At 36.1% G+C, this 144,179-nt stretch overlaps 3 protein-coding genes and 1 non-coding gene across 7 annotated transcripts; 1 reads left to right on the plus strand and 3 right to left on the minus strand.

Moving 5' to 3' along the window:
• Positions 1–18,143: 18,143 nt before the first annotated feature.
• On the minus strand, positions 18,144–78,405 carry LOC111004684 (uncharacterized). Its single transcript, XM_022275810.2, has 10 exons — positions 78,284–78,405; positions 72,574–72,701; positions 70,479–70,523; positions 67,901–67,966; positions 66,652–66,678; positions 65,639–65,743; positions 64,996–65,103; positions 31,357–31,470; positions 31,130–31,270; positions 18,144–18,487 (listed from the first exon to the last, which is right to left on the minus strand). The coding sequence occupies exons 2-10, from the start codon at positions 72,638–72,640 to the stop codon at positions 18,330–18,332; spliced, it is 831 nt and encodes a 276-aa protein (XP_022131502.1). The 5' UTR covers positions 72,641–72,701; positions 78,284–78,405; the 3' UTR covers positions 18,144–18,329.
• A 31,602-nt stretch (positions 78,406–110,007) lies between these two features.
• LOC148208936 (uncharacterized) lies at positions 110,008–113,532 on the minus strand. The gene is made up of 2 exons (XM_088117990.1): positions 110,887–113,532; positions 110,008–110,807 (listed from the first exon to the last, which is right to left on the minus strand). The coding sequence occupies exons 1-2, from the start codon at positions 111,409–111,411 to the stop codon at positions 110,121–110,123; spliced, it is 1,212 nt and encodes a 403-aa protein (XP_087974116.1). The 5' UTR covers positions 111,412–113,532; the 3' UTR covers positions 110,008–110,120.
• Positions 113,533–113,931: 399 nt separating this feature from the next.
• TRNAN-GUU (transfer RNA asparagine (anticodon GUU)) lies at positions 113,932–114,005 on the plus strand. The gene has a single exon. It is a non-coding gene; the product is annotated as a tRNA-Asn (tRNA).
• A 2,522-nt stretch (positions 114,006–116,527) lies between these two features.
• On the minus strand, positions 116,528–121,468 carry LOC111025523 (uncharacterized). 4 transcript variants are annotated; one of them, XM_088118010.1, is made up of 3 exons: positions 120,525–121,468; positions 117,072–120,443; positions 116,528–116,980 (listed from the first exon to the last, which is right to left on the minus strand). In XM_088118010.1, the coding sequence occupies exons 2-3, from the start codon at positions 117,565–117,567 to the stop codon at positions 116,853–116,855; spliced, it is 624 nt and encodes a 207-aa protein (XP_087974136.1). In that variant the 5' UTR covers positions 117,568–120,443; positions 120,525–121,468; the 3' UTR covers positions 116,528–116,852. The 4 variants fall into 4 exon arrangements, with proteins under 4 accessions (XP_087974136.1, XP_087974138.1, XP_087974137.1 ...); XM_088118012.1 differs by having other exon boundaries at positions 117,072–119,592; positions 120,274–121,468; XM_088118011.1 differs by having other exon boundaries at positions 117,072–120,100; positions 120,274–121,468.
• Between the last annotated feature and the right edge of the window lie 22,711 nt (positions 121,469–144,179).

A 144,179-nucleotide genomic window follows, 5' to 3' on the forward strand; every position in this document is an offset into this window, starting at 1 on the left:
CCTCGCGTGCTTCGAAGCGAAAAGGATAGCTAAGAAGCCCGGTCGGTACTATATGTGCGCAAGGAAAGGCGCATGCCGTATAGTTAAGGGGCTGACCTCCATCAAGGGATGGGTGAGGAAGTGGTTCTACGCTTCTGGGGAATGGCTTGCAAAAGACGAGTCAGGTCGTTCCTTCTTTGACGTTCCCACTAGGTTTGGGAACCTAGGTACGGAGTAGTTTTTACTTCTTGTGATAACTTTCTTTCTCGTTATTTAGGTCTGACTCAAATTTTGTCTTTGTGCAGTTTCAATCCGACCAGTCCCCGAGCTTACGCAAGCCTCCTACGACATGCTGAAATATTACAAGGAGCACTTTCCGAGGGGTAGGAAGGTCGGAACCTTGGTGACCGACAAGCTGCTGTTTGAGTCCGGGCTGCTAGATTACAACCCTGCAGTTCGTCCAATTGAATCCTCAAGGCCGAACTCCGAACTTGGTATGCCGAGCTTGCTTCCCCCCTTTTTCCTCTAACCTTGTGTTGACCCCTGTTTTTATTTTGCAGCCATGGTTTGCGGATTTGCAAGCAACGTGAAGCGCAAGTCCAAGGGCCGAGCTCATGCTCTTGAGGCCGCCCAGAGTTCAAAACCTGCCACCCCTGCTGTGGTAGGGCCAGCCTCGGAAGATCCAGCCCCAGTGATCGAGCTGGAGTCTTCTGGGGGTCCTTCGAGGGAGAAGCGCCCCAGGGATCAGACCGAGGCGGTGGACGTCTCGCCCTTGGGCGAGGAGGTGAGGGAGGAAGTCCCTCTGAAGCGAAGGAGGAAGAAGAAGAAGACCACCTCCCCGTTGGAGGTCGGAGCTCGTGGGGTCTTGCCTGCGAGCTTCGCAGATCGGGTGGACGATCCTGAGGCCAGGTTGGGCGGGACGTCCGATGTGACGGCACGATTCAGAGTTGAGCCGTCAAGTTCTGGGGTGAGGGACCAGGTGTCCCGCATCTTGGCTGCAAGTTTGGACCGCTGCCTAAGGAGGGCGTCCAAATTTGTAAGTGACCCAGGGTCTGTTCTGCAGAGGACCATCGATTACGCCGCTGAGGTAAGATTGGTGTTTTTGCTCAATTTACCTAACAGGTAGCTCGGTCTAACTTCTTATTTGTACCTTTCCTCAGGCGTTCGTTGCTTCCATTCAATCGGCTCTGGCCGTGAAGGCCGAGCTGGATGGGAGGGAAGTTCTGGCAGCGAGGGAGAAAGAGGAGTTCTCTGCTGCCTTGGAGGCTGCTTCCTCCACCATGAAGGATGAGCTGCTGAAGGCTCACTCTGAGGTGGAAATTTTGAAGGCCGAGGTGGAGACCAAGGCCGAGCTGCTGAAGAAGGAAGAAGACAGACGCAAGGCCCAGCTCCGAGCTGCCTATGCTATCACCAAGGGCTTGGAGAAGGAGAAGTTCCAACTCCTCAAGGAGAAGGACGACATGCTCCAGGCGTTTGAAGTGAAGGAGGAGGAGCTGAAGCATGCGACTGCCGAGCTGGAGACGGTGAAGGAGCGTCTCAGCAATGGAGCTCTATTGGAGGAATCGTTTAGGCAACATCCTGACTTCGATGGATTTGCCAAAGACTTCTCTGGCGCGGGCTTCAAGTTTCTCATGAAGGGCATTGCTTCCGACATGCCTGACCTTCAGATCGATCTCTGTGGTCTGAAGAAGAGGTATGCTGAGCAGTGGGCGTCTAGGCCTAGCGGCACCCCTGGCCCCCAAGCGTTGGTGGATAAGTACGTCAGAGATCTGGACTCTGACTACTCCGACCTCGAAGAGGATCAGGTCGGCACCACTCAAGAGGGCGCTCCTCAAGCAGGTTCTTAGGCGACCACCCTTCAAGAGACTTTTTGCTGTCTTTCTTCTCTTCTCTTTTGTTTTTTGTGTTTAAGTGTCAGGGTAGAGCTGCAAGGTCTATAAGCCTTGGCTCTGCTCTCCGTTCAATAAAGAAGCTCCCATTTGTTTTTACTTTGTTGTTGGCAACATCTCTCCTTTCTTTGCTTTTTCTTTGAACTGCAGCCAATGTCACCTCGCACCTCTTACTTTTGAGGTCGCGCCTTCAATTAAAATAATTTGAAAGTTTGAATTTGAATCTCTGTCTAGCATTCAATGCATTGCACCAACTCTGGATTTTTTAACATCGCACCCTTAACTTAAAAACGTTAAAAGGCTAAAATCCTAAGTTCGTAGCTGTTCTTCATATCGTACATCGCACCCTCAGGTTCAGAGGCTTGATCATTTTGAACTTTTCACATCATCCCTTTACCTTGAAGGTTTGAATTTTAAGTTCATCAGTGGTTTTAGCATCGCACCTCGTACCCTTAGGTTTTGGAGGATTGAATTTTAACCGACTGCTGAAATGTGATCGCGTGGGAGTCCGTGGCCCCTATTTAATTTCTGGTCGAACTCGGAATCATGAAATTAAATCATCACATTTGTTCCGATCATAATTCTTTTGAAACAGTTTTTATAGATCCATTGAAAACCCTTTTGGCATTTCAAGGATAATAACGCTTCAGGTGTTCCGCGTTCCACGGGTGCGCGAGGACGTCTCTATTCAGATCGGCCAATACGTACGTCCCAGGTCGGACTATGCCCTTGACCTAAAACGGGCCCTCCCAGGTCGAATCAAGGGCACCCACATGGGTTTGGACCCTCCTTAAGACCAGATGTCCGACCTGAAAGGTCCGAGGTCGAACGCGGACGTTGTAGTGTCTGGCCATTCTGCCCTGATATTCCGCCAGGCGTAGCTGGGCCATTGCTGTTCTTTCTTCCAACAAGTCGAGGTTGAGGAGCAGCTCTTCCTCATTTGCCGTAGGCTCGTAATGCTCTACTCTGTCAGATGGCATGCCGATCTCAACCGGGACTACAGCTTCGGAACCGAAGGCTAGGGAGAACGGGGTCTCACCCGTCGATTCTCTTTGGGTGGTCCGGTACGACCATAGAACCTCTGGTAGCTCCTCGGCCCACCTGCCTTTCTTGGAGTCCAGTCTAAGTTTGATGCCTCGCTTGATGATCTTGTTGACTGCCTCCCCCTGCCCATTTGCTTGCGGATGGGCGGGGGACGAGCTAAGGTGGCTTATGCCAAGCTTGCTGCAAAAGTCTTTGAACTTGGCGTTGTCAAACTGCTTCCCATTGTCTGTCACAATGGCCTACGGTATACCAAAGCGGCATATAATATTTGTCCATACGAAGGACGTGACTCTAGATTCCGTTATGTGGGAGAGCGTCTCGGCCTCGGCCCACTTTGTGAAGTAATCCACAGCAACCACAGCGAACTTGGTCTGGCCCTTGCCCAAAGGGAAAGGACCAATGATATCTACCCCCCACTGCGCGAATGGCCACGGGGCCGAGATGGGGGTGAGCAGCTCGGGAGGTTGGTGGATTATGGTTCCGTAGCGTTGGCAATTTTCGCAAGTTCTAACGAACTTCTTGGCGTCCTGGTTGAGGGTCGGCCAATAGTATCCTTGTCGGATCACTTTGGCTGACAGCGACCTGGCGCTTGAGTGATTGCCACACAATCCTTCGTGGATTTCTCTGAAGACGTACAAGCCCTCTTCAGGGGTTAGGCATCTCAATAGAGGCAGGGAAAAGCCGCGTCGGTACAATACTCCACCTCGGACCACGAACCGAGCTGCTCGTCTTGCCAACTTTCTGCGCTCCTTGGGGTCTTGTGGTGGGTTGCCCCTAATGAAGTCCGCAATCGGGTCCATCCATGAGGACTCTGGAGCGCCGATCTCCATCAGATCTGGCTCTGAGATTGATGGATTATCTAAGATCTCGACGGGGACCGACCTGGCCAGGTCGGTCTCGTATGCCGATGCTAACTTGGCCAAGGCGTCAGCATTAGAATTTTCTGCTCAGGGAACTCGACTTACTTCGTAAGTTCGAAACTGGGCGAGGTACGATCTGACCTTGCCCAAATACTTCTCCATTCGGGAGTCTTTGGCTTGGTACTCTTCCTTGATTTGGCTCACAACCAGCTGGGAGTCGCTGAAGACCTTAACACAAGAGGCCCCAATGCTCTAGCGATTCGCAGGCCGGCAATAAATGCTTCATACTCAGCCTCGTTGTTAGAAGTCCAGAAGCCGAACCGCAAGGCATACTCAAATCGCTCGCCTCCTGGTCCGAGCAAGAGGACCCCGACCCCGCACCCCTTCTCATTGGAGGATCTGTCGACATGGATTGTCCACGGTAGGTCAGACTCGCTCAGCTCGGAAGGTGGTGTGAGCTCGGCTATGAAATCTGCCGCTGCTTGTCCTTTCAATGCAGTTCTGGGTTCGAACTGGATGTCGTACTCACTTAGCTCCATTCCCACTTCATCAGGCGTCCAGAAGCTTCTGGCTTATGGAAGATGTTTTTTAGGGGCAAGTTAGTGAGCACCACCACAGTATGGGCTTGGAAGTATGGTCTAAGCCGTCGGGCCGAGGTGACTAGAGCAAGAGCCAACTTTTCCATTTGAGGGTATCTGGTCTCGGCTTCGGTCATAGCCTTGCTTGTGTAGTAGACCGGGTTTTGCCGCGCTTCCTCTTGCCTGATTAGGGCCGAGCTGACGGCGCTGTCAGACACTGCTAAGTACAATTGGAGCTTGTTCCCCGGCACGGGCTTGGCGAGCAAAGGTGCCGAACAGAGGTAGCTTTTCAACTGCTGAAATGCTTGCTCGCACTCCGCTGTCCATTCAAACAGCCCTTTCCTCCGTAGGACTTTGAAGAAAGGAAGGCACTTATCTGTCGATCTTGAAACAAACCGGTTCAGGGCCGCAATCCTACCAATGAGGCACTGAAGCTGCTTCAGCATCTTAGGTGCCTCCATCTTGAGCACGGCTTTAATCTTTTCGGGGTTGGCCTCGATTCTCCGGTTGTTCACCATGAAGCCAAGGAATTTTCCCGAAGAGACTCCAAAGGCACATTTAGCTGGGTTGAGCTTCATTTGATATGTCCTCAGAACCTCGAAGGCTTCGGTCAGATTAGAGAGATGCGACTTAGACTGCTTGCTCTTGACAAGCATGTCGTCCACATACACTTCCATATTCCGGCCGATCTGCTTGGCGAACATTTTGTTCACCATTCTCTGGTAGGTCACTCCTGCGTTCTTTAACTCGAAGGGCATGACCTTGTAACAGTACAGACCTTGGTCTGTTATGAATGCGGTATGACCTTGATCTGTGATATGCATCTTGATTTGGTTGTACCCAGAGTAGGCGTCCATGAAGGTGAGCAGTTCGTGCCCGGCTGTGGCGTCCACGAGCTGATCAATCCTCGGCAGTGGGAAGCAATCTTTCGGGCATGCCTTATTTAAGTTCGTAAAATCTACGCACATTCTCCACTTTCCGTTAGATTTTTTAACTAATACAACATTGGAGAGCCACTCGGGATACGAAATTTCTCTTATGTATTCAGCTTTCAAAAGTTTGCTAACTTCCTCAACAATTACATCACTCCGCTCCTTGTTTATCGGTCTTTTTTTTTGCTTTACAGGTTGGAATGACAGATCTATGCTGAGGCGATGCGTCATAATTTTCGGGTCAATGCCAGGCATGTCCTCATGAGACCACGCAAAGACATCCGAGTTGGATCTGAGGAAGTGGATCAGCTCCTCTCTGTCGGTGGCCCCCAGCTTGGTTCCTATGCTTACTTGCTTCTCGGGACTAAGCAGAGGAACAAGCTCGAGCTCCTTAGTGGGTGCGGCAAACTCCCTCCTCGGCAGGTCGGCCTCGAACTCGAGCGTCCCATCCCTACCGGCGAGAGTTTCGAGGGCGCAGACCGATGAGCCTTTGAGTGCGGAGGCATAACACTCCCTCGAAGCGGTCCGTTCTCCTCGGACCGTGCCCACGTCATTGGGGGTGGAATACTTCAAAATTTGATGAAATGTCGAGGGAATGGCCCGAAATGAGTGGATGATGGGTCTCCCAAAGATGGCGTTATAGGCCGATCTACCGTCAATTACCACGAACTCGGCCATTTGGGTGACCTGAGTTTGGTCCTGCCCAAGTGTGACCGGCAAGTTGATGCAACCCTCTGGGATGACCGATTCTCCAGAGAACCCAACCAGCGGTGTCGGGCTTTTCGTTAATTGCGACCTCGTCCAACCCAGGGCGAGGTAGGTCGGTAAGGACAGGATGTTAGCAGATGCGCCTCCGTCTATCAGCACCCTCCTGAGCACCACATGATCAATCAAGGGAGCGATCACAAGTGCATCATTGTGGGGCAGGTGCACCTCCTCTAAGTCTGTACTGTCGAAGGTGATTGGGCAGGCTGGCCTTTGTTCCCTGGTGATGCACACCTCGCGCCTGGCTGCACGAGCTAACTCCTTTATTTTGTGTCCGGACTGACCCCCGCTTGGCCCCCCGAAAATGGTATTGATGACCGCAGGCCGGTCAGTGCGCCGGGGCGGCGTCCTAGAACGCTTTCGCTCTTCCTTTTTCTCTATCGAGCTGGTCCTGGGCTTTCCCACAAATTTTTTGAAGTAGCCATCTTGAATTAGATCCTCAATTTGGCGCTTCAACTCCCAGCAGTCCGACGTGTTATGGCCGTGCTCCCGATGGAAGCGGCAATACTTGTCCTTGCTGCGCCTCTCCGGGGCTCCCCGAAGCTTCTCAAGACGCTTGAGTAGTTTTTCCATTCCAGATTCCTCGATGTTCGTTAGGATCTCGAAAATTGGAATCGTGGTCGGAGTGAAGCGTTCGTAAGGTCGGCTCCTGGTAGGTCCGTTCTCCGCCCTTCGATACTCAGCTCGGCCGCTGGAAAAGGATCCTTTGTCCTTGGACTTGGGATCTGCCTTTTCTATATCTTTTCCACTTCTGCCCCGGCTGATCTTTCGTTCTGGTCGGCCGGTTTTGGTTCGGAGGAGCTCCTGTCCATCGATGACTTTCTTCGCCTTCTGAAGCACCTCGATGAAGGTGGCCGGGGCCTCCTCTCCAAGTTTCACCGTGAGGGCTTCGTCGGCTAGACCAGTGAGAAAATAGCACATGGCCGAGTCATCGGAGCAGTGTGCGACCTTCAATTGCTCCTCTTGGAATCTGGTGACATACTTTCGCAGCGTCTCACCCTCCTTCTGTCTGATGGTGGCGAGATGAGTCGCTGTCTTTTTGTGATAATGCCGAGAAGAGAACTGGGCGAGGAACTCCCTTCTCAGCTGAGAGTAGGTCGAGATCGACCTGGCTGGCAGTCTCCGATACCACAATCGCGCGCTGCCAGTAAGCGCGATCTGAAAGGCGCGACATTTGATTGCGTCTGATGCTGCTTGAAAATCCATGAGGCCTTCAAAGACCTCAACATAAGGCTCACGGTAGGAGCTTTGAACTTCGGAGGGATCGGTGCTTCCAAAACGTCCGAGGTGAAGGGCGATTCTCCCAAGTCGCCATCGTTTAGTGAACCTTCTTTCTGCTCACATTTCGCCTTTAAGGCCTCCACCTGAGCGTCGAGCTGGCCCCTCAGCTGGTCGAACTCCTCCCTTGTAATCACTCCTGCAGGAGTTGCTGGGTTGTGAGAGGATTCTGCCTGCTGGTTGGAGCTCCGGTGTGAGCGAGATGGTGACTGTCCTTTTCGGAGAGATGAGCCTCTCTTTCTGTTGAGGTGTTCACGAAGGTCTCCTCTCTGGCGAGTGTGTCCCTCGCTCTCGTTGTCTTCGGGATGGTCCTCCTCGACTGGGCCGAGGTGGGAACCCCTTTGCTCGCGAATGTCAATGCGCGTCATTCGATTTTCCGATCGGGACCCTGCGCCTGCAGCTAGTATCATCTCGTTATACATTTCCTCCATGGACCGCATTTGTGTGCGCATTGCCTCCATTTCTCTCTGGAGTGCGTCAAAGTTCTCACTTGGTGGAGCCGGGGCTGGACCCCAGGCGCCCTTCTTAGAGGTCCCACCTCGGCCACGGGTGGCCTTGGATGTCCTTGGGTGCGCAGGTGGTAGGACAGGCGCGGTGATTCTTGCCGACCTGCGGAGGGGTTCTGTTGCTAGGCCGTCGTGACCTTGCCCCTCTACCACTGCTGCTCCGACCTCCCTCTGGTGGGCATCGCTGGCAGCTAGAGTCCTTCGATCTGCCGTATTGGTCGAGTTTGCTGGTTGAACCATTTTCGCTCGCGTATTGGTTTAAAAGGATTGGGGTGACTTAGATTGTCGTCCCCACAGACGGCGCCAAATGTTTATACAAGGATATGCACAACAGTGTACTTCTGATTGCAGCTCGAACTCGGCCTCCGGACCGATCTGAATACTTGGGCGGACCTGCACAAAAAGGTGAGCACTCCGACGATCAAGTCAGTATAGGTCGGATTCCCAGTTTAGTTCGAGGTCAGAAATCATCGTACCTGATCGTGGAGTGAAGTCCTCTACTTATGGCTGGTAGTCCCGCTAATCTCGCGACGGTTACACCCGGTAATCTCGGGACCGTCGGTTACACCCGGTAATCTCGGGACCGACGGTTATACCCGATAATCACGTCGCTGACAGTAGCTCACATCGACCCCCACCGAGCTTCCTGGTAGGTCGGACCTTGGCCAGGTTCACCTCGACCCTCATACTTAGCATCTGTCAACGCTAGTGGTGGTGATCTCGGCCGTCCGAGCTGGGCATGACTCATGAGTCATCTTGGAGCACCAATAGGGGTCCTCCACGTGTCCAGGGTATTCTCTTCCCCAAACAACATCTATGCATTCAGTCCAACTAAAAGAGATAAAAAATGAAATGAGAAAATAATTAATCACACATTAACTCATACCAATAATTATTCAATTGAGAAGAATGAAAACAATTACATGTCTTGTTGTCAAAGTTTCAATATTAGGTAGACCTTTACTTCTAAATCCTTGCCATTGGCTGCACCAAGCCTATATGATGAAATAATAACATGATGAGAAATTAATTAAAAAACCTTTTTGTTGAAACCATGAACTCAACTAGCCCGAAGCACATCATCAATCTCAGAACGGCCAATATTCAGCTCATAACAGTCCAACATATTTCCATAACCAGAACATGTAAATTTTTCAAAACGAAACACAACCTCTCCTACGACGAACATATATCCAACAAGCATCTCACAAAAGTTCAGCATGCTTTTCAAACACAACCAATCAAACGACAACATAACAACAATCTTTAAAAGCCACAACCACCAACATAAACTCAGCATGCTTCAGCCCTACAACCTCATCACAAATATTCAATTTCTTAGGAACACAACCAAGCAAGCAACTTAGTAAACACCATTGAGGAACACGTCCATCAATTTCAGAAAACAATATTCAATCCCACGTGTTCAGAACTAAACAGGAACCAACATGTGTATCCAATAGTTCATTAACAATATAGCAAGTGTAGTATAAAGTTTAAAGGCAACCAAACAACCAAGCAACTTATACGTTCAAAATCAAATATGGACAAGTAAGAACTACTAACCAAAGGGTCCTAACGCGTCACTAACACCTTAATATTCAATACCTACTAAAAATCGCTGAACCAATTTGGGTCTTTCGTGGGTCGATGTCGAATGGGTTCGCTACTGCAAAACTCAGTTCAAAAAGAGCTCGAACTTGCTGGTCCTACACAGTAAAAGGTGTGGGTAGCTCAAATCGACATTTGTTTGGGAGTGGGTAAGCGTCAAACCAACGCCGAAGGGGGTGGGTATCACAAATCGACGTCGTTTTGGTATGAGTCAAAGCCGAAGGAAGAAAATGCACCTAAAGTCGAGCTGTTCGGAAGTTGCCGCGGGTCGAGTCAGTCACCAAAGGAACATTAAGGATGGCGCGCGTGTTCGAGGTTCGTGGGTTGCCGTTGGATAGCTGAGCCTCGAGAAAATCGATGAAAAGCGTTGGAGTTGCCGTGAAATCACGCAGAAACCACGGCAGAGGTGAACCAACTGTCGTCGAACACTCAAGCTACCGTGGGTTGTCGACTTTTTGAAGCGAGGAGGACGCAGCTGCGTGATTTCACGAGAGAAGAAAACAGGGGGGCGCGGCTGGTGACAAAGAGAGGGGAAGAGAGATGGTCTAGGTTTCCTTTTTTTTGTTTTGTTTTCTTTCCTTTGTTTTTTTCTAAGACCCAAATTAAAAAGAGGCCCATGGGTAAAACTAAAACTCTAATTTTCTTTAAAACTAACGATTTTCTGAAGAAAAGCCCAAGCGAAAATACCAATGCAATTAGAATTAAAATTCATAACAAACTCACGTCAATCCAGAATAAAATAAAAAAAACAAAATGAAATGAAAGGAAATAATTTAGAATAAATTTGAAATAAATTATAATTCTTTATGTTACACGAAATCCCACTATAAAAAGGATTTGAGAAAAATAATTAACTTTCAAAACCCAACCATAAAATGCAAAAGGGAAAAATTAAATTCCCTAAACGTTGGATTAAAATTTAATAAAAAAAAATCTCTTTAAAAAAAATTTAAAACTTAATTCATCTCAATCTAACGAGAGATTGGACTTTAAGTTCTAATTTACCAAAAAAATAGATCTCTGAAATTAGAAGATCCAGTAATTTAATTATCCTTAAGAGAAAATCCAAATGCACAATTTAAATCTTAAAATAAAAATAACTCGAAAACTTGGGACGTTACAAAAATCATCTTTCTCAATATCTTCTTCCCCAAATTAGAAGCCTCATCTTTCTCAAAAGAGTCGGGAATTGTAATATTTAAAAAAAATATTACCGACGCTATTTTAAAATGGTCGGGAATATTAATATGTCCCGACTATTTTCGAAATAGTCGGAAATTGTAATATTTAAAAAAATAAAAAACAATAGCGCCCAACAATTTATTAAAATATTGGTGTAAAGTCCACTATTCAACTTTTTCTCTAAAAATAGTGATGAGTGGTAATTTTAAAAAATTAAGAAAAATTTTGACCGACTATATAATAAAATTGTCGGGAATAGAAATCTCTCCCTTCTATTTCAAAAATCGTCGGGAGTGGTAATAGATAAAAATAAAATTTTACCCAACTATTAGGCAAAAGCGTCGGTAAGAGTAACTTCACCTAGTGTCGATAATAAAAGCGTCGAAAATATATTCCTTTCTAGATTATTTTAGTCAATAGTCGGTAGAGTCTCGACTATTATTCTTTAATCGGGAAAAAGATGTTTGTCCAGCGTCGAGAATAAAAGCGTTGGAAAAAACTCATAATTCTTGTAGTGTCGACGATCGATTATGTGAATTTGCATCATCTAGGTAACGGATCTTGAACGACGACGCGAGGAAGATAATGAACTTTTGGTTTTTTGAAAAGAACATCGAAAACAGATGAGGAGGAAAGAAGTTCGCAAAATGGCGTGGTTTGATTTAATTTATTTTAATTGTAATTACCTACAATGAAAAAATGATTACTATTATAATATTATACTTGAACATTTCATAAAATCAACTTATTTTGTTGGTGTTTGGTGTACACATGTGTCCATAAGTCTGAGTGGTCTTCAGCGTTCAATTCACACAAGTAACTAAATATGTTATCTTTATATATATATATATATATATATATATATATATATATTATATTGTATTTTACAAAAAGAAATATCTACTAAGTTTTTATTTTTTATTTTATTGACTTGTTTCTATTTCCTTTAAAAAAAATACTATTAATATTCTTAAAAATTTGGACAAGAATCTATACTCGATGCGATCGGACAATCCCGAAATAATTAATATCGTTAACGAAGCTGCAGTTTTTCTGACAAAAATGAAACGCGCTCAAAATCATTTGTTTTTGTATGTCAGACATTATCAAGATGATCTAGATAATTGTCATAGAATACTTGAAATTTTTTCATTTTCATTGACAATTATAAAATGTCATAAAAGCTTGAAAATTTTCGTAAATTGCTGTTTTTTCCCGCCAAAATCGTGCCTCCACCATTCGTGACAGTTTTCCACTGTCATTGAAATTTCGATTTTGGCGACAGTTTTGAACTGTCATAAAACTGACAAAATCCGAAAATAACGTTTTTTCCCACAAAAAACGTGCCCCCATCATTTATGCCAGTTTTTTTTTTCATCCAAACTTTTTTACTGTTTACAACTGTCATGGAAGACCAACTTTCTACTAGTGAGACGCGTCGAAGTCGAAGCAGGGATGACAAACAGGGAAGCGGGTCACTGTAGGCCACTTAGGCCGAGAAGACATTGCTGCGACGCTGTTGCAGGGCGCCACGACGTTGCACTGCTGCGACGCTAGAGGACAGCGCTGCAGCGTTGTCCTGGTGGGCGCGTGGGCACGACTTTGCATTCGTAGCACCATGGCGCCGGGGACAGCGCCATGGTGCTGTGTCGACAATTATAAATACAGCAGCCTTCGTTTTAGGGTTTTTTAGAGCCGTCACAATGTAGAAGTTGAGGGGTTTTGCAGCAGCCGACTTTAAGGGTGTTTTGGCAGCTAATTTTTGGTGGCGGGCTCGAGTATTGGCATCATAGATTGGGCAAATCAAGATCATGATGTTATGGGTATTGTATCTTGATTATTCTGTGAGTGTTTTTCCATTCCTATACCTAAATATAATGTTTATAATACTTAGAAGCTAGGGGACTTTGAGTGCTTTGTATCCAATCTCTATTATAGTGGAACCCGTATCTGAGCAGAAGACTGGATGTAGCTCATAAATTGTTGGGGTGAACCATTATAAATGTTATGTCGTTTATTGCTTTCCCTATTTTTTCTCTTGCCTTGTGTGATTGACTTAGGTAACTGGATATAACTATGGAAGGGGAAAATATTCAGAGCCATTAATTTCCCAACATCATGGGGGTCAGATTTTTCTGAGGTTTGGTGATCGGATTATCTATGATGCTGGAAGCTCGTCCGGGATGAATGTTGCTTACTTTCTATTTCCTGATGGTTTGTGGCGCTGGCCTCGAGGGTCGACTGATTTTCGGCAGTTGGTCTCTGAGGTTTCATCTGTGTCGGTTTTAGTTGAGAGGGTTGACATGCCCATTTGGATTCTGTCGTTGTCGGGTCTCTTCTCGGTGTTGAGTGCATGGGGTGTGTTGCGACCAGTCCGGCCTCCTGTTCCTTGGTTTAGTTCGGTGGGAACATTCCGAAGCATTCTTTCATTGCTTGGTTAGCGGTGTGTGATCGGCTTGCTATGAGGGATCGTTTATGTCGTTGGGATTCTTCCATTCCTACTTCCTATGTGTTTTGTGCTGGCATGGAGTCCCGGGATCATCTATTCTTTGGATGTCCCTTTAGTTGGGAGATCTAGTCTGACATGATTGCTTAGGCTGGTTATTCTCCCCGAGTCTATTATTGTTATACTACCTGGCCTAGGAGTTGCTGTTTGAGTTATGATCCTATGTTTATCTCAGCTTGGGATTTGTTTTCTTGATTTACTTTTCTGTCTTCTTGTCTTATGTTTGCCATTTGGATGTTGTGCCTTGATCTCGGGCTGTGAGATCTTTCATCTTTTTGTTTAATGTATTTACATTTGCAAAAAAAATTGATAATTCCATTATTTTCCGAAGCTACCTCACCTTTTTATTTTATTTTTTATTTTAATTAATTATTTTTTATTTTTTTTGAGTAAAGATAGCTGGCCTCACTTGCTCTGGAGGAGTTGCTACTGACATGAGGAAGTTTAGGAATTGAAATTTGCTATTGACCTGGAAACTTGTGGAGCATAAATGATCGGGATTAGTTGGCTTATTTTCATTCTTTGTTCAAATGGGAGGTAGGAATGGACCGAACACCAAGTTTGCTCTTTAGTGTGTGGAATGTGATTTTGGCTTGTTAGGATTTATGCCTTAAAAGTCTCGTCGTTTGTAAACTTTTAATTATTTACAAATAAACTAGTTATTTGATTTTACTTGGTTATGTTCAAATATTATCCAATTTTGTGAAAATTCAAGGTTATAAATGTAATCTTTAACAGTATGTAGTTGACATACATAACAGGATCATATTCAAGCTTTAACTTTAATAGTCTATAATATATGGATAAGATTGGGTGCTATATCCTAGAAATACTATTAATACGACCGAATAAATATTACAGATGATTTGATCCAAATCGTTCATGAGCTTATATATATAAGAATAGACCATGAAATATTTAACCTTTCTTTGTAAATTCGTTCAAACATAAGATAAGTATTTCATAGGTTGATCATATGTGTCTTGATCTTAACCTTGAGTGATTTATGAACTCCTACCTGTGAAGGTATATCATTTGATTTACATGGGTGAGAGTGGCTTTTGTGGCCGATTTAGTAAGCCTACTATTTTGGGAACGTTACCAAAAAGGGAGTTGAAAACATAAATCTCACACAATGACATGTGAGGCGATTCTCCATGAGAAGCTGAGGCGAATAGGGATGAGCATCGGTTAGTCAGGGTCGGTTTTTTGCCAACCCCGACACCGAAAACTGACCTAGTCGATTTCCAAATCTAGAAACCAATGATTTTTTAAACTATCATTGTACTGGCCAACCGATCATCTGTTCGGTTAGTTGGTTTTGTCGGAAAATTGACACTTAAATATTAAAAAAAAATCAGAAGAAGGCGGGGTCGTGGAGCTGCGATGGTGCAAAACGGAGAAGAAGATGAAGGATGTAGGATGCGTCGGTGGCAAGTGAAAATAAAGACGAATAAGATGAAGAAGAAGATGTTGGCTGTAGAGTGGGTTGCGTGGTTGGAAAGTAGGAAAAAGAAAAGAATGGGAGGAAGAGATGAGAAGAAAAGAAGGAATGAAGGGAAGAAGAGAGAAAGTAAATGAGGGAGAGAAAGAAGATAAATAAAAGAAAATAAAAATAATAAGTAAAAATTAAAAATAAAAAAAAATTATTGAGACTCAAAACCAGCGGCCATTGTTGCTAGTTTCCAATGCTGCCTTCGTTTTGTTGGTCAGTCGGATCTGTTTTTCAGTCTTCTATGCTCACCCCTAAAGGCGAAGAGGAAGATTGGGTTCGTTGAAAGGCGACCATTGACGTCCTTGATTCCGACGACTTCTTTGTGTTTTGTAGCTTCTTTTAATGAGTTTATTTATTATTTTTTTTTCCAACTTGAAACAGTGGTTATTAGCTAGAGTATGAACCATTCCCTTTGGCTGTGAACTCTATGTTTGGTTATTTTCTTATTAATTGAATTTCATTTTTGAGTAGTCTAAGTCTATTGATATATTTGTTTATATTCAACACGAACACTCAAGTGAACAACTGGTTGTTCTAAAGCCTAACAAGGATAGGGGCAACATGTCAACGCCAAGTAATATAGTTCAATTATTCTAGACATGATGTAATATCAATTGTAAGGTCTTAATGGGTAGAAAATTGAGCATGTAAGTTGGTAAATGAAGTATAGACAGAAATATAAATGAGTTTACTGACTACTTTTATCTTAAGCTTGACGGAGAAAAGAGTGAAGTTTAAAATCAAGATTTGCATGATTCCATTAATTAGTAAATGCTGCATGCAGCATTGTTCATAGTGTTTGGGGGACGTGGAATCAAATAGCTGTGTTACTTATTCTTTATGTTCTGTCTATCTTTTTAAGATTTGTTATTTTATTATTTATTTAATCTTTTTTTAGTAGATATTAAATTAGTTATAAAATACCATCAAAATATTTCTTCCAACCTCTTTTCTTTTTGCGACGTAATAGAAAGTAAAGTTTGCTTGAGTGATTAAAGAATCCTTGTGGGGAGGATATCTTATAATACTTAGATTTATTACTTGATTACGATTGCATGCACTTGCACATTACTAGCAATATCGCTCATGTCTCTTTACCTATGTCTTTTTAGGATGATGTTTTCTCTACGTCTGTCTACCTTATTAATAGATTTCCTACCATTGTTCTTCATTGAATGTCCTATGGAGCTTATTTTTCAAATCAAGCCTCACTTTCTTTTACTTAAGGTTTTTGGCTGTCTTCGTTTTTCCTATTTTTCATCCTTATAAAAATCATAAATGGAGTTGACGATCGCCTCCTTATATTTTTTCTTGGCTACGGCAATCTTCACAAAGGCTATGAATGCATTGATTCTTTGATTGTTTATTATATCCAGACATGTTCTCTATGATGAACTTGTCCTTCCTTATTCGTCGTTTTCAGAATGGACATCTTCACCTTCCACTTCTCATGTTTTGACTCCCTTCCCCATTATTTCTTCTTGTCCAAGACTATTGGCATTCTTGCCTTCTTTTCAGTCACCTATTACTACTCTTCATGTGTCATTCTCTTCTCCCACTTCATCTCCTCCACCTTTATTTTAGTTGCTCCTTCTTCCATTCCATCTGTACATTGTCTTTATCTTGTTTGTCCACCTATATTGCACCACCACCTTCTAATTAATACTAATCCTCAGGTTCGAGCAAAAATGGTATATGGAAGGCTAATTTTTTTTTTCTGTCTGAGTTTACTCTTTCTGAACCTCTTCAAATATGAAAGATGCCTTGAGTTGTCCTCGTTAGAGACCAACTATGCAATATGAATATGATGCTATATTGGCTAATCAAACTGGAGTTAATTCATCTACCTATGGATAAGAAAGTCATTGGACTTAAATGAGTTTTTAAGACCAAGAGAAATTTAGATGGATCTATTTTGAGATACAAAGCTCGTCGAGTTTCATCAAATTGATGATATAGATTATTCGGTTGAATTTCAAAATATTTCCTAAAACAAAAAATTTAGATGGATCTATTTAGTTGAATTTCAAAATATTTCCTAAAACAAAAAATTTATATTTTTTAAATAATTAAAATATTAATAAATATTTCTTTAAAAAATAAAAAAAAATATATGTTTAGGAATCCATACTCCGTCCCCGTCCCTAAATTTTAGGGGCGGGGGTGGGAATGGGGATGGTCCCTAGCCCCAGGAGCGGGGGCGGGAGTGGGGATGGCCCCTAGCCCCGCCTGGTTGCCATCCCTGCACATAATGGCACCAAAAAGAAACCACATTATTCAAAATTTTGTAGGATAGAACTGTGATTATGAAGCTATTACATAACAATATATTGAACAACAATTTAGTATCACATTAAACACTTAAGGACACCATGATAAGCAAAAACCTGAATTTTAAACATATTGCAACAAAATTCTCTAAAATCAACATTGAGTAAGCTGATATACCAGTGGTTGGAAATATTAAAATCCAGAAACTTTAAAGCCGTAGATAGATTTCTCGTGTTGAATTAAAGAGAACTAAATACAAAGAAGTAGAAACATACGTGTATCTATAATTTAAAGTCAATTGAGAGGTTGATCTTCCAAGTTTAGATAGATCACAATTTTCCTTATAGATTTCCTCAATTATCTTTGTACTGTAAGTCAGAAGAAGACATTTCTCTCTCAAGAGAGGGAGAGAAAGCAATGGTGAAGGAGTATCTGACTTGAGATCATAACTATGTAACTGACCAAGAAGAAGACATTTCTCTCTCAAGAGAGGGAGAGAAAGCAATGGTGAAGGAGTATCTGACTTGAGATCATAACTATGTAACTGACCAAAAACCACTGGTCAGTTATACTATTTTCTTATTTCTAATTGGACCCATCATCAAATTAGAAATTAATTTATAGTACATACACATTTTACTCAGAATCAGATCCACCAAAACTTACACATAATTAAATCATTTCATTTGCTATAATTAAATAGCAAAAAACATATTAAATAATTCATGTGTGATCCATATTATTAAAAATTCCAACACAATTTATAAAAATAGAAAAAAAACGGTTTTCGAACTGACACCTCAAGTTTTAAAATGAGGTGATGGATAGCTTGGAAGATATATATTATCAAAAGTAAATGTGTAGTGATAGATTTGTAAAAGAAAAATGTGTAGAGAAAGGGATGTTGAGAGAAAGTATAAAAGTGAGAAAAGGTAATTATAATGAAGAAACATTTGTGGTTTGTGGAAGAAAAGAGCATTTAATAGAGTAATTAGTTGGATAAAGTATGGTCAATTGTGATACAGTATCATAAAACAATTAAGCCAAAAACACTTTGTTATATAGCACCTAATAATTGCTTCTTTCAAAAGCAGTCAAGTGTTCTGATAAATTTTTTTCCCTTAATTATAGCCAAATGCTAACATTTTATCTTCGAATGTCTTAGAACCATTAAAAAGGTACAAAAAGTTAATGCAAAGTAGTTAGTAAGCGAGAGAAGACGCTAATGATGAGAGACTCACGTAAAATATTGAAGTAAAAACACCCGTATATAATATAGAACATTTACTTTTTCAAAAGCACTTTAAATATTTTTTTCATCTAGAAATGCTTCTAAACAACAGTCAAACCATAAACAATTATAAGATAACTGTCTTGAATAATTTTAAGCACAAGTTCATGATCATATTCAAATTGAACTAAAATAGTTGAGGTTAATGAAGTGGTTTGGGAACGACGTGATCTTCTGAGACAGGTAACACTTTGCGAACATGATCTTCTGGAAACGAATTCCAACGCTGAAAAGTCCTACTGACATAATTGTTTTCAACTTTTGTCCCAGTACCTGTTATCTTTTGATTAAATATTTGTTCTGCATAGAAAGAAAAAAAAGGGAAATATTGTTGAATGTTCAATTTAATTATTCAATATATATTAGAAAAATTAAGTTAAAAGAGAGAGAGAATTTATAAATTTCTTACATATTATAATTTAGTTCCTAATATTTAGTTCATGCTTTAATTAAGTTCTAAAATCTTTAATTTAAGGGGGAAAATTCAATTAAACTTTGCAAAGGAGTATCAATTTTCATCCTAGTCTTTCAAGTTCATCATATATTAGACTTTAGAATTAGATAAGTGTTAGGATTTTAACCTTTTGTCCAATTTTTGGTAACTGATCACCTACTATAAAACCTAAAAAAACTCACTAATTCTCATGAAAATCAAATTTTTCATGACTAAAACTCACAAATTTCATAAAGAGACAAAAAAGATAACATATTGTTTTGTGCCTAGTTTATCATTTGTGATAGTTTATCGTTTGTGATAACAGCTATTCATATATTTTGTATAGGACGTAGTAGTAATGCATTCTATTATCCAATTGACAATTGGACATAGAAACCCTTTTTTTGCACCATATTTTCAAGAAATGTTCACTAAATTATGTCAAATGCTTTGGCCATATCAAACTTTAGAGCTTTGTTATATTGTCTTCAGGTCTTTCCCTCTTTGTCAAATGCATAATTTTCACGAAGAATTAAGATGCTGTTTGAGCCTTGTAATGTTGTTGTCTTCTATCATTTGTGCTGACAAGAACATTTTTGTTTTAGCCTATTGATGTGGTCTCATTGACATCTCCCTTAAAATGAGAGGGTGAGAATAACAACTCGATTTTGGATCTCGAATACTCAAATTGAGAGTGTGTGAGAGACTTTGTGAGACAATCAGCCACTTGGTCTGTAGAAAAAGGAATATATTTGACCTCATGGTTATGATTAGGAATATATTTGACCTCATGGTTATGATTAAGGCCATGATCACGAAATGCAAAGAATGCCAATTTCAATGTGTTTATTGCATGCTAGAGATATCAGGTCGAAGGCCGAAGCAGCTACCCCAAGTTATCACATTAGAGAACATGAGTGGTGGCAAGGCTAAACCAAACTTTTTTTTTAAGGAGATTGGTGAATCAATTTGATTTCTGTAGTGGCTTGTGGGAGAGAGCACGATACTCAGACTCGATGCTGGATCAAGCAATAGCATTCTAAATTTTAGAGGACCAAGACATGAGAGAGTCACCATGGAATACACAATAAGCAATATTGGATTTACCATCGTCAATATTAACTGTCCAATTAGCATTAGAGTAAGCTATAAGAGGGAGACAATCACTAGGTTGAATGAGTAAACCAAGTGTATGAGTACCTTTAAGATATCAAACGATATGTTTGACAGCTTGCCAATGAGCATCGGTTGGTGCCTTAAAAAATTGACTTTGTTCATTATGTAAGTAATATCTAGTCGGTTGTTTCTTAAGTATTTCAATGCACCAACAATGCTTCAGTAGAGAAAACGATTTGAGGCTAACTACCTGCCAAATAAAGTTGCCTACCGTGATCGTGGGAGATAGCAAGGATTTAGGTGCTGTATGTTTAACTTCGACAGTGGATCAATAATGTTTAGGCTGATCGAGGACTAGGCCAAATGATAAATAGTCAATATGAATTACAAGAAAATAGCTCAGTCTCCCAAGGTCCGTGGGAGCAAAAATGAGTATCCAACATATTACCATTGTTAATAGAACTTACTCCCACAGGCCTTTGCCATGGTTCGTTTAACTACAACCACTCCTTGATTTCCACGATCTCTAGACCATTGTGATTACTATTGGAGTGTGATTTCCTTGGAATTTTCTTTCATCCATAAAATTTGCAGGAGGAGTCTAAACCTAATTGATTAGAACACGTTTTCAGGGTGTTTTGATACTCCAATTGGTTCTCCTATGTAAAAAATCCAACTTCAATATTTTATTAAGACATTTTTATTTTGCCTTGAATGACAACGATGATAAGATTATACTCCTCATCCAGACATGTCAATACCTGAGAAACCAAATTTCGATAGAAAACTAAACTGCCCGCTAGCCCTATGTTGTCACCATGAGTTTTCATATGTTTCAAATATTCAGTCATTTTTAAATAGCCCTTTAGAGTTTGATGAAATACCTGTCTTAGGTAATCTTCCTATGCTCTTGGTTAAATGAGAAATAAGTCCTGAAGCCTCACACAAACCACACATAGTCTGAAAACCCATAACCTGATTGACTTTGTCATTTGTCATGGGGTTGCACAACCACACCAAGAGCAATTGATCCATTGTAGGAGTGACTTGGAGGCGTATCTTCCCTTTAATGAGGTCGTAGATGAGAGGAGGGTCACCAGTTTAGTTGACTCCTTCTATGGGGGCATCCTCTTGCCTCCAGATGCTCTTGCACCTCTTCTTAGAGGGTAGTGACCTCATTTTCGACTTCATGGCGGGTAGAGGTCCTCCGATGGGGTCGTGTGTGCTGGGTCCCCCATGATAGGTTCTCACATGCTGAGTTGTGGTGGCGGTCTTGGCTAGTTGTCACTGTGTGCTACGTTTTTCTAGAGGGAGTTGGATTACTAGGCCCACAAGGTCTACTTCGCACGTTCACCCTGCAGCGGTCCTGGGAGTTTTATCCATCGGAGGCGTCAGCCGACTATTCTTTTGTCATTTGAAATTGTTAGTTTCTAAAGGATGGAGTCCATTGTTTATCAGCCTCATCATCGGACCTGAAGTCCAAAGGCTGACTCAAGCTCAACCTAGGTTCGATCCAAGTTTGACCTAAGGTCGTCAACGTTTGATCGGCTCGACACGGCCCAACTCATCCATAAATCAGATTGGATATATATGAAACTTTGTTTTTACAATTGGGCTTACCCATGGGCCGACCCATTTGGGTTGAATTTGGATCGACCCGTTGGGCTGTCCCAAAAGGCTCGATCCAATATAATCAAATATTATTATTATTATTATTATTATTATTATTATTATTATTATTATTATTATATATTGTGTATGTATATACATGTATCAATTATTAATATATAATTAATTAGTATTTATGTGTATTGTTTATATTCATTCTCATTCCTCTAACTTTTTTTATACTAATATATTAATATAATTTTTTATTTAAAAATAAAATAAATGAAGTTAAAATATGATGAAACAAAATTTATTGATAACTTTTTGAAAAATAAAAAAAATGTACAAAAGAATAAAATAAAAACACAAAAGAACTTAGTTTGAAAAAATATTTTTAAAATATTTTATTATATGGGCTAATTTAAGCTCGATCTAAAGGGTCGATCCATCTTTTGTCCATTGAGTAAGACCTATGGAATGGGTCATGAGCCTAGGTCTTAGTGGTTAAGTCGACCCAAGATAAACCCAAGTAATGCTAGAGGCTCGTAGAGCTTGGGCCTGGGTCTAGCTCGGACCTTTTTTTCTTTAGGCCGGGCTGACCCAATTATGAAGGTGAATTGGTTATCAACTCATTCCCATAGACGAGCCAATTAATGATGCTGATTTATGGCTAAATTAGTAGAGGGCAAAGTTTCATGTAGGTGCCACGAACGTCTTCGCCTCCAAACTTTTGGTTACCTGCACACATAAATCTAGCACTGATATGGTGCTTTGTGAAATGCACTCTGCAAATTGGGAGTAGATGAGTATGAAGCCAAATATATTAGAATGGTAGCAATCTCTAGGGTGAGAGTCTGCTTCAGAGCGTGTGCCGAATTCTCACAAGGAGTTGTCTAGGAAAAATCAACTTACCTCAATTAGGGTTGCTCTTTTTCTTATATATAGAGAGAAGGTGAGTGAAATGGAGTAGGATAGATAGGCAATTGAGAGTGTGGGAAGCCCTCCCAACATTCTGTGTTCTTTTCCTACTATCGCAGAGTGGTGCAATGACATCTGAGGTATGCTACTAACACTTGACGCCCGCAGGGTGTGTTTGTTGGCACCTCTAATTGCGTTAGAGATGTATTTACAGTGCGGTCAGTCTTCCCCTTCTGATGCACAGGGCGTCCTCTTTTCAACACGCTCTGCACACCTACTTTGCGAGTGGTGGAGGTCCAACATGTCTTCATGAAGCAGTTCCATGTGGCATCTCATGGCTTCCTCCCAACATACACAATTGATGGAATTATAATGCTATGTACGAGGAGAAACTATGATAATTGGTTTGAAATGATATCCAAGCTATTGATGAAGAGCACTCATTAAGCATTGTATTAATAGTATGGAAGACTAATGTGAACCCAAGTGCTAACGATAACAATAAAATAACAAGAAACCAAACGAACTAACTTGGGGTCAACACGCCTAACAACACATAGGCATTCGAGGAGACTATGCTAGGGTTACGTGCATGACAACATAATATCTAATTTAGTATACTTGTACCATTTTTGTTTCATCTCATTTCATTTTATCATTGGAAAGTTATATCGAAAACGCCTTATGTTCTAGAGCCACCTATGAAGAACGAAAGTGTAGTAAGCTGAACTTTGAGAGCAAATAACACCTTCACCTTAAGTCTACTTGCTGTCCTTGTGGGTAAGCTTTTGGCGAGGAGCATTTGATTTGATATTATTTTGAGGTAGTTACACTCGTTTTTACTGAATGACGTGTTTCTATTTCTTACCCACACTTTATTTTCAATTTGGGTTGTCATCTTATCCCATTTTTTGTGTGTTTCTTTCTTGTGCCACCATTTTTATGCCATATATTGTTGTGTCTACTTCATTTATTATTTTGTTCAAATTTCATCATTGTTTTGCTCCAAAGCTTCATTTATTTTTATTTTGCTTGCTATCTGAAAGCATCATCTTGCGTGTTGTGAGTTTTAGTTTGATTTTTGCTTGCTAAGTTTTACTCATCCTTTGCCCTCAACTTGTTTAGTTGCTTATGTGTTATATCATTGTATTGCCTTAGATTTTTATTTGACTAATATTTTGCTTAGGACATCATTCGCCACAAGCAAGCTTACGTTGCATTAATCTTATTTGTGAACAATAATTTGTCCTTTTCCTTGCCTACCTTATGAGCACCATTTTTCCTAAATTTGAGTGAGGAAGTCGAGTGCTCCAATTAAGGGAGTGAGAGTGATTTTTCACATATACCTTTGCTTGTGGCTTGAATCTTGTCTATTTTTTTTTTTTAAGGGCTATCTCAATGAATGATCAAGAAATTTGATTTGGATGGAGTGCAAGGGTAGTTGGAGAATTACATGACCTTTAACAACCTCATGGAAGAAGTGAATGATGCTGGGAGAACTTCACTAATGTCATCCAAGTAATGGAGGTAAGGACATGGGTAAAAACTCACGGAATTTAAAAACTCAGATTCCTTAAGGGCGCCGGTTGGTTAGAGGTTTGTTTGGATGCATATGGGTAATAAATGTTTGGAAATAAAAATGTCTATGAGTAATATTTTTGGGAGTTGAAGATTATTATGTTTGGTTTTGCATGGGAATAATATTAAATTTTGATGGGAACATATCTTTTTATTTTGCATGATTACTCTAGAAATAGGAATTCTATTATTATAAAACACTAAACCAATTAAAGGTAATTCAAACAAACAATAAAAATTAATTTAATCCAAGGTAATGTTTATATTTTATATTAATGTTCTCTAAAAAAAAGTCTTCATATCAACGAAGTCTAATTATTAAAATATTTTAAAGTAATTTGATTTAATGTAATTAATACTTGGTAATTGTTACAGGGAAATAAACGAGATTCAGCCAGGCAACAGGAGACTAGAAGAAAGCAAAGAAGTGGGCACGAACCAAGAAAGGGGATCGCCACCTGGCGTCCCGAGCCGACCCCTGGCCGACCAGTGGTGGGTGCTGAGCCTCCGGCCGAGAACCCTAATGATTCATCTCGAACCATCCCGCCTCAATTCTCGATTCGACCTTAAGTGCACAATGAAACGAACGGGTCTAGCATGAGGCACACTCCATCTAGATCTCTTGAGTGCATTAGGATTCAACTTATGTAAATCCTAAAGGAAAATCCTAAAGGAAATAGGATTCAACTCATGTAAATCTTAAACGAATTAGGATTCAACCTCTATAAACAGGGGAGCAAGCTAAACCCTAAAGGTATGCTTACGACACCCCACACTTTATACTCAACTACTCCGATTCTGACTTAAGAATTGGATCCTATGTGGCAGGAGCCACACCGGTCTTTAATGCTATTCTATTTTGCAGATCTCGTCAATCCCTTTTATTTTTGAAGATTGCTGAGAAATTTGGCGGAATTCCAGGAGGCCAAATTTCTGCATCAACAGTAATCCTTATTTTTTATTTAATTTTTTAATAAGTGAAAATTATTTACATTATTTACATTATCTACATTAATGAAGTTTAATTAGTAAATTCTTTCTAAGTAGTGCGATGAAGTAATTTTAGTTAATTTTTAGTATCCTATATAAAATTTTTAATCTATTGTAACACATGGTTAATTAATTAATTATAATTCATACAAAGTTTAAATTCGAATTATCTAGCATAATGATTAACGGGATAATTAATAATAATTGTTATTTTTAAAAATCAAACATATACCAGCTGATTGTATAATTAATTAGGACATATTTTATAAAAACATTTACCACAAATTCTTATTGGAAAGCAAAACAAGGAAATATTTGAGTTTAAAAAATATTAAAATAATTGTCATTTCCAAAATTTTTAGACTAGTACAAGGAGAAAAATAGAGTCAATGAGAGTATCGCGTATGTTGTTGGAAAAAATGACCCCATGGATAGAGATTTGATAAAGCCATGAAAATACAAAGATAAAGAAAAAGATACCCCACTCTTCCTATCAGTTTACCTGATTGTGATAGACTTCCTATCAATCTACCTCGACTTGATAGCGCACATGGCTTGCTTGTCACCCGAGCATAGAGCATCTTTGCTCGCCACCTCGAGCACTTTTTGTTAGATTTAGAGATTCATCCACAAGTTCTGTAATGACTATTAGACTTACCCCTATCACTCTTGTTTAGCACCTCGAGGATTCCTCCCACATATCTAGGTTTCCATGGCTCTGATACCACTTGTTAAGGACAACGGTACCCCAAGTACCCCAAGTCTCCATAATGGTATGATATTGTCTGCTTTGGGCATAGGTCTCACGACTTTGCTTTTGGCTTCACCCAAAAGGCCTCATACCAATGAAGATAATTGTCCTTCCTTGTATACCATGGATCAACCTGTTCCCTAGCCAATGTGAGACTTTGTTTGTACTCCTTAAAAACCTAACACGAACTTGATGGGATCAACTTGTGCCTAAAAGAATAATGTATCAAATTCTACAAGTAGAAAATGGAGAGAGCTTATGGGCACCACGAGGACAAAATTTCATCCCTTAAATACTTTGAAAGGAATGGGTCAACAAGCTCGAAAGGCTCATTCAAAGATCAAAGAGTGTGGAAGAATACTACTCTAATAGACTGTGTGGGAATTGAAGAAGTATAAGAGGAATCCAGCATGGCAAGGTTGTTCAATGGCTTGAACTTGAAAGAAGCCAAAACTTGACTCAAATACTTTTAGATCCCTGAGGATATGATCCACCTAGCAATCATGATTTAAAAGCAAGTAAAAATGAGGTCTTCATACTTCTAAACTTAAGCCTTTAATTCTATCCCATCTTTGAATTATGATAGTAAACCTTGGGACTTCAATCTTAAGGATAAAACAAACACGTAGGACAACAAATATGAGTTGGTAAGAATCTCGATCCCCAACCTAGATAATTAAGGATGTTCGATGCTTTAAGTTTCATGGGATACATTATTATAGTAGTGATTTTCCTAATAAGAGGACCAACATTCATTTTGGAAGGAGAAATAAAGTTTGAAAAACAAAAGGTGGAGAATGATCATTTTTAATAAAGTTAGCAATTGTCCCAAATAGATGAAGAACGTGCTAGCATAAATTTTGTTATCATTTTTACTATTAGTCTATTATCTTTATTATTAATAGTACTTGAGGGTAGATTAGCCTTTTGTTATTATTTGGGGTTCAACCTATAGAAACCTTATATGGTGTATTTCATAATTACTTTTCTTATTACTGAGGCTAGATTAGTTCTTGAAGGTAGATTGTCATTCGTCCTCATGTTGATTATTAGAGATTATTTGATGGGATCCTCGTCTTTTGATCCATACTGTTTGAGCAATTTTAGAAGTTCCTAGATTCGTAGTCTCATAGTATGATGACCTCCTCTTCTAAAAGTTTTTCATAGTTTGATATCTCAAGTATATCATCTACCTTATGGGTCTTGGATTCAGGTGCCTCTTATCATATGTCTCATAATTAGTCCTCTTTTATTTTCTTATCTTTTCATTCTTCTAGATCGGTTATGACTGTTGATGGCACTCTTATGCCATTAGCAAGTGTTGGCTCAAGGGGTTATATGTTTTGGATCAATTCAAAGTATAAGATGTTGCAACTTCTACCGTAGACTTATCTTTATTTAACTTGAGTCATTCATCTTTAGTTTTTTAACTATGGTATTCTCATTTAGGTCATGTTTATACATCTAGATTACGTGTTTTAGTGTCTACAGGAGTTTTAGGTCATTTAGATAGTCATGATATTTCTGATTGTAGTGATTGTAAACTAGCAAAGTTCCCTGCCTTACCTTTTTCCAAAAGTACTTAAGTTTCTCTTGCTCCTTTTGATCTTGTGCATTGCCGATGTGTGGGGACCTTCTCTTGTACCCATTAAAGGGAGTTCTAGATATTATGTTTCTTTTATTGATGATTACACTCGTTATTCTTGGATTTATATTATGAAACATAGGTTTGACTATTTTAATATTTTAAACGACTTATAAGCGCTTGTGAAAACTTAACATTCCGCGTAATAAAATGTTTTTGTTGTGATTTGGGGGTGAATAAACTTCTAACAACTTTTCCAAAATACTTGTTTCGGATGAGACTTTACATCAGCCGACACTCATGGTGTCGGCTGATGTAGCGTGTTTTGGGGGGAAGGGATTCTTACTACTACAACACATATGGTGAACAAAATTCTAACTTCGCATAATTCAGGGTTGTCTCTGTTTGAAAAGTTGTAGTTGGACAGTACCTAATTATTCCTCATTACGTGTTTTTGGTAGTACCTGTTTTGTTCTCGACCGACGTCGAACACAATAAATTGTCTTCTCGGTCAATGTTATTTGTATTTTTGGGTTATGATGCTGGTCAAAAGGGATATCGTTGTTTTGATTTAATTAGTAAAAAATTGTACATCTCTCATCATTTTATGCTTTTAAAGCATATTCCTCTTTTCTGTTCCTGCTAGTTCCCATCATTTGACCCGTTCAAATCTCATTCACATTGATCCTTTCAATACTGACATCGAAGAAGCTTCACCCACTGCTCCTACTAATAGCACAGCAGAATCTAATACTTTGGTTACCGAGACATCCACATCTAATTCCCCAATTCCTATGGCGACTTAATCATCTCCATAGGTTACGAATGCTGCTCCACTTTACTAGTCCACTCATGTTCGTAAGTCTTTTAAACAACCAATTTTTACTTACTCCTATTCTTATAGTTCTTCTGCTTCATTTGTTACTTCTATTAATAATCTCTCTGAACCTTTTTTCCTATATAGAAAGGTTGTTTGTAATCTACGTTGGCAAGATGATATGACTGAGGAACTTACTGCTCTACCTCAAACTCACACATGAGATTTGGTTCCATTACCATCCTATTGGCTCTCATTGGGTCTATAAGATTATAACTAAACCAGATGGATCCATCAAACAATACAAAACTCGACTTGTTGCTAAAGGCTACTTCCAAGAATATGGAATGGATTATGAAGAAAAATGTGCTCATTTTGTAAAATAATGTTTGTTCACACTATGATTGTAGTGGCTTTTATTCACTGATGGAGAATATATCAGTTGGATATTAAGAATACTTTTATGAATGGTGAGCTTCATGAAGAAGTTCATATGATTCCTCATCCTAGTGTCGCTCACCAACCCAGTGAAGTTTCTAGGCTTCTCAAGCACTTTATGAGCTTAAATAATTACCTCGTGCTTGGTTTGAGAAGTTCTCCACAATTGTTACTTTGCTTGACTTTAGTCCTAGTCATCATGATTCTGTATTATTTATCAAATGTACAAGTGCAAATTGTATCATACTATCTTTGTATGTTGATGACATGCATGTTCATTACTGGTGATGACTGTGACGAAATAGAATCTTTAAAATTTGAGCTTTCTCATTGTTTTGCTGTGAAAGACTTGAGCATGTTGCACTACTTTCTCGGCATTGAGGTTGCCTATTCTCTTAAAGGTTATCTCTTATCTCAGTCATAGTATATATATGATTTGTTTGATATTCCTCTTGAATCCTATGCTTGGTATTCTCTATCTGATGGTATTTCTTTGTCGAATTCTAATTTATATCGTATTATTCTTGGGAGTTTGGTCTATCTTACTATGTCTTGTCCAGATATTACGCATGCTATTCATGTGGTTAGTTAGTTAGTCACTGTTAGTTTGTCACTGCTCCCACTATAATTCATTTGACTACCACGTATTCTTAGGTATCTTCGAGGCACTAAGTTGTAAAGTTTTTTGTTTCCTTCCACACCCTCCTTAGAATTGCGTGATTACTCTGATTCTGATGCGGCTGGTGATCCTACTTATTGCAACTCAACCTGTATTTTCCTTGGTGATTCACATATTTTGTGGAAGAGTAAGAAACAAAATGTCATTTCTCGATCTCCTTCAGAAGCTGAGTATCGTGCAATGACATCAACCACTTGCAAAATTATTTGGTTACGTTGGCTACTTGCAAATATGGACGTTTATCTTCATCATCTTGCTCCATTATTATTGCGACAATCAGATTGTGATTTAGATTACGCGCAATTCATTTTTTTTCATGAGCGAACCAAACATATTGAAATTTCTTATCTTATCACTCGTCATCATCTTTAGCATGGCTCTATTACATTGCCTTTTGTTCATTCTTCTCTACATATTGCTGATATGTGTTTACCATGACACACTCCAGTTCACGCTTTCAATGTTTTATCTGATAAACTCTTAATGCTTATACCTGTAGCATCGTGAGTTTGCGCGGATGTTAGCATAAATTTTATTATCATTATTATTATTATTATTATTATTAGTCTATTATCTTTATTATTATTAGTTCTTGATGGTAGATTAGTATTTTCTTACTATTTATGATTTAACTTATATAAACATTACCTTGTATGGTGTATTTCATAATTACTTTTGTTAATAAACCAATCCCTAATTTTCTTTTTATGTTTTCATAAGGACCTAGCAATGCTCTAAAGAGTGATGAAGAAATGGATTGACCAAAATTATCTCAACTTAGACCGTTATTAGGAGGGCACTTAAGTCATTACCTAAGGAAGAAAGAAAAAGGAGGAACGAGATAGTATTTTCCATACTAGGTGCGCCATTAAGTCATCCCCTAATTGTATATTTATAAATAAGGGGGAGTTGTAAAAATTTGGTGAGCAAATAATACAAACGGATAGGATCAACTTAGAGAGTAAACCTCACCCCAGCCTTGTAGAAACTCAAATGGCTAGGTGTCTATGGAGAGATTAAAGGAAATAAGCCCGCGTTAATTCCTTTTCCATAACGAAGTATGAAGATGAAATCCTTTGTGATATACTGCCTGTGGAGATCGAGGATGTTGCTTGGGAGACCTTGACAATTTGATAGAAAAGTTAAATATGTAATTGTTCACTTAATCCATTTGGTGTCCACTATTGATGGAAATAATTATACTCTATTGTCTCTCTCTTCCAAAGAAGTCAATGTGGACTATAGAAATCTTGAGAAGAGGAAGAATGAGGCCAAGAACTCCAAAGGTTAATGGTAAAATGCTTACAAAATGAGCCAAAAGAGGTCAAGAAAGCTTCCATTTTCTATAACACTTGTTCTTCCTCAATTTCAAAGCCTCGTTTTTTAAAAAAAAGGCTTGATGTCTCTCTCTTTCTAGTATTTTTAACTCTTTCTTTATAGTTCATGGAGATGATGAATATGAACCTTTAATATATCAACAACAACAAACCTTTTATGGTAAGCATGATCCTACTTTGGCACTTAGGGAGACTAACTTGCCTTCTCTGTTTGTATGTCAAAACGTGTTTGTATGTCAAAACGTGAATTCGAGGGTGAATCATTTTCAAAGCGGGGATGATTTGACCTCAAGTGCATAAGATAACAAGAGAGTAACAAGGAGCCAAATTGAACCGACTTGAGGACAGTGCCTAGGGATCGTCCATGCCTAAGCGTCGCAGGAGACTATGACAAGCTGCATGCATGGCAGCATGTTCATACATGCAAAGTAGGATCGTAGAGATTTTCAAAATAACCTCAAGTATTTTCAATTAAGTTCTCAATATCAACAAATATTTAAATTAATTTGTTAATAAATAGTTGATACGATATGGAATGACTTTTCTTATCTCAATTTAAAATATTAGATGCTTTAAATCATTGAGTTGGTTGTGCCAACCAATAATACGAAGAACTTGCTCAACTCAAGAGTAATAGTTTGATGTAGAAACTATATTATAAATTTTAATAAGAAATAAACTATGCATACCAGGTTCATCGTCGGACTTCATCCCAAGCGAAGGGAAATCTGGTTCCGATCTAGTATGCTGAATGTAATATCTATTATTATATATATTGTTTTGAACAGCAATGCCATTTCCAAATATTTCTTGATTAATAATAGTAGTCCCTGCATTAAAATATGAGGTAGTAGATAGCTTTAAGCTGAATTCCATATGTTTTTTCTTTTTAAGACTATAATAAAGAAACACTTACTTTTACTGTCATTTTTCAGTTGCTCATCCAAACTATCACTTAGAGTGGGATATTGATTATATATGTTAGTATTTGCCACATTATTTAATATTTTTTGAGTACCATAATTATCACCTGCATAAAAATACGTGAATGTCAAAGTATAATTAATAATATATTTTATGCTGGATATTGAATCTTGTCGAATAAAGAACTATATGCTAAAATATTTTAAGAATCATCACAGCACAAATATATTGGTAGAATAACTAGTTCAAGTGAACAAAATGAATTTAGTAGATTGGAAAAATAAAATGTGCTACATCATATTTTGCCTCTAAAATTTCTTTTGTGTAAATAAATTGAAATGATAAGTTATGGACTTAAAGGAAGAAAAAAATTGTTAAAACAAAGTTACACATTAAAGCAAATTTAGATTAAACACTAGATAAAATATTTTAAGATTAATTCTTTCGACTAAAACCTTGTTATCATAAATAGTGGACCATATTGTCGACTTCGTGGACCTAAGTTCACGTGACTATACTTTTGATTTTAAGTAAAATGCATGCCACATACCAATGAGGAGGATGTTGTCCTTTACATGTATACCATCTTATCTTTTCCTAGGTGATATGGAACAAGCATGATCACAGTCTTCCTCGGGAATATAAAGGACAAATGAGCTTCCCAAGAAATATTTTTCATAGCTCTTTTGCAATTCGAAAGCAAAACAAAACTTTTGTAGTGGTTGAATCATAGTAGCCCATGGAGGAACTACAATCATGTCCCTTCCAAGAAGAAGAAATGCAAGAGCATTTTGTAAAAAATGGAAGGCAGTGGGTCATTCTTCTCAAGACGGAAGAGTAGTTCCATGCTAGTTGTTGAGGGAGAATTTACCGAGCAAGAACGAATTAAGCTAGGAAAGACTCGTTTCGTGCTTGGGTTCGAGAAAAACCTACAAAAAACTACCCAGTAATAGTGCAACCGGGCGATTGGTGGCCTTTGTGCAGTAAGGGCACGCAACCATTGTGCGGCTTTGTACGGCCACTGTGTAGTGTAACCCTACGTGACAGCGGCCTTGCGCGACCTTGGTCTTGTGCAGCCTCGGTCTTGTGTGCTTATGCGTGCGGCTATGTCAAACGAATCTGTCATCAACCACCCTTTTTTTGGCAGCCCATAGGTCAGCTCTGCCCAAGGTCAACTCGTTCACATTACTACCTCTCCTATAAATAGAAAGGGCCCATAACCCTCCAAGATACGCTAATTCCTCTCAAACCATTTTTTACTTCTCTCCTCTTAAGCTCATATACCGACTTAAGCATCAATATGTCAGTAGGTTGGCAACATGCAGACATCCACTCACCTCCTCTTTTTGCAGGTTGTCTTCGCCTCAACTTCCAAAGCCAAGATATTGTGTATATTATCAACTTTCTTTCAAACAACAAGATCTCGTCCTTCCCTTGTTCACAACTCATCGGGTCATAGTTTCTTTTATCTAGGCCCAACGTGTCCTAGATCACTCAACGGTCAATCCCATCGAATTATACAGTTTAGTTAACCCCGACTTCTAGTCCAACCAACTTTCCAAAAATTGCATCAACATTACTTATCCTTTTTAAGAAAGGTTTTTCCCATCCATTAGTGCTTATATTTGAGAGAATAAGAGGAAGTAACAAGGTTCAGTGATCATATTCCCATGTTGAGGGAATAGTAAAAAAAATTGTAAGGGAGAAGGCTAAACAAAAGCATGAAGACTTGAAACTATGCTGCCTAAGATAAGTTTTGTATCACTCAATGACAAGCATCCAAACCTTGTTTCTAGCTCTTACACTACAAGCCATGGTTAGAAGCTGTTCTATTAGAAGCTGATCCAGCTACCATTCGTATGTACGCGAGTTCTATGCAAATATTAATATGCATGACCCATCTGCAGTAGTGGTTCGAGGAAAGCCTTTTAATGAGTTATTCCATCTCCAAAGCTCTCATCATACATCTTTTAACGACGTGATCCTTGCACCATCCACATTGCATCTCAATAATGCTCTTAGGGTAGTTCGAGTAGAAGGATCTCAGTGGGTGCTCTCTATAAAATATTTCTCCTTACCTTCCTAAAACTAGAAGCTAGTGTATGGTTATACTTTCTAAAACACTACCCATGGTAAATTATTTCCAAGGAAAATATCATTTTAATTTTTTTTAAAGATCGTTTTCACTTTTTTAATATTTTTAATTATTGTGTTATCTTCGATCTTATGAGTTTGGGTCTATGGACCCTTATATGAAACAAGCCTTCTACGAAACTAGCCGAGTCATATCCCATTAAATTAATAATAAATTCAATCTATTATTAAAAGTTAAATTAAACATTTTATTTCTACATTAAACAATAACATTATTTAATTTCTCCCAACATGTTCGCTGCAGAGGTCAACAAGCTAGCAGAGGGACCTTGTGGACTTATGGTTGGGAACTCCAATGATCAATAATTTATTAATTAAACTATTTAATTAATAAAATTAACCATTAACTGAAGGTGACTCCACTACAGACAATGGATTGCACTCTCATACATTGTAAATGAGTTATGTCGAGAGATATAATTATAATCACTCATCTAATCCTTCACAAAATGATTCATGGTCCTAGTTGGACGACATTACTGTCTTGCCCCTAGTCCCACCTCTTACTCCTCAAGTCCACCAGTTCTCTAATTGATAACCTTATCATGGGTTAATCTTTCTTGGATTACCAAGAAGTGTACATTTTGCACTTTTCATTATTGAGAGGCTATGAATTCCATCTGCGTAGGAATGATCCTAGCTCTCCACTTGAATGTGTTCCAAAAAAAAAATGCTTCATCCTCATCTGTGTGAATAAAAAAATACAAATGCAAAGGCAGAAGTGCATAAATCCGTCAGGATTAGGATCAAATAAACCTATGATCATCCTAGTGGTGTGTCATCATTTTCTTTAACGGATCATTTTCTTTAACGGTCTTATTAGAAAATGCAAGACACATCGTGGTCTAGAGTGTGGAATGCTTTCTAGTACTTGTGTATATATTCAAAGTTAAGGCAGAAAAGCCAATACTATTTACCTAGTTTTCGACGCCCCACTCAAAATATTTGCCACTAACTACAACACTCAATCAAATTCACAAAATCAAGTTTAACTTAGTTCCTACGGAGATGAGTTTGGAATACTTCCTTGTATTACTAGTGATAGTGTGTGCTGGTACTAACATCAAACAAAAATGCATAGTGATACCTTACATTCTATACTGATCAACTACTCCAATTCTAACTTAAGCATCGGAGTCTTTGTGGCAATGGCCACACCGATTTTTAGTGCTATTTTGTTTTGCAAGTCTCGTCGATCCCTTTTATTCTTGAAGATTGGTGCGAATTTGGTGGAATCCCAGAAGGCAAAATTTCTGCATCAACAATTGGCGCCGTCTATGGGAACGACTAAGATCTAAAAGCTAACAATATGAACTCTGGAGAGATCAACAACGTTCAGACGATGCTTGTCATCCGAGGAGGATGGTAAACAGAGAGTTATTCTTGCTCAAGATGGTTGAAGGTGATGAATTGTTAAATAAAAAATTAAGCATATTGTTTATTCTACTATGATGCCCAAATTTGAGGAAAATTAATTATTTCCTATGTTTTATACTTGAGAAAATTATTTGTTTGACGCCCAAACAAAACCTCCTTAAGTGGAGGCATGAGTAAGTTAATCAACAGCTGATCAAGGAACTCGAACTAAGACAGACTCAGAAAGCAGGCATGCCAAACCAGTCAATGAAACCCAGAGTATAAAACTATTTGGCAAAAGCCAAAATAGGTTAGAAACCCAAGGGTATTGATTAAACTCAGGTAAAAAACCCGCATAAGCCAAATAGGTTAGAAACCTAAGGATGCCAACTAAACTCAGGGTATAAAACCATTGGCGAAAGCCAAATAGGTTAGAAACCCTAGGGTATAAAACCATAGGCAAAAGCCAAATAGGTTAGAAACATAAAGGAAGTACCACTGGCCCTGCTGAAAGTTAGATCCCAAGGCCAAAATCTAATGGTTAAAACCAACCATATAGCTGAGCCCAAGAGACTTGATTGTAGCCAACCATACAACAAAATACTCTCAAAGCAGAAGTCTGATAATCTTCAAATTTGAGAGTGGGGGCTATCGTTATGGATGATAAAATCTCAAATCCTTTTAGTAAAGGGACTCAAAAGGGAAGATATCTTGATGACCTTTAGATTCAGGAGAAGATATTCTATATTCATATCCTATATTCAAAAGGAGAAGATCTCCCTAGATTCAGATAACCAGATATCCTAGATGTATCAGGATTCAAATTCCACAATCCCTAGAGGATCATGATTCAACTTCTATAAATAGGAAAGTAAGTCAAACCCTAAAGGTATGCTACAAATCTCTACTCTTTGCTATACTCACAACACCCTACATTTTATACCCAACTACTCCAATTCTTACTTAAGCATCGGAGCCTGTGTGGCAAGAGACACACCGGTCTTTAATGCTATTCTGTTTTGCAGGTCTCTTCGATCCCTTTTATTCTTGAAGATTGGTGCGAATTTGGCAGAATCCCATGAGGCAAAATTTCTGCATCAATAGTTCACGACTCCAATTTTCTTTCTTTTACACCCAAATGAGAGTCGTCAGCCCCAAATCATTTACGATTTCTTTTTAGTGCCTTCAGCTTTCCTCTTCTACAACGTGAGTCGTCTTCATTGCTGTGTGTTCTCTATAGTATTTCGAATCACAATAGCAACTTTGTCGTATTCCATTGAAATCGTGACTCAAATAGTCGAAATCACGACTCTAATAGTCCAACGTCATCTTGCCCAAATTGTCTTTCGAAGTTTAACTTTAAGTCTCTTTCATTGTTTGTGCAATGAAATCGGTCAAGGTCGAACTAGTTAACGAAGGTGATTGGAACGAGCTTCAGTTTCACTTAGCTAGGAAGGACCTGCATAAGAGAGGTAAACATTCTGACGCTCAAGTAAGTTTAAGTTTGAACTAGATATTAAGACTAAGGTAGAATACGATACCTGATGTAGAAATGCAGCCTTATACTGATAGGTTGAGTATCCGATAGGGTTTCCGACAGGCGGTTACTCACGTCGTTCTAAAGGTTGAGTTGTTGGGTGCGTATGATTAGGGATGGGTAATACCTTCAGCCGTATGAAGATATTCCAGTAGGTTTTATGGCTAAGTGTGAAGGTCGACCCTCCGCTCAGTGGTATTTAGGGGAGACTGTATCTTCAGACCTTCTTCCGTCCCCATATAGTAAGACTATTTTTTTACCCCAACATTGGTCTCCTCTCTAGCAGGTCATGATTCCAACTTGGAAGAGAAGTTTTTTGAGGATGCGAGCTTGTCTATGTGGAAACTTCATGGCTTCTAAGCTAGGATGGTTTCGAGCTTACTCTTATGACTTTCAGACTTTTGCCATATCTTAAACGTCGACTTTTAAACACGTGGACGTCTGAGATTGATTTTTGCCTTTCACGCCTAAGATCAAACTTCACATTTCACACCTTTTCTATTTTGAAATCTTGAGTCCTACCTTGTAAGCTCGGAGCCCATATCTAGGTCAGTTTTTTATTTTTCTTCTTTTACTTTAAATATGTCTAGTTATAGCGATCCCTCTTACAGCGCAAATAGTAGCTCGTCCTATAGCTTTGATAGGAATTAGCTCTAGCAGTGGTTCTACTAGATTGTCTTCTAATACATTGACACAGAGCTTAGGTGACCCATCTTCAAGGGAAAGTCTTATCAATAGGTTGAACCAGAAGTTGAAAGGAGGTTGAGTTCCCTCAAGAGAGCATTACGTCAGTTGAGGTAGGGTTTGATAGGTCGAATGACATCGAGGCTTCGACTTCTGGGCAAAAGTTGGGTGTGCTTCTAAGATACCCCAAGATTACGTTGATCCCCTTAGAAAAAAGTATAATATCCCTGCCTTCATAGGTCTGGGTCTTCCTGTATAGGGGGAGACTCCTCCAAATCCCCTAGAAGAGTGTGTAGCTTTGTACATGAAAATGTTCGAGTTTGGATTCAAATTGCCCCTTCACCCCTTAACATAGAAATTAAAGTATGGTTATCTTTGCCCTTTGACAACTTGCTTCTAATGGGTAGGGCGTGCTATTAGGCTTGAGAGTCCTCTGGTAGTCAGAGTGCCAGGATGAAGAGGATACTGTGTGCCTAATGCTAAGCAGCTTCTGGCATGTCATGAGGTTAAGAAGGCACATAAGAAGATTGACCGTTTTAACCTATGCGCCAGAAAGGGGGTTGACATCATAGTTAAAGGATCGTCCTTCGTTAAGAAGTGGAAAGTCAAGTGGTCCTACGCCTTTGGGTACTAACTTGCTTTGGACGAGTCAGATGAGCCTTTCTTTGAAGTGCTTTGTAGGTTTGGGAATTTAGGTAAGGTCGGCTTTAGCCAGCTATTTCTTCGTTACTTTTTTTTTTGCCTTATCTAACTTTACATTATTTCCAACTAGTATAGACCTGACAGAGCCTACCTTTCTGTTTCTAAAGCGTTTCACAGGTCGTTCAAGAGGTTGGCCGTGAGCATGCTTGTGACGAATAGACTTTTACTGGAGTTCAGCTTTTTTGGCTTCAATGACCAAGCGCCAAGATTATTGGAAGCAACTCCTCATTCTTCTTAGTTCGGAAAGCTCGATCTCTCTTTCTCTTTTTAGTTTCTATGTTGTTATGGGCTGACTTGTGTTATTTTTTTTATTTTTTTGTAGCCATGATTTTTGCCTTTATTGACCAAGTCAAGAGGAAGCATCCTAAAGGCAACAAGTCTTAATAGGCCGGAGCTGGATCAAGCTCGACTAACCCCACAGAATGTGCCGATGCCATTGCGGTAGTGGGCCTTCAATGTCATGGGGCGATCCCCATTCAATAAAGAGGACGACCTTTTAAGGCAGTCTTGAACTTCTCCCTTCTTCACACTGTTTGAAAAGAGACTTCCTCGAAGATGTTAGAAAATAAGAAAAGGAAAAGGTAGGTTGCAAGCTCAAACACGCCAAAAGGAGAGAACCTTTGCATTGGGGTGATTGATCTAACTGAGGACTCTATGGTACACGTTTGGCATTGAGATGAGGTTATGAATGGAACCAAACAGTGTTGGAGAGAAAGTCACCCGCAAGGGAAGCGTGAGCTTCGAAAGGTGTCTGCGACACTCCTGAAATACCATGTGTTGTTGCCTTGGAAAGTAGGAAATGACTAAGTCTCTGTTATTGCCTTGGACACTGCTGCTGCAATTGAGGCTCAGCTGAAATAAGAAAAAGCTGAACTTGAGGCGTCCAAGGCTGACCTTGCAAAATTTACCAAGGAAAGTAGGAAATGACTAAGTCATGCTGAGGAGCGAGAACGTCAAACTTGCCAAGAAGCTTAATGCTTGTAAAGGACTTTACTATTCTCAAGGTAGAGCTTGAAGGATTGTGGGCCAAGCTCAAGAACAACAAGTTCTTAGAGGAGACGTTTAATGCCCACAAAGACTTTCATGGCTTTGTTATAGACTATGCGAATGATGGCTTCAGATTTACTCTGCAGGAGATTAAGGAGGTCGCGCCAGATCTCGACCTTTCGTCCATCCGATTGAAGTATGCAAAAAAGTGAGCTACTTCAATTAATGGAACCAGAAGGCCCAACAGAGCTTATCTAGAATTACTTGGTTGATCTTGATTCTGACCAGAAGACTGAGGTGTTAGCTTTGGGACTTCAATCAAACCAAATATTTTGATGATTACAAAGCAAGTATAAATTGATAATTTCAGTGTTTCAATGTGTCATATCGTAGATCTCGAAAAGACGGATCTCATGCCTTTTGAATCACTTTAATCAGAGTTCAAACGAAGAAGTTATAGTCAAAAGAAGTCAGGAGAAACATCTTATCTGGCGGGTGACGTGAACAAGTGGACCAATCAGAAGTTGACACATTGCATAACAATAAAACAAATGAGAAGTTGCATGTGGTGCTTTGAAATGTAAAGAAATCACATTTCCACAGATCTCTCAATCACTCCAATGCCTATAATTTTATCATCATTCTCCATATATTCTTCCAATCTCCATAAATTTTCTTTATTTCTTTACATCTTATTATTCATCTTAATCTACACCGTTCATTTCTCTTTACCATAAATCCATTGGCAAAGTTTCATTCTCGAAAAATCTATTTAAAGCCACCAAATTAATCATTTTCCTCCCCATTTATCAAAGCAAAATCTCTCTCTTCAAATTCTCATCTTAATTTTTGTAAAACTTTCATTCTTTCTACTCATAAGCTTGTATATTTTCTTGTCAGATATACATTAGAGTGTGGCTTTTTAGTCACTACTTTGGTGCAAAATCTTGTTTAATTTTGCATTCCTTTTTAATTTGGGTTTTGTTTTAAGGTGTCGGTACACCTTGGGTTGTGAGAAAATGTTGGGATTGGTGGAGCCAAAATGATGTCGAAAACGAGGTAGGGATGGGTCGGGATAAGCCGGGATGCGTTAGGATCGAAGCAGTGATGAAAACAGGGGAAAGAGAGCATTGCTGGCCGAGGGAACCGAGAGGGCAGCACCGTTGCAGGGCGCCATGGTGCTGTCCTGATGGGAGCGTTGCGGAAACTAGCGTCCTGGTGCTGTTTCGAGTTTATACATAGCGGTTTTTCGGGTTTTAGGATTTTACAGCCGAAATAGGGGTTTTTAGCAGCCGATTTTGAGTGGGTTTTGGCAGCTAATCAGTGGCAACGGCTCGGGTATTGGTAGAGGCATTAGGGTTGATTAAGATCGACATTATGGGGGTAACTGTATCTTGATTCTTATGAGTTTTCATTCATGTTCCTAAGTATTGTGTTAAAACACTTAGAAGCTAGGGGCTTTTGTTGGGCCCTCCCGGGGATATTTTGGGGAGAGTATTGTTGTATTCCAATCCTAACATTATTAGTAAATTACCCACATCTAAGTGGAAGACTAGACGTAGTCCTTAGTAGTGAACCAATATAATATGTTGTGTTATTTATCATGTTCTTTACAGTTTTTTTTTTTCCTATTTTCATATTGTGGTTGTGTTTGGATATTTTTTGTGGAAGGGGAAATTATACATGGACTGCTAATTTCCCAACAAGTGGTATCAGAGTTATAGAGTTGCAGATCATGGGAGATAGATATCAAGCACACCATTACTATGAAGGAGTATTGAAGTTCAATGTAGACAATTTCAGTTTTTGAAAGATGTAGGTAAAGGATATTCTTATGTGCAAGAAGATACACAAGACTTTTAGGGGAGAGACTAGCAGAGATGACTGATAAGGCCTGGAGTGAGATGGATGAGCAGGCCGTTGCAAACATCAGAATGTCATTATCGATGGGGGTATGCAGTCTGGTGGTGAAAGATACTACAATGAAGGAACTATTGAAGGCATGTAGTCTAGTGGGGGAAAAAGACTACAGTGAAGGAACTATTGAAGGTCTTGCAAAACATGTATGAAAACTTTCTGCCAATACAAAAATAATTATGTGGACGAATATTTTGATATCCACATGGATGAGGGAACGTGGTGAATTCCCACATTAATGAGCTCAGGGATATCTTTAACAAATTAGAAGGGATGGGTGTCAAGATTGATAAGAAGGTGAAGGTTGTGAGGCTGTTGACATCTTTACCTGACAGTTGGGAGACGATGAATACCGTGGTGTTGAATTCGTTGGGGGATAATAGCTTGAAATTTTCAGCTATTTATGATGCCACCTTATCTGAGGAAGCTCGAAGAAAATTAGGGAAAATGTCTACATCTACTTCAGGGGCAGAAAACAGGGTTTAAAAAGCTTTAGTAGCTCAGAACAAGGGGAACGGCAAGATGAACTACACGAGGAAGCAGCATCATAGATATAACAGGGGTAGTGAGAGTTCCAGCGGAGAAGTGGAGTTTAATTACTGCCACAAGAAGGGACACGTTAAATGCTTTTGCAGGAAGTTCAAAGAAGATTTTGAGAAAGGGAATAATACTGCAAATGTTGTAACAATAGAAGAAGATCGGGTTGAAGAGTTTCTAGCTTGTGTTGAGAGGAATATATCTTTAGACTAGTGGGTAGTGGACACTGCAGCATCAACGCATGTTGCTTCAAACAGACGCGGGTTCTCATCTTTTACTATAGGTGATTATGGTTTAATGAGGATGAGGAATGAGGGTATCTCCAAGGTGAGAGAAATTGGAGATGTTTGTTTGAAGATAGGTAAAGGGGCCGAGTTAGTGCTATGAGGCATCAGGTATATTCCTAGCTTCAAATTTAATTTGTTATCCGTAGGGAAGCTAAATGACGATGGCTACAACAGTGAGTTTGTTAGGGTTGCTGGAAGCTCAAGAGGGAATACAGGGCGGTAGCAACATGCCACAAGAGATTTTCTTTTTATGTGCCTGAGTTTGAGGTTGCCAAGGGATCTGAGAGATAGAGGATGCGCAGAGTAGCTGCAGATGGTTCAAGTCGAGAATTGAAAGAATCAGCAACATTTAAAACTTGGACAAATCAGAAGAGTCTGCCATCAGTTCATGTACAACATTTGAGAAGTAGAGGAAAGGGTAAGGGGAATAACTCAGTGAGGTGTTCAACAGGTTGTCAAAATAATACCCCAATTGTCAGATAGATGAGTGAGCTGATGAAGTTACATAGACGAGAGAGTGCATTGAGGGAGAAGACTACAGTTGGTACTGAAGTCAAGGGTGATGTCTCTAGAAACGCAACGAACTTGGGTGGGACTGCCAAGTCATCAGGAGAATCTTCCTTCAGAGGTCGTCCGGTTCGATCGAGAAAGGAAGCAATGGGGACCACTTAGATTGAGTGGGACCACGTGGTTGTGTCTCTAACGTTTAGGAGAGTAGAGACAAGACCATGTAGAATTGTTTGTCTCGGGGCAATCAAATACCGAGCTCGGGTATGGCCGAGCAGTTGTGATTGGTTCGTTGATAGAGCAGTCAGAACTTTGCCTTGATAGAGGGTGTAAAGATGATGGGACACTGTTGATGCAGTGGGAGGTAGGGAATTGTAGCTTTGTCTCCAAGTGGAACATTGTTGGGATTGGTGGAGCCAAAACGACGTCGAAACGAGCTAGGGATGAGTCGGGATCAAGTCAGGATCGAAGCAGGGATGAATAAGGAAAAGCGAGCGCTGCAAGCCGAAGGAACCGACAAGGTAGCACCACGACGCTAAGGGACAACGCATGGGGGCGTTGCGAAAACTTGCGTCCGTACCGCCGTGGCGCTATTTCGAGTTTGTAAATAGCAGTTTTTCGGGTTTTAGGATTTTACAGTTGAAAAAGAGGTTTTTAGCAGCCGATTTTGAGTGGGTTTTGGCAGCTAATTAGTGGCAGGGACTCGGGTATTAGTAGAGGCATTGGGGTTGATCAAGATCAACATTATCGGGGTAACTGTATCTTGATTCTTGTGAGTTTTCATTCCTGTTCCTAAGTATTAATTGTGTTAAAATGTTAGAAGCTAGGGGGCTTTTGTTGGGACCTATAGGGGATATTTTGGGGAGAGTATTGTTGTATTCTAATCCTAATATTATTTGTGAATTACCCACATCTGAGTGGAAGACTGGACGTAGCCTTTAGTGGTGAACCAGTATAATCTGCTGTGTCATTTATATTATGCTTTACAGTTTTTCTTCCTATTTGCATATTGTGGTTGTGTTTGCATATTTCCTATGGAATGAGAAATTATACAAGAACCGTTAATTTCCCAACAGAAAACTCAATTGGTTGGATCCTAAACGAGTAAAAAGGCCCGTGAGGTTTCTCTTTAGCCTAGGACAAAAATTGGGTTGATATTTTTGGTTCTCACCCGTAAGAGGGTTTTTGTAGTAAAATACCCAAGAATGAGTCTTCGGAAGTAGAGTAGAATTTTCAAACCAGTATAAAAATTCCCGACGTCAGCCCTTTTCTTCTCTTCTTTTCTCTTCTCTTCTTTTCTCTTCTTAAATTAAGTATTTAACTACTTTAAATTATTTGGTTAAGTTGCATGATAGGATTATTTAATTATTTTGTACAATAGTTCTTCTCATTGTTAATTTTTGTTTGTTTTTTTTTTTGGATTGCATAATTTTTTTGTTGCCGAAGAGAGTGGCGCTATTTGAACCAATCAAGAGGGGAGTGAGGTCGAGTTCTCTCAGGAGACAATCCCACTGGCATCTCAAGAGGGAGACCTGCCAGCATCTTAGGGTGACCTTAGCAAGCCTACTTAGATCTTTAGCTTTTCATTCTTCTTTAGCCTTTTGTAATTGTTGTCCATTTTTTTTCCTAAATTTAAACTTCTTGTAATTCTGTAGGTCGAGGCATATATCCCTCCGCCCCCATTAATGAAAAACTTCTTGTATTTCTTCACTTTTGAATTAGTTGAACGCATTAACTTTTTTTTGAATATTTTCTAAGTCTTGGAGTCTCGAGCTTTGGAAGGTATAGCTTCAATTTAAAAGAAAATTCTTCGAAAATTCTAAGTATAAATACTATGCAAAACGAACAGGTCGCACCTTGAACCTGAGTTTTCTTAATAGCAAAACTTCATTCGTACATTGAATATAATTTGAAACCTTTATGATGGCCTGATACATTAAGAGGTTGCCAATAACAGGCATAAAGTAAACAGGTTGCACTTTGAATTTTTTAAGACAAAATACCATGTGGCTCCCATTTGAATGTAGGTCTGTCTCTGAAGGTCAGGAAGATTACGTTAAAATAAGCATGCTAATTTCTATTATCTTTTTTGCATTTCTGTACATTTGCTTTAGGTACGAGTTATTTTTACAATTCAAGGATAATAAAGTTTCAGATACTCAACATTAAAAGGTGCGAAGCAGTTTGCCTGCAATGTGGGGTAGCATGCAAGTGTCTGGGCGCACTGTGTCCTCAACTTTAAAAGGACTTTCTCAGGTCGGTTCCAAAGGCTCCCACATGTTGTGAAACTTTACGTATTTCCAATTGTCCGACTTTGAAGGCGCATGGCTACACGCATGTGTTGTAATGTCTTACCGTTCAATTCTAGTATTCTGCAAGCATGATTTATGAAACTTCTCTTTAATCATCAATAAGTCAAGGTGGAGTAGAAGAGCTTCATCATTAAGGGGTTGATCATAATGCTTTGTCCTCTTGGTTGACATCCCAACCTCCACAGAACTACTATCTCTGAGCCAAAAGTAGAAGCAAACAGAGTTTCTCCAGTAGATCTTCGTGGGGTTGTACAGTAAGACCGTGAAATCGCTTGTAATTATTATGCTTACCTACCCTTCTGAGCTTAGGTGTTTGATACCGAGCTTGGAACACAATTCCTTGAACTTGGCATTGTCAAACTACCTGCCATTGTTAGTCACTATGCCTCTTGGTATGCCAAATCGACATACGATATTTATCCAAATAATCTTCATGATTCGAGCTTTGGTTATAGTGGCTAAATGTTATTCTCTATCTCACTTCATGTGAAATACTCTACTGCAATGACGACGAACTTTGTTTGTCCTTTGCCAATTGGAACTAGCATAATAAGGTCGACTCCCCATTGTGCGAATGGCCAAGGACTTGTGATGTAGTGAGTAGCTTGGGAAGTTGATGGATTGTGTTTGAAAATCACCAGCAATTATTGTAGATCTTAACGAACTGTTTCGCATCTTCGTTAAAGGTCCATCATAGTACCCTTGCCACACAATCTTGGTTGGCAAAGATCTTGCCCTTGAGTGATTTCCACAAACAGCTTCATGAATTTCTCTCATGACGTAGTTTCCTTCTTCTAAATCCAAGCACCTTAGCAAGTGTAAAGAGAAGCCTCGTTTGTAAAGCTTCCTATCTAGAAGCAGATTATGCTGCATTTCGACTGAGCTTCTTTGCCTCCGTCTAATCTACTTGTACATTTCCTTGGATGAATCGTTTAATAGGTCCATCCAAGATGCTTGTTGAGCTTCAATGTCTATAAGATGTGGTTCCACAATGGATGATGCATCAAGAATCTCAATAGGGACCTTGCGGTATTATAAGCTAATGCACATTTGGCTAGGGATCCACATTGGAATTCTTTAATCTGAGTATCTACTTCACAAGGTTATCGTTGAATTGAACAAGAAGAGCTTTCGTCTTACTCAGATACTTTCTCTTACGAACATCCTCTTAGCTTGATACTTCTCAATGATCTGGTTCACAATGAATTGTGAATCACTGAAGATAATAATATGGGATGATTCCAGCCCTCTGGCTATGTGTAACCCTGCCAAAAGTGCTTCAAACTCAGCTTCATTATGCGAAGTTAAAAAATTGAAGCGTATAGCGTATTTGAAGTGCATTCCATCTAACGCGAGTAACAAAACATCTGATATGCTTTCTTTTATCATTCGAGGATCCATTAATGAACATAGTTCACTGGAAGGAGCTTTCGAGTCTGACCTTACAAGTGGTGTAAGCTCTGCTATGAAATCAACGACATGTTGTCCCTTCAATGTTCTTCGAGGCTGAAAAATGTATCATAATCACTAAGTTCGAGTACCCATTTCATTAGTCAGCCAGACGTCTAAGGTATATGGAAGACCTACCTCAGAGGAAGATTAGGTTCGCACTTCATATGATGAGCTTGAAAATACGGGCAAAGGCGTCGAGTTGCTACAACAAGTGTGAAAGCCAACTTCTATATTGGACGGTACTGGTTTTCGCGTCAATCTGCCCTTACTTGTATAGTATATAGGAATTTGATGCTTGACCAAGGCAAAGCTTACAACACTTTCAGATACTGCCAAGATAAAGAAGGAACTTGTCTCCTGGCATGGGCTTAGCCAACAAGGGAGTCCGGCTTAAAGAGATCTTAAGTTGGCCAAAGGCCTTCCTCGCAGTCTTGAAGACCATTCAAACTTACCTTTCTTGCGTAAACTCTAGAAGAAAGCTATACATTGATCAATATCTTGACACAAAACAATTAAGTGCTGCAAATCTACCATTCAAACACTGAAGCTGTTTGAGTTTCTTTAGAGCTCCCATATAAATAACAGCTCAGATATTCTCTTGGTTAGCCTCAATCCTACGGTGATTCACCATGAAACCAATGAACTTTCCGAAAGAGACCTTAAATGCACACTTTTCTAGATTAAGCTTCATTTGATACTTTATTTTATTGTAAACTAGCATGTAATTGAAGCGAATTCGGATAAAATCCAAGTTGTCATAAACATGAAACCCCCACAAAATCTTGAATAGCTTCAATGTTTGAATCATCAAATAGCAGCCTTGAACTAGTTTGTCTCTTGATCCACCGATAAGTATCTCCCTTATTTAATTATTAAGGACAAAAGGTTAGTTCTAGTGGTGTTCAGATTGCAAAGAAGCCTTTAAAATTGAAGGTAAAGCTTAGCCCAACACTGTTATTATCGAACCTACTCCCAAGGGATAGATTGATACTTTATTTAGTAGTGTAAAAAATTGCAACTAGTTCGATTTTGATTAAAAATGAAGATGGTTGGTAGAGTATGATATATTATAAAATCAAGTCGATGACTGATGGTGAAACAATGTATCCTTGTATAGAGAAGCTGACTTTATGTCTTGTTACTTCGGCACAAAATCTACGTCCGTACTTCCAGGCGCACCAAGTGACCGTTGATAACTCTCCACAAGAGAGTTATTCTAGTCTTATCTTAGGATTTTTTTGTGATAATTTTGGGGGTTCTTGTGCTAATGTTGCTTTAATTTGTAAGTAAATGGTAAAATATGAAGATCAGTCCCTAGTTGTATTATGTGTACAAGTTTAGAAGAATTGGCTTAGTTTTTGCTCTTTTTAATCTCTTGTGAAGGAAATGTTGGAGCATTAGGAGCATAGTAGCATAGCTGTGTAGTTGAAGCGAAGACTTGTGATGCTGGAGCAACTAGTACGGAAAGTGGGCAGCATAGTACAAATTTTTACAAGGATTTTTACCTAACGTCTGTGTACCTGCTGTCTGCTGCCCTAAAATTGAGGGCTGATATAAAAGTGATAATGCAAAGGAGCCCACATAATCAACCCCTAAACGAAATCGATTCCAAGGAGGAAAAGACCACGAAATTGACCAAAAGGGAGAACAATACCCGAAGTTTTTGAAGGTGATGCACGGAAACAGAGAGAGACCCGTTGGTTTTTGGAAGAAAGCTTAAGGATATTTCACTGTGCTCTGAACTTTCATTGAAATGGGTTGTGATGTAGTTGTTAATATTGTTTTAGTATTCTTAGTTTGTTTGTTATTTAGTTGGGTTGGTTAGTTGTTCGTTATTTAGTTAGATTGGTTAGTTAAAAGCGTTCCTAGGCCCTTTGCTTATAAATATCAAGACTTTTCATTTGTGAAGATCATCTCATCATCCTTAATAAAAAATTCTCCCATTGGGTTTACACCAAATTGGTATCAGAGCATCAAGAATCTTGAGCTCCTATAGGATATGGCCTACAAGAAAATAATTCCAATCGAAGGGGATTCTTCTTGTGCCTGACAAAGTGGCGGAAACTTTAGCCGTCCTCTCTCCACGATCATCGACCAATCGTTTATTGATGGTTGAAGGAGCTGTAGAGAATTTGCAGCGGAATGTGGTAAAAATTAAACAAATCTTTAGCGTTTTGGTGGACGAGATTGACGATTTACAAGTACAAGATCAGCCAAGAAAGAAGAATGGAAAAGACATTCAGGGGCAAGGGGTTGCTGTTGGGAGAGAGGTACAGCAAACAGTTCCAATAATATATCAAGAACCCCTCCCCCCCCCCCTTCAAGAACCCGCTTCTGCGACATCAACCCCAACATGATCCGGCACTTGAACTCCCACAAGATAATCCAGGTATGTTCCAAGAACCTTTCCCCATTCCTTTTCGTTATCCAGAACCTCGTCGGTTTTACAACAATCCACGCCGGAATCATATGGCCAACCGATGAAGGGGTGCTCCATTTGAGTCCTATAGTGAGGATGATGAGTATCAAGAATGGGAAATGGACCACAGGGGCAACCGACGACATAATCAAAGGTATCGACAGCCTAACGATATAAAATGAAAATGGATCTACCTGCTTTTTATGGTTTACTCGATATTGAGGGGTTTCTTGAATGGTTCAAGAATGTCGAGAGCTTTTTTGGATATATGAACACCCTTGATCACAAAAAAGTTGACCTTGTCGCTTTAAAACTCAAAGGCGGGGCTTCCGCTTGGTGGGAGCAGTTATAGACAAATCAGAAACGGTTTGGAAAACACCCCATAAGAACGTGGGGAAAATGAGAAAATTAATGAGAGCACGATTTCTTCCTATTAACTATGAACAGGTTCTATACAATCAGTACCACAATTGTAGGCAGGGGAGCCGATCGATTGCAGACTACACTGAGGAGTTTCACCGCTTAGGTGCTAAAACAAACTTAGGGTAAAATGACCAATACCAAGTGGCATGGTTCGTGGGAGGCCTCCAGGCTAACATCAAAGAGCGGCTACAAATTCAACCTATTGGCTTCTTGGATGAAGTCATTGCCACAACCATAACTATCGAAGAACAACTTGGCAATCGGTTTAAGTACCAATATCAACGACGCTCTACTGATGCTAATGCTACTAGATTCAAAAAAGGCACGACAATTGTGGATAAACCTTTAAATCAAGGTATGACTTCCAGCACTAAAACTAAGGGCAGTGATGACACTAAAGTGGGTGACCAAACCAAGACACTTAACAATACTTATGGTCGACCCACACTGGGGAAATGCTTTCAATGTGGCCAAGTTGGCCATTTATTAAATGAGTGTCCTCAAAGAAAGACAATCAATTTCGTGGAATATGGTGACAATCTTGATCATGATGTTGATGTCAATGAGGATGAAGATCATTTAGTTCTTGAACCCGACGAGGGTGACCCTGTTTCTTGTGTTCTAGAATGTGTTCTTCTCACACCTAAAATCGTTTTGTTTCATCAACGCCACTCCTTGTTTAGAACTCGTTGTACTATCAACGGGAAAGTATGCAATGTGTTCATAGACAGTGGTAGAGCCGAAAACATTGTCTCTACCAAGTTAGTAAATGCCTTAAACTTGAAGGTTTCTCCTCATCCAACCCCATACAAAATTAGTTGGATTAAGAAAGGAGGAGAAGCCCAAGTTACTTCTATTTGCACAATCCCCTTATCCATCAGAAACAACTACAAGGATCAAATAATTTGCGATGTGCTAGACATGGATGTATGTTTTATCTTATTAGGAAGACCTTGGCAATATGACACTCAAGCGATACATAAAGGCTGAGAGAATATCTACGAATTCCTATGGATGGGTAGAACAGTGGTTTTGTTTCCTTTGCCCATCTAACGAACTGATTCTTGGTTTGGTCATCAAGGACTTTAATCCTACAAACACCACCAAACTTTCTGACATTCCCCCAGAAATAATAGCCTTACTGGAAAAATTCCCAGCTATCACCACACTACCAGACCAATTACCTCCTCTCCGAAATATTCAGCATCATATTGACCTTATACCAGGTGCCACATTGCCTAATTTGCCTCATTACCGCATGAGCCCAACTGAATATAAAATTCTACATGAGCAAATAACCGAATTATTGGACAAAGGCTATATTCAACCTAGTTTGAGCCCTTATGCAGTGCCCGCCCTCCTCACCCCCAAAAAGGATGGGTTGTGGCGGATGTGTGTTGATTGTGGAGCTATCAACAAAATAACCATTAAATATCGTTTTCTTATCCCTCGTATTAATGACTTATTTGACCAGCTAGGGGGAGCATTACTCTTTTCCAAAATAGACTTGCGTAGTGGATATCATCAAATATGTATCAGACTGGGGGACGAATGGAAAACCGCTTTCAAAACAAATGAAGGACTGTTCGAGTGGCTAGTCATCCCCTTCGGGTTATCCAACGCCATTAGCACTTTCATGAGGTTAATGCAACAAGTTCTTTTCTCTTTTCTTAATAAATTTGTGGTTATTTACTTTGATGATATTATGATCTATAGTAACTCTAGGGAAGACCATTTACGTCACCTTTAACTTCTGTTTACTACACTTAGTAATAACAACTTAGTGATAAACTTGAAAAAATGCATGTTTCTTGTCTTTGAAATATCATTTCTAGGATTCATTATTAGTGGGAAAGGCATTCAAATGGACACTAAGAAAATAAAAGCTATAATGGATTGGCCTCAATCGAAAACAGTACGGGATATTCAATGTTTTTTAGGCCTTGCATCATTCTATAGGAAATTCATACGAAATTTTAGCTCCCTAGTGGCCCCCTTAACCAATTGTCTCAAAAAAGGAAAATTTTCTTGGCGTACTGACCAAACAAACAGCTTTGAAACTATCCAACAAAACCTCAGTGAAAGCCCTATTCTGAACTTACCAAACTTCACTCAACCATTTGAAGTTTCAGTAGATGCTTCCGGAGTAGGCATAGAGGCTGTTTTATCCGAGACAATCACCCATCAACACTTTAGTGAAAAATTAAGCCCTTCACTACAAAATTGGAGCACCTACGAATAGGAACTCTACGCTTTAGTCTGCGCTCTTAAGCAATGGGAACACTATCTTTTAAGAAAAGAATTCATACTCTTTACGGATCATTTTTCCCTTAAATTCCTTAATACTCAAAAAACTGTGAGTCGAATTCATGCAAGATGGTTGTCTTTTCTTCAACACTTTGACTTTGTTATAAAACATAAAACAAGGATTACCAATAAGGTAGCCGACGCCCTTAGTAGAAAGGGAATCTTACTAACAGTCCTACAAGGAGAAATCATAGCTTTCACCACTTTACCCGAGTCATACGTCACAGACATAGACTTTAAAGAAATCTGGCATAAATGCTCTATGAACAATAACTCTGACGACTTTCACTTTTTAAAAGGATACTTATTCAAAGGTAATTAATTATGTATCCCCCATACATCCCTATAGACAGCACTTATTCAAGAACTACATTTAGGCGGGTTAGCAGGCTACTTTGGGCGGGATAAAACCTTAAACTTAGTAGCTAATCAGTTTTTTTGGCTACAAATAAGAAAGGATGTCTTCAGCTACGTATCCAAAAGTTTTATATGCCAAACAAATAAAGGAACAACCCAAAACATAGGACTCTACACCCCATTACTCATACCTCAATCAATTTGGGAAGATCTATCTATGGATTTTATCTTAGGATTACCCAAAACACAACGTGGATTCGATTCAGTCTTGATCGTTGTAGATCGTTTCAGCAAAATGGCACATTTTTTAGCTTGTAAGAAAACATCAAATGCTGTTTATGTGGCTAATCTTTTTTTTCAGGGAAGTTGTTCATCTTCACGGCATTCCTAAAACAATAGTTCCAGACTGTGATGTAAAGTTTCTTAGTCATTTCTGGAGAACTCTATGGTGCAAATTTGATACATCCCTCAAATATAACACCACAAGTCACCCACAAATGGATGAACAAACAGAGGTTATAAACAAAACTCTAGGAAACCTAATTCGGTGCCTATCTAGTGATCGCCCTAAATAATGGGACATTGCCCTTGCACAAGCAGAGTTCACTTTCAATCATATGCAGAATAGATCTACGGGGAAGTCACCATTTGAAGTGGTTTATACTAAACTCTCTCGTCTAACTGTAGATATTACTAACTTACCATCTTCTATTGATGTTAGTTTGGAAGCTGAGCAAATGGTAGAAAGGATAACAAAATTGCATCAAGAAGTTCGTGATCATATCGAGGCAGCAAACTCCAAATATAAGGCAGCTGCAGATACTAAAAGAAAACCTGTAAACTTCCAACTTGGTGATCTGGTCATGATTTACTTAAGGAAAGGAAGACTATCTGGGGGCAAGTATAACAAACGTAACAAAAAGAAGATTGGTCCCTTTCCAATCTAAGAAAAATGGGGTGACAACGCTTACAAGATTTAGCTTCCAACCGAATACAACATCAACCCAATTTGTAATGTAGCGGATATATTCCCTTATCAAGCACCAGATTCCTTCACTCTAGCTTCCTAAGAACTCGAGGGCGAGTTTATTTTATAGGAGAGGAAAATCTGATGTAGTCGTTAATACTGTTTTAGTATTCCTAGTTTGTTTGTTATTTAGTTGGGTTGGTTAGTTGTTTGTTATTTAGTTAGGTTGGTTAGTTAAAAGCTTTTCTAGGCCCTTTGCTTATAAATAAGAACCATTTTCCTGTGTGAAGATCATCTTATCATTCTTAATAAACATTCTCCCATTGAGTTTACACCAGGTTGTAATTCTTCCTTAATTATTTTTTGGGTTGTAATTCTTCCTTAATTATTTTGTCTTTCCCATCTAGTATAAGGTAAACTCCTTTTAAAGGGATGCTTTACTATTTTTTGTGAGCATTTAATGTCGTAGTGTTGACGTTCTTGCTGTTAAATAGAGTTGTATTGTCTTTCTTATTTTCTGGAATATGTTGGCCACCATTCTTGTATTACTTGCTCTTGTATGTTTGGCAGAATATATGAGATGTGTTTTTTACTCTATTTGATGTTAGGTCTATGTTTCTAGTTAGAGTGTGAAAGGTTAGGAATAAAATCCACCTAATATTGCTTAGAAACTGTTCTTACTGATTGATTAAGCAACGAAAGTTGTGAAAATCATAATCTAAGTGTTTTGGAAGAAACCCACACCGGTTTAGGCTATAGTAGAACGTCGATGCTAAAGCATTGGGTGTTAATACAGAACAAAAGAATAACCAACCTTCTCAGTTTCCATTTTATCACTACATTCCCTTGGGACCACATCATTTGTCCTAACATCTTTTGTTTTCGGCACTTTATTATAATTATTATTACTTTTAGTTTGCTTATCGATTCGTTTTAGATCAAAATCATAACTGTTGTTGTGGTTCGGTACGTTGGTATTCTTGAGTGTATTCTGAAGTGTTAATAAAACAATCTTTGTGGATACGACTTTGATTTCCTTGCTACAATTGATCTTGAGTCTGCACTTACACTTTATTTTCACGAAGTTGTGTGAAATAACAACTGGACTTCATTTTGGGATCCTTTGATCTGACCAGCTCCTGCCCATCTATGATCTTCTTGGCCCTGTTAAGGACCTCATTGAATGAATTTATTTTTTACTTCCTTAGGTTATAGGTCAAGGTTAGATCCATAAGGCCTGCCAAGAAATATGACATTGCAGAGTCATTTGAGCAATGCGTCACCTTGATCTGTTCCTCCTTGAAATAGGTAACATATTGCTTCAAAATTTCATTCTCATTTTGCTTGTTAATAAGAAGGTGAGAGGCAGGCTTCTTGGTATAGTGTCTTGAGGAAAGTTAAGTGATGGAATCCTTCCTTAATTGGTTGTACGTCGAGATTGACCAAGGGGCAGTTGTTGTTACCATAGTTAGCATTTCCTGTCAGGGTAATTTGGAAAGTTTGGCGCCTAAGAGCATCACTAGCTGTCTCGAAGTACATCAGCTCCTCGAGTCTTCAACTTAATCCATTGGATCACTTGACCCATTGTAAGGTTTGAGGATCGAAATCTTAAACTTGCTCGAAATAGGAGCATCAAGGACTTTCTAGATGAACGAAGATTCTCTAGGTTCGCCATCATCGAGAGCTTGGTTAGACTTGCTCTCATGCTTCTTCAAAACCTCGACCTAGCATCCAACTTGCTTTTCATGAGGTCAAACTCTTCTCTAGTCACTTGATCCTGGGGTTCAGCTTCACATGATTTGAATTGTGCCTTGACATTAAATGTTTTCCGAAGGTCTTCCTACTTGGCAATTCACTTCAAAGTTGGAGGTCAAATGTCTAGTCTTGTTATTGATGTAATCACGTAAGTCTCTACTTTGTCGACATACGTTTTGTTGTCATATCGAGTGCGGACCTGACGACCTTAACCACCCTTAAGATGAGAGTCGTCGACAATTTCTTTAACTTGATGGATACCATTCTCTCTTCCTCATCACCAAGGATCAGATCATTATTACTTTGTCGCCGAGTTTGAAAGCTAGTCGGGACTAACTTCTCAATTTGAGCAAGGTTAAGATACAATTCCTCCATTATATCATTCGTGCACGCATCTCGTCCATTTCTGCTTGCAATATAGCAAGAATATCAGAGTTTACTAGGCAACTAGTCTTTGGCCTAGTTTTCTTAGTGACCCCACCTCTGCCCCGGTTTAAGCAGGTGGGAGATTTGTCCTTGCAGACATGCGTGGCGGATCTCCATGTATCCTTGCACCGTGCTGATCTTGCGGTCAAGTTGGGCCTCTTTTGTCATTTTGGTAACTTGGATGGCTAGAAAATGTAGAGTATTCATGAGTCGTAGATGTGATGGTAGGAACGACTTAAGATGTCATTTCCCATCGATGGCGTCAAATGTCTGTGCAAAGAAATTGGTCAAGGTCGGAACTCGTCAATGAAGGTGACTAGAATGAGCTTGAGTGTCACTTGGCTAGGAAGACCTACACAAGAGAGGCAAACACTCCCACGCTCAAATCAGTTTAAGATTGACCTATATATTAAGACTGAGCTTGAATGTGATACCTAATGTGAAAAGGAAGCCTTCCATTTATAGGTTGAAGATTCGATAGGGTGTCCGATCGGTAGTTACTCGTGTCATCCCAAAGGTCGGGTCGTTGGATGCGTATAATTAGAGATGGGTAAAACTTTTAGTCGTATGGAGATATTTCAATAGGCTTTTTGGCTAAGTATGAAGGTCGGCCCTCCGATCAGTGGTCTTCAGGGGAGACCTTATCTTCTGACCTTCTTCTATCCTCCACGTTGCCAGACTGTTTTTCTACCCCAATAGTTGTATTTCCAACACCCCAGATCGTGATTCTTATAGGCCAAATTGCAACTCCATCAGCCCAAATCTCTAATTCGAGAGGCCAACCAATGCTCTCATTCAGTCACCACCTTCTTCTTTGTTAGTTTCTCTCGGGCTATTACTGTCAAGGTATTGTTCACACCCCTCCACTTTAATTGGGTCATTTGGAATGATATATTTTAATGTTGGTTTTCCCGTAGATTGATATTGCTTAAGCATGAGTCTACCAGCCTAAATTCTATTTTTGAAATTATGTTAATATTTTGGTTGACAAGTCCCTAATGTCTTTTTCATTTTGGACGTCTTCCCTTGTCTCATTTAAATTTGCTTAATATCTGCAGGGAAACATCCTTGATATAAACCATTATGTTGGTTCCTTAGTTTTCTAACTAAAGTTAGTGTGATTTATGTTCACACCCCTTCACTAATTCAATTCAATAATTTGATAATGTTTGCTTTGATTTTCAAAATAACAACATAAAAAGGTAATGCTTATGACTGAAATGAAATGATATAAAAAAAAAGAAAAAAGAAAAAAAAATAGGCAAGTGAATAAGTTTCTTTGTATTTTTCAAAGAAAAGGCTATGGGTCAATATTTCAATACAATAGGGGTAAAATTCCACAATTTTTACCTTCCTTTTGGGTGTTTGGTTTTCCGGCAGAAATGATATCCCATCTCTCTCCATTGTAGTTTGTCTATTTGTTTGTTTCAGATTTTTGTTTTATGTAGCTGTAAGGAATTATTTTCTTCATTAATTATTAAACGTATTTAAATTATGTTATTCATTTCTATTGTTATGTACATCTATATGCTAAAACTACAAACTGAGGAGAAAGAATTCTTTCCCTTTATTGAATTATAAAGTTAGTAAATGGGAATGTTGTTGCATCCTTTCCCTTGATGATGAAGTTAGTAAATGGGCTACTGTTTGAAGCATACTTCAGGATGTGTTTGGGAGTGATTTTAGCATGAGAACAACATTCTGCCATTGATCATGGCAAATTAGAATATTGATTTTAGGAATACTTAAAATCACTTTAAATTTATTTTTAAAGTATCACTTGAATGATGATTTTGGAAAATCAATTATACTAAAATCTTTTTTTTTTATTCAAATCACTCATTCTGCCATCCGTCACTCCCAAACACACACTAATACTTAAATGTGCTACTATTATTTTCAATTTGTATTGTTATGCCTAAATATTTTAGGCATACACCGTTAAACAGTTATATTGAATTGTAATATTATAATTATTTTTAATAATTTATAATACATAATTTGATCTTGGATGAGTCCCTATAGACTTTCATCTATATTGTTATGTATATCGATATACTCGAACTAAGGGTAAGACTATCCCTTAATTGAATGGTAAAGTTAGTAAATGAGTTTGTTATTTAGAATCGATATCTCTCAGCTTTTATTAATTTTGCAGTTTATTAGAAAAAAGACATATACTCAAGCTGAGAACGACGAAATGCGTATCTAGGAAGGACAATTTGTCAAGCAACATATCCTAGCATGACATACCATGTAATAGCTTTAGTTAACTTCTTAATTAGCTTGACTAGTTTATTTTTGTTGTGTAAATTTACATTTTCTTTATTTAATATAAAAGTTTTTTTTCACGATCTTAATTTTTTTTTATTAACTTTTGATATTAAATTATGCATATATAAGACCATGACCAGCTTCTCGTATTATATATATACTACTGTTGTCTGTCGTATAAACTAGAGCTATCAGCAATCATGGTTTATTACATTATAGACCACTGTGGTCTGTTGTATATGACATTATATTCTATCCAAAAATTATGACATTATAGACCATCGCTGATATTAGTCAGTTGGGGTCTATAATATTATAGACTATGACTTATGTCGGTTGTAGTGTATACTATATATGGCAGTTGACGTCAGTCAAGGTGTATAATATTTTAGACCATAGGCTGATGCTAGTTGTAGTCTGTAGTATAGAACATGATTTATGTCAGTCCTAGTCTATAATATAGACTATAGTACCCGTAGACTATGGTCATAGAACTGTAGTCTATTACGATAAATCACGATTATGATTGTGGTTTATTCCAAATTTTGTAGTAGTGCAAATACTGTCCACTCACAATGAACGCCAAGATAAGATGGGAGATCGTAACATTTAGACAATGGGAGAATGAAATAGTCAATGAAGCATGGGAATACTTCAAAGAACTCCTACAGAAGAGCCCACACCATGGACTACTGACATGCATCCAATTACACTTGTACATAGGGTTGGAAATAACTCTAGAATGATGTTGGATACTGCAACCAACGGATCATTCACTTCCAATCATTTAATGAAGTCGTGGATATCTCGGACAAGGTGTCGAATAACATTGATCAATGGTGTTCAGTAAGAGTTAGTATACCTAACAAGTAAACTATAGCAAGAGCTTTGGAGTTAGATGCAATTTACTCACTTCAAAGTCAGATGTCATCCATGACTTAGTTGCAAAAAAAAAAAAAATCTACAATAGTGCAGCCAGTGCTCAAACAACTGCCTCTATTCATAAAATTTCTTAAGTTTCTTGTGTTTATGGCAGTGAAAGCCATGTTTATGATGTTGCCATCTAATGTTGAATCTATATATTGTGTATGTTAAGGAAACCCGAGGGCGTTTAACCCATACTCCAATACATAAAATCTTGGATGGAGATTCATGGAGATGACTATCAGGTTCTGACCACACCAATTTGGTATAGAACTAGCCATTCAAACAGACATATCCACCAGGATTTCCCAGCATAGCCTACACAATACCACCTCAACAATCTGGCACGAAATGATGCATGAATCCAGGACTTTCTTACAAGGAACCAGAAGAGTCAATAAGGATACGAAGACAGAACATAGAAGGCAAAAGGAATTAGAAGATCTAGTTGAAAAAGGTAAGAATAATAACTCTATAGGTAAGGGTAGAGCGCCAAACTCATTGCCTCAGGTAGTTAAATATAAACCTCCTCCTCCTTTTCCTCAACATTTAGTCAAAAAGAATCGAAATAGCCAATTTCAAAAGTTCTTAGATATTTTTAAACGGTTACATATTAACATTCCACTAGTTAAAACTTTAGAGCATATGTGCAAGGTGTTTAAACGATCGATACAGTAATTAGGAAGAAGTTGGTTATCTAATGGATAATCTTCCATAATCTCATCATGGGTTAATCCTTCTTGGGCTATCAAGATGGCAAGTACATGTTATAAAGTTGTGAACCATCATTTTAAGGGAGTCATCATATACACACTCAATAAGGATGCGTGAACACTTTGCATTCTCTGCTATTGAGAGGTTGTGAACTCCATCTAGCATATGAATGTTTCTAGCTTCCCACTTGGATGTTTTTCATAAACAGAATGCTTATTGGGTGAACTTTCATGTCACCCTTGCCCATGTGATTCAAAGAACTCACCCACATAGGCAGGAGCTCATAACACACACGATTAAAGATCAAACAAGTCTATAATCATCCTAGTGATGTGCATGTATTTTCTTTATAACTTTGCAAGATACATCACGATCTAGTCTTATGTAATCCCATTACATATGATAGCTGTTAGAATTTAAGCTAGATTCATTTCTATACACATGCATGAATCCCTAGATACATGAATTGTTAGGTTCATATAAGATAATGTATTAAGATACATGAATAGTATGTATACATGTATCCATTTATTTTGTGTCTTTTAGATGTGTCTCTTGGATTTTATATAAAGGGATCATTTCCCTCATTTGTAATCAAGCAAGAAAGAAGCAAATTGAAGCATTTCAATCAAGAAAGAAAAGAGAACAATATTCTTCTCTTGTATGTTCTTGAGTTTAATAAGAGAACAAAATTCTTCTCTTTAAAGTTGGTGAGTTTTAGAGTAAATTCTAGTGAGGGCTTATCAACGTTTCCAACAAAGTGGTATCAGAGACAAGTTCAAAAGATGTCATCCAACAACATGTTGCAGCCTCAACTTCCTCGTTTTGAAAGAAAGAACTATATACGGTGGAGTCAACAAATGAAGGTTCTTTATGGATCTCAAGAGCTTTGGGATATTGTTGATAGAGGATATTCAGAGCCAGAAGGTGAGGATGGTCTTTCACAACAACAACTCAACGAGTTGAGAGATTCTAAAAAGAAAGACAAAAAGGCGTTGTTTTTTATCTACCAAGCTGTCGATGAAAATATCTTTGAAAGAATTTCAGGAGTCTCAACTGCTAAAGCAGCATGGGATGAATTGCAAAGTTTGTATGAAGGAGAGGAAAAGGTAAAAATGGTAAGATTGCAAGCACTTCGAGCTGAATTTGATACCATTAGAATGAAAGAAGCTGAAACTATTGAAGAATTTTTCAATCGTGTTCTCTCTATTGTGTATCAATTGAGATCAAATGGAGATGCAATTGAAGATCAAAGAGTGGTAGAAAAGATCCATAGAAGCATGACCAGAAGATATGATGATATGAGCACATTGTAGTAGCAATTGAAGAGTCCAAAGATTTGTCAACACTCTCCATAAATAGCTTGATGAGATCTCTCCAATCTCATGAGCTTAGATTGAAGCGGTTTGATTCTACTCCTTCAGAAGAAGCTTTTCATATGCAAACTTCTTCTAGAGGGAGATTTAATGGAAGAAGAGGTGGACGCAGTGGTCGAGGAAATGGAAGGTCTAATGACTTCAAAAGTTTTGAGTCAGAGAGAAGAGATAATCAAACTTCTTCAAATAGAGGAAGGGGAAGAAGTTCCAGCAGAGGAAGAAGTAGAGGTGGAGGTCGTGGAGATTTTTCTCACATACAATGCTTCAATTGTGGACGCTACGGACATTTTCAAACAGACTGTTGGTCTAAAAAGACCAATTCTAATCAGGCAGAGACCACTCTGATGCATGAACAACAATATGATGATCAAAGTCTTCTTTTCCTCACATTTAATGTCCAAGAAACAAGTACTGAAGATATATGGTATCTTGATAGTGGTTGCAGTAACCACATGACAGGAAGAAAGGATATTTTCGTAACTTTGGATGAATCTCTTCAAAATGAAGTGAAGACAGGTGACAACAAGAAGCTCGCAGTAAATGGAAAAGGAGATATTATCGTGAAGACAAAGAATGGAGCAAAAAGAATCACTGATGTGTATTATGTTCCAGGACTCAAACACAATCTTTTAAGTGTTGGGCAGCTTCTATTGAAGGGACATAATGTTGTCTTCAAAGATAGCATATGCGAGATCAGAGCCAAGAATGGAAGTCTCATAACAAAGGTACACATGACTCACAACAAAATGTTTCCAATCAAAATGTATTATGAGAAGCTTCTTTGTTTTGAGACTTTAGTAAAAGACTCTTCATGGCTTTGGCATTATCGGTACGGGCACCTGAGTTTTGACACTTTGTCTAACATGTGTCAACAACATATGGTGAGAGGAATGCCAAATATTAAAAGGGAAGATCAAATTTGTGAAGCATGTATTTTGGGAAAGCATCATCAAAATCCATTTTCGATAGGAAGTTCTTGGAGAGCATCAAAACCTCTCGAGCTAGTCCATACAGACTTATGTGGACCTATGCGAACTACTATGTTTGGAGGTAATCATTATTTTCTCACATTTATTGATGACTATAGTCGGAAGATATGGATTTACCTGTTAAAAGAAAAAAGTTCTACTTTCGAGTATTTCAAAACATTCAAGGCAATGGTGGAAAATGAAAGCAACTTAAAATTGAAGATGTTGCGTTCTGATCGTGGAGGAGAATATATTGCTTTTGAAGATTTTTTTAAGGAAAATGGAATCAAGCATCAAAAGACTGTTCGAAGAACTCCTCAACAAAATGGTATTGCAGAGAGAAAGAACAGAACAATAATGGAGCTTGCAAGAAGTATGTTTAAGGCCAAGAATCTTCCAAATGAATTTTGGGGAGATGCGGTGACATGTGTTGTTTATCTCTTGAATCGTGCTTCAACCAAAAGTGTTCAAAGCCTTACTCCTCAAGAAGCATGGAGCGGATTAAAGCCAACTGTTAGTCACCTAAGAGTATTTGGCTGTATTGCTTATTCTCATGTTTCAAATGAAAAAAGTGGTAAGCTCGATGATAAATCAGAAAAATGCATTTTTGTCGGGTATAGTGAGAACTCCAAGGCTTATAGATTATTCAATCCTATAAGTAAGAAAATCATTATCAGCCGAGATGTAAAATTCAGTGAAGCAGAATTTTGGAGATGGGATGCAACAAATGGAAACCATAATCCATTACTTGTTGACATGAATGACAAAGGAGATGTTCAAGACTTGGAGCTTGAAGAGACTCAACCAGCAGCTTCATCTTCATCTCTACCTTCCACAAGTGATGAATCAACTCCACCAAGGAAGATGAGGAATATTCAAGAGATCTATAATGCTTCAAGAAGAATACCTGAAGATGAACATGTTGATTTTGCTTTATTTGCAGATGTTGATCCTATATACTTTGAGGAGGCAATTCAAGATGAAAAATGGAAGGTTGCAATGTATCAAGAGATCGATGCGATAAGAAGAAATGAGACATGGGAGTTAGTCAATCTACCGGAAAATAGAAAAGCTCTTGGAGTCAAATGGGTCTACCGGACGAAGCTGAAGCAAAATGGCGAAGTTGAGAAATACAAGGCAAGACTTGTCGTTAAAGGGTACAAGCAAAAGTATGGTGTGGATTATGAAGAAATTTTTGCACCTGTGACCCGCTTGGAGACTGTTCGATTGATTCTAGCTCTTGCAGCACAAAATGACTGTAAAGTACATCAAATGGATGTCAAGTCAGCTTTTCTAAATGGGTACTTGGAGGAAGAGATATATATTGAGCAACCTCCAGGTTTTGTAAAGAATGGAGACGAGGACAAGGTATGTCGAATGAAGAAAGCATTGTACGGGTTAAAGCAAGCACCAAGAATCTGGTACAGTCGTATTGATAGTTTCTTCCTGAAGAATGATTTCAAAAGATGTCCATATGAACATGCTCTCTACACCAAAGAGGACAAGAATGGTAATTTCTTGCTCATTTGTTTATACGTTGATGATTTGATATTTTCGGGAACTTCAACAATGATGCTTGAAGAGTTCAAAGAGAGCGTGAAGAAAGAATTTGAGATGACTGATATGGGCTTGCTTCATTACTTTCTTGGTATCGAAGTAAAGCAAAGTGATACTGGGATTAATATTTCCCAAAAGAAGTATGCGAAGGATTTGTTGTTCAAGTTTAAAATGGAGAATGCTTATCCTGCCAGTACTCCTATGGAAGTAGGTTTGAAATTGAGCAAGCATGATGAAAGTGAAGATTTTGATGCCACCATCTATAGAAGTCTCGTTGGAAGTTTAATGTATTTAACAACAACTAGACCTGATATTATGTTCTCAGTCAGTTTATTGAGTAGATTTATGGCATCACCAAAGAAAAGTCATTGGGAAGTTGGAAAAATAGTTCTTCGATATGTTCATAGAACTATTAATCATGGAATTCACTATAAGAAAAACATTGATAATGTTCTTGTTGGATATAGTGATAGTGATTGGGGAGGAAATATTGATGATTATAAAAGTACTTCTGGATATGTGTTTAGTATTGGTTATGGAGCAGTTTCTTGGGCATCAAAGAAGCAGGATGTTGTAGCGTTGTCAACAACTGAAACTGAATACATCTCTTTATCCACAGCCAGTCAAGCACTTTGGTTGAGAAACGTGCTACATGAATTGAAGTGTCCTCAAGAAAAAGGGACCATCATGTTTTGTGATAATACCTCATCAATTGTTCTTTCGAAGAATCCAGTTTTTCATGGAAGGAGTAAACATATAAAGATCAAATATCATTTCATCAGAGAATTGATCAAAGATGGGGAAGTATGCATCAAGCATTGCAAAACACAAGATCAAGTTGCAGACATATTTACAAAAGCATTGAAGACAGACTTGTTCTTGAAAATGAAGGAGAAGCTTGGAGTTATGGAAATCTAGCTTAAGGGAGGATGTTAGAATTTAAGCTAGATTCATTTCTATACACATGCATGAATCCTTAGATACATGAATTGTTAGGTTCATGTAAGATAATGTATTAAGATAAATGAATAGTATGTATACATATATCCATTTATTTTGTGTCTTTTAGATGTGTCTCTTGGATGTTATATAAAGGGGATCATTTCCCTTATTTGTAATCAAGCAAGAAATAAGCAAATTGAAGCATTTCAATCAAGAAAGAAAAGAGAACAATATTATTCTCTTGTATGTTCTTGAGTTTAATAAGAGAACAAAATTCTTCTCTTTAAAGTTGGTGAGTTTTAGAGTAAATTCTAGTGAGGGCTTATCAACGTTTCCAACAATAGCTCCGCTCATATATCACCACATGAATGATTCAGATATGACCATTTGGAACAGTTACAAAATAGATTGTATCAACTATTTCTCCAGGTCAATAAGGTCTCTAAAACTCTATATCCATATACCGAATATTATTTAAGCTACTACTTTTAAACTTGATCCTCTCCTATGTCCGTTACATATCTAGTTTGAGAGCACACATCCGGTAGCTTAGGAACAATTAAGCATTGAACGTCAATTTTCTCGACAAAATGCACATCCAATTATTAAGATTGTTTTATTTATAACTAAATTGTTTAACCTTCATATCACGAGGTTATGACATACATCCCAACAATCTCTCTCATTACAAGTGAGATATGCATCTAGGTTATCCCATACCCTTACACCGTATACGATCATAGTCATTCACTTATGAAATTAAAGGACTAGGGAGAAGTACTAAATCAAGTTTAGAATATTGAGGTTTAATAATGATCATAATGAATGAATATTTAAAATGTATGTTAGATAATGAGAGAATAATATCTGGGTTTTACCGTTTAAGATTTTGTAAAAACAACAATAAGTTAAGGTAATGCAGCATAGAGGCATGTCAACAAGTCAGCCTATCAGCTCCTGCAATAAAATCTTCTCATGCAATATTTTCTTTCTTTCATAATAACTTTTTAAAAACATAATAAACAATTATTTTGTTCCCTTGGCCTGTTTATCGTCGTAACTAAAGTCTCTCCATATATATTTTTTTAATTATCCAAGAGTCCGCAGTCATTTAATCTTTTTGCTCCTATACCTGGAATATGCGTACTGTCATACCCGTACATACGCAAGAGGTCATAACTAAAGTCTCTATATATACGATACTCGTACATATGCAAGAGGTCATGACTAAAGTCTCTCTATATGTATATATACACGATATTTGGAATACTTCCTTTAGTACTTGGTTGGGGTTCAAGTGATCCTCCTAGATAAATCTCTTGATTTCTTCTTTTGGTCATCCAACCGTGTGATTTATTGAAATTTTCAGTATGGTTCATTATGATATTGACTCCAATTTGATTGTCTTCACCAGTTGACATGTTCCTTTTGGTTAACAAGATTATTGTCTATCAGTTTCAAGGAAATGAATTCTATAATTAGCCACTTCCTCGTAAATTGTGTCAAACTAAGTATACTAGGAAGAAATCTACTCTCAAAATTTGACTCGAAAAGACTACGAAGCTAGGGGATCGATGTGGTATTTAGTCTTTTAATAGGTTCTCAAACACGTACTTTATTTTTTTATACGACAAATAGGAGTATGGAGGTTGAACTTCCGATCTCAAGGAAAGAAGTAGGTGTCAATTACCACTCAACTATGTTATGTCCGCAATATTTTCTCAAAAGGTAGGATTGTAAGGGTTCGTCATCAAGTAATAATGAATAATTATAGTAAAGTTGGACCATACCTTGAATTTTACCAATTTCATTAGATTGAGTTGTGTTTCCAAACATTTGAAGAGAATTGTTGTTGTTTGATTCAACTTCATAATGGGATTGGTGTGCTACTTCTTTATCTAGTCAACATAGATTAAAGTATTAAATATAATGTATGAACATATATCACACTTCTAGTTCATTTTTTCTTTCATGAGTGACATTAAATATCTCCAAAAGTAGAACATATATGTAATGTAAATATTGCTTTAAATCATACCACCTACATAAAGAAAAATTAAAGTTTATAACATTTAGGATTAATTAATTTTGTCTTTCTAGTATCTTTTCTTTTAACATATTGTTATGATTGTAGAGTATAGTCATCAAATAACAATGAACACATATAATTCATGTTTGACCATACCTTAATTCTTTGTCTAGTCAAGATAAATTAAAGCATTGAATATAATGAAATATGGATATATATGCGTATTACACTTCTTATCCACTTTCTTCCACAAATGATATAAAATATATATTCACATACTGAACATGGCACACAAATTACACAATCACAACAACATAAAAATTAAAATTAAAAGTAAAAAAGCTTTAAGTTATTATGGTGTGATAATTAAATTATGTTAACACTTTTTCATCACTTGATCATACCTTCAATGTTACCAGCTTCATAGGTTTTAGCTTCTGCTTTGGCTATTTGAGGAGAATTATTGTTGTTTGATCCATCTTGAGATTGAGATTGAGATTGGTTTCCTCCTTTATATAGCAAAAGTAAAATAAAGCAATTTAATATGATATATTGACATGTATCATAAATCTAATTTATTTTCTTAGTTAATGTTATATAATATATATGTACACATAAAAAAAATATCTCTATAATACCTCGTATTTTCTTTGTTCAACGATGAAAATGTACTAATTGAGACTTTGTTTCTATTGCTAACCACACTACGATAATACCTCGTATTTTCTTTAACGGATATTTTCATAATTAATTATATATTGTAATTAGGTTTTCCCTAGTAGTAACCTAGCCGTGTAACCCATTTATGTTTTGGTTAATATCAATTTAAATTTTTATTTAAAATATTTTAGGTTTGAGAAATCCCAATGGGGGTCCATTCTCACATTACTATATTTTCAAATATAATAACAAGGTTGTGATCAGACAAATATGAACAATTTTTAATATATCTATTTAATTCTTCTTTTAACCTTCGTATATCACTCATTTATACGCAAGATTCTACTTACAAATATATTTTTTTAAATGGCATCTAAACTCACCCTGATCACTGACATTTGACTTTGATTTATGGTTAGGTTTATTTTTTAGGCTATATTTTAGGCTTTTTTCTAGATAAAATTTTGACTGTTTTGGTTTTTGGGTGTTTGGAATATTTATTCCTTAATTTTTTAGTAATTTTATAAATTACGTTTTAGGGATCAGCTTTAATTTCAATCCTTATTTTTCATAGTTCAATTTAATAAAATTAATACATCAAAGTTAAACATTATTCACTAACTCAGAGTGGTAAAAATTAGTTTTACTAAAAGATTATTATTATTATTATTATTATTATTATTATTATTATTTTGAAGCAATTTCACTGAAAGATTCTAATTAAGGTACTCAATAAATTTGAATTTGAATTACATACCTCCACAATTACAGCATGTAAATAGTCCTGAATAATAAAAAATGGTTAAGCAAAGAAAAGAAAAAATCATTAATAAGGCCGAGAGAAATATCTCTAGAGTGTTAAAGAGAGCTTAAAAATATATTTTTTTTTCCTTTTTTTGAGAGAATAAATATTCCAATAATATTTTTTTACATAAATATTACCATTATTAATACAACTCTAATGTTTTAATATTTATTTAGAAATATAATTTTATTCTAGAAAAATGAGGCACTAATAAACGTCTACTTTCAAGCTTTGTATATTTTACGAAATTGTTCTTCCTTTCCAGATAATCTAAGCAAATAATAAAATATGGTGAAAAGAGTCACGAAGTTTTATCCATTATTTTGATCTTTAATTTTTTAAATAATATCATTAACTATTCGAAGTTATTGAAAAATGTGATATAATAAAATATTTTCAGAATAAAGATTAAATATGGAGTATAACTCTAATGAGGCAGTTTAAAAGTTTAAAATATAATATAAGGATTTAATAAATAATTTAAAAATTTAGGGACAAAAATGGAAAAGGAGTAAAATTTCAAGAAAATAAAAAGTTACATTTTAAACTAAGTTAAAATATTATTTTGGTCACTATACTATGGTTCCATTTGGTCCATCAACTTTGAGTCCTAATTCATTTTAGTCTTTCTATACTTTTAAAATATTAATTTTGGACTCTATACTTTTAAAAAGTGACAATTTTTGTCGCTTAATTTCAACACAACACTACACTAAATATATTTATTGAAATGTAGCCATGATTTTATGTTAAAGGGTTTTTGTCAGGTACATAATTTGCTTTAATTAAAATTTTTCAAATAGCGACCAAAAATGATCATTTTTAAAAGTACAGGACCATAACGAGCACTTTGAAAATAAAGAGACCAAAATGAACATTTTAAAAGTACAGGAACCAAAATGAATCAAAACTCAAAATACATAAATCGAAATAGTATTTTAACCTTTAAACCGAATATAATTTTTAATTTTCTCTTAAATTTTAACTTCGAAACATCACAAACTTAAATTTTGGTAACTAAAACTTAAATTTTGGTAACTAAAACTGAGTATTTGAAAAGTAGGAACTAAAACAGAACTTTAAACTTTTTTCTTTTTTTAGCATTATCTATATCTTGTTCAAATTTTGTTTTTTATTTTTTATATTGAATATACACAATATGAAAAAGAAATATAAATATATTTCAAGATTAAAATATTACCCAAGCAGCACATGCATTGCTGAGGACAGTTTGCACAAATTATCTTTACCCAGGTATTCTGTGGACCTGAAATGTATATTCACATTAATACATTATTATTATTGAGATAAGAGGACTTAATATATATTTTAAATTCTTAACTACTTTTTCAATTTAATCCCTTAAAAAGTTTCAATTTAACTATTTATATTTTAGTAATTTTTAATTATATTATCTATGTTAATGAAAATTAAAATTAATTGATAATAAATTTACTAATTCGTATAAAATTAGTCGCCTTTCTCTTCTTTTGCGCCGCCTCCAACGTCAAAATTTCATCGCCTGCACCCTCTCAAAGCTGAAACATCCAATCGTTTTTTTTAACCCTGAATCGATCTAAGCTTGAACTGATCCATAATGACACATGTCCCTTTAATTTGTACTTAGTTGCTAGCCATATCATATTTTTGTTAAATCTTAACATAATATTTAAGGATAATAAATTTTTATCATTGCTTTTGAAAGTTCAATAATTAAATTGTTAAAAAATATTGGGACTAAATGTATTTTGAACTAACTTAATAAATTCACAACTTAGATGAGAAATAAAAACAAAGAAAAAGTTGAAATTTGTAACAACTATTTATAAATTTTAAGGATAAATTATAAATTTTATTCTTTTCGGTGGCATAATTATTCTTCTAAATTTTTGCCAATACACTAAATATCAAACAACTAATTCTAACCGTCATCAACATAAAGAGTATAATTGAAAAATCTTAAAATATAAGAGATTAAATTGAAATATCTTTCACAATAAAAACTAAATTTTAAAACAATCAGAACATTATAGTATGAAACATATACTTTACCAAATAGAAACCGCTAGGGTTGTACATTATTTGAGAATAAAAAAATAAAAGGTGTTTTAAATTAATTAGTAGATGTAAAAATTTGTATAATACTAAAAAGTAATTTTATGTTTTAACTTGATGAAATTTTTATTTTACAATTTTCATAGTAAAAAATATTTTTCTAAAAACACTTAAATTCTCCTAGAAAATGCTAAAGTTAGGACATTTACCTATGTTAATGGGTTCGACGTCTACATAAATGATGCATGCCGTGAAATGTCTATTTGTTCAATTAAATATTTTATTTTTAAAAACTTTCAGAAATATCTACCGACATTAATCTTATCTATATATTTATTAATATTTTTATAAAATTGAGACGAAATTTCTATCAATATCGACATTTGAAACTTTATATTCAATGTAGCCCTAAAAGTCACCGCTCGTAGAATAGTCCTTTTGATCAGCAAGAGTGTAACACAACACCAGCAGCAAATCTCTATAAATATTGCTCAATAAATAGAAAGGCACTGAATTCATAAGATTCAATTTGATCAATAATAATTTTTAGTAGATCAATTTATGGATTTAAGTAAGAATGGGATCTAGGAATATTAGATTTAATATAAGTTCAAACTTGTGGCTTTGAATAAATAATTAAGAATGGGATCCAGTACGGAAAATGATGTAATTTTTGCTATCTAACTTAAAAGAAATTAGATAGCTAACTAATCCTACATAAAAATATATTTAAAACATGTATCAACTAAAAACTCGTGGTAATATTACTAATTAAGTAACAATGGTACTAAAAAAAAAAAGTAACAATAGAGAACTTTTTTATAGAATGAAAAACTATATGCTTAGATGTGGAGCACATAACCTAATGTGGCTTAATATGTTTCTAAAAATCGAAAAACAAGAAATATAAGTAGTTGTCAAATTCTTAGATTTCTTAATAAAATTGGAAATGAGAAACAAGAAACAGAAACATTACCAAATAACTTTGTGCCAGGTTAGAGGTTCAAATTTTCCAACGCATGAACTCGAATTGAAATTAGAATAAAAAATTATAAAACTTACATAAAAATGAATTTTTTAGTATAACATCTGGGGGTGGGAGTTCTAACTCACAACCAATGTTGAAAATATATGCTAATTATCGCTAAGCTAGGCTCACTTTTAAGTATCCAAACTAATTTTCTTTTATGTAGTTTTCTTATAGTAAATTTCGATGAGGGTTAAAAAATCTATAAGCTTGTAAAACTAATAGAATATGGAGTTTTTTTTTAGGCTTTTTTAACTATATTTGTTTTCACTCTTATTTATATAAATTTTTTTAATCTGATTAGTACAAAGTGGAAACTGGAACTCTTCGTCAATATTTTACCCAAAAATCATCATTCTCGATTACGAAACCCTAACTACGATCTCGTCAAAACTTAAGCAGATAGATAAACGTCAAACGTGAATGTAAAAAGTAATAAACAGGCACTTGCCTCTGTGAATTTATGCTCATGAATTCCATCTTTAGAAAGTAGTAAGCCCAAAGCTATATAAATCTCTAAATTTTCTCTCCAATATTGTTGTTACTATTGTTCTTGAATTAGAAAATATTAGTATTGGTTACCTTTAGATTAATTAATTAATTAAAATATATAAGAATAATGAAAATTTTTAAAACTTAAAGAAGATAGAAAATCAAAGTACATAATTTAGAGGAAGCTGTAATTTAAAATACTCACCATTGGGACCACCATCGGTTGGAGATGGAGGCTGACAACATGCACCTAATTTGTGAAAGGTAGCAAATTACTATGCATATAATATAATATTTTTAGACTAAATTTTCCAATTTTTAAACTTTATTACTAAATAAGTATTTGTATTGTTTTTCATTTTTTATGAGAAGAAAATTTCTTGAATTTATATGATCATTTTAAAAAAAATAATATTGACAATTTTTTTTTTTAAGATTAACTATAATTTTTAAAACATTCTTTAAATTGACTACAAAACAGAGAAAAACAAATATAATTAATGGGCTCAAAAGTAGTCTTTAAAAGCCTACATTTTCCCCCCAAAATTCAGCTATAATTCTAAAACTATTTTTAAAAAGTGAAACCAAAAAGTTCGTAGGAGGGTATTTCAACTAGGTTAAATTCTCCTATAGGGTTTGGGTAAGGTTTTAAGTGGGCCAATAGGCTCAAGTTTCAATTTCGTTCTTATGATGTAAGCAAGCAATATTTTAAGTTGGTCAATATGATGTGGGCTGCAATTTCAATTTAGTTCTTGTGGTTCCGGTTTAATTTGAATTTAGTCCCTAACATTTTAAAATTTTCAATTTTCCTTTTTAAGTACAACAAATGAGGGCAATTTTGGTATTTATAACAATTTTACAAAATTCAAATTACATAAAAAGATTTTAAAGTGATTCATGGTCAATCATTTTATAATTTATTATTATTGTTTTTTTTTTTTTTTTAAGAATCAACTTTTAAAGTGACTCTCAAAATGATTTAAATCAATTGGATTGTTTCAAATATAATTTTTGTTTGTCGCTAAACACTTGGTATCAGGTAAAAAACTTTGAACCTCAAAACTTCCTTACAAAATCATGCCAAACAGACCCTTCTTTCAAAAACTTATAAGCTTACATAAAAAATTCAAAAAACTAAAGAAAAACGATAGTTTAAGAAAGTCTGTCTTTTTTATTTTTATTATTATTATTTTATTTAACTAAAATTTAAAAGTGATTTGTACAAAGAGGATGGAAAGGAGAAAAATGTTGATAAATAAATATAAATTACAGATAAAATTATAAAAACAATTTTTTGTCATCACATAGGATCGAGAATAATTGATTAAATTTCAAATTTAAATCCTCAACTTTCAAGTTTGTTGGTCTAATAATGGTTAAAAGTATCTACTATCTCTTTAAACTTTCAATTTTATATCTAATAAATAGGTCATAAAATTTAATATGTCTAATAAATTTTTGAACTTTCAATTTTTTTTCCGTCTATCTACTATGTTTTAATTGATGGCTTTCTCATTGTACATCTTGTAAAAGCTAAAGTTACAAAATGATCCTTAGTCCTTTAAGGAAATTTTTAATATGCTTCTTGATCCTTTTAAAATCCCTCGACTTCACTTTTAAAAATCTTTAAGTCGTTTGGTAAAAACAGATTATTAAATTTTTTCGACAAAAAGTTGATGTACGATTAATTAATTTTTTTTTTTTTTTTATGAACATATTCGGACACCTATTTGATTTATGTAACCGCTGCTCAAACATGAAATATATCAAACTTCTTCCAAAGCATCATAGTCATGTATCCAAATATGTTAATAAAACAATGAAACATCAATTCTATATTAATAAATTTTAACAATATTTTTTACCGGACGGAGAAGCTTTAACATATTGAAGTAAATTTTATAGTTTTTTTTATTAAAGATTAATGACTAAAATGAGAATTCCCTAAAAAATTATCATTGGATATATTTAGCATTTTCTAAATTAGAAAACCTATTAAACAAAAAAACGACTAAAAAGTTAGGATAGACACAATTTTTAATTTTGAATCTAATAGTTCCGTTTTTCTTTTAAATGTTTAATAAATCAAGGTTTTATTAAACATAAAATTAGAAATTAAAGAATCTATTGAACCTTTTTAAACTTCAAATACTATTAGGCATAAGATGAAATAATGTCTAGGAACTTTATTAGACAATTTTTTCTAAAAGTTCGAAAAGCTATAGAAATAGGAGTAGAAAATCATGAATTGAACTTATAATTTAACCAATATAATTAATTTTAAAATGAAACAAACTCACAGCATTCTTTAAACCAAGTCCACCCGCAACATAACCATTGGGAGAATGTGAAGCAATCGAAAGCCATAATATTGCTAAGATTGTCGAGAAATTTCCAATAGTACTTTGATAGTTCTTCTATTCACTATCTGCCATATCAATATTGTATTAAAAATAAACTCAAACTCAAATATAATCTAAAATAGACTAAGTTAAAATTTATGTTAGGAGGTTAAAATTTTCTTTTTTAAACAAAATAATTTGTTTATTTTTCTAAAATCACAAAAATTTTTAATTTATTATTTCGATATTTTTTAAAAAACATTCCTCGGTTCATAATTCATAGATTAATCCAAACAACATAAATAAATGGTCTTTTCTATAAAACTCACATTTTTCACAGCCTACTACGTTTAGGAAAATTGAAATGGGTGACAAAATAAATTTCTACCTAGAAAAACTATTTACAAATATGACAAACTTTTTCTCGTATACCACTGTTACACTATTTTTCTATCATCAATAAAATAAAAGATAAAATACATTTTTTGATCTCTGCGTTTGAAGGTAAGTTTATATTTGATCATTTAAGTTTCAAAAAATGATAGTTTGGTCCTTGAGCTTTGAAAAATAGTTTGAAAAGGTCCCTTGGATTAAACTTCTGTGAGTGACAATAACGGGATGTTGAGATGTGGCACCGATGAGTTGTATATTTATTACTTTTATATTATATATATATATATTTTTCTCATTTCTATCTCCTCTTTCTTTATCCCTTCTTCTCTCCTCTCTCTCTTGCCTTTCCTTCCTCCCTGGACCGTGACCCAAATGGAGTGGTACTAGACCTGAGCTGAATTGAAGCTACTTCAACCATCAACTTGATTGATCCCCAATGGAAGAGCTTGAGGAAAGAGCGAAAACGATGAAAAAAAAATTACCCATCCCAGGCAGGTGACAGGTAATTGATTAAAAAGAGTGAAAACGAAATAATAAAAAATTGGAGAATTGATTAGAGCGAGAGTCCGAGAGTTAGCGAGATCGAGAGAGTGAGCGAAAGTGAGATCGAGAGAGTGGCCGACAGTGAGAGAGTGATCTAGAGCGAGAGTACCGAGAGCGAGATTGAGATAGTGATCGAGGAGAAGATTGGCGAATTATTATGTGCGAAATTTCTGGTTTTTTTTTTTCTTTCTATTTCACAGTTTATTTATTTATCTGGCTTTTCCTGTTATCCAAAAATTCTTGATTTCAGTATTCAAACACCAGATTTTGTTTTATTATTATTATTTTTTTTTAATGGAATCTTATCTTCATCATTTAAGCTCTGCGTAGTGACTGCAAGGGAGGATACCCAAAATTTTGGTGGCTGTCGAATTGGGATTTTGGGAACAATGAGATCAATGTTTTTCGCTGGCGCATTTCGATCCGACGACGAATTTGTCAGAGTCTTGTTGTAAGGCAGAAGATCAAAAATCTGAGGAACGGGTATGGAAATTGCAGTTCTAGTAAAGGAATAAATTGGTTTCATTCTCAAGGTGGGTCTTAAGCAATTAGAGAAATGGAGAGAAATGGGTATTCATTTTCAATTTCAAGGTGGGTCTTAAGCGTCTGAGAAAGACTGGGTGAAAGGTTGTCATAAAAGCTTGGAGAAATGAGTCTTCGTTTTTTCGATAAAGTCTGGGAAAAATCGCAAAAATAATTTGTGAGAGAAGGATGGAATAACCAGAAGAGAGGAAAGAGGGGGAGGTAAGAGAAGGAGAAGCAGAAAAAAATCAAGGAAGGGAGGGAGAAGAAAAAAGTAATTGTAGAAAAAAAAGGAAAAATGGACAAAATAAGCATTCTATGGGGGCTTTTAACCCTCACTACCCCTCCACTAATATTTTAGACTTCCCTCCTGATTTCCTCTCTCTACCTCCATCTCTCTCTTTTTCCAGATTTCTTTTATCGTTTTTCATTATTCTCTTTTCTTCTCCAGCAAAGTTTTTTTTCTCATTCTCTTTAAAATTTTCTTGGAGTTTCTCTTTTTCTTCTTCCATCTTTGTGTATTTTTTCTGATTACTATTATTCTCTTTCTTCTTTACTGAGCACAAAAAACAATTTACTTTAAAAAAAAACCCTAAATCTTTCAGCTTTTTTTTTTAAAAACCAGACGCCTCCATGGTTCCCGTGACTTTGTTGATGACGACTGCATCAAAGCCGACGAAGGAAGTCATTCGCCGAAGAAAGAAGTCATTCGCCGAAGAAAGAAGCTCAGTGGAAGAGGAATGGGGGAGGAGATAAAGAGAGAGAGCGAGGGTGAGCGAGAGAGCGAGATCGAGGGTGAGCGAGAGAGCGAGATCGAGGGTGAGCGAGAGAGCGAGATCGAGGGTGAGCGAGAGAGCGAGATCGAGGGTGAGCGAGAGAGATCGAGGGAATCTAAAAATAATATTTTTAATGAGATTGTTTTTTTTATCGTATCTAAAAATTAATTTTGAATTAATGTTCATCAAATCAAATTAATTTTGAGAAAAACGAAATCTCAATATTAATTCAAATTGTTTCCCGAAATCTCTCATCAATCTCAGTTTTAATTATAATTGAATTTCAAATCCCCCAATTTTGCTTTCCCATATTTCATTCCTAATTTAGATTTTAATCAAATGTATCAATTTAAAATCTAATTAAAATGAGGGGTTTTTAATTCAATCCTAATTAAAACTACGTTGACAGATTTAATGAGATTGGGAATAGATTTCGGGAAACAAATTTGAATTAATATTGAGATATTATTTTTAGATTCCCTCAATTCTCGCTCAACCTCGCTCTCTCGTTCAACCTCGCTCTCTCGCTCAACCTCGCTCTCTCGCTCAACCTCGCTCCCCCATTCCTCTTCCACTGATCTTCTTTCTTCGGCGAACGACCTCCTTCGTCGGCTTTGATGTATCCATCGTCAGTCACGGGAATCATGGAGGAAAAAAATATTACTGAAAAAATAGAGAGAGAGGGAAGATGGAAAAGAGAAACTCCAAGAAAATTTTAGGGAGAATGAGAAAAATAATTACGATCAGAAAACAGAGAGGAGATGGAGATGGAGGTAGAGAGAGGAAATAAGGAGTGGAAGTCTAAAATATTAGTGGAGGAGAGAGAAGAGAGATGGAGTCTGGAAGAGAAAAAAAAAAGCAAGGAGGGACATGGGAGGTCATTTGTCAAAGTTGGTGATGTCAGTGACTAGAAAACTTGTGTTTTAAGAAGTACCATTAAAAAACTTAAGAGACCCTTATATAAGGCTTATTTTGTCCATTTTACCAAAAAAAATGATGAAAGAGATAATAAAAGTAAATTGGCAATTGGGTGATGTCAGCAAACGCTTAGAAAATATGAGTTTTGAAAAGAGTGATTAAAAAACATAAAAGGTATGAGAGAATACCTATTCCGTCCAATTTCCCAAAGAATTGTTGGAGAATGAAGCAAACTAGCTGTTTTCAATTGTTGGGAGAAGAAGGAAAGGGAGGAGAGAGGAAGAGAAAATAAAAATGGAAAAAAAAATCATATAATTTAAAAATAATAAATATACAACTCAACGGTGCCCGTCAGCATTTCGTTAGTGTCACTAACAGAATTTTAACTGCATGGACCTTTTAGAACTATTTTTCAAAGTTCATGGACCAATCTGTCACTTTTTTAAATTTAGAGACCAAATAGAAACTTACCTTCAAATTCAGGGAGCAAAAGTGTATTTTAGAAATAAATCATTGGTATACCTAATATAGAGTATATAGATAATTAAACTAAAAATTTGGTTCTTATAGTTTTCGCAAAGAACGAATTTGATCCATATAATTTTAAAAGCTTCAATTTAGTCCCGAAGTTTTCAAAAGTTTCAGTTTGGTCTCTATAGTTTAGTCAAACTTCTCAAATCGTCCATGCCATTATCATATTCATAATTTTGTTCACAGAGTAGTTTTCGATATGAATAATTGTGTTAGTTGAGCGTATTAGAGTCTAATAAGGGATTGTGCACAGTGAATACTTATGTTCTCCCTCCATCCATCTCTCTATCCCTCCCTCATGAAAAACAAAACCCTATTTCTACTATATTAATTAGTAGAAAATAAAAGAAAAATTAAAAGAACACCCACATTTCTCTCCCCAATTCCAATTACACAAAACAATATCTCAAAAATAAATACATTAATTAGAGCTGGTATATCATACTTTATTTCAATTCGGATAAATAAAATCCAAAGTTATGGGCTTCTTTTATAGCACTTGGACCAAATTCATTCCTATATAATTTAAAATTTTGAGTTTCTAACTATAATTACTATTATATTATTCATTATAATAATAAGATAATTTTCAGATTTGAACCAATGACTTAATTTACTTTTGATTTCATCCAAAAGGTCTCTTACCAATAGAGATAACTGTCCTCATCTATATATCATGAATCATGCTGTTTCCTAGTCAACGTGAGGACTTTGTTTGCATTCTCCCTACAAACCCAACAACATAATAATCATCTCCCACTAGAACGATAGCAATTCTCTCCCCCTCACATTTATGTTTGCACCTTTTTCATGTGCAAATGATTAGGACTGAGAAAGAAAGGAAAGTAAGGTGAATATTAGGATCTTGAATACAAATCGGTTACGGGGCTCCTACGTCACTATTGTGTATTGAGTCCTAAGGTATAAATGGTCGAGAATTGATATGATGAATCTTTGAAGGACGGACAAGTATTGTGGTCTTGGATATAAATAATCCAAGGGTCAATACACTCTGAAGTTATTGGAGCCTTGAATACAAATGGTCAAAGGTTGATCCAATAGTTTAAAACCTTTAAACGTCGAAGAGTTTGAAGAACATGAAAGAGACTCGAAGACATGAGTCTTGAAGCATGATTATAGAATTGATGTTAAAATTGTGGTCATGTGTTATGTCTCATTTGTTGTACTCTTGGATGTGAAGAGCATGTTGTGTTGTGGTATGTTTTTTTCTTCTTTCTTCTTTTTTTATTTTTATTTTTTGTTTTGTTTTGTGGCTCGAGTGAAGGCTAGCTACTTACTTTACTCAAATGTTTTGATATTAGTTGTTTTTCCTTTCTAGGTTAGGTATATTTTTGTCATAGTTCTATTGGTTGAGGTACATATCTTGGAGTAAAAGGTCGCGAATTCGAATCCTCATCCCTATCTGATTTGTTTTATGCTTAGCTGGGTTAGAGTTGACTATATATGTATGGTTTCATTTGATAGTTGTTTAATTTGTATATCACTACTATACGATTTTTGTATCATTAATAAGTCTATCTATTATATACCAAATATAAAATATCACTAATATATATCATTTTTGTATATTGATAAAGTCTATCACTAATATACTAATATGACATATACCACTAATATACTATTTTTGTATTAATGACCAAGTATATCATCAATATATCTAACCAAGTATATCATCAATATATCACCTAAATTATATCACTCATGTGTATACAAATTCTTACATTTGTGCCACTTTTGAAAAATATTTTGTCATGTTACAAATTTACAATTATTTAGTCTAAATCTACAATTATCACAAAAGATCCTAGTTTTTGTGACTCGTTTCTCTCAACGTAACAAAAACACATGGTTCTCAAACCTACTTTTCTAAAACCATGAATCAAACATCTCTTTCATTTCGAAAGTTCGAAAGTCGATCGCTAGAGCTCTTATGTACAAAGTAAAACAACAACATATTAACATACCTATTCCCAAGTTGGATTGATTGCTCCTCTTCTTCCTCTTCAATTTCTCTCTCTCTTCTCTCCCTCCTACAAAGACACTGCAATTTCAAGGATCTCTCTGATCTCTTATATTGTCAAGTTGTGTTGAGTTTTGTTTTCTTGTTGCCTTCAAGATAACCAACTAATATTTAAATGTTTTCATTTGTTAAAAAAACAATATTAGATTCAACTTTCTAATGGAAAATGATTGGCCATAAACTTTAGGGCTAGGGAAGGTTTCTATTAGGACTATATATTAATATTCAATCACATCACTATTTTAATGTATTATGTTATTTAATCGGTTTCACATTATACTTTTATCAACCTATTTGACTAGTGAAATAAAAATTATATAAAATATAAAATATTTTAAATCGGTGTTTGTTTGGAATGACTTTTCAAAAACCTAATTTCTTAAATAAAATTACTTTTCTTTTATAAGTTATTTTGGAAGGATTGGTTTATAGTGTATTTAGTATAGCTTTCTAAGTCACTTTAAATGACTAAAAATTATTTTTTTAAGAACAAAATTTACAAAGTTTTGTGACGTATAAAATATATTTTTAAAAAGTCAAATTGATTTAAAGATTATTTTGGAAGGAACACTTAGTGATTATCTAAAAATTGACTTTCCAGTGATGCACCGAAAATTTATTCCAAAAAGGAAAAAAATCCTATTTAATTTGTAATTAGCATAATCACTTTTGAATATAGCAGTGCAACCAAACAAATATGTAATACAAAGGATTTTTAAAAATATTTATAATCAAAGGCATAACTAAAAATATTTTTATTAGAAAAGAATTTATTAAGAAGAGGTGCTTAAATTAAAAGGTCAAAACTCAACCTTATGTTAGTGTAATTTTACTAACAAATTTTATTCATGAAAAAATATTAACTAATAAAGTAATTAATTTCACTGAATGAAATAACACAGTTATTATTTGATAAATTAATTAAAAGTTGTAACATCGATTAAAACTATAGTTATATTTAATTATTTTAATTGATTGAAATGATTCTTAAACTAATAAACACAAATATAAAATAATATATGATGGTTGACATTTAAATGATTAGTTAAGAAGTAGATCAAAATTAATTAATAAATTAACTAAACTCTCTTCTGTCAAATTCATTTATGTCATAAATATCATTGTTTGAAAATATAAGACAAAATTTCTCCCTTTCTGTCTTTTGTCCTATGATGCTCAAGCCAACTAATAACTATTAATTAAATGCAATGAATGTGACAAACAATCCATATAATTAATGAATGTCTAATCAGTTCTAAGAAAATTAAATTAAAGCTCCAACTTGTAATTAAAAAAAATTATCTTAAAAATTATCTATCTTCACATTCAAAATAATAATAATAATAATAATAAATAAAATAAAATAAAATAATCTTAAAATGTCCTCTTCACCTCATGAATTTTTATTACCGGATGGTGGGGAGATGATAGTAAAATATTGAGAAATAAATACATAAATAATTAGGTTGAGATGGGAGTATGTCACTTTTTTTAAGGAAATTTAAGTCTTATGTGTTGTGTTTTTCGTTGTCAACCATTGATGCAACAAATTTTCTCGACCAATTTCTAATACAACAACCCAACTAGAATGTTGTATAGCACAAACCACTCCACACTTAAGATATCGACCTCACAGCTGCATAATAAATGTAGACACCATATTTGGTCCGGTTCGTTTTCGTTTTAAAAAAAAAAAATTTATTACTGATTTATTTATTATTTTGTTTATGTTTATTTAGTTTAAAATAACATAATTTACTTTATTATAGAATTTAATGTAAAGTTTTAACTAAATCAAATTAAGTTTTAAAATTGGATAAAATTGATTTTAAGATTTAAAAAAAAAACCGTTTTTTTCTCCCCTTTGATTTTTTCGTTCATACGTGTATCCCCTCCCCTTCTTCTCCTCCCTCTTTTTCTCTCTTCTCTTGTCCCTTTTTCTTTTTTATCGTTGGTGTATTTAAGGAGGGCTGCAAGTGGGGAGGAGACCAAGAAAAATTCACTTCCTTCTTTCTCTCTACCATCACCTCCTCTTCTTCTGGCCGGCGACCCCGACGTACACAGACTGCACACGTCCCCCCGTGAACACCACGTCCCCCCGTGAACACAAGTTCAGACAACCTGCACCACAGTAGTCCGACGCAAAGCTCTATAATCCCGACGGACAACAATAATATAATGAACAACTTCTACAACCGATGCACAGATCACCGACCACCTGACTCCGATCTCGATTGCTCCTTCACGGTTTCAGACCCACGGGCACACCCAGAATTTCCTCACTGCAGTACGTGGTATAGAAAAAAATTGTTTTAGAAATGATTTGATTTTTTTTTATTTGTTTTAAATAAGCTTGTTTTAAATTTGATATATATATATATATATATATTAAAATAAATTTGTTTAAATATGATTTGATATATTTTAAAATAAATTTGTTTTAAATATGATTTGATTATTTTTAAAATAAGTTTGTTTTAAACATGATTTGATTTTTTTAAAAATAAGTTTGTTTTAAATATGATTTAATTTTTTTTAAACAAGTTTGTTTTAAATATGATATTTTTTTTCTTTAAAACAAGTTTGTTTTAAATGTTTTTTTTGTTTCAAGGAAGTTTGTTAGAGGAATTTCAAATCTAAAACAAAATAATTTTATTTTATTATTATTATTATTATTATTTTCGGTTTTAGTTTTATTTTTTTTAAACATTTTTTTTTAAATAAAGATTTGTATGATAAGATTTAAAACTAAATTGTATGATGTGGTGTTGGCATAGTGGTAGGTTATTTTAGGAGTAATTCACATGTCTCAAGTTTGAGTCTTTATTATAAAATATTAAGTGATATCTTAGGATGTTGACACATTGGTAAGAAGTTTGTATATGGACTCTCGTGTCACAAGTTTAAGTCTTGATGGATCCTACACTAAAATTATTTTTTATTTATTAATTTTTTCTTTTCTACTAAATAATTATTTCGAAAATCCCAATGACAGAAATTGGATCTTTCCAATATTCTCGAGATGATAATTTGTTTTTCTAATGGTCTTTGTGCCACTCAGACTTGTTGGTTCATATTTTATCGTAAAATATGAACCAATAAATTTTGGACATTTAAAATCAAACAGAAAAGTATTTTTCTTTTTGGACCAAAGTATAATAGGATAATTTTTGACAAAATATGGTACCGTTTTCGAACGGGTGTCGTAGGGTGCTAACACCTTCCCTACGCTCAACCGACTCCCGAAACCCTCTGGCGACCGGGCAACGACGACGATTTAGGCGACGACTTTGTTTCGTCGCCAAAGACCTTCGGGGACGAAATTTGACCTTTTAGCGACGAAAATTGTCGTCGCCGAAACTCCGAATTCTTGTAGTGACACCTCGTAGATGATTGGTGGCGACTCCAAACCCTAATCTCGAAAGAGACCTGTCAAGGGATGATGTTGGCCGCTCCCCGTCGCAATGACGTTGCGACAATAAAGAATACCTTTCTTTTGACTAATTGCTCCTACAAGATAAAAAAGAGAGAAATATGAGAAATTCAAGAAGATAGAAAGCATTATTTATTCCTATTCAACAACTAATGTACGAATAGTTGGTTGATTTTGACTAAGGGATTGTTGAACCCTTGCCTTGGAATAAATAGAATAAAATTATGGATTGATATTGGTGTGATCTTACTCATTATTAGAGATCAATCCTGAACCCTGACGAATTATTAATGCCGATTTTTGGGTAAGGTCCATGTACGTGCCATGCTGGTGCCATGTACGCCTTCGTCTCCAATATCTTCATGTCTGCACAGAGAAATCTAGCACCGATGTGGTGCTCTACCAGATCCACTCCAATGCTTTAGTTATAATTAAGCAGAGTGCAAATGGGTATAAAGCAGAAGGAATAAGAGAACAGTAATCTTGAGGGTGAGAGTCTACTTGAGAGTGTGTATCGAATCCTCACAATGAGGTTTGTAGGGAAAATGCACAGCTTATCTCGATCAGGATTGTTCTTTTCCTTATATACAAATGGAGAGAGAGATATAAGGAGAGGGGTTTCCTTCGTGTGAGACATTAACACAGGAGCGGTATGATGCATCTAGGGCCTAGGGGGTCACCGATATTCTCCGCTTCCCTTTGTGTGGCAAATAAGGGGCATGGCAAGCATCCTGGGTAGTCGTTAAGGTGCATTGAGGTTTAGGTACAGCCACAAGGTGTCAACACCCTACCCACTTACTCCTTTCTATACAGGTAGATCAGGAGCACTTGAGCCTATTGCCTGTGCATTTGAAGTTTACCCAATGCGCTCAGTCATTTCGGGTTCTTTCCATAACCCAGTCTATTATATGAAGTCAGAACAAACCTGAATGTCAGGCGTAGCGGAAGCATGAACTAAAAATCGATCAAACAGATCTTGTTGGCAACTTTTAATTAAAAACATTTTTTAAAACAATAAAGTGGGATTAATCACTTACCTTTTAGATCTTGTAGACTACATAGAATCCTCCTAACTATCCTCGATCTACAACAAACGGGTGTGTGGCACCTTTGGGAGAATAAAAAAATAACATATTCTTTATTTTCATGGTGGCTACTACGGATGAAACGAGGAGAGTTATCTTGGAATGTCCTCAGGTTTTGCCTATAAGGGCCTTTTATATAGACTTTGGCCCATAGCTAATCAATCTCTAATTAATTATGAAAATTAGAAATTTATTTAATTTTCTTAATTAATGTATTAGCTTTCATCTAATCAGGTTTGGTCCATGGACTATTCTATAAGACCAGCCAATAAATATCTCATTAAATTAATAACAAATATAAGTTATTATTTAAACTCCAAATTAAACATTTTAAGTATAAATTAAATAACCAATATTATTTAATTTATCCCAACTTATTGTTCAATACAGAGGTTAATGAGCTAGCATGGGGACCTTATGGACCTACAAGTTTCACTCCAATGATCAACAATGGATTAATTAGACTCGTTAATTAGCAAATTTTACCATTAACCGAAGGTGACTCCACTGTAGACCAAGGGTTGCAGTCTCATGCACTGTAGGTGAGTTATGTCAATCTTTTATTCCTTAAGCCTCACTGATTCTCTAATGGATAACCTTGCATGTTCTCATCATGAGTTAATCCTTCTTGGGGTATCAAGAAGGTGGGTACCCTGTTACCTAATCCTTGAACCATCACTTTAAGTGAATCACTTATTCACTCTGTAAAGAGAAATTCACATTTTACAGTTTCCAATATAGAGTGGTTGTGAATTTCATCTTGTGTAGGATTGTTCCCAGCTTCCCAATTGAATATTTTCTCAAAATAGTAGGATTATTGGGTGGACACTCTAGTTACCCTCACCCATGTGAATCAAAGAACACATTTGCATAGGCATGAGTTCATTATACGCTCAGGATTAAGATTAAATGAACATATAATCATCATAGTGATGTTTTTAAATTTCTATAATGATCTTATAAGAAAATAAAAGACAACATGACGGTCCAGTCATATACAAACTTATTGTATATGATATCCTCATTCGCATGTCTCCATATGAACGATTGAGATTAAATCATTTGTAATTTTTATAAAGTGGGTCATATCAACAGTGCTACCAAGATAAGGCACCCGACCTTATCCATATACTATGAGACTCATTAGTTTACTACTTGAACATGATCATTCTGTATGCTAACTACATATTATTTAAGTTTAAACTAACAACCTTGAATTTTTATAAGTTGGATAATACATATTGCACATGAAAATAATCAAAGTATTTTTATTGATAAATTACGAGGCTTTATGGCATAAATCCCAACATTCATGTGGTTGGACAGGCTTTCAACATGTGGCCCCCAACATTACTAGATAACAATGGTCTCGCCGCTTCCTCCGATGTGCCCTACCAATGGGCAGCCTGCGGGGGGAAACCATCAATTTTGGGTGTCTAAAAGATACTGCGTGCTTTCTTTCTAAGAAGACATACATCAATTCTTGCCTTTTATAGGGCATCTTTTCGCCTGCATCACCTTTAATGTTACGATAGTTGTCGCGGGAGTTCCATAGTAGCCCTGTTGCCCTTGAACTCGAGGCTCATCAATTACTTTCGATGGCTATGTTCTCTCATGATGCCCTTTCTCCATCGTTCACGCTCCCTTCGTATTTATTTAAGATAGGATGACGGGTCAGGGTTCCTTACCACCACTTTTCACTTTGCCGTGAAATGAATTCTGATAATGCATATTGTTCATTGGACTCCCCTAACTCTTCCTCAAGTAGGAATTGAGCATTGTGGTCTGAGAATTTTCTCCTTTATCCCAAACAACAACTCCTTCGTTGGCTTATAGAGACGCTAGATTTTAGTGTTTTAGGACAGGCTACAAGAGACTATGAACATCGTGAACCGGGTGTATCAGACGTAGGAGGCACAGGGTTCGCTTCTGTTGGGACTTTCTATACCTTTAAAAATATTAGAGACTCGTACAAGCGCACACGGTCCCAATTAATACTTGGGAGTAATCCAAGGTCGAATCCTCATGGACTTGTTGCTTTTTAAAACAATTTAATGAAGTGAATGGTTCAAATATGCAATTGTGGTTTATGAAGAAAATAGTGATGAAATGTTGTTGTTTGGGGTTTTAACTATCAAGCAATTTAATAAAACTCAACCTCTTTGCTTCCTATCTTAGCTTTGATGCAAAACAATGGAAAACACACTTTGTTGGGAAATTGCACCAGACGCAATTCTAGCTTTTCTTGGGAAACTGAGTTCTACTACTCTTTCACTACCGCTTTTGGTTGCTGCAGAGACTAGGGTAACCTACAATCATATGTCTATGTGTGATTACAATACTAGAGAATAATTATCAATTCATATGCATTATGGGTTAGAGGGCCTATGTCTAAGACCATGTTTGATGCGCTTATGTCTAAGTCATATTCCATATTGGTTTCCTATTATTTTACCTAACTCACCATTCTCAGGGTTGGGCTTTAGTGTATAAATCAAGTTCCCACTGGCCAAATGAAAAAAAGACGTAAAGAGAAGTGTTTAGAAACCAACCCAAAAAAGTGCAAGACGCAATTCTGGGCAAATCCCGAGCGTGTTGAAAATCTTTTGACTAAGGCATTCCACAAAGAGGTTGATAACGAACTAATTTAGAACATTATCAAATGAAAGAAAATGTCTGAGGAAATATTTTTCATTGAATTCAAACGAATAAATGAGTCGTACAAAGAGTTCTAGCTTGACCCTCTTCTCTCTCAAGCCTGAGGGGAGTGTAAACTCGCTAATGAACTTAAGAAGAACATAATAAATGCAGAACAAAATGTAGAACTTGAATTAAAAACAATACGGTAAGCAAAAGTATGAAAGTACAAGGAAATAACAACTAAAACTTGAATCTAATGCCTAAGAACGAGTTCTACAACAATGAAGAAAGCAAATGAAGTTGAAAACGAGCTTAGAATGGATGATTTGCTGCTGGAAGGATCACTTTCTTATATAGGCCCTTGAAGTTATTGAACTTCCAACTATTTTAGGTGGAAATGAGTTGAGATACACCTAACCACTCAAATTTGACTTAGACTTTCAGTTATAGCTTTGATTCAAACACATAGGAAATTTCATCCTTGCTATTCATTAATCAAAACGCACGTTTTGGCAAAATGGACTCCAAAATTGCGCCAAGCGCAATTCTTACAAAACAAAAAACTGTTATTTTCTTCCAACTTTGACCGCATTTCTCTCATGTTTTTCCTAAAGTACCATATATTGATTTTTACTCAGAAATGTTCTATGCATGTTCTACTTTAAGAATATGTAATTCTTTTTGGCAAATAATGATGGGAAATGGGTCAAAATCGTGGTCAAACAGGCCTACCGACACATATTTCTATAGTAAAAAGTCAACCCTAACACATCCCCAAACTTAGTCATTTGCTTGTCCTCAAGCAAAACCAACAACAACAAATCTAAAACAATCAACATGCTAGAAATATGAATGAGCAACAATCCAAAGATTATAAGTAAATGAATCATATACGTCTCAGGAAGGACTCCAAAAGCCAAACTTTCTAACTTTGATCTCAAGCCAATATACCATAAAACCATTATTTGTTTTGAAAATAAAAAAATGATTCTAAATCCTCTTCTTTTCTAAAACACAAAACTTTTTACCTAACCAAGGAATATGCACACTTCCGTTTTGATTCAAAAAGTTTTGCATCAAAAAGACAAGTGGACCGGCTACTAGTCCCTCAGGTTTTCCACACACTAACATCGGTTTCAAACCACAACCACTCATAGAAACTCTTTAGGTAGTAATCCGGTATAAAATAATGTCGGCAATGGTTTTCACGAAGTCACCTTAATATGTAGGCTACTACCACTACAACAAATTTGGCTTTTCATGACGGGCAATGCCCGCCATTAAAAGGAAACGATGTCGGTCAGGTGACTGACATCCATTCGAGTGTCCTTGTTTCTTTTTCGATGACGAATGGTTTTAAAGACGGGCAATGTCCGTCATGAAAAATTGTGTTTTCATGACGGTCATGTCCGTCATGAAAGGAAAACTATGACGGGTAATAACCGACATCTTGATATGAACCAAGATGCATTAGCCTTGCCGCCAGGACCAATCACTCGTTCAAGGGCCAAACAGTTATAGCTAGCATTTGATTCTCACATCCAAGCAGTAGTGAGCTCCAATAATGGACATCAAGAGGATAAAAATGGAAAAAAAAAATTTATTCATGGTGCCAAATGAATATACGAGACGAAGATGAAGCCAAATGAAGACACGAGAAGAAGATGACGGAACTTTGTATTAACAAAGTTATTATTTATTTATTATTATTTTTTATTTTTTAAATGGTTATCTATCTTATTTTTTAGGCCTTTTATATTTTTAGCACAATGATGTGGGCATTGAATTTATCAATTTTTAGGTGTTTTTTTTAATTAACTATGTCACTTTTAATTGGGGGTAGTATAATATTTTAGCTTCCTTTGAGATTAGGGATTTAATCTTGTGAATAGAACGATCAATTTTTACAGAATGAATTTGGAATCTTTTATCGTGATGACTAAGGGTTCATCAACTTTGCAATTCTTGATCTAGGTTGCAAATCCGAAACATTCAAACTAGGTTTGATCAACCTTCTTGTGGAGTGTTCAACCTTGAGTAGGGAACCAGTTCTCTTTATCTTGGTCTTCGATCATCAAGGTAATCCTCGTCTAATCTTTCCTTGGGATTGTGCTGTTTGATCTGAGATTTTTGAAATTGACAGTTAGGGGTCCTCCTTAGGTGGAAGGGTTTTTATCTGCAATTTCCTATGATTTCATATCGCATCTTTACGAGTGTCATTGTTTCGTTTTAATGACGGATGACTTTTAATGACGATCACTATCTGTCATCGTATGTGCATCGTTAAATGTGTGCTTTTAGTGACATGCAATGCCCGTCATTGTTTGTGTAATAATTGAATAAAAAAATAATATTGTTGGTTACATGCTAGCAAACCAACAATATACTCTTTCTCAACCTACAAAGAAATATGAAAATAATATTTTATTTGTATATAATTATTAACTAACTCACAAATAACCATGGAAGAACAGTACAATGAATAATATAAGAGTTTTCAATGATGAATATGAGTATTAATGAGCATTGCACTACTAGAAAACTGAAGTTGTTTACCATATGAATGCGTACCAAATGAAACTTAAAATTAAGCATACCCATTAATGGGTCAATCACCCATTCCTAAAAAAAAAAATAACATTCAACAACAATTCAACACTTCTATATAAGCTTTCATATATATTTAACATCATTCTACAAAAAATAAAAATAAAAATAAAAAATAAATAAAGGACACTAATTCCTCCACAAAGTGCATTCTGCAACAATCTAACACTAATATAAACAAAAAAAAAATCCATTTTACTAATACTACTACCTAAACGATAACAATCCAACACTAATATAAACAAAGTATTTCCATTATACTAATACTACTACAAAAAGTAACTCAACCCAAATACTTATATCAAATAAATAAATTGAACAAATCCATAAGTAGGCTTACATAAATCCTTGTCAAGATGCTTAATGACAAGATTTTACAACCATATTCATTAAGTTTGTTGCCACCAACAAAATGCTATTCAACAAAAACTTCAATGATAAAAGGAACTAAAGTGATTTATACCACTATCTCGAGATGGTAGTACCCTTTAACCTATTAATGAATATAGCCTCAAAGGTGGATCTAGATGACAATTCATATAATCAAAATCAAATTTCCTTAAGATCTCTAATAAATCTGATTTTGATGATCAAGCATGTATCCTTTTGTTAAGTACCTTATAACCACTACTAGAAATATGATATTCCATGACAGTTGGAATAGTAAAAAAATTTGGATGAAAAAAAAAAACTTTCATAAATAATTGAGGCGCGTTTTTTGCGGGAAAAAACGCAACTTTTCGGATTTTGTAAGTTTTATGATAGTTAAAAACTGTTACAAAAATCGAATTTTCAATGACAGTTAAAAATTGTTGCGAAAAGGTAGAGGTGTGATTTTGGCAGGAAAAAACGGTGATCTACGAAAATTTCCATGTGTTATGACAGTTTATAATTGTCAAGAAAAATAAAAAAATTTCAAGTATTTCGTGACAGTTACCTAGACCATCTTGAAAATCTATGACATACAAAAGTGTCACAAATGATTTTGAGTGCATTTCATTTCAGTTGGAAAAATTGTAGCTTTATGGATGATATTAATTATTTTGGGATTCTTCGATTGTATCTAGTATAAAATTATGATTAATAGTTTCCCTAAATACTCCATGAAATAAGTAGAAAATGGTATTTGGTATAGTGGTCTGGTTACCCTGCTTAATTGTGTCATTCCTCTTCGGTCCCGAGTTTGAGCCATAGTGAATTTCAATTATTTTATCAACCCTCTATTATTATATTTTTACAAAAAAAAAAATTACTTTTTACAATTAAAAATTTAATTTAATTATATCTTACATTTAAAATAAATAATATATATTAATTTTGTATCCACATTTCCTTGCATAAATTTAATTCATCATGAAAATCAAAATATGATGATAAATATAAAATAATATAAGTTAATTCTAATTTCACCAAACATTCCGTATATAAAATATTCATATTTAAATTGCACCCTGATTTTTTTTTAGAATGAAAGGTAGTCAACTTAATCGAATGTTTAGGAATTAATTTTGGTTTAAATTGGAACTAGTTAGGTTCATGAACCTTTAAATTTTGAATAACATGAAATTTTGAATTTTAGATAAATTTTTTTTAATTAAATCTTAGTTTGAAATTTTTAAGAATATTATTAGGAACTTTTCGAAAGAAAATAGAAACAAGTCATAATTCTTCTCAATAAAATGAAAAGTAAAAACTTAGTAGATATATCTTTTTATATAAAAAAAATTAAATATATAAGTGATAACATATTTAGTTACTTGTGTGAATTGAACTCAAGACGAGTGAGACTTATACACATCAACACCAACAAAATCAGCTAATTTTATGAAATGTTCAAATATAATATTAATATAGTAATATTTTTTCATTCTAGATAAATAAAATTAAAATAAATTAAATCAAACCACGCCCTTTTGCGAATTGCGTTCTTCCTCATATGTTTCGATGTTCTTTTCAAAAAACCTAAAGTTCATCATCTTCCTTGCACTCTTTTGCCTTTGCCGTCATCCTTCATCTTCGTTGTGCCATCGTTCAAGATCCATTACCTAGATGACGCAAATCCACATAATTGATCGCTGACCCTTTTTTCTACCTAATGTTTTAGGTAGCACAATATCATGGATTGTTATAATAGAAGCCTTAGAGCCTTTTATACTAGAAGCCTTTTATATGTGGTTTTATTTGAGGCTTTATTTATTTTCAACAAGTTTTGGAGTTTGATTTGGATTTTTTATATTTTTTGAGCTTGGACTCTTCAAATGGAATTAGCCACGATGAGAAAAGTACACAAAGGGCTTTGAGCGACAAATTGCTGCAATCTTGGTACATGAATTGACCTCTCAGGTGAATCTGGCTTGATATTATGCCAGCTTTCTTGACTTCCTATTGTTCTTCTGGATTTTACTTGCCTTATTTTTTATTCGTAAATCAAATTCACATTATTGGTGTGAGTATTTTGATTTGGCTAGTGCAACTGAGTTTCTTCTGAATCCTCCTCCACGAAGTACTAAATGGTGAACATAATTGCACCATCTAATACAACATTTCATTTGTTCAAATTTCTTAATTATTTTATTCATCATAGCTTAACCTTAATAGCTTATACTATGAATTTATGCAAAGCCATGCTCTTGGAGCGTAAATTTATTTGAGATGATACATCAATAGAAACAGTTTGAGATAATTAATTGTTAGTTTGTAATTCTTCGAAAGTTTTAATTATTATGAATTTTGTCTATTACTGCAGTGATATTATATACACTGGGTAAGTATTATGAGGGCAAACAAATCTCAAGGTCTTCCTTCTCCCTCCCCTGCTACCTGCTTAGTTTCACTTTAAATTTAATTATTTATTAAATTAAATATTCTGTAATCTTTAAGCTTTGTTAATATTGTTATCTTTCTTTGTCAAGATAATAATGGTTGGGCACTAAATATTTGTGCTATCTTTTTTTTAATTCATTTTAATTTTGTTTATAGCCATGACTGAGAAATGCTTATTTATTTCTTGTTTTTATGTATCTTTTGCTTACTTGTTTTGTGTAGCCTTGTTTATCGTAGCTTTGTTAATTGACATTTTTAAGTATTTCAACAATGAAGACTAAAGAGTTAAGTCTAAATAATGGTGTTTCGAAGTTATAAACTTTTCTATTTATGATTCTATAGTGAGAGATGCAGGAATTGAAGTTGGAAAGTGAGAAAAAGAGTATGTATTTATAGTGAATACATGGTAATAGATTCTAGTGAATACATGTAAAAGAGTACGTGTGGTTTATATGATGCAAGGATAATACAACAGAAGTGTTCATTGAAAGATGACATAAATCTTTTTGCATTAAATCCAAAATTTCAAGTCTTGCCTAGTTACTTGTATAAGAAATGATTTAAATCTTCCTCCCACGCACCACCTCTATTTCACATTCATATATCTACGTCGTTGTCGTTCTTTTTATCTATATAATTATTCATTATAATAATTTTTAGAAAGGTTGTGTGACTACATATTTCACCAATGTAATGCATGTTGGAGTTAGAAAGAAAATATGGGGGTTAATATTAATATTTTCTTAATTATTTGTTTTATTTTTTTTGAAGGCATAGCTTGTGGGAGTAGCATTTTGAGAAACAAGAATGTATAGGGAAGAGTTTCGACCTACTTTCGATATGTACTGTAGACACCGTATTTGGTCTGGCTCGCTTTCGTTTTTTTTAAAAAAAATTTATTACGGATTTATTTATTATTATTATTATTTTTATGTTTATTGATTTAGTTTAAAATAACATAATTTACTTTATTATAAAATTTAATGTAAAGTTTTAATTGAATCAAATTAAGTTTTAAAATTAGATTTTATTTGAAAATAATTCGTTTTTTTTAAATTGATTTTAAGATTAAAAAAACAATTTTTCTTCCCTTTGATTTTTTCCTTCATACGTGTATCCCCTCCCCTTCTTCTCCTCCCTCTTTTTCTCTCTTCTCTTCCCCTTTTTCTTTTTTATCGTTAGTTTTACGTGTATTTAAGAAGGGTTGCAGTGGGTAGGAAGGAAGGAGACAGAACCCATACAAAGAAGAATTCACTTCCTTCTTTCCCTTCTCTTCCTCTTCACCCAGCCCGGCAACCCCGACGATACACAGACTACACACGTCCCCCGGTGGTCACAAGTTCAGACCAACCTACACCACAGTAGTCCAGTGCAAAGTTCTACAACCAACGCACGGATCACCGACCGCCTGAATCCGACTTCGAGTGCTCCTTCACGGTTTCAGACTCGCGGGCAAGCTTGGGCCCACGCACAAACTCCTATCGAAAAGCTAGTAAGTAGCCTTTTTTTTTGTTTCTATAGCTTCAAAGCCAAAGAGGAAGTTTCTTCTAATTGGAAGGTTTCCGCTGTAGCAGTAAAGAAGAAGGAAATTTCTGCTGCTAAAATCAGAGTTGTTTCAATACCAAAGGAGTGAACTTCACTAGAAAGGTTATAGAAGTGCATCACAAGTTTCTATAAAATAAAAGAAATGCAAAAGGTTTTTCATAGTAAATTTCCTCACTGCAGTACGTGGTATAGAAAATGGTTGTTTTAGAAATGATTTGATTTTTTTTATTTGATCTAAATAAGCTTGTTTTAAATTTGATATATATATATATATATATTTTAAAATAAATTTGTTTAAATATGATTTGGTATATTTTAAAATAGATTTGTTTAAATATGATTTGATATATTTTAAAATAGATTTGTTTAAATATGATTTGATTATTTTTAAAATAAATTTGTTTTAAATATGATTTGATTATTTTTAAAATAAGTTTGTTTTAAATATTTTTTTTAAATTTTAAAAACAAGTTTGTTTTAAATGTTTTTTTTTTTGTTTTAAGGAAGTTTGTTAGAGGAATTTCAAATCTAAAATAAAATAAATTTTTTTTATTTTATTATTATTATTATTTTTCGTTTTAGTTTTATTTTTTTTAGTTTTATTTTTTTAACATTTTTTTTAAATAAAGATTTGTAGGATAAGAATTAATACTAAGTTGTATCATATGGTGTTGGCATAGTGGTAAGTTACTTAGGAGTAATTCACACGTCTTAGGTTCGAGTCTTTGTTTGCCTAAATTAATATTTTTTTATATCATTATTTTACCAAACAACTATTTTAGATAAAATGTTGTTTTTTAATTTAAAAAAAACTTTCGTTTTTATAAGATTTCAAAATGTAAAACATTTATATCAAATATTAAGTAATATCTTAGGATATTGGCACATTGGTAATAAATTTGTATATGGACTCTCACATCACAAGTTCAAGTCTTGATGGCCCTTATGCTAAAATTTTTTTTAATTTATTAATTTTTCTTTTCAACTAAATAATTATTTCGAAAATCCCAATGACAGAAATTGGATCTTTCCAATATTCTCGAGGTGATTGTTGGTTCATATTTTATCATAAAATATGAACCAATAAATTTGGGACATTTAAAAATCAAATACAAAAATATTTTTTTTTGGACCAAAAGTATAATAGGATAATTTTTGACAAAATATGGTACTGTTTTCGAACGGGTGTCGTAGGGTGCTAACACCTTCCCTACACTCAGTCGACTCCCGAACCAAAATTCTGTTTTCGTAGGCCAACTTTTTAAAAATAGGTGACCAATCACACCTCGGAGATGATTGGTGGCGACTCCAAACCCGAATCTCGAAAGAGACCCGTCAGGGGATGACGTCGGCCGCTCCGCGTCGTGATGACGTTGCGACATGTACGAAGTTGGTGTAATGTGAATATAGTTCATTAGGTTAAGTCTGAAACATATGTTTCATTCTCTCATTGTAGTTATAGATTCATAGTATAATATTTGTATAAAAATATTATAATGTACAAATTTGATCATATTTAGTTTGTATATGCATATGAAAACTTTGATCTTATTATATGCAACTTTGTTACATTTTATATTTACAGATATAGAGAATTTCTTTGAAATGTGTACGACGTTATTAAATGTATTTCAAAACAATTATGAAATTGTCATATATAAACTTTTATTGACATTACAAACCTTTATTAAACACAAATTATGACAAAAAAAAACTGTCACAATTAATTAATGATCATATATAAGATTTTCGTGATAGTTAAAATTGTCAATATAAAGGTATTCATGACAATTAAAAATTGTCAATATAAAGAATTTCATGACAGTTAAAACTGTCAATATTTGACCGTTAAAACTATCACTATAAAAGTTTTTATGACAATCATAAATAGTCACTGTTATGCTTTTTTGACGTTTATTAGTAGTCGTTGAAAAATATTTCATGTCAATTTTGAACTGTCATTAGAAAACATTTTATGAGAATTATAAACTGTCGTTAAGAAATATTTCGTGACATTTATAAACTATCCTCATTAAGTTTTTATTGATAGGGGAATAAAATCTTTGAGTGTTTCAGTGACAGTTATAAATTGTTACCAAATGAGTTTTTGTGACATTTTTTTATTGTGATGGAAGATCTATTCGTGACAAATTATAATATATAGCTGTAAATGAGTTAATGACAATTTTTCAAAATTGTCATGTTCTACTCTTTCTTGATGGCTTAATAGATGACAGTTATATAACTGTCATGAATTATGTTAATGACAGTTTTTAACTGTCATTGAAGCCCGAATTTCTACTAGTGAACTCTTTAAATCCAATAAATATTTATTTAAAATTGCCTTTCATTCTTGATATGAGTATTAATGTAAAAGCATATAGACTTTAAGCATGTATTTTTATTTTATCTTATTTATTCAAGGGACGTCTATTGAAACTGAGTTTGTCTTCACTTGTCATTTCAACATCCCCTAGTACATATATCTGTATAGAACTTGCAAGACCATTTAAGCGTAACTGTTTTGTGAATTCTCAATGTTACTTGAGATTGATCTCACAATATCCTTTCACAATATAAAAGAGATATGTCCATACAAGTTTTCATCTTCTAACAAGCCTTATTATGTTGTAGACATATTATACTAGGGAAATAAATTTACACCCAATAAACCTATAATTCTTAATTATTACTCTTGTTACCTTAAGACATTATATATGTGTTAATATAATTATTTAATGAAAACTCTGAAATTATAGATAAAAACTTCCTTATTGAAATCAATATGAATCTAGAACACTGAAACCTTAGTGTTACTGTATCAAAAGTTTCCAAACTATACAAGTTTTGATTTCATAAATTATACAATTGAGAGATCAATCCTTTATATTCATATGACACAACTCTAGAGAAAAAAAAAAGAGTTATAAATATTGTCATTTTACTTAAACAACTTTTCGAGAAGCCAAGGAAAAAGTCTCTCAATGATTAATGTCACCATTAAGAATTGAAACAATAATAACTAGATGAGCCTTATATTTGTAAATATTGTCTTTTAAGAGCAATATAACAAGATCTCAAATATCTTCGTTGTTTGTTGTTTTCACATGGTTTATGACATTAATTTTCCCTTCTAAGAGATAAGGTTGTGTTTGACTTTATAAAAGATAATTGAATCATCTTCCTTTCACTTTAAAGTCAGACTCAAATATTTATAATTATATTTATCTTATCTCTTATGATTACTATAATGACTCTTTTAATGATGTTGAGTTTGTTTTACTAAAATGAGGAGAATATTTACTGATTTTATTATAAAAAGAAAATAAATGTTTGGTAACGTTCTCGTTTTCCATTTCCTATTTCTTGTTTCTATATTCGTTAAAACTAGAACATGAATATGTTTGGTAACCATTTATTTTTATTGTTTTTGAAAAAAAGAAATAGAAACAAAAATATGTTTGATAATTATTTTATGTTTCCTGTTTCTACTTTTAGTTTTTTTTAGTACAACAACTTGTGAGAGTCGGGATTCAAACCCACTATCTCTTGATCAAGAATATATACCTTAATTCAAGTTATCTTGTTTTTATTTTTAGTTAAAATAAAATTTTATAATATAATATAAAAAGATATAAGATATATTCGAAGAATATAATTTATTAAAGAAAATACAATTTACAATATAAATTTCTTTGCTATAAAAATATAAATTATTAGATTTAAATAAAAATAAATTTTCAATATATTTTAAATAAAAAAATCAAATCAAATCAAAAAGAAAAAACAGATTAACCTTGTAACCTTATGCTCCCAAAGGGATAGAAGCCTAGACATGGGGGAGAACAATGGAAGTAAGGAACTCTCATGGACCATCAAACCATAGTATAATGATATTGAATTTTACACAAGATAAAATATATAATATTAAGTAGCAACTTTTCACTGAAATAAAGAAACAAAAATAAAAAAAACATAATTACTTTTTGTAGTTTCAAAAAATTTGTCCATTTTTAAGAAAAGTTTCTCAAAATTTAGATATGAGAAATGAGATTGGTTATCAAACTTGTCTGTTTCTCAAAAAATGAGAAATGGGAAACGGGAACATTACCAAACGGATCATTAGTTTCTCTTAAATACAACATTATTTACTTTATCTTCCCCAAGACTCGACATCTTTAAGAAACATTGAGATCTAAATCTAAGTTAGCTTTAAGGAGGGAATTAAATTTAGAAATTATAGGAAAATGATTAGTGTGTATTTAGTGTGAGACCTAAAAATCTTCACGTCCAAGTTTTTGCACAACCTTGAAAAGTGAATTTAGTTGTTCACTTATTTGATACATTAGATGTATATGGGATTGCATAAGGATAAAATTAGAATAATAAAAATTGTGAAAATAAAAATTCAAATCTTTTGCCATATTTGAAAAACATGAAAGAAATTTACATTTTTAAAAGTATAGCTAAAAAATTTAGCTACCCAATCAATTTTGTTTTACAAAAATTAATTTTATGCTATAGGAAAAACCTTTTCCATTCTAATCTCTATATCATATACATTTATAAATATTTATATTTAATAATTAATAACTATTAATATTTATAATAAATTATGAATCGTATAGTGTGTAAATTAGTAGATTAAAGAAGGGACAAACATGTCCGAACATGTTTTTCCTATTTCCTTACTTTTTAAGATACTTGTATTCTAACACTTGTCTTGTACATGTTATCTTAATTTTATTTTATTATATATTAATATTAGTTTTACTTTGGAAAAGGTTGAGCATCTATCAAATATTATAGTAATTTATATTTATCAAAAAAAATTATCTATAAAATAGTAAGTAATTTTTTTTTATATAATTTGATAATGATTAATTTTTTAGTACATAATTGTTAATTATTTTTTAAAGTTTAGTAATACTTATTAAAATAAACATGCTTCAAAAAAGTTAAAATTTATCTTTATCTTTATTTTATTTTATTTTTATTAATGTAAAGGTGTTAAATACTCATACTCAATTTTATAATGACAAAAAAAAAGCATAAATAGTAAAATTATTTTTTTAAAATATAACCATCGTTTAAAATTGTACACAAAGATAACAATTTGATTTCAATACAAATAAAAAAAATATCACCGCAGGAGAAGAAAAAGAAGTAAGTTTATGACATTTAAAAAAAACAATAAATAATAACATTTTAATAAATACAAATCGTTGTGAACTTGAAATCTCAAGGACTAATTCATTTTGAGGAGATATTGTCAGGAGGAACGCAATAGGTCAAGAAAGTTCTTATCCAATTGCTAAGTTTGGTCTTCTAGGAGATTGTTTGTTGCTCTCCTCTCTTAATTCAATCTAAAACTTCAAAAAAGTAAAATATTTCGAATAATTTGAGCCATAACCAAATATACCAGCCCCAATTTCATATTCAAATGCTTCATTTTCTCGCAAATAACACAACTCTAGATTAGCTTCATATAAATTTATTAGCATAAGTTTATCTCATTCAAATTAAAAAGAAGTTGGTCAGCATCAAAATCATAAACAAGAAGTTGGTCAGCATCAAAATCATAAACAAGGTAAATAAAGAAAATATATATTTATTTATTTCTAAGAAAATTCAAACAAGTTATTTCTCAATCAGTGAGTTATTGTTATCCTAAGAAGCTAACTTCTCCTATTTTTAAAACCTCGTTTTTCTATAACATGTATTGAAATCAGAAAGAACAAGAATATCATATTAATTAAAAAAATTCAAAGCTAGGGTTTTATCCTTGTCGTGGAGCATCACTATAATTTCTACTTTAAAATGTCTTTATTATACATTTATTATGATGGAGAATATTAAATATTGCTACTGATTTTTTATTTTCTTAATATTAAACTTTCTATTTTGAATTCAACAAATTCTTATTCTGGGTAAGTTTTTCATATTAGAACTATTTATAGAGCGTTAGAGTGAACTTGTATACAACTTATTTAAATAATAAACACACAATACTTACACTACCCTTATAGCCAACATTTAACCATGCTTAATTTTATAATTTATTATTAATTTATTATCATTATTTTTTTTAAAGAAAAATCACTTCAGTGATGGTATGTGAGAAACATACGAAAGGATTTAGAGAAATTGTAGATATATCATAATTACAAAAAATGATGATTTATACAACCTCGAAGAAACACAACATTTTATATCCTCCCGCACAGACAATCTAAAATGTCATTGAAAGTACAATTGTTTTGTTCTAATAACCAAATGTTTCATAGAATAGAACCAAAAGTATTACTTAACAAAATATTTCGACTGGTAGAGAGGGAGAAAGACATGCCCTTTTAAATGAAGTCTTCGCCGCTGTGGGTAGTGCATTAGATTTAAATATTGTAGACCAAATTTGCTCTCTTTTTGGATTTTAATTATTTGTTATCATTAGTTTCTGAAATCACTTCTTAAAGTTGTGTGATTCCTAAAATACCAAGTTAGAATTATGGTTAGAGTTTCTAGTTTTTATTCCTAAAATATATGCCTCCAAAATTTGGTGTTATCATAATCTTCACAACATGATACTTTTTGAACTATCTTTGTTCTTCGAACTTATAGTTAAACTTAGATCATTCATTATTTTTAGAAAAAACATGTTATTATTAAATCAACTAATTTTGAGAATCTATTTTAAAAAACGTTTTTGGAAATAACCTTTTGTTATGTTTGATGTGTAATTTCTTCATTTTGACTTTCTCAAATTCCAACCAAACAGACATTGCTTGAGTCGATCACTCGGGCCTGTTTGAGACCATACAACACCTTGTGGAGTTAACAAACATAATCAAGATGAAGAGGATCAACATATCCTTTAGGTTGGATTTTACAGCGAGATGCCCATTCAAAAAGGATTGTTGATGCCAAGTTGGATGAGCCATTTGTTGGAGATGGCTAGTGTAAGTGATTCCCCTCATTTACAAGGGTAAAAAGAAGCTAATTAGGTACGTTTTTCCATTATTTTACATTTAGAAACTGTGTTTTAAGCTTACTTTAGTGCTCAAAATATTTAATTATGATTTAACTTGGATTGTACATGCATATAGGACATTTTTATAATATTTAGAGTTGATTTATAACAAACATTATGATTTTGTGTAGGAAGTTACCAAGCTAAGTGTTTGACGCCTTATCCAATGTCGAGAATGCCCTTAATGAGAAACAAACGTTTTGGTGTGTTTCACAGCTTCTCCTAACCCCTCCATGTGTCATACATGCAAAGAAAGATGTCAATTCAATAACAAATTAAGTTGGAGAAGTTTTGAATGGCTCTCAAAAGCGCTCAACTCCCTAACCACCTTGGAGTTCTCTTTAAATTCAGCAGTCTCCTTCACTTCAATCATCATCCAAGTGATCATTTCAAGCTTTCTACACTTTACTCTCAACCTATTTCGTGTTCCTTCAGTTCTTTAGTTGTTTGTTATTTTAAGTTCGAACAACGACTAAAAGGTTAGATTAAGTATGAAGGAATCAATCCTATAATATTGGGTTTGTGTAATATGTATTTGAGTTGTGAGTTTATGATTTGTAAACATTAGTGGGTACTATCGAACATGAGTCTGTATGAACTTTTTTCCCTTTGGGATAAATCTATAGGGACTCAATTTCTCAATTATCACTACTAGAAAAATGGTCTTCAATGACAATTATAAACTGTCATAAACTTCATTTATGACAATTGACAGTTTAAAAAAAAATTGTCATGAATACACTTACAACGTTATAGTTTGTCATAAATAAATCATCCATCATAGTTACAAATTGTCACAAATAACATAATGATGACAAATTATATTTGTCATGGAATAGAGCAAAAATCTTTCTTCCCAGTCGAATAAGACATTTTCACGACAGTTTTAAATTGTCAAGAAAACCTTTCTAACGACATTTCATAGGTGTCACAACAAATTGTATAATGACAATTTAACAAATGTCATCGAATATTTAATCACGACATTTTATTCATTGTCGTGAAAATTTGTATAATGACAACTAAAAACTGACATATTGACATGTTTTAAGTATCACAGAAAATTGGTTTGTGACAATTTAAATTTTTTTTTGTTGACCTTTATAACTGTCATTAAAGTTTTACCCACGACAATATAGCGGATTTTGAAGCCAAACTTTCTAATAGTGTATGGGTAAATTTGGTTGGCATTTTAGAAAATTATTGTAGTGCTCAGAGTGGGAGAGGGTAGGAGTGGACATGATTGATGATGAATTATGGATTTTTATTTAAAAGAGTTGCCTCCAACTTTTATTGAAGTTCATAATAAAAGTGATTGGAAATTGGAATTTTTTAATAAAATTATTTTGGTTAAAAGTGAAGAATCACAACTTTTCATGAATGTGTGCGTCTCTTGTAAAATAAAGGTCATGACCTTTTTATCAAAAGACATAACCTTACATAAAAAGATATGATTATTTGAATAGCTAAAAATAGTGTATAAATACATGGTTCTTCTCACTTTTGCAACATCGAAAAATCATCCCTAAAAATTCTCTCTTTTCTCCTCTGTACGAGTACTTAAATACTGTGAGCTCATTGAATCCTGTGTGTGAAGTGCTACATTCACAGGTTGGTATATCAATCCTATCGTGCGAGACAATTTTTCATGAAACCCTGAGCACCATAGAGGGAACAAAATTGTCTTAAGAAAACGACGCTACTTTGGGTTCGGATTTTTAATTTTGTGTTTCCTTAAGTTTTCTATGCATATTTCTCCTACAATTACAACCAAACCAGCACGCTCACAACTAAAATATCAGCGAGTTCACACAATCAAACTAAATACAAAATAGTTCACAACGTACCTTTAATACAAGCAACAAACAACCAAGCCAATTATATTAAGATCTACAAATTATTCAACGATAGATATCCAGGAAAATATATTATTTATCCTGATACAATTAAAGTGTAGATAATTGTTTTTTTAATCTACTTTTTGTTTCAAGTATTAAGGAAAGAAACCATGGTTTCGTTCATTAGGAAAATTAAGTGATTACTCTAACAATAACTTCACCCAACATCAATCATGCAAGAAAGTGCGAAATCAAAGTATAAATCCCAAATTCCAAACACATAACAACTTCACAACCAAAAGAAACAAGCAAGAAAAAAGAAGAAAATAAAAATGGTACCACACCCTCAAATATCACAACATATCATGGCATATATATTATCTTAATTTTTAACTTCCATATTTTCATAACTTATTTTTAAAACACTACAATACTAATCTATACCGACCGATAACCTGTCATAAAATACTTAGCCAACCCGTAGTAACATGCAAAAGAAAGAAAAATTAAGAAAATAAATAAATAAAAGCAATATTGCGAGTAAAGCTATCTTTGTAACAGTAAAGCTATCGCTTTCAAGAAGAAAATATTTAAAACAGGGAGCAGAATGTCATTATTTGGTAGAAGTTCAATATCAAAAGAAAGTTAAATTATTAATACATTAATCAATAATCAATAAAAATAGTACAAAACTCACTAAATTCAATGAAAAGTAAACCCTTTCCTTATACAAAAGTAAGTCCAATCATCCAAAATTAAACCCTAGTGTCTTATTTTTCTAAAATATCACCTACTTTCCATATAATAATCCAACCTTTAATTAGATCTGAATGCCTTAAAAACTAAACAATGGTTAAAAAATAAAGACAAAAAAACTCTCAAACCGATACATTTCATTCATCCCTCTCATATTCAATTTAATTTAAAGGATGAGAGAAATAAACCTCTAGTTAAATAAAAAAATTTGATCAAACTTGCTAGTTAATACAGTACATGAACCGTGAGGCGGGTGGGAAAAAGAAATAAACGAAGTTAGAAAAAAAAAAGAAGAAATGGCAATGCCTCGCCACTTGCCAAAAGCCAGCGAAAGAGCAGAACTCTCAATTCTCATGGGTTCTCTCCTCTTCTCAATCTCACAAAAAATAATAATCCCATCAATCTCTATCCAAATCCAAAGGAAATTAAAAATAATAATAAAAAAAAACTTAAAAGATGAAAATTATAACCTCGCCATCGGAGAGGAAGCGGCAACGACAACGATGACAACAATGGGCGACGAACTTTGCAGTAGAGAGAAGAGAATCTTTTCCCCTTAGGACTTTTAAAAAAAAAAACGTTGGGATGGGTCTACTTCTACCAACGCTTTTTAAAAAACATTGGGAGAGGTAAACCCATCCAGACTCCTTTTAAAAAGTAGAGAGAGAATTGATAATAAAGGGTGCGAACACAATTTTCGCTCGAAGTGTTTTGGAAAATGTTTGGAGGGGAAGTTTAATTCTCCCAACGTTTTTTAAAAAGCATTGGGAGAAGAAGACCCGTTCGACGCTTTTTTAAAAATGTAGAGGGATGTTTCACAATTTGGCGTGTGAGCCCAATTTTCTCCCGACGTTTGTTAAAACCCGTCGGGATAAGTCTCTTCCAGCGTTTTTAAACATCGGGATAAAATTGGGTTAGCCCGCTAAATTTCTAAACTTCTCTTGACTTTTTATAAAAAGTGCCGGGATAGTGTTTTTTTTCTTGAAATTTTGTAAAAGAATGTCGGAAAAAGTAGACACCCGTGAACTATGTACCTCCCGACCATTTCTTTCTCGTCAAGCAAGAAAACGTCCACAAAGCCACCAATTCTTGTAGTGCTTCATATGCAAGTTTAGAGAAACAACGTATAATTTCTATCAACCATTTAGAAGTTTGAAGACTGAGATCTAAATTATATTCCATGAAAGTTTGAAATCCACCAATTTAATAAATTATCTACAAAAATGGTATAATTGAAAATTTCAATATACCTTATTGTTTGGGGATGAAAATACTCTGGACACGTGGAAGACCCCTATTGGTACTTCAAGATGGCCCACGAGTCATGCCCAGCTCAGATAGCCGAGATGGCTGCCACCAACGCCGACGAAAGCTTAAGCTTGAGAGCCGAGGTGAACCTGGCCCACGTCTGACCTACCGGGAGCTCGATAGAGGCCGACGTGAGCAACTGTCCACGGCGTGATTATTGGGCGTAACCGTCAGGGTGTAACCGATGGTCCCGAGATTACCGAGTGTAACCGTCGCGAGATTAGCGGGACCATCACCCATAAGTAGAGGACTTCACTCCCCGGTCAGGTACGAGGATTTCTGGCTTCGAACTAAACTTGGAATCCGACCTATACTGACTTGATCGTCGGAGTGCTCACCTTTTTGTGCAGGTCCGCCCAAAGGTTCAGGTCGGTACGGAGGCCGAGTTCGAGCTACAGTCAGGAACACACTGTTGTGCACATCTTTGCATAAACATTTGGCGCCGTCTGTAGGGACGACAATCTAAGTCATCCCAATTCCTTTAAACCAACACGCGAGCGAACATGGTTCAACCAGCGAACTCGACCAATACGACAGATCGAAGGACTCTAGCTGCCAGCGATGCCCACCAGAGGGAGGTCGGAGCAGCAGCGGTAGAGGGGCAAGGTCACGACGGCCCAGTAACGGAACCCCTCCGCAGGTCGGCACGGATCACCACACCTGCCCTACCGCCTGCGCACCCGAGGACGTCCAAGGCCACCCGTGGCCGAGGTGGGACCTCAAAGAAGGGCACCCGGGGTCCAGCCCCGGATCCAACAAGCGACAACCTTGATGCGCTCAAGAGAGAGATGGAGGCAATGCGCACACAAATGCGCTCCATGGAGGAAATGTATAACGAAATGATGCTGGCTGCAGGCGCAGGGTTCCGATCTGAAAATCGAGTGACGCGCGTGGACGCACGCGAGCAAAGGGGTTCCCACCTCGGCCCGGCCGAGGAGGAACGTCCCGAAGACAACGAGAGCGAGGGGTATACTCGCCAGAGGGGAGACCTCCGTGAGCATCTCAACAGAAAGAGACTCGTCTCTCCGAAAAGGGCAGTCACCGTCCCGCTCACACAGGAGTTCCAACCAGCAGGCTGAATCCTCTCACAATCCCGCAGGGATAATCACAAGGGAGGAGTTCGACCAGCTGAGGGGGGAGCTCGATGCTCAGGTGGAGGCGTTAAAGGCCAAATGTGAGCAGAAAGACGATTCACTGAGCGATGGCGACTTGAGAGAATCGCCTTTCACCTCGGACGTGTTGGAAGCACCAATCCCTCCGAAGTTCAAAGCTCCTACCGTGAAGCCTTATGACGGGACAAAGGATCCCAAGGACTATGTTGAGGTCTTTGAAGGCCTCATGGACTTCCAAGCGGCATCAGACGCAATCAAATGCCGCGCCTTTCAGATTGCGCTTACTGGCAGCGCGCGATTGTGGTACCGGAGACTGCCAGCCAGGTCGATCTCGACCTACTCTCAGATGAGAAGGGAGTTCCTTGCCCAATTCTCTTCTCGGCACTACGACAAAAAGACAGCGACCCATCTCACCACCATCAGGCAGAAGGAGGGTGAGACGCTGCGGGAGTATGTCACCAGATTCCAGGAGGAACAGTTGAAGGTTGCACACTGCTCCGATGACTCGGCCATGTGCTATTTCCTCACCGGTCTAGCCGACGAAGCCCTCACGGTGAAGCTTGGAGAGGAGGCCCCGGCCACCTTCGCCGAGGTACTCCAGAAGGCGAAGAAAGTCATCGACGGACAGGAGCTCCTCCGAACAAAAAACCGGCCGACCTGAACGAAAGATGGGCCGGGGCAGAAGCGGAAAGGATGAAAGGGCAGATCCCAAGTCCAAGGACAAGGGATCCTTCTCCAGTGGCCGACCTGAGTATCGAAGGGTGGAGAGCGGACCTACCAGGAGCCGACCTTACGAGCGCTTCACCCCAACCACGATTCCAATCTCCGAGATCCTAACGAACATCGAGGATTCCGAAATGGACAAACTACTCAAGCGTCGGGAGAAACTTCGGGGAGCCCCGGAGAGGCGCAACAAGGACAAGTATTGCCGCTTCCATCTGGAGCACGGCCACAACACGTCGGACTGCTGGGAATTGAAGCGCCGAATTGAGGATCTAATTCAAGACGGCTACTTCAAGAAGTTCGTGGGAAAGCCCGGGACCAGCTCAGCCGAGAAAAAGGAAGAGCGAAAGCGTTCGAGGACGCCACCCCGGCGCACTGACCGACCTGCGATCATCAATACCATTTTTGGAGGGCCAAGCGGGGGTCAATCAGGACATAAAAGAAAGGAGTTAGCCCGTGCAGCCAGGTGCGAGGTGTGCATCATCAGGGAGCAGGGGCCGACCTGCCCAATCACCTTCGACGGTGCAGATTTGGAGAAGGTCCACCTGCCCCACAATGATGCCCTTGTGATTGCTCCCTTGATCGATCATGTGGTGGTCAAGAGAGTGCTGGTAGACGGGGGCGCATCCGCTAACATCCTGTCCTTACCGACCTACCTCGCCTTGGGCTGGACGGGGTCGCAATTGAAGAGAAGCCCGACGCCGCTGGTTGGGTTCTCTGGAGAATCGGTCATCCCAGAGGGTTGCATCGACTTGCCGGTCACGCTGGGGCAGGACCAAACTCAGGTCACTCAAATGGCCGAGTTCGTGGTAGTTGACGGCAGATCGGCCTATAACGCCATCTTTGGGAGACCCATCATCCACTCATTTCGGGCCATTCCCTCAACACTTCATCAAGTTTTGAAGTACTCCACCCCCAATGGCGTGGGCACGGTCCGAGGAGAACAGACCGCTTAGAGGGAGTGCTATGCTGCCGCACTCAAAGGCTCGTCGGTCTGCGCCCTCGAAACTCTCAGGGATGGGACGCTCGAGTTCGAGGCCGACCTGCCGAGGAAGGAATTTGCCGCACCCACTGAGGAGCTCGAGCTTGTTCCTCTGCTTAGTCCCGAGAAACAAGTAAGCATAGGAACCAAGCTGGGGGCCACCGACAGAGAGGAGCTAATCCACTTCCTCAGATCCAACTCGGACGTCTTTGCGTGGTCCCATGAGGACATGCCTGGCATAGACCCGCGGATTATGACGCATTGCCTCAGCATAGATCCATCATTCCGACCTGTAAAACAAAAAAGAAGACATATGAACAAGGAGAGGAGTGATGTAATTGTTGAGGAAGTTAGCAAACTTTTGAAAGCTGAATACATAAGAGAAATTTCGTATCCCGAGTGGCTCTCCAATGTTGTATTAGTTAAAAAATCTAACGGCAAGTGGAGAATGTGCGTAGATTTTACGAATTTAAATAAGGCATGCCCGAAAGATTGCTTCCCACTGCCGAGGATTGATCAGCTCGTGGACGCCACAGCCGGGCACGAACTGCTCACCTTCATGGACGCCTACTCTGGGTACAACCAAATCAAGATGTATGTCCCAGATGAAGGTCATACCGCTTTCATAACAGACCAAGGTCTGTACTGCTACAAGGCCATGTCCTTCGGGTTAAAGAACGCAGGAGCGACCTACCAGAGAATGGTGAACAAAATGTTCGCCAAGCAGATCGGCCGGAATATGGAAGTGTATGTGGACGACATGCTTGTCAAGAGCAAGCAGTCTAAGTCGCATCTCTCCGACCTGACTGAAGCCTTCGAGGTCTTGAGGGCATATCAAATGAAGCCCAACCCTGCTAAATGTGCCTTTGGGGTTACCTCGGGAAAATTCCTTGGCTTCATGGTAAACAACCGGGGAATCGAGGCCAATCCCGAAAAGATTAAAGCCGTGATCGAGATGGAGGCACCGAAAACGCTGAAGCAGCTTCAGTGCCTCAATGGCAGGATTGCGGCCCTGAACCGGTTTGTTTCAAGGTCGACAGACAAGTGCCTCCCTTTCTTCAAGGTCTTACGAAAGAAAGGGCCGTTTGAATGGACAGCGGAGTGCGAGCAAGCGTTTCAGCAATTGAGGAGCTACCTCTGTTCGGCACCCTTGCTTGCCAAGCCCATGCCGGGGGACAAGCTCCAATTGTACCTAGCAGTGTCTGACAGTGCCGTCAGCTCGGCCCTAATCAGGCAAGAGGAAGCGCGGCAAAACCCGGTCTACTACACACGCAAGGCTATGACCGAAGCCGAGACTAGATACCCTCAAATGGAGAAGTTGGCTCTCGCTTTGGTCACCTCGGCCCGACGACTTAGACCATACTTCCAAGCCCATACGGTGGTGGTGCTCACTAACTTGCCCCTAAAAAGCATCTTCCATAAGCCAGAAGCTTCTGGTCGCCTAATGAAGTGGGCAATGGAGGTAAGTGAGTACGACATCCAGTTCGAACCCAGAACTACGTTGAAAGGACAAGCAGTGGCAGATTTCATAGCCGAGCTCACACCACCTTCCGAGCTGAGCGAGTCCGATCTACCGTGGACAGTCTATGTCGACGGATCCTCCAATGAGAAGGGGTGCGGAGCCGGGGTCCTCTTGCTCGGACCAGGAGGTGAGCGATTTGAGTATGCCTTACGGTTCAGCTTCCGGACTTCTAACGAGGCAGATTATGAAGCATTTATTGCCGGCCTGCGACTCGCTCGAGCATTGGGGGCCTCTTGTGTTAAGGTCTTCAGTGACTCCCAGCTGGTTGTGGGCCAGATCAAGGACGAATACCAAGCCAAAGACACCCGAACGGAGAAGTATTTGGGCAAGGTCATATCATGCCTCGCCTAGTTTCGAACTTACGAGGTAAGCCGGATTCCGCGAGCAGAAAATTCTAATGTTGACGCCTTGGCCAAGTTAGCATCGGCGTACGAGACCGACCTCGCCAGGTCGGTCCCCGTCGAGATCCTAGATAATCCTTCGATCTCGGAGCCAGATCTGATGGAGATCGGCGCTCCAGAATCCTCATGGATGGACCCGATCGTGCACTTCATTGAGGGCAACTCACCACAAGATCCCAAGGAGCGCACTTGGCAAGGCGGGCAGCTCGGTTCGTGGTCCGAGATGGTGCATTGTACCGACGCGGCTTTTCCCTGCCTCTATTGAAATGCCTAACCCCAGAAGAGGGCCTGTACGTCCTCAGAGAGATCCACGAAAGAGTGTGCGGCAATCACTCAGGCGCCCGGTCGCTGTCAGCCAAAGTGATCCGGCAAGGATACTATTGGCCGACCCTCAGCCAGGACGCCAAGAAGTTCGTTAGAACTTGCGACAATTGCCAGCGCTACGGAACCATAATCCACCAACCTCCCGAGCTACTCACCCCCATCTCGGCCCCATGGCCATTCGCGCAGTGGGGGGTAGATATCATTGGTCTTTTCCCCTTGGGCAAGGGCCAGACCAAGTTCGCTGTGGTTGCTGTGGATTACTTCACCAAGTGGGCCGAGGCCGAGGCGCTCTCCCACATAACGTAATCCAGGGTCACGTCCTTCGTATGGACGAATATCATATGTCGCTTTGGTATACCGCAGGCCATAGTGACAGATAATGGGAAGCCGTTTGACAACGCCAAGTTCAAAGACCTTTGCAGCAAACTTGGCATAAGTCATCTCAGCTCGTCCCCCGCACATCCGCAAGCAAATGGGCAGGTGGAGGCGGTCAACAAGATCATCAAGCGAGGCATCAAACTTAGACTGGACTCCAAGAAAGGCAGGTGGGCCGAGGAGCTACCAGAGGTTCTATGGTAGTACCGGACCACCCAACGAGAGTCGACGGGTGAGACCCCGTTCTCCCTGGCCTTCGGCTCCGAAGCTGTAGTCCCGGTTGAGATCGGCATGCCATCTGACAGAGTAGAGCATTATGAGCCTACGACGAACGAGGATGGGCTGCTCCTCAACCTCGACTTGTTGGAAGAAAGAAGAGCAATGGCCCAGCTACGCCTGGCGGAATATCAGGGCAGAATGGCCAGACATTACAATGCCCGCGTCCGACCTCGGGGCTTTCAGGTCGGACATCTGGTCTTAAGGAGGGTCCAAACGCATGTGGGTGCCCTTGACCCGGCCTGGGAGGGCCCGTTTGAGATCAAGGGCATAGTCCGACCTGGGACGTACATATTGGCCGATCTGAAAGGAGACGTCCTCGCGCACCCGTGGAACGCGGAGCACCTGAAGCGTTATTACCCTTGAAATGACAAAAGGATTTTCAATGCACCTGTAAAGGCTGTTCCAAAGGAAGTATGATCGGAATAAACGTGATGATTTAATTTCATGCTTCCGAGTTCGACAAGAAATTCAATGGGGGACACGGACTCTCACGCGATCGCATTCCAGCAGTTGGTTCAAATTCAATCCTTCGAAGCCTAAGGGTACGAGGTGCGATGTCAAAACCACTGACGAACTTAAAATTCAAAACATTCAAGGCAAAGGGGGCGATGTGGAAAGTTCAAAATGATCGAGCCTCCGAACTTGGGGGTACGAGGAACAGTATGAAGAATAGCTACGGACTTAGGATTTTAGCCTTTTTACCTTTTTTCAATTAAGAGTGAAATGTTAAAACTCCAGAGTTGGTGCAATGTATTGAATATTAAGAGATTCAAACTCAAACTTTCAAATTATGTTAATTAAAAGCGCGACTTCAAAAGTAGGAGGTGCGAGGTGACGTTAGCTGCAGTTCAAAGGAGAAGCAAAGAAAAACGGTTGCCAACAACAAAGTGGAAGCCAATGGGAGTCTCTTTATTAAATGAAGAGCAGAGCCAAGGCTTATAGACCTTGCAGCTCTGCCCTGACACTTACAAAAAAAAAAGGAAGAAGAAAAGGGGGGTCGCCTAAGAGCCTGCTGGGGGAGCGCCCTCCTGAGGAGAGCCGACCTGGTCCTCTTCGGGATCGGAGTAGTCAGAGTCCAGATCCCTGACATACTGATCCACCAATGCTTGGGGGCCAGGGGTGCCGCCAGGACCAGACGCCCACTTCTCGGCAGACCTCCTTTTCAGACCGCTGAGATCGATCTGAAGGTCGGGCATGTCGGAAGCAATGCCCTTCATGAGGAACTTGAAGCCCGCGTCGGAGAAATCTTTGGCAAATCCATCGAAGTCAGGATGTTGCCTAAACGCTTCCTCCAGTAGGACTCCATTGTTGAGGCGCTCCTTCGCCGTCTCCAGCTCGGCAGTCGCATGCTCCAGCTCCTTATCTTTCGCTTCGAGCGCCTGGAGCATGTCGTCCTTTTCCTTCAGGAGCTGGAACTTCTCCCTCTCCAGGCCCCTGGTAATAGCGTGGGCAGCTCGGAGTTGGGCCTTGCGCCTGTCCTCTTCCTTCCTCAGCAGCTCGACCTGAGACTCCACCTCGGCCTTCAAAGTCTCCACCTCAGAGTGAGCTTTCAGCAGCTCATCCTTCATGGTGGAGGAAGCAGCCTCCAAGGCAGCGGAGAACTCCTCTTTCTCCCTCGCTGCCAGAACTTCCCTCCCATCCAGCTCGGCCTTGACAGCCAGAGCCGATTGAATGGAAGCAACGAACGCCTGCGAAATGGTACAAGGGAAAAGTTAGATCGAACAGCCTGTTGGGCGAAATCAAGCAAAAATTGGGCACTAGTCTGACCTCGGCGGCGTAGTCGATGTTCCTCTGCAGAACGGACACAGGGGCGCTCACAAATTTGGACGCCCTCCTCAGGCAGCGGTCCAAACTTGCAGCTGAGATGCGGGACACCTGGTCCCTCACCCCGGAACTTGACGGCTCAATTCTGAACCGTGCCGTCACGTCGGACGTCCCGCCCATCCTGGCCGCAGGATCGTCCACCCGATCTGCAAAACTTGCAGGCAAGACCCGGCAAGCTCCGACCTCCGAGGGGGAGATCGCCTTCTTTTTCTTCCTTCTTCGCTTCGGAGGGGCTTCCTCCCTCGCCTCCTCGTCCAAAGGCGGGACGTCCACCGCCTCGGTCTGATCCCTGGGGCGCTTCTCCCTCGAGGGACCCCCAGAAGACTCCAGCTCGATCACCGGGGCTGGATCTTTCGAGGCAGGCCCTACCACGGCAGGGGTGGCAGGTTTCGAACTCTGGGCGGCTTCAAGAGCATGGGCTCGGCCCTTAGACTTGCGCTTCACGCCGCTTGCAAATCCGCAAACCATGGCTGCGAAATAAAGATAAGGGTCAACACAAGGTTAGAGGAAAAAGGGGGGAGGCAAGCTCGGCATACCAAGTTCGGAGTTCGGCCTTGAGGATTCGATGGGACGAACTGCGGGGTTGTAATCTAGTAGCCCGGACTCGAGCAGCAGTTCGTCAGTCACTAGGGTTCCGACCTTCCTACCCCTCGGAAAGCGCTCCTTGTAGTATTTCAGCGTATCGAAGGAGGCTTGCGTAAGCTCAGGGACTGGTCGGATTGAAACTGCACGAAGACAAAATCCGAGTTAGACCTGAATGACAGAAGAAAATTACGAAAAGTAAGAGCTATTTCGTACCTAGGTTCCCAAACCTAGTGGGGACGTCAAAGAAGGAACGACCTGACTCGTCCTTCGCGAGCCATTCCCCGGAAGCGTAGAACCACTTCCTCACCCATCCCTTGATGGAGGTCGGCCCTTTAACTATGCCGCCTGCGCCTTTCCTTGCGCACATATAGAACCGACCAGGCTTCTTAGCTATCCTCTTTGCCTCGAAGCACACGAGGAGCTGGTCTACGTCCAACAGCTCGGCCTCCTCACTATCCCGAGCTCGTAGCCAAAAGAGGATGGCCAGAGCGAAAATGACACCCCACCCATTGGGGGCCACTTGAGCCGGAGCTAACCCAGTCCGGAAGACAAATTCTTGGACAAAGGGGTGAAGGGGAAGTCTGAGGCCGTACTCAAACATTTTGAAGTAGAGAGTGACCCATCCCTCTGGAGGATTGTCAGCTCTCTCCCCCTCCTTCGGAAGCCTGAGGAGGATGTTCTCAGGGATAGCGAACCCCCTACGAAGGGATCCGAGGTAGTGCTCAGGTATCCTAGAAAGGTATTCCAAGCCCTAACCTGAAGTGGAGGCGTCACTATCCTCCCCGTCATCGGAGATTCTAAAGTTTTCTATCTCCTCGAGCTCGGACTCTAACCTACGAGCTAACTCGGATCCTAGGTTGCTACTAATAGAGGACGACATGGTAATTACGTTCGAAAGAAAGAGGGAAGAGACCGACCTACCAAGGGTTGGAGCTGCCTTCAGATCGAACTCCAAGAATTCAAGGAACGTAAGGTATGAACTGAAGGATTGGGGGCATTTATAGCCCGTCGGAGGAATTTCCCCACCGTACACGTGTAATCAACGAGCGGCTAGGATCTTCTCTGAGATCCGAAGCGTCGGAATATTTGAATATTCCGACGATAAATCTTCCGCGACGGTTGTATTTTCCCACGAATAGGAAGTCGCCACGTGTCCAAAGCAAGTCGAGTGAACTTCTCTGCCAGGTCGAGATCGGACCAGACAGAGAGGGGGCCAATGTTTGGGGATGAAAATACCCTGGACACGTGGAAGACCCCTATTGGTACTCCAAGATGGCCCACGAGTCATGCCCAGCTCGGATAGCCGAGATGGCTGCCACCAACGCCGACGAAAGCTTAAGCTTGAGGGCCGAGGTGAACCTGGCCCAGGTCTGACCTACCGGGAGCTCGGTAGAGGCCGACGTGAGCAATTGTCCACGGCGTGATTATCGGGCGTAACCGTCAGTCTCGAGATCACCGGGTGTAACCGATGGTCCCTAGATTACCGAGTGTAACCGTCGCGAGATTAGCGGGACCATCACCCATAAGTAGAGGACCTCACTCCCCGGTCAGGTACGAGGATTTCTGGCTTCGAACTAAACTTGGAATCCGACCTATACTGACTTGATCGTCGGAGTGCTCACCTTTTTGTGCAGGTCCGCCCAAAGGTTCAGGTCGGTACGGAGGCCGAGTTCGAGCTACAGTCAGGAACACACTGTTGTGCACATCTTTGCATAAACACTTATAATTAAAAAGATTCAAATAATGATAATTTTGTATCTATTTATAGTAATTTTGTAAGTTTAATCTTATATTTGAATGCCAATATGAGCTTAGCTCAACGATAATTGACACATTTTTCTGATCGAGAAGTCATGAGTTCAAATCTCTTGCCCCCATTTGTTACACTAAAAAAAATAAAACTTATTTTTTTAACCTATGAAAATTAGTTCAAAAATCATCCCTAAATAATAAATTAGGCCAATCAACCTTTCAATGATTAACTTTAAGCTATGACCACTAAACCCTAAATATCTTTCTTAAATATCACTCTACTAATGAAGGAAACAACAACAAATTAATATCAACATAGGTAAAATTGAAAATTTAAGCCCCTTTTATAATTATTTTGGTTCTTTTTTGTTTATTTTTCTCTAGAAATTTGTCTTAAAATTAAGTCAAAACTATGTCAAACAAAATTGAGAGAGTGGTTATCAAACTTTGGAAGATCATGGGAAATTTTTATATTTATATTTATTATTACTATTTTTGGAAGTGTGAGATATGTAGATTAAACTTAAGTCATTTTGTAAGAAACTAGATTCATGTATGATTTCCAATTTGGTATAAAGTAAGGAGATGTTTCACGTGTGATAGAGGGAACTTTAAGATAATTTATAGCCACAGTCCATTATTTCAAATCAAGCTGGAATAGCTCAGTTGGTTAGAGCGTGTGGCTGTTAACCACAAGGTCGGAGGTTCAAGCCCTCCTTCTAGCGTTTTATTTTAATAAATGCCACTACTATTCTTCGAAGAACACACACATCCGTCCCCATCGAATCGGCCGGACCCAAAATACAGTTTTTTTTTTCCCGACAAAGAGAGGCTTGAGAATGGAACCAACGCGTGTTGCGGTCCACCCACCGCAACCACTATATAGGGCTCAGCAGCAAAAAGAGAGTTCAACTGTGGGTTGGAAAGGGAGATTGGCTATAGCATCTTGGATCTAAGCTGTTGCATCTAATTTTAGTTGTATAACCCGACTTTAGCACGACCCAACGCCCACAAATTCTGAATACAGTTACGAGTACGTTACGCAATATCAGGCGAATCTGATGCTACTATAGACATTGCCCAACCACGAGCCACCACCAAGACACAGTCTGTAATATCCCAAGCTTTCAGGATATTTTATTTTAAGGTTTAAATTATACTTTTGGATTTCTACATTTTTGGATAAATTAAATTCTTTGAGCTTTTTTTTCTTTTAAAATTCTAATTTTTGGTAAATTAGAATTTAAGTTTAATTTCGTTAGAATAAGATAAATTAAGTTTTTGAATTATGGAAAGAGATTTTAAATTAAATCTTAATTTAAACTTTTGGAAATTTAATTTTCCGTTTTGGATTTTATTCTTGGGGTTTAAATTGAGTTAATCTATCTTTTAATATTTTTCCAAATCTATTTTAAAATTGGTTTTTCATTTGTTAAAAAAAATAATATTTTCCTTCTCTATCTATGAGACCAAAATCTCTTTGGTGACATCATGTTTCTTTTTGGTAAAAAGAAAAGAAAAGGAAGAACAAAAAGGAAAATAAAAAGAAAGCAAACCCTAGTTTTCCTTCTTCATCTTCTCTTTTGTTCTAGCTGCCACTCTCACCCCTCTTCTTCTTCTCCCTCCGTCGTTGCCTCAGACAACAACAACGTTCCGTAGTAGTAGCAACGCGGTCTCCTCCCTGCAGTTTCTCCCCAATGGCGCGATGCTTCTGGTGGTCTTCGACAGCAGCAGCAGCACGAGTCAACGTTTCGCGATCTACGCCGCCATTCCACTGTAGCCCAAGTCAGATCTATGGTGCTGCTCCTCTTTCAGTAATAAGTCTCTGGTGACGCTCCACCCTCGCGATCGGTTCTACTGCAGTCGCAAACTCACGACAACTAGAAACCATCGCGGCCTTTTCCGACGTCGTTTTGTAGTGACCCTCAACGTTACCACGTCGGCGACCATGAACAACTCATATTCGGTGTCTCTACACCCGATCTGTGTTGCGCAGTCCTGACATGTGATGATTTATCCGTTCCAATGACTTTCGACATTTACCCACACCCAATCGAAGCTTGATTCATGATACCTACCCACTTCAGCATTGATTTGGCACTGGCCCACCCTTATTGGGATCCAAATCAGTGTTACCGATCGCCTTTCAGTGTAGGACCAGCAAGTTGGAGCCTTTCCATTCTTATTTTTGTGGTATCAGACTCCTTCGATATCGATCCACTCTTAATCCAAGTTGTTTTGGCCTAAGTTTATAGGTAACGACTCACCTAAATTGAATTTCGATTTGATTAAAGTGATTTCTAACCAAGGCTTGGTCACTTTTGGTTTATGACCCTTTTGGTGAAGCTTAGGAGCGTTAGGACTTATTTGTAAGTAATTCTTCTTGAGGGGATTGTTTGTTGTATGTTGCTATGAACTGATTGTTTGCTTGTGTGCTTATGAGTGTTGTTGCATGATTGTTTGCAGTTGGTTTTACTTTATACATATTGCTATTGATATATTGTGAGTTGGTTGTGTCCTGACTATTGTGAAAACAGTGGGTGTGTTGGATGTGTTTTTGGATCATTGTTAGTTATATTCTTGTATAGTTGTGTTCATAAAAACATACTAAAATGATTGTGAAAATTGTTCTATTATGAAAGCATATTAGACATATCATTTAGTTGATAGCATGTTTGTTAATTTTTTTGCAAACATGCTGTATTATTTGTGAGCTGAATGCTGCATAGGTCATGGCTTAGAAAGCATGTAATAGGGCTCTTGTGAGAGTTTGGTTATGTTATGAAGTGAATGAGTAAGTATCAAGGCCAAAGGACTGATATGTCACTAATTGGGTATCGAGGCTTTGGGTAAATGGTTGGGGGTCGATGCGCCAAACTTTGGAAAAAGATGAGTATCAATGCTTTAGGTAAATGGTTGAGAGTTGATTCGATGAGTCTTAAAGGAAGGTAAGTATTAGGGCCTTGAGATGAAAGGAAAAGGGCCAATATGTTGCAAAGTCGTTGATGTCTTAGCTATGCTTGGTAGGGGTTGGTGCAACAGTTCAAGAACTACATAGAAGTAGCGGTGTAAATATTCCGGTTCGGTTCGGTTTTTGGGTAGGGAGTGGAAAACCAAAATCGGTTCGGGTCAACAGAGACGAATACCGAACCAAACCGACATGAGCCGATTCGGTTTAGACCGTTTTTTTCTTAATTCCTTACTTACAAGCCACTATCTCTTCTATTAAGTAAAAAAGAATTATGGATTTGTGATCGCCTCAACTTTTGCATTGAGAGGTGAAAGTGAACGTTCTCATGTACTTTTGAAGCTTAAAAGTAATGCCTAGAAATTCCAAGTATCATTTTAACTAATCAAACATTCCAATATTGACATTTACAAAATTCTAACAAAAAATACTAAATCTTTTCAAGTCAACTGTCATTGGCTGAATCTTGATTTCCATCATCAAGACTCCAATTCCTCCACTAGACTTCAAAACTCCACAAAAGAAACAAGAATTATTAATTAATATTTTACATAAAATAAAATCATAGACAACTCATAGATAGTTTTAATATCATTTCGATACGTCATGTAAATGAAATAGAGATGAACCATATTTTTAGAAACGATATTTTTAGAGTAGAAGTTAGAACCACAAAATTAAATTTCGAGTTTTCAAAGGCAGCTTCCATCTCCTTACGTATGCTTGAGTATTCTAAATAAGAAACAAAAACAATTAGTTCATCAAGATTTATAATACCATAAACAAATTTTCAAATAAGTATTATAATGACATTACTTCTTACCTTCGTCAATTTCTTCTGCTCCATCAATTTCTTCACTCATATCATCTAGAGGTTTTGATTGAAGCCAATTTTGTGCACAAATGAGTGCATCTGTAGTTTGAGGAGTTAATGAACTCCTAAAAGAATCTAACACCCGTCCTCCAGTACTAAAAGCTGACTCGGATGGAACAGTAGATATAGGAATGTTGTAGATATCCCTAGCTACTTGGCTAATAATCTTGTATCGACTAGAATTTATCTTCCACCAGTTTAATAAATCAAAATCATCATCTTCAGCACAAGCCTCATCTAGATAACGAGTCACCTCTGTTTTTCCATCATCTGAATCTTTTTTCTTACTTTGTTTATATATATCATGAACAACAGCACGTACCTTATAAATTCCAATTTCACCGAATGCACTAGAAGAGATAGATGGTATTTCACTTTGACAAGTCGATACCTCTATGGGTGTGGATGATTGTGTTTGAGAGAGGTGTTCCTTTGGCATTGACATTCTTGTATACACAATCGACGTAATGCTGCTTCAACCTTATTCGTCCACAAAATTGCATTTTCATGCTCCAAAAATTCATGAAAGCAATAACTCACGTAATTTAACTTATACCTAGGGTCAAGAACAACTACAACATATGACAATAAGTTCATCTTCTCACTTGTAGTTACACCCCAGTACTTGTTAAATTTTTCTTGCACGCTTGATGTCATTTTACTCAACAAGTCATTTTCATACAAAGAGTATTCACGAATTGTTTCCTGAACCAAACACATTTCATGAAAAAATATGTTCGAAGTCACAGACATTGATGCAGAAAATTTTAGGGTAACATTTAAAAATATTTTCAAGAACCCTACAAATACTCTAGCATTATCCCAATCTTCATTAGTAGGTGTGTCACCTTCTGCAATGTAATTTGAGTCATGATCCTTTAATCTTTCGAGAGTCTTTTGGAACTTAATTGCTCCATCTAACATAGCGAATGTTGAATTCCATCGTGTTGGGACATCCATAGTCAGACAACTTTTTGTTGAAATGTTATATTCTTTAGCAAAGTCTTTAAATATTTGCAATCTTGATGGAGATGACCTAACATACTTTACAACATTTCTAATACGAATGATATAAAGATGTAAATCTTTTAAAGCATCACCGATGATCAAATTCAGGATATGAGCACAACACCTAACATGGAGAAATTCACCATCTAATACCAATGTGTTTCTTTCCTTTAGCTTTCTAATCAAATAAGTCATTGCTCCATCATTTGAGTTAGCATTATCAATAGTCACAGTAAAAATTTTGTCAATGTCCCAACTTTGCAAGCATTTTTCAATTGCTCTTCCTATTGTATCTCCTTTGTGATTAGCTATTTGACAAAAGTTTTAATTTTTTTTGTGTAAATTCCAATCACCATCAATGAAATGAGTTGTTATAACCATATAGTTGATATTTTGACTTGAAGTCCAAGTATCAGTCGTTAAACAAACTCGTTGACCACTTCTACTTAGAGCACTTTTCAACTTCTTTTTTTCAATCATGTACAGTTGAAAATAATCCTTTGCAACAGTTATTCGGGATGGAATTACAAATTTAGGATTCAATGCCTAGCAAAATTTATGAAATCCTTCGCTTTTCAACAATCTTAAAAGGCAATTCATCCAATATGACCGTACAAGCAAGCATCGTTCTACAATTCTTTTGAGTAAACGATGTAGCTACCAAATTAGTCTCAGAATCCCCTCCTCCTTCAACATAATCCTCGATATATTTCTTACATTTCTCTGGGTGCTTTTTCAAATTTGTTGTCCCATTTCTTTTAGAATCACATGCATATGTAGTCCCACAATATTTATAAGCAGCCCTAGGAAATTCAAGATTGCATCCCTCTACCCTAACAAAATGTTCCCATACATCTAAACCTTTAGAGCGTTTTCTTTTACCATGCAATCTTGCTCTACTACTGGCAGCAAGGTTAGAGTTGTCAAGTTCAACTAGTGGAACACTTTGACTAGAATGACTTAGTTTTAGAAAACTCAGATGAAGTCATCTTGTGAATTAATAAGATAAAATTAGACCTTTTAAAAAACACAAATAAAAAAGTTCAAGAAACTCAACTAAAAAACTAAGAACATAATCATTAACTCATTAAACTCAGAAAATGCACATCAGTAATGGAATCATTAAGCTCAAACTAAAAACAAAATCATTAGTTCTCTACGTTTCCTCAAGAAAATGCACATCAACATCATCGAATCTCATCGAGTAAACATCCAAAGTAAATGAAACATCAAAATAAACAAGTTCGAAGCAAAAGCAATGAAATGTTAGAAATTGGAATCTAACCCATTGCTTCAAGGCTAGATATAGACTTTTTAGAAAAATTGATTTGCTTTCAAAGGTCTACTTTCTCCCAACCTTCCACCAGATAATTATAAAACAGAAACCAAAGAATCAAGATCTTTGGTGCTCAAGCTTCCTTCCCTGCTTTATGATTCAATTTCTTGTAGCAATTTGCAATAACTAGAATGAAATGGTAATTGTTACACATTGATACACATTGATACACATTACTAACAAGAAATGGTGTTAGAGTGGGGGTGGGACACCATTTGGTTACACCCACATCCAAATCTTCAAAAGTTATGTATACATGAATACAGATGAGTGAAGTTATGTAATTGGGTATCATAAACTTGAACTGCACAAAAAAACACTCAACAAGAGAACATAGCATAATCGGCCCAAACAAAGAAGTAAAAGACATAAATCCTAAACTTCAAGCCCAAACAACAATGTCCATTAAAACCAGATCAACAGAGTGTGGCCAAGCATCATAGATCTGTGGAAGAAATCAGGAACATAGAAAGACCCATTTCATCCAGAAACTCATATTCATAATGAACGAAACAACCTCCAAAATTTAGTAAAAAGAGCATTACGCGCAAACCCATCTCCAGAAATCGAAGTTTAGAGAAACAATCAGTACATTGCCATGGAAACAAGATCAGAGAGAGAGAAGTGAAAATGCCTATTTCATCAAAAAAGCAATAAATCAGCAAAAACCCAACATCAGCCTCTAATGGCTGATTTTTACCTAAATCAGAGGGAAGTTGATGGGTTTTTGAAGAGTTTGGGATTTGAGGTTTTGATAGAAGAAATGCAAGAACAGGAGAAGAACATGGGTTTGTATACAAGACCTACCACGGATGAAGAGCTTCGACGAGGTGAGAGTTGAATCGAGACGAAGGGTCATTCACAGAGAACGTCGCCGCTGCTGGACATGGTCGCTGCTGCCGGAGATGGTCGTTGTCGCTGGAGATGATCACAGAAAGAGAGAGAGAGAGCCAAGGGGAGGGTCGTAGACTCGCGAACTGAAGGAGGTGAGGGACAACACAAATAGGTTACAAAATAAGAGACTAGGGTTTAAAAGCAACGTTTAAGTTCGGTCTAACCTGCATGGAAATATTATTTAAACCGAACCGAACCAATTCGGTCCAGGTCAATTTTTCTGTTCGGTTCGATTCCTTTCACCCCTACATAGAAGAAAGCTGTGGAGAAGTAAGAGTAAAAAAAAACCAATATCTTTCCCTCTTATTCTTCACTGCCCAAAACCCAAGCCACTTTTCTTGTTTTTTTTTTTAATTATTATTTCTCTCTCTAACAACCCTACCATCATAACCTTTTTCCTTTTATTTTCTCCTTTATTTTATTTGATTCTCTCTCTTCACCTCTCCGTCATCTTTTACTTCTTCTACTTTATTCTAACCATCACCATATTCTCAATCTTCCTCAACCACTCCGGCGAGCACAAATGACATGACGACTTGCAGCAGCACGACCCCAACATCCTCCAACAACCACCGGCGACCAGATCTAGTGAGGATTCCGACGGCATCACAATTTTCGACAGAGACCAGCGGTGCAACAAATCCGATGTCGTTTTTTCATGGTCCACGAACTCTGGCTTCGAGGTCGAACAAATTTGGTAGTATTTCTACCATAACCCGACATCAGCAAACCAACGGCAAGCCCACGATAGTATCGACACGAGCGAGACCGGCGATCGCACGATAGTAGCACGAGCAAGTCTGACCCCCAAGGTAGCAGCACGAGCAGGTCTGGCGATCCCACGGCAGCAGCACGAACAATGAGCCAGCGATATACCTGTCCAGATCTAAACCCATGAACAGTGACACTTCGGCGACAAACCCGTCCAGATCTGAACCTGTGAGCAGCAGCAATTCGATGACAAACCCATATCTGCACCTCCACGAGAACAGGCACTTCGACGATTTCCATAGATCCCTCTATCATAATCACCAAGTTGAAGAAATGTGAGGTTTGAAAAGAGAAAGAATGATACTTTGTTTGAACAAAAATATTCTCTTAAAAAAAAGAAGAAGAGACAAGGTTTTAGAAGGAAACCTTTTTAAATAAAAAAAATATTTTGAAGATGAAAGTTTTTTTTTTTTTAAATAACGAAAAAACATTGTAAAGTTCTTGTCAATAAAGAAAAAGTTTTTTTTAGTAAAAATGACAAATTTTTTTTAAAGGGAAGAAAATAAAAGATTTTGATAAAATAAGTTTTTTTATTTTAAAATAAAAAGATAAATGTGAGTTTTTAAAAGATTTTGTTTTATGTTTTAAACAATATTTTTAAAGTGCAAATAAGTAAAAAGTTTTATCTTAAAATAAAATATCTTTTTTCAATAAGTTTCTTTTTGAGTAAATTATTTTGTTTTAATTTAAAATAAATGTCTTTTAAGTTAGTAAAGTTTTAAAAATGAAAAAAAAATCTTTATAGGAAAAGTAAATTTTTTTGTTTAGAAAAGTAAATGGAAGGTTTTAAAAGGAAATAAGACTTTGTTTTTACATAATTTTTTTTAATAAATTTTGTTTTAAGATAAAATAATTTCAAATTTCAAAGTAATAAAAAGATTTGATTTTTAAAATAAAAGATTTCGTTTAGATAGGTTTTTTTTAAAACAAAGTTTGAAAATAAAAAATTATGTTTTTTAAAAAGAAATTTAGATTGAACCTAAAGGTGTCGAAATGGTCGCAAAGGACTTAGGTGTTAACATCCATTATGCAAGTTCAAGCCCTTGTATGACTTAAAATAAAAATCATTTTGTTATTTATCATTTTTTACTAAATAATTATTTCAAAAACTCCAATGACGGAAATTTAAATCTTCCAATATTCTCGAGGTGATAAAATTTCCTAATGGCTTTCGTGCCACTCATAATTATTAGTTCAGGATTATTTCTGACAATATTTGGTAACTGTTTTTGAGTGGGTGTCGTAAAGTGCTAACACCTTCTCTAGGCTTAATCGACTTTTGAACCAAAAATCTATTTTTAACGGACCAAGTTTTTTTAAATAGGTGACCAATCACACTTTATAGATGGTTGGTGGCGACTCCAAACCCTTATCTCAAACGAGACCTTTCAAGAGATGACGTCGATTGCTCCATGTCGCGATGACGCTGTAACAGTGCCCTATTTAAGTTGTTAGAAATTTGGGGGAGCTACACAGTCAGAATGATGTAGCCAAATATCCAAACTGTAGGATACAAGACCTAGAAGACCTGCGAAGAGTAACCTGCTAGGAAAAATTAGATCAATAGGGTGGTGGTCAGATTTACAAAAATCTAGGTGGTCAATTGAATGAACCAGAAATAAAGTTTGCAACGCCAAATTGCTAAGGACCCAATACAGCCTTTCCTGTATAGCGGCCGAGCTCGGACGTCGATTAACCCATGTATAAATGGACCCGCTAAAGCCCAAGTCCATTAATCCACAATCATCCACTCCTCGGCAAAAAGCAAAAATTTCACGATCTGCACGAAGCCTCCACCACGTTTCTCCTTCTTGCTCAATATTTTGTTAAAATCGCCTCCAACAAGTCAAGGCGAAGCATCACTTCCTCGAAGTTGCCGCAATAAGGACCACGATAAATGTTTTAGCTCAATCTTCAGATATCTATAAAACCTCGTAAACCGCGACTGAAGACTCTGTCAATCAACTAAACTATCAATATGATTTTTGGAGAAAGAAAGAAGGCTAAGACTCAGAAGACAATAACAGAGTCAGCCCACCAGTGCCCCTACGCAATCAACACTAAAACAATTACCAAAATTCAACTAACGCTACAAAGATTCCATTATACTTGTCATAGCTCGTGTCTCAGAAAGGAGCACAATGTGAGGTTGTTTGAAATGCACCCACTTGTGCAGTCACCAGAATGCCCGAGGGACCCTAGACCCCGAGAATTCCAAAAAAGATCATGGTAACCGGTGGGGCTAAAAAATCTCAGCCGGCGTCGATGAGAACATAGTAGAAGTATCATCATGAGCACTGGTGGGTGTGTCCATCGTCTTTTTATTTTTCTTTCCGATCTAAGAAAGAAGCTGCACCTTTGAAGGGGAGAGAGCACGTTTACCCAGATTTTGACCATCAACCTTAGCTTGGTTTCAGATATCGATAAGTGGGCCTTGGGCATGCCTCTTCTAATTTGTTTTAGTCCGAGATGCAAGGGGAGGAGACAATCCCTTACCTAAATTAGTAGAGGGCGTAGTAGAGACAAACCCTTGCCCCAACGTCACAAAAACACCAAGCCCAAGTCCCACTGGAGTGCTTGACCAAAGATAGCCCAATAGAAAGCCCAACAGGAGAAATAGTCTGTGCTAGGAAATTCAAAGGTTGAGAAACGGTTCCATCCCCCCACCTGCCACACCCGAAGAGATTGTCCCACTATCCAGCATGTCCAGAACTGCCAACCCACTTGAATTGTCAATCAATGCTCCTCCCCTTGCTGATGCCAGAGAAGAAGGCATGGGATACGAAAAGGGGGCTCGTAGATCATCATGCCAAAGTGCCACATCAAACCCCCAAGAATCAGAAGTCCTGGATGACGATTTTGATCCACTCACCTAGCCACTTCTTTACGAATGGAAGCCATCACCCATAGCAAATCGCCATACTAACCATATGATGCCAATACACTTGACGGAGGAAGCTCCCTACGTTCCCTATGTGTTGCACTGGTCAACAGAAGTTCGGGAGTCGCTCGTATCGAATGGGGCAACATACCATCGATTCCCCTGGAATACTCGTTGTCACACCATGCCGGATAAGGACTTTTTTTATACTACTTATTATTAAACTTATTCCAAAAATATATCATTCACCAAACTATTTCCAAGAATGATTTTTGGAAAATAGATAGAGACGACCTATGGGGTGGCAGCTACGACCTATGAACGTGGCGCTTAGATTTTTTTTCTAATAAAATAGGTGGTCGTCTCGACCTATGCGGTGCAGCTAACATGTTGACGAGACGACTCCACGTATAATATCTCTTTACCTATACGGCACTCCCAAGATTTTTTAAAAACAAAATTTCAAATTAAATTTAGCTAACAAAATCTTAAAATAAACCAACATATCTATTTTTAAGATTTTTTTTAGATAAAATCCAACAACCTATTTTAAAAAAAATATTAAAATAAATTAATTAACTAATTAAGCATTCAAATTTTAAATCAAAATTTATCATTAAAAAAATTAAATATAATGATACCTCCCCCATAAATATTAATAAAAAAGTAAAGAACAATGACTCGATGATGGAAAATTGTAATATGGAGATTTAGAACTCGAGTCTAAATATCATAAGTAGAAAATGAATTTTCACCAAAATTTTCATTCTGGAGATCAAAAGGGCGAATGAATGAGAGATTGGTGAACGAAAAATAAGTTGTGAGTGATTGCCGAGTTGGAAATCGATGACTCAATACTATTGGGTTGCAGAGAACGTCATAGAACAAGCATACCTTTTTTCTTGAATCTAAGGTACCACCATCGGATCTAATTTTTAAAAAATTAAAGTTAGTTTAAAATTGAAATGTTTAATAACAATTAGTTAAGATTTTGTTAGATTTTTTATACTGTTTTTATACTTCAACTTAATTTAAATTCTTTTTTAAACCGATTTTTTTATACTTTTTTTTAAAGATTTTGTTAGGTTTTTTTATAATTAAATTAAATTTAAAGTTTGTTTTTTAAAAATAGATTTTTTGGTTTGTTTTAAAATTTTAGATTTTTTTAGTTAAATTTAATTTGAGTTTTTATTTTAAAAAATATTAAGAAAATCTTGAGAGTGCCACGTATAGGTAAAGAGATTTTGAAAAAGAAAAACAATTACAAGTGGTCTCCAAGAGATAACCTACAATAGGTGGCCAAAATGCAAAGGTGGTCATCCCCTAAAGAGACGATATGTTGTGAATTAAAAAAAAATACACAAGTTGTCGTCTCTGACTTGTAGATTTTTTTTTTAAAAATCAAACATGGCACTTACACAGCGCCGCGTTTACAGGTCAAAAAGACATGTAGCTGCCACCTCATTGGTCGTCTCCCAACTATTTTCAAGATATTATTCTTGAAAATAGTTTAGTATTGATCTATTTTTGTGATAAGTTTAATAATAAGCAATATTAAAATAAAAACAATATCAATATGTACCCAAACATGTAGGAGCGACCACAAACCCAACAGAATGTATCCTCAATAGACACTTCTGTAACAGGTCCCATAGTCGCACATAGCAGTCTCGCAATTTCCCGGGTCAGGCACTTGAAAGGAACATTGTGAATTTGAATCTAGAAGGAACAATGGCTAAACTCCACCATCTTCAGTCGGTCGGATGCCAATGGGGGGACCAAAACAAGCAACCCATTGTCAAAGGACCAAGGCCCCCAACGCAAAATTTGATTCTTCAGCTGAGATCAGAATTAAATAACAAAAACATTATCACAAACCATCTCGAACCGCGTATCATAGTGTACTCGCAAGACGAATTTCATAATAGAGCATAAAGCTTCTTAATAAGTTTGACTTTCTACTGTAGAAAGCTTACTGTTGGGGCATGTTTGACTATGAAAGTGACTCTTTTCCTTCATATTTTATAAAAGTGTTTACATATTCTTAAAATATGATAGAAGGAGAATATTTTTTGGTAAATTACAAATGAGGTGTTTTGAGATAAATTGATATAAAACATGGTCAAACTCGGCAAAAACTCACAGATTTCCACCTTGTAGGAACTATGCGCTTTGAGCTATTTAGGCTTACTAATCAAAATGAACGTTTTGATTATGAAGGCATGGAAGTCATCTCACATATGATTTGCTTTAACAAAATTAGTCCAGTCCAAGTCGAATTCGTGTAGCTGGAAGAATCTCAACCCTTTCCTCCTATTTTGATGGGGAGTTCAAACCGACTTGAAGCCCTACATAAGAGGAGCCTGAGACTCCCTCAACTGTTAAACAATCAATTAGCATCCATTTCACTTCAGTTTCAGTCTTAGAAGATAGTTTACTTTCGTTGTATTCTTTTCCCTTTCTTATTTTAGTACTTTTCAAAACCTTAGCCTTGTTATATCTCGTTCTTGTTTAATTCAAGTTTATTTCATTTGTTTTTCATCTATTCGATTTCCTTATGTTCTTTTGTTGGGTGTGTTGCCCTAAATTCGTAGTTTGTATTTATGTAAAAACAAATTTATATTCAATCATTTTGTTGAATTCATAGCATTGCATTGTCCAAAATCCAATAAACTAAACTTCTAAGGTTAATATCATGTAACCGGAACAATATATATATTGGGTATATATTTGATATACCCCTGATATACAAGTGGATAATGTCCCGGGAATAACCTAAAGGATCTATAGTATATAGATAAGGTTGGGTACCTTATCCTGGCAACACTATGGATACGGCACACTTTGTAAATGTTACAGATGACCCGATCCAGGTTGTTCGGGTGGAGACATACGATTGGGGTATCCTATACAATGAGTTTGTATAAGACGTGACTGCGAAATAATTCAATCTTTACATGGAACGCTGCTGACTAACAAATTGCTATTTCATAGGATGACCAGATAACTCATTGAATATTGTAAGTTACGAGGGATATGTATATTTGAATATGATTCAAATATTAATTAATTTAATTAAATGTGATTTAATTAAATTATGTTTAATTAATTAATTAATTAATTAAGATTTAATTAATTATTAATTAATTAAGATTTAATTAATTATTAATTAATTAAGATTTAATTAATTATTAATTAAATTAAAATAGTTTAATTTAATTAATTATTTAATTAATTTATTAAATTAAATATTATTAAATAAATAAATAATATATATATATATATATTGTATATATATATTCGTTAATCATGGTAATTACCATAATTAATAAACTCACCACCTCCCAGCAATTTTGCTGGGAAAGTGGTGAGGTGGAGAGTGGGAAGTTTCTTCCTCTCTCCCTCTTCCCTCATCCTTTATAAAACACAGGGATTTTCCGTGTGTTTTGGTTAATGATCTGATCAAGAACTAGATCACTCTCTTACGATCTCAAACTTAATTTCTTGAGTTTTTCTCTCCAAGAACCTAGATCCCACAGTCCAGTTCTTAATCCTCGAGGATAGCAAGGTTACTAAGTGGTCGTGTTCAATCACGCATACGAGAACGATAGTTCGTGCTACCACAAGATCTGTACTTGGGGAAAAAACTTTTGCCAACGGTCTTCAAATGTAAGTTCTTTTCTTCCTCAAGAGGCTTAACCCTCTACACTTAAATAGAACGGTTATGGTTTTGTGAAAACCGATAGCGTTCCATTTCTAAAATCGAATTGAATTACAAGCGATCAACTGCTTCCGCTTGGGATTCGATCCCTTCACTTTAGTGAGTTTAAATTCCCTTCAATCTCGAAAGAGAATAAGGTTACGCTAGAACTCATTGTAGTTTGTTATTATTTAAATTAATTCAATAGAAATTATTTCTCTTATTTCTTTGGGTGCTTTTCTCTTTTCAATTATGCGCTAATTTAGTTTTCAACCTCTCTGTGATATGTCTTAGCAAAAATTATTTAATTTTAACACGATCAGGAAAAAGTCTAGTATATGCTGGACACATTTCTAGGTTGGTTTCTAAAAACTTTTCTTCAAATGATTTCTTAGGTTGGCCACTGGGGAATTGATTTATGCATCGAAGCCTAATACTGAGAAGGTTATGTAAAATAATAGGAAACTAATATGAGATGTGACTTAGACATAAGAGCATAAACCACGGTCCTAGACGTAGACCCTCTAACTAATAAAAGCAAACGAGTTGATAATTATGTTCTAGGATTGTAACTACACATAGACATATGATACTAGGTTATTATAGTCTCCGAAACAACCAAATGGGTTCGTGAAATAATGTAACTTAGATTTCCAGAATGTGTCAAGTAGCATTTGACGTTTTTTTCCTAAAGTGTGTATTTTCTTTCAAAACTAAGGCAGGAAGCAGAGATGTTCTGTTTTATAAAAAAAATTTGATATTTGCAAACTCAAACCACAATTCATTGAATTTAGTTTGAAGTAAAAATTCATGAGGATTCGACCTTGGAATTACTTCATTTCCTTGTATTACTTGTGACCATGTACACTTACACGTGTCTCTTATCTTTTAAGGTGGAGAATATTACAAACACGTCCAGATTCACCTTACAGCTGAGTATAGTCTTTTCCAGTACACACAACTGGATGGACTCCTCAGATAGGAGAGAGGTACGAGCGTCAATTGCAATAAGGCGAGATTCCTCATCTATCAAGCGAAAACCTTCCCAGCATGACGTAAGCTCATCCATATAAAATTAGAGAATATCAAATCAACTACACAATCAACGCCATCGTCAACCCTAGAGATCTGGGAAAACAAACTCGAAAACGAAAACTCACAGAAACCCTCCCACATAGAGAGAACCTGTATCAGAATCAGGACAACAATTGCTAACTTAACAAAATTAATCCATATTATTTTATTCATAAAATTAACCTTTTATATAAGGTTAAAATATATATACATATTATAAACATTGCACGCAAAGAAGGTTTATTATATCGAAAATTAATTTTATAGTGATTTGTAAAAATTCTGATTGACTCATAAAATGATTGAATTTTTCATTTTGAGTTAACTATTTTTATCTACTATTACCACAAATATTATGTAAATTTGTTAAAAATTAAAGTAATTAAAATAATATATTAAAATTATTATTAACATAAAAAATTAGAGAAAATATTTTAACAAACATGCAAAATTCATTATAAAATTTCAACCTACATGACATTTAAATTATCAAATTAAGATTAAAACATGCACGAAACATTTTAAGTAAAAACAAAAATAATAATACTAATTGTAAAAATAATTAACAAATAGAAAAACATAATAATATAACCATTACAAAATAACAAAAATTAAAAAATTAAAAACTAAATCAATACACACATTCATGAAGATAGGCTTGTCTTGTTAGACAAACATTATCGTTACTTAACTTTATCAAAGTAAAATTAAATCACACAGACACTTACGAATTGGGAACCTTGATATATAAATTTTGTGCCGATTTTTAAATATCATGTATATAGCACCCCCAAATTTTCAACAACTCAAATGGGAAACATTACTAAAAGCTTCTATAGAGTTTAACCGAGACAAAAGAAAGAAACTACTCTTTACAGTAAAATCTTTAACAAAATAATATTTATTAACTCAAAACAATAAGTATAGTCAATATTTAACCATGCTTAATTTTTTTATTTCTTTTTTATTATTATTTTTTAAAAGAGAAACAACTTCATTAATGGTATGTGAGAAAATACGAAAGGATATAGAGAAATGATAGATATATCATAATTACAAAATAGGATGATTTATACGACCCTAAACAAACACAAACTTTTATATCCTCCCATACTTACCCACAATTTAACAACTAAATAGAACTCAAATTTTTCAAACAATAACGAACCAATCAAACTAAATAACTTTCAACTGGATCAAAGAATCAATCGTCATCTTAAAAAGCAGTATTAAACACAACTACCAACTCGAACTAACCAAACCATTCTATTAAGGCTAACAAGTAAACGAAAAGAAGTAACTTATCTTCTATTAAAAATCAAATAACAATACCTGGTAATGTAAACGATATAGCAAAATAGTCCTTCACATCTAGTCTCCTCCATACCATCATCATAGTCATGAGTTTCATCATTACCTAAAAAATCTATGCAGGACGGGTGAGTATAATCATTCAGTAAGCAACCTTTACTCTATGTGGTTCCTTGGCTCTTAAGTGCTTTTATATCTTTATGCCCTTATTCCGTCCCAAGTTCGAACTCTCAATCTTACCAAATGTTTTTTTTTCCTTTTTTTTTTCTTCTTTGCAATAAAATAAATAAAAGAGCAAGTATATTTTTACTTAATTAAATTTAAAAATTTTGAAATTTTATTCTTTCACCTATTTATATCATAACAAATTTAATTTTATTAAAAAACCTTTACAAAATATTTCAAGTTTCATTTTTTTTCGATATTTGAATGGATATTTTAATAATATTTTGTTTCAAACAAACTAATATCAAAATATGTATATATAAAATCACAACTATAAACTTATATTTTAAAAGAAATCTTTTTTTTACTCATAAAAATAGTAGGTTATATCAATTTTCATCACAAACTTTCAATTTCTACAAATTGAACCCTAAATTTAGATAAGTATTGCAATTTTTACTCTCTATTCAATTTTCTCTAATTTACATATTAATTTAAACAAAAAAAAAACAAGGTACAAACTCAAACAAAAAATAATAATAAAGCTCACTAATTTAACAAAAATAAAAAATTTCTCAAATTAAGTTGGTTTAACGTACAAAATGGATAACTAAATAACCATGTAGACATTAACAAAATTCAACAAAAAAGATGAGCACTTATGTCTGTTCACATGAGATTTTCGGAGAAATTATAATTCGTGGAGTTACTTTGATTTTTGTCTTGTGTTGTATAGTGGATTCAATCTCTATTCTTTATCCTCTGATTATTTCTCTCGAACTTGATGTGAAGATTGAGATTCTTGTTCTTGAATTTAGATCGAAGTTTTATGTTCTTCGAAAGCCTTTAAATCTTCAAAGTCTTCACGTTGGTATTCGAATCTTCAAGTCTTCAGAGAGTCATCAATTTAGTGTGAATTCTCTCGATTCTCAAAATTATGAATCTTTAAAAATGAAGGAGACTCCTTATATTTATAGAGCTTTCTACAGGTTTAGTGGACTTTTAAGCTTGAGTGGTTTTGGAATTAACCCATGGATTGGACTCTATTTGGATTACGAGTCCAATTTAATTTTAAAACATCTGGGCTAGGGTGATTTTGACCCAACCCAATTCTTTAAATGGATTTAAACTTATTTAAATTTCAATCCACCTGGTCTTATGGTAATTTGAGTTTTGAGCCAAAATACAATAATCTAATGAATTTGTGAACTAAATTGATTCCGAACCCGCATTCTCATATGACCCAATTAAACCAATTTAATTCAATACAGGTGCCCAATGAAAGACATGTGACATTATTTCAAATAGTCAATGTGTCTTTAATTCTAATGTAGGGTTAATTTATAATTGATCCATAACTAAAATAGATAATGACGTGACCGTTTATGATTGACCTAAAATTTATTGTTCTATATATTTTTTTTTGATAATCCTATCAATTTCACACCAAATATATGTTTTACAATTCATTTGTTACACATGTTAATACTTTTTTTAACAAATATTTGCAACACTTTTTAAACTTTAAGCAAGGTTAAAACTTGATACACATTGCCAAGTACAGGATTAAAATTAATCCCTTCCCATTACCTTTATATGAATTTATGCCTCTAGCATCAAATTCTTGATCTGCCACTAATTTGTACCCCTGACATCAAATTCTAGATCTACCACTACCTGAAAGGTCACGCACAAACAACATGTTTTACACAATGTCAATAAATAATGCCCATGAATATATCATGCTTATAATTTAAAATAAAATAAAACACTTTATATATATGCTTGACTAAACATACATCCTATATGTTATGCCTAAGCCTCACATCACATAACCCAGTAGAGCTCTCTAACTGTAATGACTCTTTCTAACTTTTTCCTGTTCCTCTAAGACTTACTCTTTCGAGTCGTACCAACCTTTGACCATTTTTACCCGAGGCGTTGACATTTCTCTACAGAACTTGGCATTCAACTCTTGATCATTTTTACCCAAGACCTCAAACTATTTCATCAACCCTTGACCATTCTTTGCAACATATTAGCCTTTGCCATTCCCTCCCAAGGTCCAATGATTGTCTTCCACTAAGACTCATCGCATCTGTTGGATCGGTATGACAACACTAGAGAGGGTGAATAGTGTTGAAGATGAATTTACTAAACTTTTTTAAATTTATACACAAATAAAATACTAAGTAAACTTTTTAAGACAAAACAATTTATGCAATATTTATAGCAACTCAAAATGTCATAAAACAAATATTCAAGATGAGCACAATATATATTTGCAATAGAAGATGCTTGAAATATAAATTGCAATAAATAAAAAAGTGTAAGGATAGAGAAAACGTTATGCAAGAGATTTATAGTGGTTTGACCAACCCCCAGCCTACTCCACTCCCCGAGCACCTCTCGACATTTTCTACTAAACACGATCCTTTTACGGGATCAAAACCAAACCTTATAAACCGCTCTTTTTACGGGATCTAGAACAAAACCAAACCTTTTGTTTGGAACAAAGATCAAAACCCACCACTTCGTTCTTTTTACCGTGCTCAAGAACTAAATCCAAATAAGTGTTGAAATAAGGTTTTTTTCCTCGCGCACTAAAACTCTCACAAAAAGTAGATAAGAAGATGGAATCAGATAACACCTAAAGGCTCTCAAATAGCCAAGTAAAAACGCTCAATACACCCCAAAAACTCAAGAAAAATATTCAAAAAGGCTCCCAAAAGGTTTAGCTCAATGGTATGGATTTTTTAGAACTTTTTGTGGTCTTTTTTTAGAATTTTTTTCGAGCTTAAATAGAGATAGAAACTAACAACTAGTTGTTGGCTACCACGTGTCAGCATCTGATTGGCTGGGAGAATAATATGTAGTTGACTAATCAAAGTTGGATGGATAGTCAATGCGACGTGTCACTCATTCATTGGTCTGAATTTGAATTTTATTAATTGACAGGTGACGTGGACAACCCAACCAAGTAGAAGCCGACACATGGCAGATTGTAACAGAAAATGCTTACCGCAAGTGTACGGGTCAAGTTTAATATACATGGCAAGTGAATACCGATATCGTCATCTCGATTAGGTTTCTAGCTCACTCAAGTACCATAGATAGAATCACTCAATTTTATTTAGAGAATCAAAATCAAATGAGAGAATATAATCAAAGAAAATAAACATGTAATAACAAAGATAGAAACAATGGGGAGAAAGGTCTTAGGGGTTCATCTATTGAATCTATGAACCAACTACTAACTTACCCAAGATTGAACGAATTATTAACTCTATAAGCCAAGAACTCTAAAATCTTAACTGCCCCTCCTGAGCACAAGCTAATTCTCCTTACCAATTAAGAAACTAATATCCCTATCTAGTTTCTTAACAAGTAAAGACTTTATTGAAAAAGTCTTTTAACAACCTCTAAAGGACTTTTTAATCTTCCGATCTTAGAACCCCTTTAGTTATGCATCCTAGTTCTAACTCTCAACCACCTCTCCCAAGCGTAAGATTTCAAGTCTAAAATCAATCAATCTATTGCCAATAGATTAAAGACATTAAATATAGAGAAACATAAATAGAACATTCATAATCATTCAATCAAGAGAACTAAACAATCAATCTATAAAGTTCAATGGCTACATCAATCCATAAGATAAGAGGTTTAGCTTCTCATATTCAATGGAAAACAATAAAATCGTAATGAGAAGTCCATAACAAAACTAGAAAAACAAGGGAAAGGAGAAAAAACTATGTTCCACGTGTCAATCGTCCGTTCCCGAAGCGACTTCCACGATCCTGAGCCTTGAAAATCTCTTGTCTAAGCTCTCCAATGGTCTCCTTGTCCTCCAAATTGACCAAAAAAAGCAAACTGTCAAAAAACCTTTCCCCAAACTCCTCCTTCTCGACGGCTGCAAAACCCTATTTTATAAAAAAATCGTCGTGGCAGTGTTATGGAGCTATATACAGAGCCAAAGCTCTACACTATTCACAAAATGGGAAATTTAAACTTCGGAGCGCTGCGACGCTCTAGGCCAGTCCAGTGGCGCTATCTCATCTGGTTTTTGGCTTCAAATCTTGTTGTCATTCCATTTTGGTCACTTTGATTCCAATTTTCTCTCATTTTGATCCAAATATATCTCGTTTCCTCCTGATACTTTATTCCTGCAAAATATATCTTATGTGCTTAAATTTGTCATGAAGAAACGAAAACTAACAAATAATTTCAATATAAATCTCATGAAATGTAGCTCATAAAGTGTGCTATTAAATACCCTGAAACTTAGCTTTTTGCTTGTCCTCAAGCAAATATAACTACTTTATATCAATAATCTCACCCATAATACAGAAAAGTTGGTGTAAATCTCACTTGATCAGATTCTCCCCCACCTCAATCATGCTTATCCTCAATTATATCTTAACTCAACATACTGAATCTCCTTTCGAATCCGCTTTCATCTTTCTCAATGACCAATAATGCAAGTAAAGTCAATCACACATCTATAAGAAGAATCAAAATGACAATCAAGAGAACAAACAATGGTAGGATATAATTTTTAAAAACTCAAGCATCTCATTAACTCATTGAAATAAAACGCAAAAGACTTAACACCCTCACGGACTTTCACTCATATCTCTCAAAGTATTTTTAGGGTGTTTTTATCTCAAAATCAAAACAAATCATGTTATTACCATAGGCTTGCAAATAAATCAAATCTCCCCACTTAAAGATGAATTGAATGTAAAAATCAAAGGAACTTTAATAATGGTTGTAACGAGACTTAGGTAAAGGGGAGGTAATATAAATTTAAGAGGCTCAAAGTCAAGATAACAAAGATGATAAGTTGCATGATAATCACATAAGATAATGAACTACTACTCGCTTGAATTTTCTGCCCCCATCTTTGAATACTAACGATCTTGGAGAAGTGGCATCAATTAATTGCTTCTTGAAAAATATTTCTCCAATGTCTTCTCTGTATAAATGACACAACGTAGTTTCTCTTCATGATCAAAACACCATCCTTTTTTTTCCTTCTCTTCTCTTTGTCATTTTTTTTTTCCAATTTGTAGAACACAATTTGCATAATTACTTGAAAGAACGAATGTGATATCATGCAATATTTTTACCTTTGTCTTGGCAATAGTAGAAATATCGAGGATAATGAATGAGAAAGCTTTTAGGTTTAAACATGGCTTGTAAAACAAGAAAAAAATGGGAAATTAAGCTCGAAGGTGGCTTTCCAATGGAAGATGTAAAAAGGTTGGCTTTTTAGAAGTCTAATATTTGAGTATGCCTAAATTGCCCTTGTTATATTAAAGCATCAAATCCAAATAAGCGGTCACAAAATACATTCATATGCAAGTTCTAGAATAATCATGCTAAGTTTGATCTCACACAAATATGAAAACAAATTGAGCAAAATATAATGGGTTGCTCATAGGCTCAAAAAGCTCACTTGGGTGTGTAAATTGCATCAAGTCAAGTGCAGTTTTTAATCAAGAAATCAATGAGATACCATCATGTAGTTTTGAAAGAAAATCAATCATGCTTATCTCCTTCATGCATGAGGAATCAAACCCAAGATGCATTCATAATTTACAAAGTAGTCAAGGGTATCAATCAAGATTCACTCTTTCAAAAAAGAGCCATTTTTTCTATTTATTCTAGTTATTTGATATTAGTAAAGCGCTAACGCACCCCTGCCATCTTTCTAAAACAACAAGCGGGAAACTTGGACTTAACGAAAAATGAAGAAAGACTTGTCGGAAATCGCCGGTTGGGTTGGTCCAACCAAGAAAGGCATGGGAGTCTTTGGGCATTGCTGAGGATAAAAGAAGACTAAAATGGCCAGAAATCAGCATATATGAATCATGATACATACTGAGTCAAAAGCATAAAAAATATGACAAAAATCTTTACCCCCAAAACTTAATGATTACATTGAAAGATAGAAATAGCACAACAAACATGCAATATAACATCCATCAAGATAATATAATGTCCCTAATCAAATCAAAATATAACAAATCCCCCAAACTTAAAAATTACATTGTCCTCAATGTAACAAAAATATATGTATGAAGTGGACAACGAGGACAAAGAAAATGAAAAGGGGAAAGAACAATACTACCCATAATTTAATGTCAATATTGCATAGTGCCAAGACGTCTAGACACACCACCAAAATCTACATTAAGCCTGTATGAAACACAAAAGGTAATGAGAAAAATAAATCTAAAGAAACTAAGATAACATAAAATAAAGACAAATTAAAAAAAAGCCTTTGGGTTGTCTCCCATAAAGCGCTTCATTTAACGTCTGTAGCTAAACATGACTTTCTTTTGTTTTATTTTTCTTGAGGTGTATAAAACTCCTCAAAGAATTTCCATATCTCATATAATCAAAATGATAATAATTAGGCACTTGACTTTCCTAAAAACAACCATAATTGATATAAGAATTCACATGGTCATAAGAGGGGTAAATTGAAGAATATGAACTAAATGATGGTGGTGACCCTTGGGTGGTCGAAGACTCCTCATATGGCCACTCAATAATTATAAAAATACATGATTTATTCAAGCATTTATAGAAAGACATACACCACTCAGCCAAACAACGAGGAAAACAATACACAAAAACTAGAATTAAAAAAAATCAAGAAACAAAAAATATATAAAAAAGATAAAAAAAAAATCTAAATTAAGACCAAGCAAGTGCTCCATGATATCAATTGAAACTAAATAATTGTCAATCTCTGGCAATGGCGCAAAAAAGGTGTAGTAGAAAATGCTTACTGCAAGTGTACTGGTCAAGTTTTAATATAGATGGTAAGTGAATACCGATATCGTCCTCTGGATTGGGCTTTTAGCTCACTCAAGTACCACAGATACAATCCCTCAATTTTATTTAGAGAATCAAAATCAAATGGGAGAATATAATCAAAGAAAATAAATATACAATAACAAAGATAAAAACAATGGGGGGAAGATCCTAGGGAATTGGTTTCACCTATTAAATCTATGAACCAACTACTTAATTACCCAATATTGAACCGAATTATTAATTCAATAAGCCTAGAACTCTCAATTTCAACTGCCTCTCCCGAGCACAAGCTAATTCTCCTTACAAATTAAGAAACCAATATCCTTATCTAGTTTCTTAACAAGTAAAGGATTTATTGAAAAAGTCTTTAACGACCTCTAAAGGACCTCTAAATCTCCCGATCTTAGAACCTTTTTAGTTATGCATCCCAGTTCTAACTCTCAACCATCTCTCCTGAGCGTAAGATTTCAGGTCTAAAATCAATCAATGAATCAACCTATGGCCAGTAGATTAAAGACATTAAGCATAGAGAAACATAAATAGAACATTCATAATCATTAAATCAAGAGAACTAAACAATCGATCTATAAAGTTCCAATGGCTACATCAATTCCTAAGATAAGAGGTTTAGCTTCTCATATTTAATGGAAAACAATAAAATCACAACGAGAAGTCCATAACAAAAGTAGACAAATCAATGGAAAGGAGAAGAACTATGTTCCGCGTGTCAATCGTCTGTTCCCGAAGCGACCTCCACAATCCCGAGCCTTGAAAATCTCTTTTCTAAGCTCTCCAATGGTCTTCTTGCCCTCCAAATTGGACAAAAAAAGCAAACTACCAAAAAACCTCTCACCAAACTCCTCCTTCTCGGCGGCTGCAAAACCCTACTTTTATAAAAAAAAAAATTGTCGCGTCAGTGCCATGGCGCTATATATAGGGCCATGGTGCTATACTATTCACAAAATGCAAAATTTAAACTTCCGAGCGCCAAGTGCTCTAGGCCAGCGCCGTGGCGCTATCTCATCAGGTTTTTTACTTCAAATTTGTTGTCATTCCATCTTGGTCACTTTGATTCCGGTTTTTCTCTCAATTTGATCTAAATATGTCTCGTGTCCTCCCGATACTTTATTCCTGCAAAATGTATCTTATATACTTGAATTTGTCATGAAGAAACAAAAACTAACAAATAATTTCAATATAAATCTCATGAAATGTAGCTCACAAAGTGTGATATCACAGATGATGTAACAATTCGTTTTAATATGGTAAGATGACATGGTAGATGATGTGGCATCTAATAGTCAAATGATGTCACTATGGCAATGATGTGGTAGTAACGTGCCATCAACAATTTTAGTGACGTGATGGATGACGTGGACAAATCATGTGACGACATGTGGCACATTCAAATAAAACTTTAATGAATAATTTTCACAATTTTTCTTAATTTCAATAATTCTCTTGATTTTACATATTTCTCAATTTCCACATTTATCCCTACACCAATTATCCAAGCAAAAGCTACATTTTTCTCTTCAATTATTTTGTTCTCAAATTTTCATTCTCTCCACACAAAAAGTTGTTCATTTTTTTTTTGTGGGAGATACATAAGAGTGTAGCTTTTTAACTATGGCTTTCGTGCAAAATTTGTACATCCACTGAAGTGAGGTATTTTCTTGTATTGCTTGTTTACATACAATTTGGGTTTTTATATTAAGTGTGGGTACACCTTAGGTTGTGAGAAAACACAATTGGTTGGATCTTGAACCAGTAAAAAGGATCGAGAGTTTCTCTTTAGCCTAAGACAAAAAGAGGGTCGATCGGTTTGGTTCTCACCCGTAAGAGAGCCGCTACAATAAAATACCCAAGAAGGAGCCTTGGGAAAGTGGAGTAGGGATTCCCAAACCACTATAAAAATTCCTGGTGTCATCTCTCTCTCTACTATTTAATTTGTTCATTTAAAATTCATTTGATTTTTGTTATTCTTAAATTTAGTTTTTAAGATAAAAAGTTGGTACGCAACCCTATTCACCCCACTCTAGTGTTGTCATACGATCCTACAACATCAACACTCGACAATGTTTACACGAGACCACAACACTCATCTTATCTAAAGTTGGTGCATCGGCCCTCGATCATTTTTACCCGAAGCCTTGATGCCTAAATAGTGACGGATCTCCGACCTTGATCATCACTCATTCTCTTAATAACAAATGTAGCTAGCTCTCACACATAAGCCCTAAAACATGCTTTATAAGCCATCGCCCATGCATCATTCAACTCACAGATTAATCCAACATACTTCCATAACCAAAAAATGCAAGCAAAAAGAAATACAACTAAATGATTCGTCCAACATATGTCGAGTTACAATGTAGCAAAATTTTCACAAATATACAAGTATTCTTTCATAAATTCAAAAAATATATCTAACAATTTCATAATGATATAATCAAAACAATACACAATCTATATATCAGGATAGATAACAAAATACATAGAAAATGACATACGATTCATACAAGATCATACAACAAACACCCCCAATTAAGAACTACTTACCACAAAGGTGTCCTAAAACTCTTAAGTTTCGCCAAAATGTTCCTAATCAAAAGACATAAGAATTCGAGGTTAGAAACCAATTTGAAATACTTTAACCAAATCAAAAACCAAGTTTATATGAGTCGTTACCTACTGACTCACACTGAAACCTCTTGGACTATGGTTGGATCAAAACTGATGAGGTTCGACACTGCATATTGGAGATCGATGAGGTTAAAATTTGTTAGTTCGACAACAGAAAATCAATTAGCAATAAAGGAGTAATCCTAGTCCATGTCTATTATAAACATTTGTTAGATACCTTACCTTTTTCAATGTGCGATCCTTAACATGCCCCCTTAAGATGGTCGCTCTTTTGGGCTCACAAATCTTAGCCCGGATCCCATTTTAACTCGATGCTAATGTGAGCTTTCCTAACACCCCCTCCCAGATTACCCTAACCATCTTCGGACGTAACGCGCCAACAATAGATTCCAAATAAATTCTAGAAATCCATTGTCACTTACGTGAACTGTTATAGCATTTAAAAAATCAAATTGTTGCTAGCGAATTTTCACTTGTATAAAATCAAAAATTTTCAGCAAAGTTTCGTGTGAAAAATGGATATTAACACTTGGGAAAGAAAACTTTTACACTTCAATTATTTAACCAGCAAAACCAACAAAGCGTGCCTCATCGCATACTATTTCAGAAACTTCCACTCATCAAACCATATAAAATTTTAAAGTAATGTACTGTTGGATCAGTATCACAATGCTAGAGGGGATGAATAGTGTTGAAGATCAATTTACTAAACTTTTTCGATTTCAAGCACAAATGAAATAACTAAGTAATCATTTTAAGATAAAATTATTTATGCACAATTTAGATTCATCAAAATATCACAAAACAAATAATAAAGATGAGCACAACAATCATTTGCAATAAAATAAAATATACTTAAAAGATAAATTGCAATAAATAAAAAGTATAGGGATAGAGAGAACATCACACAAGAGGTTTATAGTGGTTTGGCCAACCCCGGCCTACTACACTCCCCGAGCACATCTTGAGATGATTCACTAAACATGATCCTTTTTCGGGTTCGAGATCACAAACCCAATCCTTTTATGGGATCAAGACCAAACCTTACAAGCCGCTCTTTTTACGGGATCTAGAACTAAATTCAACTTTTTTTTCTACGACAAATATCAAAATCCACACTCTGTTCTTTTTACCGAGCTCAAGAATGAAACCCAAATAAGTGTAGAAATAAGGTTTTTTCACACACTAAAACTCTCATACATGTTTGAGCTTAGAAATAATTAAATTCTCACAACAAAATAATATCTCACAATAATAAAAGTGGATGTAAAATTGAGAGCTTTGAGAGAGCAACAATGAATTATGGAGGATTTGAAAAATTGGTATATTTAATTTAGGAACGGAGAGGGGTTTAAATAGGAGAGGAAAATGATTTTAAAAAAAATGTTGGAAACTAAAAACAAATTGGGTCATTAGATCTTAATGATTAAGAATGAAAGGTGGAGATTGAATTTGAAAAAAGTAATGATTACATTATATTATAATATAAATAATATTAAAAATAATAATAGTAAAGCTTCCAACAGCTACATCTAATTTTTTTCTCTCTTCTAACGGCAACTTCTTCTTTTTTTTTTCTCATTTCAAATTTTTTTTTATTTTCTTTGTTCTTTTCTTTCTTTTTCTCTTTCTTTCTTTTTTTTCTTTCTCTTTTTTTTTTTGAAGAATTCAACTTGCCATGTATCAGCATAAAATTCGTCCATGTCATCCACTCAGGTATTTTTCTTTCAGCTTGTTTTCAATCATACCTTCTCCATTTGAACTCTGATTTGAGCAACTCAAATTGCATTGGATTCGTCTTTTCAAGCTCTACACTATAGACACTTTGAAACACTAAATCATATGTAGATTAAGTTTGTTATCATCAAAATATGGTATGATTGAAGTTCGTAAAGCCCACAATCTCCCCCTTTTTTATGATCACAAACCACTTAAGAAAAATATCTTCAAAGTGCACAAGAAATATATTCAATAATACAATTTCATTTTTCTCATACTTTCACCCCCGTTTGGAATCAATAAAAAACATAAATAAATATTTTCATATCAATTTAATACCGATTGTAACAAGCACAAATCATCAAAACATTTAAATTCAAAAGTTTACTTTAATAAAAATGCAATTAACATAAATCAATAAATATATGTTAAATCATTTCCAAAAAAATAAGTATATCATTACCAAACAACAAAACGTGAGACTCTTCCTAAATAAAATGAATCATATAATAAATGCACAAAATTTTCAAAAGACATAACTCCATCTAAAATTAAGCAAACCCCAAAAAAGAATATATCAACATGTTTCAAGATTTCCATACTAATACTATAATGCAAATATTATTCAACAACTCAAGCAATCATAATAAATATGATATAACCCAAAGAAACCAACTCCAAGAGAGAAAATTTAAACAAATTTAAGCTCTTATACCAAAATATATGAAATTTCTAAAGACATAGCTAAGGTTAGAAACTTAATGTTAAGGACTTAAACAAGCTACTAAATTTGTTCCAAACAATGTATCAAGTTTAAACCAATTAAACCAATTGTTAATATATATATATATATATATATATATATATATATATCGATTGTTCTAAAGAATAAAGAAATTTTTTGAGATAAAAGAGGCATCAATTATAAGTAATGAAAACAAACGATTACATTAATCAAGGTTCCATAAATTAAACAAATAAACCATTAGAACTCGCTCTATAAAAAAAAAAGAATTAAACTATTAGTTCCAAGTATCAAAAAAAATTAAACAAATCAATATATCCATAAAGAAATATCACAAGAATATTTTTGATATCACAGAATATATATAAAAAAAGCCATCAGTGCTCATTTTGAAGTAAACAAGTTATCAAATGACGTGACCATTTGAAGCACCAAAGGGAGCTATAGAGTTGCATTTGAGATAATTTCCTTTTTGAACCAAGCGACCATTCAAATTTTGAATTTTGGAGCCAACATACAAAAGATTTTCAACGAGATTTTGGTACCCATACTATCTTGGGTCCATGTAAGTTAGTACAATTAATTTTTGGAACTCATTTATTTTTAGTTCTATTTTTCTTAACATTCAATTTGTCCAAATAACAAGAATAAGATTTATGTTCATATTTACCACAAGAGAAACACAAGATATTATGCATGAATTTTTCTCTTACAAGAAATTTTTGCTTATTCTTTTTCACATAAGAATTATTTCTATAAACATAAAAAGATTTTCCTCCATAAGAGACATTTCTTTTTTGCATAATAATCAGGAGCATTTTTCAATTTATAATAATTTGGTCTAATATGAACTTTAATACCACAATAATGACATATATGTATAAATCTAGGATTTTTGGGCTCAATAGCCCTTTTACCAAGACATTATTGTTTTTTACCCACTTTTTTCAAAACCTATGTTTTCTAATCTTTGCTGACATCATCTTGGATACCAACTTTCACTACCCCTCCTCCATCTCTTATCTTTTTTGTCTCTTCCATCTCTTCCCCTCTCTCCTCTCATTTTTCTCTGTCTCGCTAAACTCTCTCTCTCTCCAAGATTTTTTTTTTTTTGGTAATTCAAACAAAATCAATTAAATTTGAAATTTGAACACTAATAATAATTAAAACTACGAGACATTAAATGAGATTTAAGGGGATTGAGGAGAGATTTAAGGATACAAATTTGGATTAAATTTTAAATTTGAATACCTAAAATTAAGGAGATTGAGGAGAGATTGAGATTATGTTTCTCTCGAATCCAATTTTAAAATTTTTTATTAAAAAAATCTTTAATCTCTAGATTATTTGTTAATCATTTTAAATTTGAATTTGACCATATTTCTTCTTATATCTCCATCTCTTAAATTTTATAAGTTTAAAAATTCCTTTAATCAATTTCTCAATTAATTTCTTTTATTTCTTCCTAAAGTAATTATGGCAAAAATAAAAAATAAATAAAAATTCATAAAAGGGATAAGAGTGGGAAAAAAAAATTTAAGGATCGAAAATTATAGCAAGTTTAAATTTATTTTTTCTTTATCAATTTCTTCCTCAAATCACGGCACAGAGCATAAATGAATAAAGAACATGAATAAAGAACAAAGAAAATATAAAATAAAATAAAAATGGGATGAAATGAATCTTTTTCTCTCTCCATCTAGGTCATATGTATCGTTCTTGGTCTACATCTTGTTCTCCATTGGACCCTCTTGATCTTAGTCAGGTCCTCTCGATCTTGCTCAAAATCTCTGCTCTGGCTCACGATCTTGCTCAAAATCATGCTCTCACTCTCGATCTCAGTCACGATCTCGCTTACAGTATCAGTCTCGCTCTTGATCAGATCCAACTGGTGCGCAGAGGCAGTAAAGTCGTTGGATTTTAGAGAGCGAGAGGTGTGAGGAAAAGGAAGAGAAAATGTAGCTAGATTTTTTAGAGGG

This window comes from Momordica charantia (assembly GCF_013281855.1).
Source record: "Momordica charantia cultivar OHB3-1 chromosome 9 unlocalized genomic scaffold, Mcharantia_2.0 BLBB01000009.1, whole genome shotgun sequence".
NCBI classification, from domain to species: Eukaryota; Viridiplantae; Streptophyta; class Magnoliopsida; order Cucurbitales; family Cucurbitaceae; genus Momordica; species Momordica charantia.

What these genes read in the sequence shown, in the direction of transcription:
- LOC111004684 (XM_022275810.2), bottom strand. Translation starts at nt 72,640, where the DNA reads ATGGCTTTCGATTGCTTCACATTCTCCCAATGGTTATGTTGCGGGTGG. An exon ending in TGAAGCTGGTAACATTGAAG is followed by an intron (nt 65,104 to 65,638) that starts GTATGATCAAGT and finishes TATGTTGACTAG; the next exon opens with ATAAAGAAGTAGCACACCAA. An exon ending in GAAGTCCGACGATGAACCTG is followed by an intron (nt 18,488 to 31,129) that starts GTATGCATAGTT and finishes CTTTCTATGCAG; the next exon opens with AACAAATATTTAATCAAAAG.
- LOC148208936 (XM_088117990.1), bottom strand. Translation starts at nt 111,411, where the DNA reads ATGGTTTGCGGATTTGCAAGCGGCGTGAAGCGCAAGTCTAAGGGCCGA. An exon ending in ACATCGACTACGCCGCCGAG is followed by an intron (nt 110,808 to 110,886) that starts GTCAGACTAGTG and finishes ACCATTTCGCAG; the next exon opens with GCGTTCGTTGCTTCCATTCA.
- LOC111025523 (XM_088118010.1), bottom strand. Translation starts at nt 117,567, where the DNA reads ATGTCAATGCCAAAGGAACACCTCTCTCAAACACAATCATCCACACCC. An exon ending in AGCAGAAGAAATTGACGAAG is followed by an intron (nt 116,981 to 117,071) that starts GTAAGAAGTAAT and finishes TTTCTTATTTAG; the next exon opens with AATACTCAAGCATACGTAAG.